At 40.1% G+C, this 130,288-nt stretch overlaps 1 protein-coding gene across 3 annotated transcripts; it reads right to left on the reverse strand.

Annotated features, from left to right (window-relative positions):
- Window positions 1-18,374: 18,374 nt before the first annotated feature.
- ldlrad3 (low density lipoprotein receptor class A domain containing 3) lies at window positions 18,375-115,197 on the reverse strand. Of its 3 annotated transcripts, none has more exons than XM_039615721.1 (6): window positions 114,830-115,197; window positions 73,976-74,122; window positions 58,365-58,490; window positions 54,677-54,811; window positions 20,901-21,300; window positions 18,375-20,310 (listed from the first exon to the last, which is right to left on the reverse strand). In XM_039615721.1, exons 1-6 carry the CDS (start codon window positions 114,882-114,884, stop codon window positions 20,106-20,108), a joined length of 1,068 nt encoding a protein of 355 aa, XP_039471655.1. In that variant the 5' UTR covers window positions 114,885-115,197; the 3' UTR covers window positions 18,375-20,105. The 3 variants fall into 3 exon arrangements, with proteins under 3 accessions (XP_039471655.1, XP_031612362.1, XP_039471656.1); XM_031756502.2 differs by having other exon boundaries at window positions 20,901-21,303; window positions 114,830-115,193; XM_039615722.1 differs by lacking the exon at window positions 114,830-115,197 and adding an exon at window positions 76,855-76,901 and having other exon boundaries at window positions 20,901-21,303.
- Between the last annotated feature and the right edge of the window lie 15,091 nt (window positions 115,198-130,288).

Raw genomic sequence — 130,288 nt, forward strand, 5'->3', positions numbered from 1 at the left:
TGAAATAATACACATTATACAGAGTAAATATATCTTTTAAAGTTACAGTGCTTAAAGAGGAGATTCCAAGGTTGCTTATCCATCTCTGCTTTTTATGTATTGTTAGATTTTTTTTTAATTGATTTTCATGCGTTCCCAGATCTCAGAAATATCCATGAAGAAATACAGCTAAACTTAAAATGCAATATTTTGATAAAATAAGGTGAATTTAATTTTGTGAAAAATGTATATGTGTGAGATGAGAATTGTAAAACTGATACGAGTGGTGGAATATGAGAATTTCTGGCCCCTTTCCACCCTCTGCTCCAGGGGTATTACTCATTATCCACTCTCTTCACACGCATTTTAACAGTCTGTATGAACCTCTTCTGTCAAATTCACACTTGGTTTTACATTTCATCTGCCCCACCATTACTTCTACTGTCTCCCTTGCTTTTTGTCTCATTTTCCTTCCCCTTCTGCTTTTTCTGAGTTATCGTTCCATTCTGCAGTAATGAGTGCGCTGTTGCTGCAGGCCTGTCCGTGCTCTGTATTAATCCTTCCTTTCAGCTGGAGGGCAATTTAGAGCACAAGCACCCATAGCCTATTTCAAAATTTAATTAAACATTCTTGGTTTTGCTGTTTTACTCTGCACTTTCTGTCTTTTTCTTTCAAACATGCATACGCTTGCACACTCACACATACATTTTTTTCTTTACTGTCTAGGCCCCGCCTGCTGGCCTTTATGTACAAGCCTGTAAAAAGTTGGGACAATAAAAACAGAATGAAAAGATTTGTGAAGCTCACAAACCCATATTCTAAACACATACATTTTACTATTTCATGAAAAATACTGGCTCATTTTGAATTTCATGAATTTGATGCTGGCAACGCGTCCCAAAAATTTGGGATAGGGCCGAATTACTCCTGTGTTTCGTCACCTTTTCTTTGAACAAAAGTTACAAATGTCTAGGAACTGAAGTCTTCAGTCACTATGTTTTCCAAAAATAATTTCAAAATTTGATTTGTCTGACCACAGAACAGTTTTCTGTTTTCATTTTAAGCTTTGGCCCAGATAGGGGAGTAGAACTTCTGGATCATGTTGACCTATCCTTTCTTCTTTACACGACTGAGCTTAAATGTGCATTTGTGGATACTACAGTGAACAGTCTTTATGGACAGTGATTTCTGGAAGTGTACCTTAGACCATGCAGTGATTTCCATATTTTTAATGTAGTGCTGCCTGATGGTCCAAAGATTGCATGCATTCAATACTGATTTTCAGCCTTGTCATTTGCGCACAGAGATTTCTCCAGATTTTCAGAATCTTATGATAATATTATGTACTGATGATATATTAAAAATCAACTGAGGAACATTACTCTGAAATTATTCCACAGTTTTTAGATGCAGATTTGTTGCAGATTGGTGAAATTCTCTCAGTCTTAACTTCTGAGAAATTCTCCTTCTTTAAGATGCTCCCAGCTGTCAGCCTAGCCCACACCCTGGATGATCACCAGTCTGTCGCAGGGCTAATGAAGAGACAACCATTCACACTCAAATTCACATCAATAGTCAATTCAGAATCCACAGTTAATCTAACCCTTCTAACTGGATGTCTTTAGCCCTTTGGGGAGCAAGAGTACCTGCAGAAAAACTACGCAAGTGCAGGAAGATCATGCAAACTATGCACAGAAAGACCCTTCATGAAGTTTAATTGAGTTTTTATTTATATAGCTCCAAATCATAATGTTGCCTCAAAACAGAAAACCCCAACAATCGTATGGCAACAGTGGGAAGGAAAAACTCCCTTTTAACAAGAAGAAACCTCTGGCAGAACAAGGCTCGGGGGGCGATTCCATCTGGCAGATGGATGCTGTTTCCATCAAACTGCTATTTGATTTACCAATTAACCTAATTACTTCCAAAAATGTTCCAAAAATGCAAATTTTTCCATCATTTTTTGCCCTTTAAAAATGACTCACTACCATCAGATTCAAAATAAACATTTGTTTTGTTTTCTAGGTTCTATTGTGAATAGAACCTTACACAGTCTCCCAACTTTCAGGGAACTGGGGTTGTATTTATAAGAAAATCTTCCATGTCTGTGTGTCAGCTTTTGCTTGGTATATTGATGTTCTAAAATGGCACGGGCGTTGCCTCATACATGCACGGTTGATACATTTGATCATCTATCATACTTACTTCAGTTCAACTATGGGATCAGTAATTCAGAATGTCATTAAAATGTGTCAGTCATTCTTCAGTCACTCAAATGTTTATTATACCCAGTGATTCCTCACAGGTGCATTGGAGAGGCTTTTATGAATCTTTACAAGGTAAAGAGTTGCAAAATAACCATATTATTCCTCTACTTAGTGATTAGAGGAGGGCAATTTTAGCATTTGACAGGGTGGAATTTGCTCCTGGCATATCCTCAACCTCATGTGGTTCATAGAGTTGAAACTCTATAAATCAAGCCACTATTTCATCACTATTTTACCCCACATTAATCCAACAGTTCATATAATTCACTGCAGAGTAGCCCCAAAGGTACGCGGTCTTGTGCAAATAGATATCTGAGACAATCATGCAAACAAATTTCTTGCCATGCAACTTTGATGATTTATTTTGTGTGTGTTGTTTGTGTGGTTAGCTTGGCTTGGCACAAGTGTGGCAGGTTGTCATGGCATTACGATAAAACTCTCTAAGCTCTAAACCTTATTAGGAGACTGGATTTTGTCTTTCATAAACATGAATGTACAAGGAGCTGGTCTTACATGCATGTAGACAAGCTCTGTACATTACATAAACAAACACCATAAAAGCAAACAGATGGACAGGTGTACGGCATTGCCTTGGTCAGTTATGCTCACCAACCAATCAGAACAGTGAGTTGGTCAATATAAGTTCTTTCTTGCCAATGAAATGATGAGGAGGGCCAGAATACACAGCTCTTGTTCCACCTCCCTGTGAGTGTGTGTTATCTTTCCTAGACTAACACAAGCCCTCATTCATACTCAGGTCTTTATAACTGGCCAAAGAAAGACTAATTTGGGTGGAGGTTTTTTTTTTGGTGGAGGGGGGCAGCGTGGGGGAGCTGTATTGTTTGCCTAATCCGTAGTGACTGGGAAGTTGTACACTGTGCAAATAGTGCATATTTGAGCAGCTCTGCTCCAAAGTAAAGCTCCTTCTGCCTTAAACGTTGAGATAAGCACTGGGCTTGGTTTTATTCAGAAAGCACTGTCTTAACGGTCATATTTTTTGCGGTGCGTGACATTTTGTCTTTTTTTCTTATAACAGATCAAATAGTGTCACAGGGAATATTTTGTGTTGTTGTTGGGACAATTTTTATTTTACAACAATTTAGCTTAGCTATTTGAGAGAAACTTTCAGGTGAAGGTTTTAAAAAAAGCTAAAAAGCTGTGATTGATTTAGTATCACCAACATGTCCTATGTGATTGGATGTTAAGGCTTTAATCCATTTCTAAAATGACAAACTGATAGCCATCTTTAAACAGTGGTCTGCCAGTGAGGGACCCACCTACCCTCAACAAAGACACTTCCATCAAATGGGTCAATAGGCAATCATGTCATTGGCAACCCTGACAAATGACTTTTACAGTCAGCAAAGTTTTGTTAGTCATTCTGTAAGTTAGAAGTCCAGATTCACGAGTCTCATCTGGGGCAGCGTGATCCCCTTTTACTTTTTTACTGCTGCAATACCTTGTGCAAGGGGAGTGCTGCTCTATTCTAAAGAGAGGAAACTGAACATATCTGTGAAAGTGGGTTGTACAGGGCAGGGTAAGCAGGGCACAGTCAGAGTGTTTGTGGGTTTGATAGTAACCTGGCACTGTCAGGCCTCGTTGACATGTTTACCCTAGTGTATGTGGAACAGATAGGCTCATATTGTGGCCCCAGGCTGCATGCCGAGTGCTCTGACAACGTGTCAGTGTAATTACAAAAGTTCTGATACAATGCCTTCTCAATGTTTCTTGCTGCATGGCCCAAGGCTGACTTTTACTAGTGCTACATTACATTAGCATAGCACTGGTTTCAAACACTGCAGACTTTCTGGGTTGGAGTGCACCAAGAGGTTTGATAAGGAGTATGAGTACCAACGGCTAAATCTGGTGTTTATTCATTCATGTTTAAGGCTCAGTAAATTCAGACAGCTGCAGCATTTAGTGGCATTGTATTACCATTTGAATTATTGCGATAGATCTCTGCATCAGAACTTTAAAGGCCTTGTGTAGTTCAGGCCTTTCCTAATCGTCCTGTCATCTGCATAGAACTGCATAAAACTGCTGCTCACAATGGCAGCGCAGATCAACACCAACAAGGCTAACTTGTCTAACAAAGTGCTGCTTTATTTCTGCCACCCTTTAAAACACACAAGCTATAATCTATGGGGGGAGTGTTTGGATTTGTGGTCTGAATCTTTCAAAAGCAGTGCTCCCCTTTCTTCCCTTTTTGCTGTATTGAGGAATTCCCTTATCTTGCCTCACCAGTGGTGTAGCACAGAAAAGAGCAGGCCGCTTCATTGTCAATCCCTTAGAGTTCCAGTCTTGTTTGATAATGTTTTCTGTGGGTCACTTGACAGCCCCCCTTCCTTCTTTTTTTTTCCACCCCTCCATGCCCTCTCATTGTTTGCCTCTTCTATTATTCTCCTAACCAGATTCAGGGTGTTTTTGAGGTGTTTGGCAGGGGGATGGAGGGGGATATTGAGAAGTGGGATGAAGGGAGGATAGAGAAGTTTGTCATTGGTTTGAGAAACAGAAAGGCCTCAGTCTGCTAGCTGCCAGCCAGGGTGAACCTAAAAGGCACTGAACCATATGGAGCCTCCCGACAATCAAATTACTATTTTCTCACCTCTTCTTCTCCCACACTTTGTCTTTCTTTCTTTTTATTTTCTTAAAGAAATTAGTGCAGACTTCTGCATTTTTCACCCCAAGGCAAGGGGCACAAGTGAAAGATGTCACCAAATTCCACCAAATGAGATCACCTCTTGTCCATCAAACCCTAATGAATTCTCGGGGGATAATGCTTGCTCTAAAGGTGAAAGTCCAGAGTTAGCCAACATTCTCAAGATTAAAAACAAAACAATATATAGCATTGCATAGCATAAAATTACACAGGAAATATATCCATGCTTAAAGTCTAAACAAATTTTTTGTGCAACATATGACTTAGCAAAAGCAAGCAAAAGGTTTTACTCTATAAGAATGTTTTCAGTTGAACTCAAAGACTTTTTTCCACCTGCAGCAAAATGTTTTCACAATCTCGTGTGCGAGCTGCTTCTGTTTGCCATGGTTACAAGCTTTCCTCTCATCATTTAAATGGCCAAGGTGAGTGGAGAATAACCGGGGGGTGTTCCACGGGACAAGAAACATGCACGTGTTTTGGGCTAGAACTCACGCCAGAGTCAATGCCTGGGTGGCCAATTAGCAAAAAGAAAAGAAAAGACCCTGTGCCATCAACCAATGACGGCTGTTCAGGCAAAGAAGGGTGACGTTTTTTTTGTATGTTTTCCTCTCCCTTTCCTCCCTCCCTCCCCGCGTTCCTCTTTTTCTCCCTAACTCTGTCAACTTGGTGTCCACGGCAAAACTCTGTCGGAATACCCAATGAGGATTACAAGAGTGGGAGCAATGGCTTTCTAGAGTTGTGTGTGCGTGTATGTGTCTCTGTGTGTTTATGCATGTATGTGTGGCTATGTGTGTGTGTGTCTCACTTGTTTGTGGAACAAAAATGTCCTAGTGTGTCCCAAGACAGACATTTGGCTGTGTCCCATTGGCTATAGAGGATTACAAACCCTCTCTTTGCCTCTTCACACTGGTCCACAGTGCTTCACTCCCCCTGGCTAATGACCCAGTGAGACACATTCATTCCTTCAAATAGACCCCAGATCTGGGCTCATCTCTGAAATTTCCTCTACATTAGGCATTTAAACTCCAGGGAGTGATCACCAAGAAACTGGGAAAGACATCCTTGGATTCTTGTAGCCCCCCGCCCCCCCCTTTGCTTATTGGGTTCACAAAAGACAACAGGTAGCAGCGAGCAATTGATTTTACTGAGCAATCACAAATTCTCATTTATTCCAAGCTATTCCGTAATCTCTAAAGCGGAACCTAAATGCAGCATTTATCTCACTTGTTCATGGCTTGCAGGCAAACACTGGTGCTTAAAGCGACAGTGGGAAACCTGACTGTAGACTAGCAAACTTCGGTAACTGCTCTGTATCACATACAAGTGGCTGCTCTAATACTTCCAGAGATCAACAAGGTGGCGGTTTAAGCACTGTTAGCTGCATTTCTCCTTCTAGGCCTGCACATTAATGTTTCGGGAGTAGATGGGGTGTATGAGAGACCTGTGGGAGCCTGTCTTCTACTCCGCTTTGCTTCATCTTCTCTCTCTGGCCCTCCAGATATTCAACTGAGCTGATCTTCCCTAATGCTATGGCAAGCCCTGAACATGTTACTTCCAGCAATACAACCTAGTTATATAAATCAGGATAGAGGGGGATGCTACCAATGATAGAAGCAAAGAGGAATAAAAAATTGTTTTGATCAGAGGGTTCATTTTAATGCAGAATGCAACTCTTCTCTACTTTTAATATATCCATTTGATGTAAAGTAAACGCCTAGAGGCTTTCTGTGCATGCATGACTCATATATCACTGTTAATACTGCTCTGAACGACCTCTTATTTTTTTTTTTAGTCTTGCATCGCTTGTTTTCACTCTCCCGCAGGGGAGCGTTGCATCAAAATCAAAGTTAATGTTAGCGGGCTTGCAATGTCCCAATTAAACTTCCCAACAAACGCATTTTAAATATACCAAATACACTCCTTGCATTTGTTTAGAAGTGTAACATATGCAGTTGTGTATTTGAATGACTGTATTGGTGCACAAGCAGCTTGTTTAAATGACTCCAGCCCTTGCTGCTGAAATTGAGAATAACTAATGAGTGTGTACCGATTGCTGTGCACTCAGATGTGTGCAAGCATGCCATTTTTGTGTGTGTGTGTCTGAGTGTACGGGATACGTGTTGAGGAGCGCAGGCCTGGAGTGGGGTGCTGCTACTGCATTCGGGTCTTTGTGGCTCTCTGTGAAGCGGGGTCGACCTTGTGGGGCTCTCCTCTGGGGCCCAGACAAAGCCAGTGCAGGATTATCCACCCCGGGACAAAGTGTGTGATTACCATGAGAAAACAGCCAGCTCCAGCCCCATACCCGAGGACTGCCAGGCCTGCTGGAGAGGTGGGCCGCCACTCATTAGCTGCAGGGAAAAGCTGAATGCAGGCGCACACTCAGTCACACGCACACAAGAAAACACAATGGCGCACACGCACACAGTGAACCACATGCTCATACTGTTACACATGTGTATGCATGCAAGAGTGCAGTCTGAAGTGGATGCACAGCAAAGTTTATAAAACTACCTCTTTATTCATGTTTCATTCATCTTGCACTGTGTGTGGACTATAACATACAGTATGAGACGATTCTCAGAAAAGCTGCAGGATGATTGTACTGTATGTTGTACTGTATAAGGAATTAAGAGGATGCTTTCGTATAAAAATTAAATACACATCCAGTAAAAGAACATAAATATTAGTTTGCAGATGTTGAAAAACTGTTTTGGTACAAACTCTTATTGACCAAAACTAATTTTATCTGGGCAGAAATTCGGTGTTATGGTTTCCTTTATATATGTGGCGATGATGTTGTTTTATTGTTTTCCAATCTGTGATTTATTATAATTTCAGGAAAAAAATATTCAAAATATTATTGTGATATTATTTCAGCCATCACCTAGCTCAAATGCCAACCTGTATCTCCATTTACGTCTGCATGTACTTGTACTTATCACAGCCATGCTGTGTATTTGCAGCGTGTGCTCCACGGACTGCCAGTGGTGTCCCGCCCTGCTGTGATGACCCCAATGAGAAGCACAGATCTCTTGTAGAGTTTGCATCTTAAGCCCCAGATCAGTGGATTTCCCACATCTTCACTGAAGAGTCTCTCGGTCTACCCTGGATTATAGGGATGAGCTGATGCTCTTCTATCTCCTCATCCGTCCCTCTGTCTCCTCGGAGGAGGATGAGAAAGAGACGTCTTTTGTTGGAACGAGGCAACCCACTTGAGTTGAGCTGGAGAGGCTCTGTGGCAAGGGAGTTTGGGGGAGGAAAGGAACATAAGGAGGGTGGATGAGAGACGTGATTATTGATGAAGACCCCTACCAGGAGGTGTACCTCCATGCATAGGCACTAGAAGACACAGGGACACATGACAGCTTAGAAAAGGAAAGATTATGAGTGTATTGTTTTAATTAGGTAGCAGCTCCCGGTCACCGGTGAGGTCAAGAGTTCGGTCCCCTGCCACTTTGACCTCTCACTGTTATGGCAGTTTTTTTTTTTACTAAAGCCACTCTTTTATATTTCTTTGTCTTTTGGAGCTTTGTGCTATTTTATGACCTCTTTGTTCTTCAGCACTGGGTGGGTTAGAAGTAGCAGTGAGGACGACAGATTGAGCTGGTGCGGAGACACGTGTTGCTAAAACGTTCTTGTCATACTTTTATCTAATCCAATCTCCTTTTTCTTGTCTTTTTGTTAAAAATAAACTTTCATTAATAAAAGTGAAATGCACACCTGTTTTGACTCTGATAGAAATGATTTTGATTAACTTTGTACTTGGGATGTTATTTTAATTTGTCTGGAGTTTACATCTGCTAATGCATATAATCGGAACAGTGTTACATGGGGAAAAGTGATGAATATGTCATGCATTCATCTTGCTCAATGGCTGTCTTATTTCTTTTAGCGGCTCCCTGAAGATGGATGTCTATCGTCTGTTGAGTACCGCAGTTCCCATTATTGTGTTGGACTTCATTCTTTAAGACTTTGAATTTAAAACAAATTCTCTGCAGAGGACCAGTTCAGCTAGAATCCAAGCTGTATGTGTGTGTGTGGCGGGTGGGGGGGGATTTATGTCAACATACAGTGCATGTGCAGAAAGAATGCAGAAAACCAGCTTTTGGGGAGCCGAATGAAATGTCAGCCAGTTTGCACCTATTTATACTGATAGAGGTGTTTACACAAAGCAAGTTATTCTGCAAGGTTGGGTTTTTGAAGAGATTATAATCAGAGTATTTGGGGCCATGCAAACAAATCTGTTTATACTTACATAACTGGCTGACTATGGCTTGCAGCTTTCTTGAAAAGTGCTCATCCTGCAACAGATAGGAGATCTGTTGTAGTGGCAGAGTGGAGCCGATTGAGGGAGAAAACACTGAAAGCATATTATCCAGCAGAAGACGAAGGCTCTCTAACATCCTTGTGTTTGTGAAAGTGTAACACAACAGAAAACAGCTCATAGCTAAATATGAATATCAATATAACTCCATATTCGACGGTGCACTTTGCTGGGTCCCCAGTAATAAATAAACCCAGAAAGTGCAAAGCAGATTGGATGGATGAATGGTTGCGGAGAAAGGCAGCAAATACCAGCAGAAAGTCAGACGCTCTCACATACACACACAAGCAAACACCTTCCTTTATATTCACTAGAAGGTTCACTACATCCACGCTTCTTTCCTCCTTTCAATCCTTCTCTTTTCCCTTCCTGTTCCTCTTCCCTCTCCAGGGTGGCAGACAGGTCACAGCTGTAGGGGGACGGCAAGCCTGTCACATGTTGCTTTGTCTCGGCCTTCACCAGAACATACCGCCACATGCTGCCCTGGCAACTGCCTTTCCTTTTAACCATCATACTGTAGTGTGGAGGAAATGGCAGCATTCCTCTTAGGCTGGTATTCTCTAGTGCCTCAACAAAAGGTCACAATTTCCCTCTTCTGGGTATGATTCATGGTTTGCTCTCTTATACGGGCTTGTTGATGTTTATATTTGACTTCTACTGGAGCTAAAATGAATTTAGATCTGATTGGACACTCAGCTATTTCTCAACCTGGAGATGGCTGCCAAAGCACAATTTGCTGAAGAAGGAATTAGAGAATGTCACGAGAGAGAAATGAATCGCGGTGCGTAGCTCTATAAATATTTGAATCTCCTTCTTCGAGCCCTAACAGCAAGAGGAGGCTCTGCCTACTCCTGCTCTCCTTACCAGAGGGAACAGGGTGGCAAGGAGTCTGATTAATTGACTTTAAAAGAACATAGATCATGTTTTTTGGGAGACCTAGAAAAAGTTTGGGCCTATCCTTAATATCCAACAGAACGTCTTATTCAGCAGTAAATTTGAAGCTGTTATCAGTGAAACATTACACTGGTAATGCATGCCCTGCTTCTTCCCACATTCTTTTGCAGTTGCTTCTTTGAAGTGAACCATGTGTGGATAGAAATCTATTTTCTCGCAGTGCCTAAAATCCTCTATGTGTCTCTGTCTGATTTCTAGGTCTTAGTAAAATAGATTTTTTTAAATGTACTTTTTTAAGCTCATGTCTCATTTGTGCAGGCAGGTCACTTAAGCATTGCAGAAAACATGAAACTGGCAATTTTTTCCTGAAATTGATAGCTATGCAAGTAAAAAAAAACAAAGTTTGGTAAGGCTTTTTAAAAATAAATCTGTTTCCTTTGTCAGACTAAAGCCACAAAAGTAGCTACAAATAACGCGATGACCAAATCCCTGCAAGAGAGGACAGTTAATGGAACTTTGCATAACCCACAGTCTCAACTGTGAGAACAGGACTCAGGTTTAAAAACTAATTGAAATGTAATTTAAGACATTTAACCCTGGGGAGGGAACCTGAGAAAAAAGGAGAAATTGCAGAGGTTTTGGTTCCTCTCACACAGTTTGTGTTTCAGTGTGTGTAGTGCATCACACTATGAGATCAGCTGTGAGTATCACAGATGGCTTGGGGTCCTTTTGCTGACATGACTCTCATTTATAACCATCAGGGGTGAATGCTGCAACACTTGCCTCTCTCGTCTCTCCAAACACACACACACACGTTACATTCTGTTTGAAACTTAAAGGCATCACAGAGCTTTCTGGTCCAATTCCAGTTCACTGGAATCAATAGAGGCCTGACACTTGATTGTTCATACTGCTGCCCACAAGGGGGGGTGTTTTGTCTTTGCCGATCAGTTATGACAGTCAGCACAACACTGCTATCTTAACAGTTTGAGGTGAACATGATAAGAATAAAATGATAATTATTACACAGATAGTGAACTTACTGCTCCCCCCGTCATTTAAACAATTACAAGGATGCAAATGTAATTGTTTTAATAACCCATCCTTCCCTCTATTCAACAGTTACTATACATTTTTGAATTCCATGAGTAAGGGAACTCAACAAGCTGTTACCCCCACTTCCCCGACCCCGCCACTCATCCTATCCATCAACACAACAACCAGCGATCACCGAAGAAAAGGGATCAGCTCCTTCTGGTGTGTTCCCTCGGCTCATTTAGCATAGGTCCCCACCCTGAGGCCTTTGGGCATGGCTCTGTGCCCTGACACAGGAGTCTAGGGGAATGCACACCCTGCTGAATGCTTTCTAATAGGTCAGAATGGTCTTTAATGAGCTTGAAGATGCAATGCTCCGTATGGCGTTGTTCACCTGGGAAAATCGCAATCTGTGCGCATGAAGACCGGACACAGGCCTACATGAATAAACACACACACGCGCACGTACACGGAACACCAGAAACACACACGCAACTGGCTTTTTGCAGCTTCAGCACACCATTGTGCTTCTAGTGAAAAGAAGTGGAACGTGGTCAGTCACGCTTCCATTAGGGTCCTGTGTGTCTGAGGACTGATTGAGTGTGTGTGTGTGTGTTACAAGTTCCAATTTTGTCCCCATTGTCTCCATTCCTGCCTTCCCTACATCTCCAAGGATTGAATGAATACACACACATATATAAAAAATAAGTATGATAAAAATGGTAACATTTTTTAAATAGTCATTAAAAATGTTAACAGCCAGTGTCTGCACCTTTCTTAGTGCTAGAAACTGTTCTCCAATTATCAGTAGTAGTTTCCTCTCTCCAGCCTTCCAGCTCCTCTTATTCCTCAAGTCTGATATCTGCCTCACAGGTCTCCAGGGTCTAATAAAGTAGCACACTGAATTTGGATAATCCAACATGTACTTTGTTTCCCCTGACCTAGGGTTTCTCCTCATTAATAATTCCTGTCTGCTAACCTTTTCTGCATAATCCTTATCCTTTACAATTCTCCAGTTAGCCTTAATATATTTTTATATCACTCCTGTTTAAAAAAATCAACTTCTACATACTTACCAGTTTAAAAAGTTTGGTGCATTTTTTTTCCCTTTGCTTCTTTTGTCATCCTAGTTTTTATTTTGATCTCTTAAACATCACTTTGTTTTCGTGTCTGCTCCCAACCATCTATCTTTCCACCCTTCCACCTCCAATTGTGTCTAAGCAGCTGCAGGACTTCGTAACATCCATGACCAGCAGAGAGAGGTGCTCTATCTGAAGAGGGTGTGAACGTGACCAAGCAGGGACTTCCCTCTCTTCCTTGGGCCACAAAAGCAGGATGGCCTGCAGCAGAACATCAGCACCAACAGAAAGACACCAGCTTTTGTTTGCATTTAACGGATGCTGCCCATTCACTTATGCGCTCCCCTCCTCAATCTTTTTATTTTTGGCTTCTGCCTTCTTTTCTTTCAACACAAACACTGCTATGAAAGGCGTTTCTCTTTCTTTCTTCTCTTTCTGCGCTATCAGAAATTAAATATGTGTTCCACCAGCATTACAGCTGAGTGCACATACCACACAAAAGTCAAAGGTGCCTTTGATGTCAACCTATGTAAATCCTTTACTTTCCCCCTCGCATTTCTTTAAGAGTTCCCTGCAGATGTACACCAAGTCCCCCTCCTCACCTGAGCTTTATGGTTCCACTTGACAGAGCCTCAGTGGTCAGGCCAGCAGAGCACGGTGAGCCCCGTCTTTTGGGGCCCCCGAGTCAGGAGTTTGGGGCTCTTACTGCCCCCCAGAGGGTGTGCCTGTGGACGCAAGGGGAGTGCCCAGGGCCGCCCCGTTTGACAGCTCAACACGCAGGGTTTGCTGGTGACCAAGGGGCCATCAAGGGGACCTTAACTATATACTGCTTTAGTCAGAACCACAACCATCCCCCAAGCCTTAGGGGCTGTTGTTCCCTCAGAGAAGAGGGTTGGGTTTGTAGGAGAGACCAGGCGAGGAGATGCATGGCCCGGGACAAAAGGCGGTCCTCTGGCCAGCACTGTTCTGCATGGTAGCGGCTGTATTCTTCTCCCCCTTTTTTTGGCTTTTCTTTTGGTTAGCTGCCTTTGTGGGGACATGATGGAAGCTGAAAGGGGCAGATATGATGGATGGAACAAGCCGGGGGGAGGCCCAGGGAAGATAAGGATGGAGGGGCCCTGTGTCGTGCTCCCTGTTTGAGGGGAACGTGTGAGGCATGGGGTGGCCTTGGGTCATAGGGAGACTTGGGCCAGGGATAGACGTATAGTTTCTATGCTGCGCGTGTTTCATTTTAAAAACGTGAGGGTGGAGCTTGGGGGAAGGGTGGAAATATTGGTGAGGAGTATGATGAAAAGACGTGAAGGTTCATGTATGGATGAGGATGCACGCATGAAGATAGATGTTGCAGGTGGGGAATTGTTAGGGAACATGTTGCATACTGAGGGAAAAAAAACAAAAGACTTTTTGCATCGTGGGAGGTAGCTTGCAAGATGAGACCACCACATGCAGATCTGTTTTCAAGCTGAGGAATATTAAATATGGGGGAAGTATACATATAAGTGATTTTAAGATACGTAGCTCAATTTTGAATGTATATGAAAGTTTAAAATAGTATCAATATATGGTATTTTTAAGGGGTAGACACTGGCTTACTGCCAGTGTATGTGGGATTGTAGTGAGTGTATATGTGTGTGCATGCACTGGGTGCTGCTGTATGTGGAGCTCAGTTCTCTGGGGGTGAAAAGACAGATGAGGGTGCAGAGCTGGGATGAGGCCACAATATTTCATCATAGACAGTATAGAACTAGGGCTAGATAAATTGTTTAAAATAATCATCATCATATGACTATCCTTTGGCCGACAGCATATAATACCACACGCACGCTACATGATGTTGTCATTAATTCTGAAGCTTCACACTGGTCTCCCTCTGCTCATATATTTCATGTAATCTACCAAACACATCACATCAGAAGGATTAGGAATTGAAGTATTCCCAAAGGATTAACCTCCTCCTCTGGCCTCCTTACTGCACCTTGCACTGTGGAATGTCCTCTCAGCAAATCAATGGCAGCCTTTTCCGAGACTCGCAGTGTCCACCTTGCAGTGTGGAATGTCCTAATCCACAGAGAGGGATGCTTGAGTGCTTATAACCACAGGAACACCTTTCAACACTGCATTAAAATAAAAAACCCACCCCCCTCCCCATTTACACTTCTCCCAACACCATTAATTTTTTCTTCATTGTCAACAGAAATACAAAGGTCAACTAGCTTATAAACCAACTATTTGTTTTCAAATCTTTGGAGGTCACTCAATATGGTTTTGAGACAACCAGTAAAAGTCTATCAGATCCACTGGAGCTCTTTGTTGACACATACAGACCACCTGCTGCATGACAAAATGCCTTACACTACACTTTCACTTCCCTCTCACCAAGAAAAATAGCAAACCTCCTCCTGGTCCATCACAGATAGAGGAGAAACAAAGAGAAAATCGGGACAGACGCCAATCTTCCGCCATCAGACACCAATCAGAGCCTCGCAACCTGCTGGCATCCCTCTGGAGGACTGAGATCAGTATCTGGCAGCATGCTGGTTGTCCAGGAGCAGGCAGCCTGGTGGCTGTCACCCAGTGCCCAGAGAGAGACATCCTCTTAGGGCTGGGACAAAGGTGGCCGGTCCTCAGGGATTATCCATTAGCATGCTAGTTTGTGTGTTTAACACTGGCCTGAATGGAAAGGACAAGAGCCAACACCCCGGCCTATTCTTAAGCAGGGAAGTGTTACTGTTTCAGCTGCTAATGCTGGTCTGACTTCTGCATATATGTGCATAAATGCATATATATAAGGAATTTTTGTTTCTATCGGTATGCTGTCTGACTTAATGATAACTCTGCTTTTTTTTTAAGGTGGAACTGGATAGTTTTAAAGTTACTTACAAAAAATTATAAATGTACATTTTAATATTTATGAACTAATCAGACAGAATTTATAAGACTACACGTAAAGAGGCCTTTAAACTTGTATCTGATGAACATGTCCTTGACTTTTCTTTTGAATGGCCTATGAACTTGTACTTCTTTTATTTTGATTATCAGACTGTGACACACACTGATTGAGGAGCAGAAATGCATGTTGTTTGCTGCAAGAAGTGTGTATTTTTCACTTTTTCACATTTACAAGAATCTGTCCTATTCGGAAATTTATTGTAGCGTGTGAATAGGAGCAAGACAAACCAGGTGGCAGTTCAAAGTATTGCTGATTTTTTCACTCAGAGAAAAAAGCTCATTTCTGAAAGGTCATTCAGCTATCTGTGCATTTAGCATGATCATAGTCTTTCTTTTTCTGCTTGTGTGTTAGACTAATGATGTGGAAAGACGCCTGTATGGAAATGTATATTTGCGATTGTGTTTTGGTGTGTATGTGTGCCGACGATTGTGTGAAATGGTCCTCTTTTCCGACTGCAGTGTGTGCGATTATGTGCTCAGCCTTGCTGGCTGGTGGTTGATAATCACACTAGACGCCGTGTGTTTGTGAATCTCTTAGCTGAGGAGATTCCCACCGTGCTCAGCGTGTCTGGCCTCTGTGTGTTTTTGGGGTTGCACGCGTGACTCCGCCAGCTGTTCTATTCTCCTGTTGGCCCCCTCAACCCCACACAGCCCTTGTCCTTCGCCGACCCCTCCTTCCCTCAGAGGCCTGCTCTTCATCTGATAAGGGCCGCACTGGCCAAACCCTCAGCAGAGCTCCTCAGAGCTGCTCCGTGCTAACAATACGCCCTCCTTCCCCTCCGTGCGCACACCATTTACATGTGAAAACACTGGGTCTTATCTTCAGTTCACTGGAGCAGTGGCACAACAGCCAAGTAAGTGTGCGTGCTCGTGTATGTGCAAGCAAAAGTGGGCCTGGGAGAATTGCATGAATCCAAGCAAAATGAACAGTAAACACTTACGTGACTAAATCCATATTTATATCCCTCCTTCATTTTCCGATATAATGTTATTAGAAATTAAATAAAAACATAAAATATAGAGTAACCTCATCAGCCTCATCTAGTGCTAGCTGAAAGAATGAACGTCTTTATTACAAGTGGGATATAAGCCAGATTTTATCACACTTGCACTGTTTCCAATAGCTGAGAGCTATGGTAATGCTAAATGAAAGACCCTCAAGAGAGTAAAACTACTTTCTGGCTCATCTCCTTGGAATACTGCCATGGTATCTGTTAACAATGCTTCTCATCTACATGAACATTAACATCGCCTTTCTCCTTACTACCATCATAACAGCCAACCCAGTTTCTAAACATAGTCCTCTTCCTGTCATTCTTTGCATCATCTTCACTGCTCTTACTCCACTGACCTAATATAACTACAGGTATGGCCTCCACTGATCCAGCCACACACTATTCAGCAACCTATGCAGAAAGTCCAGATTTCTTCTTATTCACTGGACAGAAAAAGAGAAGTGTGCAGGTTTTAATTAAAGGTCTGTGTAGTTAAGGGCTTGGGCTAAGCAAACATGGGCCTCCAGCATCACAGTTTAAGATGAGGTAAAGGAGTGTGGGGTGATCAGAGTATAAGCGGCTTGCAATGAAAGGGGGAGGAGGGGGCAGAGGAGAGAAAATGAGAAAGGGCGGAAAGATAAAAAATGAGAAGAGTGGAACAAAGAACAATTAGGAAGCAGGGAGCAGGTAGAACGATGGGAAGGACAGGAGAGGGCCGAGTGCTGTCAAAGATGGTATCACGTTATCTGTAAAGCGGATATTGGGGTGGGAGGGGCCAGATGAAATGGGGGGCTTTGAGGGATGTTACAATAAAAATTGAGGTGGCTAGGGGAGACAATATTTGTTTTGTATCTATTAATTAATCTATTAACACATTAGGATACTTGCCATGAACACAAAACATTTGACGGTATAAGTTTGAATTTTGTTTTATCAAACAATACATAAATAGCTGTACGCACACACAAACACAGACACACAAAACAATATTTGATACGTATGCTAATGTGGCAGGACAGAAATCAGCTTTTGTACAGGCTTGCGCTTTTTCATGATGGTGAAATGCTGCCATCTGTTGGTAGAACTGCGACATTGCATGGCTCTGCGCAGCTGCCACTGAGGCATTCGAGAAAGTCGTAAATAAAATCAATACTTATGGGCAGAAGCGCACTGATACATGCTAACTACTCACCAAATATCTATTGACAGACACTTTGAGGTTGTTTGAAAAACTTAAAGAGACACAGCAGCAGAAACAACCTTCGGGGTGGGCCATTTACGGTTTGCAAATAATTTTAAACTGTTGCAGGCTTTGTTGCCTCAGTGAAAGGTATTTAAGCATGTGATTTTGTTGTTCTGTGGTTGCTAAGGGGAACGGCCTTAAATAGAGACTACGGGCAAACCTAAGAGAATCCGAAGGTGGTTAAATCAGCAATAAAAGAATTAACATCGTATCATTGTTGAAATGGACTTTGTCAGATAAAATGCCGATATTTTAAATAATAAAAGCATTTTAGTTACCGATCCTCTTCACCTGATTGTTTGATAAAACACGTCATTGATTTAAGTAAAAACAAGATAATTAGAAGCATATATTATGATGGTTGATCTTATTAAAAAATATATTATTAATATATTTCATTATTGTATCCCTTTGCTATGTTAGTTGCACAATACCCCATCAGCCTTGTACATTTGAGAGGTGGCAATCCTTATTAATCATAATAAGTTAACAGTTAAATGTAATACGTAAGATTACCGTCCCAACTGATGTACAAAAAAAGTGTTCCAGATTACCTGAGGTCACCTCACTCGAGTGCTGCACAATTTCATGTATTCTGGACAGAGAACGTGGAACATGGAGCTTCCAAGGAAGGTTTATGATTTTAGGAAAAGATGAAGGCAGATGAACCTTAAAGGGAGCAGCTGAAAGAAGAAGACTTTATTTTTTTTATTTTTATGTGTGTGCGACACAGAGATTGAAAAAAAAAATGTTTTACTACATCTAGCTCATTATTGTGCTATTGTACTGTTACATTGTGGTATGTTACTTTTACACTCTATCATCTAGATGATAATAACATTATTATTAACACCTGTATTTAAAAAAATATTTAATGTCATAATGACTATTGTGACTCATGACAAATAAATATATAAGAATCGTATACAAAAAAAAAAACACACGTAATATCTGAGTCAGAAATATTTATATTATTTCCAATGTACAGAATACAAAGGGTAAAAAGATGATCACGGACCACTTCACAAATATGTATGAGAACAAATGCGAAATAAAAAGAGAACTCGACACAAAACTGAGATATAAACTGAATCGTCTGACTGGTACAATCTGTCCTGAGAACCATTTTCCAGTTTTACAGCAATAACATGAATTCTGTTTTGCCCAATAAACCTTTGCATGTTCTGATATAATAAAGTTACAGGCATAATAAATGTTCCTTTGGAGGGAAATAGGTTTATATAATGACTATCTTTGGTTTGATTGTTTTTTTTATTTTTGTACCTGCATCATCACCGCTGCCTCTAGGCGAGAACTAAAAACTTAATTTCACTGTTACACATTCATCTCCCACTTTTAAACTCCAATTTAACTTAAAATTACTTAAAATAGATAACTTTTTTTACACATATATATGTATATATATGTGTGTGTGTGTGTGTGTGTGTGTGTGTGTGTGTGCGTGTGGCGCGTGCGTGTGTGTGTGTGTGCAGTGTTGAACAAACCACTTTGAAATGAATAAAAGAACCTTCGGATATGAATTTCGTGATTCTAATACTACTGAGGATGAATTTTCTGAATCACAAAGTTATATAAATTCATTACATTTTGGAAGACAGCATGTTCTTAAAAGGTTGTCTGAGAGCTTATTGTTGAATACCACAAACAAAGAAGGCATTAGCATAAAATAAGGCCTCAACACAATTCTTTGTATTTTCTATTTCTTTGTGTTTACATAAAATACTTACAGGCCTTCAGACAGAAATGCATTACCAGCAGGGTGGTTCTTTTGCTTAGAGGAATTATTTATGAAACTTAATACTTACATAACTTCTGCTCTTCTATATATAACTTATATAATCTATATAATTTCTAACTCTGGTCCTCTTCACATTTTCAGCTGGAATTTAACCAAATGACAAGAAACAGTGAACAAACAAATACTGAAAGGAAAGAAACAACCTCCACTCATCTTTAACAAATATCTATAAAACCTATTAAAGAATCTGCAACTGTTAATATTTATCACTAGCCATATTATTAGTTCATTTTTCATATCAGCACTTCAATCAGATAAAAACTCTCTCTCACTGAGCCGCTCCCGTTTGCCACAGCTACATGGGATTCTGTTAAGTCTCTGAAATCTTCTCAGCAGCATAGATTTGATCTATTAGAGTATTTTGCAGTTGAATCAAAAATAAAAGTCAGATGTTGTTGACACGAAATCTAAAATTGAGAGGGGAGTGTTGCAAAGTGCTGCACGACTCTGACTTCGCTCTCCAAGTGCTGCAGAAAAGTAACACACAAAGACAAATATCACCACTGACACACAACATTACACGTTAATGAATATGTTGATGAAATAGCTCCTACTTCTTTAGAGATACAGTTTGTGCTCACTGGTAGGTAATATACACAGTAATTCTTCAGGGGGCGAATTCAACCAAACTAGTACAGCTGTGATCCCAGCAGGGGGCGCCAACACACAAGCTCAGTCCACCAGGGAGAGCTGTTCTTCAGTGATATGTCAGCAACAAGCTGAGGTCACTGTTCAGCCTGTCAGTCCTTGTTGAATCACCTCAAGCGGGTCTTTGCTGTGGACTGTCCTGGCATCATGCTGCCCTGCAGCCTGGTCCTTGAGTCCTGCAGTCTTTAAGGTCTAGCAGTCTCCACTAGAGTAGCTACAGCTGGACCGACTCCTCTCCGGAGTGATTGCTCGGCTGTGTGCCTGTGGCCACAGTTCTGGGTATTGAGGGGGTGCAGGGATGAGCCGTGGGGTGGCTCAGAGGGTCCTGTGGGGCCTCATATTGAGGAAGCTCGCCTTCTGAAGCAAGCTCTCCATCTTGGAGGTAAGGGGGCGGAGGGAGGTCAAACCAAGGAGGTCGACTAAAGACAGAAGAAACATTACACTGGGTTGTACAATCGTTTCTGTGCCAGCGATCAAGAGCAAGCAAAAAGAACAAAACAGGATGTATTCTCCCATCTGAGAATATAATGGAGTTAAGTAAGAACTATTTTGAACTGAATTTTCACCTTTTCTCATTCAGTTTCCATTAATATGAATAATTATGCAATTGTTTAGTTTTTCCCACTCTTTGTAACAGACACTCGGTGTTCTTGCTAAAAGAAAGCAAACTGCCTTCTTTTCATCAGGATCTCATTACTATTATTTTGCCAATTTAGCAAATGTTCTCTTTTTTGGAGCTAATATCTGAGCAGCAACATTCGTGTTTAATAATAATTGAGTATACAACAGTTACACGATTGTTCATTACAAATAACAAAAGCACCCGTGGGAAGCATGCTGACAGATTTCTGATTGCAAGTAGATCATAGTTTGATAGAACAGCACATTTGAGCACTGCTATTTCTTTTCATTTTGCTTTTTGGATCAGTTTTAGGTTACAGTGTGAAAATGTAGAAAATGTAGAAATATGAATACAATATGCATACAGACACTAGAACTACTTTCTCACCTGACATCTAGAACAGCTTCTGAGTATGATGGAGGGGAATCCATGGAAGGTGCTGAGGGATACAGGGTCCCAGACAGTAGCTGCAGAGCTCGAGGCGTTGAGCTGTACTGACCGGTTGTGGTGGGGGAGCCAGGGGAGAGTGCCGGACCTCCAGAATGTAAGTGGCCTCGGTCCAAGATGACCAGACGGGACAGTAGCAGGGGCTGGTGATGGTGGTGGGTATGTGAACTTCCTCGTACACCTCTGGGCAGCAGGACGCTGCGTTTTCTCTGGTGATGGAGGACCAAGGCCAGCAAGGCTACCACAAGGACAAAGATGACGGTGCTGCCGATGACGGCGTAGGTGATGCTAGGGTAGTAGCGCAGGCGATAGTCCAGTGTCACAAAGTCCTGTCCAGGAGCTTCTGTGCAAGAGAGGAAGGAAATGAAGAGCAAACTAAGGATGCATAATGTAGGTGAATGAGAAAAGAAAGGATTAGTGGTGCTGAGGGACTCAGAGGGGAATGGAGGAAGGAAGGATGTGGAGGAGGAGGAAGAGGGGAATTTAATTTAAGGAAGATGAGTTGTGGTGTTGGAGAGCCAAGGGAATGGAGAAGGGAGTAAAGGAGGCAGGCATGAATATCAAGCAGTAAATTGTTTTTAGGTTCATTTGGAAATGTATTCTATGTGATTCAACAGAGGCAGCCTCTCCTGGAGATGAGAGTGCTAAGCAATAAGCATAACAGCAGTCAAACTCACCCTAAGAGCTCCCAGAGACAAAGAGAACAAATCAACCATGGTGCACCAGTGCAGAGGCTACTTCTAAAGCCTGGTTCATAAACAGGGACTCTTTAGTATGACAGAAAAAGAAAGGAGAGGGAAGCTAAATAATTCATAGTGAGGGCAAAACAGCTTATAGCACTTTTAGATAAAATGCAACTTGAAGATGAGAGCGGGCAGCAAAACACCAGGGGCCGTCACACTTTGCCATGTTTGTCCCAGGAAGACGCAGAGTTTGCAAACTGCTCAAGAGTCCAGTGAACTTAATGTTCACAATGAGAGCTGGAGCCAAACACACAAGCGCAGAGCAGCCTACCTGCTGCCTGAAATGAGGAAAAGGACTACAGTAATGCTACAGGGCACTGCAGCTTATTATTTTAGATAGGATGAGGAAGTGCCACTTAAATATTTCCGCTGACTGATATCACAGTGTGAGAATTTCAATCAGGCGTCGGGATGGGGCTCATGTAAATGGTGTTTCAGCTTACCAGCTGACTGTACTGTTGTATTAAGGAGAGGCAGCAAGAGAGTGGAAAGAAATCTATTTATTACAGAGCTGCAGAAAGGATGTGCTGAGGAGAAATGACTACATCTAAGTATTTTACAGTTGCTGTTTCACTTCAAATTACACTAACGCTAACTAAGGCTGTGAATATCAAACCTCAAAGTTCAAAATACTTTCCATGTTCTCTGCTCAAGGTTTCCATTAGCTACTTAAAAGGCCATGTGCATTAAAGCCTAGGAAACTAACTTCGCCTTCCACAAGCCATCATCCAGACAGTTGAGGCTATTGCCCAGATAGCTTGCCAGGAAATGACCATTACAAGACATCTTAAGGTCAAATCAATAGTCTGAAAGTGCTTCTATCTGTAATGATTAGATCCCCAGAAAATGCAAGGTAAGGCAAGCCTTTTTGGAGCTTTTTGAAGTATTCCATGCTTATACAGACTTACAGGCTCTTGGGGAATATTGTGTTTAGTACAGTGTAGAGATCTTCTCCAGAGAACAGAACCACAAAAAGCTCAAAGTCAACTAACGTGAGTCTTTCATAGTGATTATTATACCAGCTAAGATGCTTATGAAAGGGAACTCCACTTTCTGATTTCATCTGCATCAGTTTATATACTGCTAATATGCAAGGAAACAGGAACATATGTAAACCATTGGACTAACAAATGAAAGCTCTCCAGTTTCATCCCAGGAGGATCTGCCAGATCAAATATGTGGCACTTCCTGCTGTGGTAACCCCTGGTGAATAAGTGAGCAGCTGAAAGCAAGGACGGAAATTCAAATCATTGCATGGTCAAAGGAGTTTGCAAAGAAAATTGATTGAGAACCTTCACAGACAAATCATTGCATGATTCCAATGTGTGCACAAAGGGAAAGTTGTACATTTTTGGAGAGGGGACAGCTTGAAGCAGCAAAAAATTAGAGCCTGACAGATATTTAAGGAACCTGAAGGATGCAGGATTTTTAAGGCTGATTTTGATACTGCACAGTTTAAAAACTTCATATTCAGGCACACTGGATGATATTTGTATATGATATTTGTCAGTTAACATTTGGAGTTTGTATTTGTATATTTAATCATTTACACGCATATTGGCCGATATGAACTATTTGTATCTGCTTTTATAATTCTGAAAAATGACATTTTATTTAATTTAAAAAGTAAGGAAGAAACGTGGAAGTTCTGATCTTCCATAGTTGGTCCACCACAGGGCCCTCTGGCTGTCCCATCTGGCTGCTGATAAATTAGATGGGCTGTACTAAATATCAGTAAACCTGACCAAGACAAAATCTGCCGCTGTAATGCGTTTTTTTTTTTTTTTAATTCAATGTTACAAGAAAGGTGTAACAACAAGGTCAAACTTTGGGGGGCTTTCAGTTTGTTTCCCAGTCATTATGTAAAACTGGGTGAACCAGATTCCAGTTGCAGCCTTCTGATCGATCACCCTCCAATACACAGACTGATCAGCAATTCATCAAACTTCCTTCACAAAGTTCTGGGAGGTTGTCCAAGATCATTATTTGAGACTCTTCCTATTCAGCAAAAAAAAAAAAAAAAAAAAAAAAAAAAAAAAAAAAAGAAGATGTTGTTAGGGGTCCAAACGTTGTTTAGACAGTGAAAATATCTGAGGCCTATAGTACGAACTTATTCAGGTTAGGCCTCGGCTACAAAGGTGGATCACCTCTTGCTGGGATATACTGTCATGATAACTTATGCTGTGAACATAACCTGTACCGGTGCAGGTTATGTTCCAGGTTAGAAATCAATAGTTATGACATCACGGCCTATTGATCCAGCAATCGTTTTGAAAATGGCGTCACCATTCTGGAAGATCCCTTGGACCTCTGTGTATGCAGAGTAGCAGGGTCTGAACTTTTTTTAATAATATCTAATGTCTTCGTGTTTCCCCAGTGTGCATTTATGACAAATACAGATTCTTATACGCAACTGGTCAAATGGTGCCAGCACCACCCCTTTCATGTGAACACTCAGAAGAAACCCTTATGAAATTAGGGTTCATATTAACTTAATAATAATAAAGTTTTGTGTGACTGCTTATCCTGATTCCCAATGTTAGGGTCAGAAAACCCAGATAATGGAAAGAAACCCGGAGTATAATGAAATCACCTCATAGCACAAAGCTCTAGCTGCCTCAGCACATGGACACAATAAGTTTTGACTGATTGAAAGCAAGTACAAATCATCACTGTGCAACACACGATAAAGCATAACCATATGAGAAACATTTTTTTACAACCAAATTTTATTCTGCTTTAACTGCTACATAAGACATATTTATACCTCTAATCAGAAGATTTGTTTGTTTCGACAAACCAGCAACCTTCTGTCAAGAAAGAAGATGGTTTTAAGCTTCCATTCTCTCTCTTCCAGACACCAAGCTGCAGGTTTCCTCTGCCTACCTGACCTTGAAGGCCCAGGGGAACCTCTGCAGTGTGTGTGTGTTTGTAAGTGTGCTCACACATACTGCTGAATTCCCATCAACCAGCCTGGCATACAGCCTATTTGTGAACCAGTGTGTATAGTCAGGGGCCCCATGCCTTAATTAAATCTAATCTAATTCAGATGCTCCACCCGCCTGCTACCCAACCAGACACCAGCGACTAAAACAAGCCCCCTCGACCCCTCCCTTGTGATTTTTAAATTGGCCAGTCCTTCACGCTACCAATTAATTATGAACTGGACTCAGTAGAGAAAGGCAAAAACAAAGAAGAATCATTTCCATAATTACCTATTTAAAAAAAAAAAAGCGCAAATAAAGAGATCCCACCACTGCCAAACTATGCTGCCTATCAGGTTTCAGCGCAGCCTTCTGGGAGCAGAAAGAAACATACACAAAAGAAACTCATATTGCTCTAACATTAACAATGGGAGCCTATTTGGTGCATTAGCGGCAGAGGTCTGAAAGGCTGTTCAAATCACACAGGAGATAAAAAGACAGGGAGAAAAGAGGGTGAAGCAGAGACCCTCTCTGTCAGGGGGAGAGAGAGGGGGATGGATCCTGTGTGGCAGCCCCCCCCACCTCCCACCCCATACTGTGTGAGTGATTGAGCCCTGCTGCCTATTCTGTATGGTTTAGTTGAAGTTATGGTACAAAAGATGGTGTCATCATCACATGCAGAGATAGGTGAGCAGGTCTCACCATCAAAATGGAATTTTTGATAAGCTCTGTAATGATGCTGGAGCAATACGATACAGCACTTCAATAAATATCTATAGTCAGTGCAACACAGTGGATCTGCTACAAAATTATTTGTAAAAATATTCTAATAAATGATATAAAATGAGACACAAGGTCATTATTTACATTAATAAAAACATCTTCTCTGGGCTGGGCCTGTGGACTCTACTGTGTATTAACTTGCTGCCAGACTGAAGAGAGAGCGAGAAGGCACAGCTGGTATCTGTGCATCAATACTCCATTTACTCCATTTATTTTTGATGACAGTGACTCTGATTCACAGAGTCCCAATCAAACTCCCATTCTTTACAGACACACTCACAGTCAACGCACACAGGATATAATTATTAGCTTTTTTCTGTAAAGCTTGCTATTATCTGCCTGTAAACCTAATTTCTGTGAGGAACAAGTTCACACATCAAAGTCTTGGTCAGAAGAAGTGATCCCACATGTTGTGCTTAGGGCACATCAAACGAAAAGGGTAGAGCACGCTCAAAATCTAGTGCATTTGTTTATTATATAGTATACTGCAAAGACTTTCGGCACCTTAGACATTCAGATTTGTAAACATTCAGTGGCATAAGGTGGAAAACTACCAGGAACTCATGGGAACTGATGTAAAGTTCAAATTTCTGGCAGGTTGAGGTAGCTTAACCGTGCCGAATGAATTACTGCAACATGACTAAAACTACAGTCGTATAGCCCTGCAATCCCATCAACTCCATCATCACTGCATCACTCTTTGATTACTAAAAGACAAACAATCAACAGAGATAGCAAACCTGTATAACTACAAGACCACTGAAAACCCTGTGAAAGTGAACCAGGAGGACTGCTACCATTTTAAAGACACGGGTAGGTTTCACCAAACCCCGATACTACAATTTCTGCAACTTGTTAATTGATCAATAAAACATATCATCATAGTAGCAATCGCAATACATTTCTTTCATTACTCATCGTGAATGTCCTATTAACCTTCTCCAATAGCTTTGTCAGGGAACTCTAGCAGGACATTCCATTTGACCTAAATGTCATGATCAAAGCTCAACATCAAAGATCACTACAAGCTTTCCTGTCTTGTCAAACTAGACATGAAAGGCTTGAATACTTTCGTGCTGTTGAGCAACAGCAAAGCTGCTTGGGCACGTTTGACTTCACGAGTCCAAAATGAAAGGATTTCTCGTCTTATTTAATTGACAACCATTACAAAAAACTACACTTTTAAAATCCTGCTTTTTCACAGTCCATTTACTAGTTGGAGCTTATGAGTGATTCCCAACCAGGAGTACTAACCCACAAAGTAATTCTATAGCTGTCAATGGTTTTAACAAAATAATTGGCCAAAATCTATGGCTACAATGAAATAATATGATAAAAAAACCTTCATACTGAGTGGATAATTGGTTAGGATAAAAATGGTAAAAGTAATAAATGCATTGTAGTATATTTACTCAGAATAATCCCCTTCATATGGCAGCATGTTGAAAGGGGCTGCACTTTTGTTCTGCATTAATACCCTCTCTCTGCAGTGCTCCCAGCGCCACTGGCACCTCTTACACTGCATCGACACTGCGTTTATAAACTCGTAAACCTTCCATATGTGGAGGCTTGGGGAGAGGGGCGAGGTGTAGCCTTTCAAATAAGCCCCTCTAATCACATCAGAGTGCCTTCTCCCCACATCTCTCCACCTCACATTCCCCTCTCGCCTACACTCCACTACCTCTAGTGCCTTTTGTTTTCCCCATCTTTTTCTTCTTGTCTATTGTCTGCCTCCCCCTGCATAGTGCTCCCTCTCCTCTTCTCTTTACTTGGTATTTTCTTGCTGGTAATTTACTGTCATGGATATTTAATGTACTTGGCCATTCTGATACACCAGGTTTGAGAATAAATTAAGCAAAATTGTTATAAATAGCTAAAGGGATAATTTAAAAAAGAAAAACAAACAACAAAAACACCCCACATACCTCCCATCCTTATCTCACTTTTTCTCTCCAAATTTTTACTACTTACTTTTCAGCAGTTCATTATATCCCACCTCTATTGATCTTATTACCTCTGCATGAGAGAGAAGATTTAAAGGAGCGCACAGAGGTCACAGGCGGTTGTTAAAAGAGGACACAGAAAGAAACATGTCCAAAAGGGAGAGGGAAGAGAGAGTGTCTTTTGAAGTTTTACGCACACAGCTTTGCCAAACTGAACTCCACCTAAAATCTATTACATGAGATAGAGTCATACAGACCCCCTGCTGTATGCCTTCAGTACCAGGAACAAACTCCTTTTGTCTTCATCTCTTTGTGTCATCCTTTCTAAACCTTGCTAACAGTTTTTATTTTTTGACATCTTCCCTTTTTTCCCTATGTTTGTGTGAATTAGAAAGAACTAAAACAAGAATGGGAGCTCTCAGGAATTCAGCCTTGATCAAGCGAGGTCCTACTAGGTAAAAATAGCTAAATGATAGGCTTGCACTCAAACTGTGCAATTCTTAACTGGTACCTTTTATTTAAAACACCAATTTGGCCAATAGCTGATACTATTTTTTTCCTGATTTCATTTTTGTTCTTGACATTTTCCCACTCTGTATCACAAAAAAAGACATCTTGAGTCTGAAAATGACAGTTTGACAGTATTTCAGGTCGTTGAACTTGATTCCATGACTTACTGAAACATGTAAAAGTAAATGGAAATATAGTATATAAGACAAAAACTAAGTTGTACAAATCTAACAAGCTTAAGAGCCTTAATTTGTCAGCGCAGCCTAAACTTTCTAATGTAAGCTTTCTTGTAATTTCTTTAAGCAGGCTTCAGGAATAGTTCTCCAGGCTCCTCGAAGGATATTCAAAGCTCTTCTATGGATGTTTGCTGCTTTTTGTACTGCTGTCTGTCGATGCCACACTGCTTATGTGGCACACTGCAGTAATGTTGAGGTCCGGACTCTGGGGAGGCCAGTCCATGACTGATAGTGTTTTTCTATCCATGTATGCTTTGACTGCACTGGCAGTGTGTTTGGGATCATTGTCATTTAGAAAAAATAAGCCATTGCCAATCAGACACTTTTCAAATGGTATTACATCAAATTATTGGATCAAAATCTGATGGTGCTTTTCTGTGTTGATAATTCGACAAGATCCCCAAACCATGATAGAGCCTCTACCGTGTTTTACAGATGGCTGAAGACACACACTGTTGTACCTCACTCCTGATTTTCACCGTACATACTGACAGTTGCTCTTTAAAAAAGAAGGACGACCAGGACAAGAACTATCCAAAGAACAACTCAAGTTCAAAACCACAAAAATTAAAAAACATCTGGTTTCTTGACAGGAAAATACAAAGAAATTAGGCATAGCTGAAGACTGTAGCTGACGAAATGCTGAAGATAAAGCAGTTTAGAAATAAAAAAATATAGCAACAACATGATGAATTTAGCAGAGTATATTGAGTACTCACAAAGTTGATGTTTTCTGATAATATCATATCAGTACTATACAGTAAGATTTTGTTACCTACCATTCAGACAGAACCAAACAATGTGTGTACACTCACATTTTGGTCAATACTCATTGGAAAGCACTTTCTACTAAGATTTACATGATATTGTAGGACAGCCTGTAGGCAATAAGAGATTAAGCTTTGACATCAACATATGCCTTAACTGAAATTAAAAACAAAAATTCACTGAGGAACTGCCTCGAAGCACATGAGACAGAATACTGGTGAAAATATAGTACATGCCCACAAACACAGAAAACTGTATGCAGCTACTGAAGCAAAGTGAGGGCCGATGTTAGTGCACAATAGGCTATTGAGAGTGCAGTGATTAAAACAAGCTCCAAAGCACTCTTTTGTCTGTCTTTAATCAAACTACTCTGCCGATCAACGGCTGACATGCCGCTGGGTTGCTGAGATACAAGCATTTTTTTTTTTTTTTTTAAATGGAGCCCATTCCTTTGGCTACCTGCCAATGAATATGCTAACTAGCCACTGTCAGAATACACTTATCTGAAGATGAACGAGCAAAATAAAATGAAAAAAAAAAAAAAAAAATCGGCCTAATAAAAGACTCCACATATCTTAATTGCCACACTTAAAACGCCTCCGAATAAAGGGAATGAAGATATTTCCTCCCTCTGGCTCATTCCTGAGGGATAAGATAGGGGCTGCACAGATGTTCTGTACTTTCCCCATGCACAGAAGACTCATTTCGCATTCACAAAGTCTCAAATTTAAAAAGCGTCCAAAGTAGGGTGGGGTGGAGGCTGTGTGCGCGTTGGGGGATGGGTAATCATCCTCCACTTTCTGCATTCCAGGTTTGCTTCCACCCCTGGAGTGCGCCTGCCTTCAAATGCTAGAGCTGATATAGGAAAGTCGCCACTGTAGCCTCTATTAGATATAGTAACTTTTTCTGATGCTGATTATGGGTATGAGGTTTCTGGCTGATTTTGGTTTTTCTCCTGCCACCGTTGCAAAAGCAGAGTGATAAAATAAGGTGTGCAATGGATGAAATGCCTCCCATCATGTATTAGCACACTGGCGAGCAAAGGGAGCAAGAGTACACAACAACGGAGAAGAGAACCACTAGGTGTCAGGCTGTTCACATGTTTACACATGCACGGTGCAACGTTTAGTATTAGGCGGGCATCCAGAGTAAGGAGAGGGCGTGCATTGGGTTTGCAGAGTGTGATGAGGAAGGCATGCCATCTGGCTTCAAACACACCCCACAAACAGATACACACACGTGGCATTAAGACCCGGTCCACTGAACACAGTGTGAACATTAGTCAGGAACGCACATTTGTGAGCAGAACTCACTGAAAGTTTAGCAGAAATAAAGTTCAAACATTTTCACGCGCACACCCACGTATTCACAGACAGACTGCTCTCAGATCCTCATACGAGTGAAAACAGCAGTACAAACAAAATTCCATAAATCCTTTCATCCTTGTCCAGAGCGTGCTAACTAAACCCACGCCACATGGTGATAAAAAAAAAATGTGGGGTGTGCAGGGAAGATACTACAAACCCCAACTTGTGGAGTTCTTTGGTTCATTAATGCCTTTATTCTCTGTAGATGAGACTATCAGCAGAACAGAGTCTAGAGGGGGAAAAAAAAAGCCCAAACTCTTAAAGTGATGGTTACAGTTTCAATGAACTGGGGGGGTATTAGAAAAAGTACTTTCACTGTCTTTTGGAACATGTTTACACCTGCAGATAAACTGAAATCTGCATGTAGAATACAACACAATTGCCACACTTGGATTTAATACTAGCAATTTATCCTTCTCGTTGGCATTCTGCCTGCATTGTGATTTAGCTGATTTTTTCCTTTAATTTTTCATGTACACTATGTAAAGAAGGAGAGTAGGTGTGAGGTTTATCCGTTGTCAACAAAAACACGCAGCAGAGGTAGCAACACTAGATTCTTTTTATTTACAGGAGAATGAGAACGTGCCGTTGTCGACCTTGGAGATGAGAGGTTTAGCAGCAGAGCAGACTTTGTAGTGGTTTTATTTCGATCTCTTCGCACCATCTAATGCAATCCAATCATTCTGAAATCCAGATCAACTCCAGCAGGAGTCTGGCTGTTTCTCGTGTTAGCACCTCACTAACACAATCCCCTTTATCTACTGCAGATAGGACACCCAGATACACATCAAAGTTTTGAGTTCCACTCATAAATGGGACCCATGCCTCACATCTATCCCAGCTCATGTTTTCAGGCCCTGCACTCGAGACGTATGGTGTTTGCTTGTGTGTTGTGTCTTACAGATGAGACGCGTCCACTCAGCCAGCACTGATAAATGGCTTTTGGTACGGGCAAAGAAACTGTGAAACACTAAGGGATATTTCATCTTAAGAAACATGTGATGCCTTTTACTGCTTCTTTGAGCAAAGTCTGTAAGATCCATTATCTTCAATGAGAGTACATTAGTAAGTGAATTTGAAGCAAATGAAACACTGATTTCTGACCTACTCCCACTGCCAAAGTCTTCTGAACAACTGCCTACATGCAAATAATTTCAGGCTGGAAGCATTTTCAACCAAGGAACAACAGCTCGATTTATTCCAGTCTGCTCTAAACACACTTAACTTGTGCAGATCAAAATACAGTACAAGTGGGTCCTTTTAAAATTGCACTAGAGTGTTTGAACCCTGGCACTTTCAAATTAATTTAAACCCCTGCTCTCTCGAAATATTAGGGTTGTGCACCCAATACTTCAGCATCTGAGCCTCCTTACTGTTCTCTGTGTATTACTCTTTTATAAACCTTTACTGCCAACAAACGTCCTCCTGGTGGGATATAAAAAATTGATTGATTGAAAGCTGCTCTGTAAGCCAAGCTAGGAAGCAAAGTATGTTAACTGCTCTGCAACAGTGCCGTTCCAGATCCCTTTGGCATCCTAAAATGAATATTCATGCTCCATGTTGTCACCCCGTTCCTGTTGCTGTGGCTCGTCATGTAGTGTGTCTCCTCTCGTTAGCGTGCGTAGAGAAAGCGTGAATTAACGGACAGGCTGTGTGTATGCATGTGTATAGGCCTGCCAGTCTTTCTTTCTCGCCTCTTTTTGTTTTTGTGGAAGAGAGCAGTGAAAAGTAACATCTATATTTGTGCTTGCATGTGTTTTTGTACGTCTATCCTATTTCTTTCCTTCCATCTGTCGGCATATTCTTTAGTCTGTACATGTGTGTGTGTTTGTGTGTATATGTATGAGTGGTGCTTTAGGGAAGGAAGGTTTTCATGCTTCATCGGGCCTCTATTTGCCTGTCCTGTAATAACTTGTTCGCTCCATTGCTTGCCACTATCAGACCCCCGTGGGCGGCAAGAAGAGTGGAGGGGAGGCGGGTTAGAGTTAATGGATGGCTCCGGCATCTGGAAACCATCCACAGATGTAAAGAAAGAAGAACACAGTACAAGGACAGATGGGAAGGACTGAATAGCTGTGGTACTAGAAAGGTTAAATTTAGGATGTAAAATAATAGATAGTAGATGTGAGAAAGTTTGCTTTAATCCGTGCAAATTACACAGGTTGATTTAATATACTGATGTATTATACAAGACAAGTCAGAAAGTAAGAGAGCTCTGCATTGGTAGGGAATAATTATATCCCTTATTTACAAATGTGTAGCAGCATCTTTTTCAGCTGAGGTGGTAAACTTTGGTTTTTGCATATATATTCAAGCATAAGTATGGACCAAACTGCCATTGGTCAGCTGTGGGATTATCAGTTATCAACTTCAAAAAGTAAATTTCTCATCTAACCATGGCTGTATTTTGTTTGGAGCTAGTTAAGTTTAAAAAAAGAAAAGAAAAGGGGAAACACTGAAAAAAATTCTTTAAACACATTAAAGGCTTTCACCACTTCAGTGTACAATGCAAACTATTACATGTTGCTGCTATTGAGGGATAACAGGACAGCCATGAGAAGTGGGACAAAAGAGTAGCCACTCAAGCAGAGTGGTGAAGGACTCTCAGGTATGTTTATCAAAAAAAAGAAGAAAAAAAGATGGGCTGTGAATCACTGTTGACTGTATATCTCACAGCATCAGACCGAGTCGTAGCAGCAGCAACAAAAACATGCCGCTCATCTTTCTTTTTGTAACATGTTGAAAAAGAAGCTCGCATGTGGGAGCTTCAACTCTTCGTTTTTACAGAAAACCTTTCAGTGGAGCGGCGTGGTTGTTGAACGGCTATTATTTATTTGATTTGTTTCCTGGAGAAAGAAGAAGAATGGGGAGGGTGAGAGGTTGCTCAAGATCGTTGAGAGGCTTTGACTACAAGCCCGTCCCACCAGAACCTGACGGGCATGGTCTCCATGGCAACTGTTCTTTGGGGCCATAAGGTGAGTTAAGAAAGAGCGGAGGGGCGGAGGCCAGCCTGAGAATGGACACAAAGCGAACCCAGACGCCTCGCAGGCATGACCACGAATCCTAGATGTGATGGACATGAGTGATAGGGCTGCAGATACTCAGGTGTGTGTGTGAATGTCCAGGGGTGGGATTTATTTATTATGATTATTTTAATACAGTAACAGGCCAGATAACTTAAATGTTATCATTTAGAGAAACAGAAATCGTAAAGTGATAATTTAATCTGTGATTCATGACAGAAAATACGGAGAAATTAAGTCCTAGCAGAGAGTGGGATGTAAACCATACTGTAAAACAGCAACATTTTAGTAAAGCACTTATAGCTTAGCTAAAGTTTATTTCTGTTACAATTAACTTCTAATTTAATGTGGATTATATATATATATATATATATATATATATATATATATTTTTAAAAGGTCATCTCACAAAGGTGCCAAAAAAAAAAACAATAAAAGGCAGTGTCTGATGCCAGGGGGGATTAGGCTCAGTTGATCGGCAAATGATGCTATCGTGTGGCTATTTGGATTAAAAAGTGACAGTTTTAGAGCCACATAGCACAGGAAAAAAACTATTTCAACCAAAGTCCAATTACTGACAGTCTGGCAGCAGCAACAATATGTTTTTTTTTTTCTGTAACGGGACAAGTCTTCTAATAACTGGGTAGCACAGAAGCGAGGACTGCTCAGTACATCCCACATGTTCTCTGTTCTCACTGTACACACTCTTATCTATGATGTTGTTTCTCCATTCTTGTGTCGGTATCTCTCAAATCTTTTGTTCTCTTCACCATTAATTTAAGTTTCACTGTCAGTCAGACTTATTTCATGGCTCTTCAAAGCATTCGGATCTCCATGCTCCATCAACAGCTTAGTCTGAAAGAGTTTCTCAGCTTGATAAATAAACAGAAGTGATTAAATGTGCATCCTTTCTCAGAAGCATCTGAAAAAAAATCTATTTAAAAGTAATACATTGGTGACTGATGATTTTTAAAGTCATTCATTTTAAAAAGAAGTAAGATTTTTTCTAATCAGAGGAAATGATTTTTTCTTTTTTGCTCATTCTGTTTGAGAATTCATTTGTGGAAAAACTCGCACTGGCTGACACGGCTAATCCATCATGGTGAACATTACCACATTTTCCTTCATGGTCATTGTGTGCTCTTCTTTTGAGAGGCATTTATGGAGACATGTGGAACTGGAGAAGCATCTAGGTGTTAGGTTTCTTCATATAAATGTCTGCTGCAATGAAACCCCCATTAGGACTGTGTCAAACAAGGAAACAAGAAAGCAGTGTGGTAAGAAGAGGCGTGTCCCCAGCTGAAAAACAATCATGCACTAGCATTTATGTGATTATAATCATTTCTCATAATCATATCCATTATCATTTTTAGGGAACAAAAGCCAACTATGTAAGAAGGCAATATGAGTGTTATGTGTTTCTAATATCACAGCACTCCTGAACACTCTTGTTTAGCTAGGACAACAACCTGAAAAGCTGTCATCCTTACAAAAATGATCCACAGTAACTAGTGGTGGGAAAAACATTTAACAATACAAACCTGCTGTTAAGGTATATACAATAGCTGTCAGAGCTGTCACAATATCCCTTTGTAAAAGCCTGCAGTTAAGCCTGCTACTGCTTATTCGACTCTCCAAGGGGAGCTGTCCCCACATCCACACACTGCTGTAATCAAACAAGGGAATGGCTATTGCTACTTGTTTTAAGTTGAGTGAGCATGTTTCTAGTGTAGATGTCAATTTTATTGATCATATAAGTGGCAGTGAAGTCATTAATCATTCAGAGGCTGCCACTCACAGGTTCACCTCCTGAGCTACTCCCAAAGTGCCCTGGTAACTGGCAGGTCTACACCTAAGATCAAAGCAGGTTAAATGGCTGCTCCTGTGCAGCTTATAGTATCCACGGTGAAATAATGAGACACAGAGGGGCTCTGTGCACATCTGTATAGATTTTGTGAAGAATCCACCCGATGTCGTTAGCCATTTTTGGGTCCAAACTCTTCGGTTCCCAAACTCAAACAAACACTGTCATTTAGAAACTGTCCAAATTGTTTCATCTTCAATAAAATAATCAGTGTGGCTGCTTTTTTCCCCAGGTGTTACAATAAAGTTTAAAATCATGGGATCCACGAAAAAGATGATTTATAAGGTTTAACAGTCTTACAAGTAGGGATGGGTACCGGTGTCCGGTGCCATCTGACATAAACGGTAGTAACCAGACCGAAAAGCAGCGCACATTTCGGTGCTTTATTTCGGTGCTTTATTTCGGTGCTTTTTTTTCCTGAGCCAATTCTAGCCAATCATTTTACATTTTCGAGGATAGTAGGCGGGCCAGGTACGTCACGTTCTTTTAGAGCAGAGCTACAGATTAAAAACACCCAAGGCGGTTTATCAAAAGTCTGGCTGTACTTCACAGCAAAAGATGCAAACTCAGCAGCCTGCAACAAGTGCTTTAAGCTGATACTGTGATACTGTCAAAGGAGGTAACACCTCAAATCTGATGAAACACCTGGCAGCGCATAGCGTTTTTTTTAAAGCCGAGAAATGCGCCGTGTTTGATAGCTTGCTGCGAGACCTCACACCGTGCACATCTACTGCGGTGTGGAGCCTGTTATCGGACCCGGAGTTAGCAACATCCCCAAAACCCGAAGAGTAGAGTCCTGGCCCCTAGCCCTGTCAGCGTAGCAGAAATGATGACGGATGATGATGGCAGCAGCAGCCGTTCTCCTCTGTGTGAGTAGCTTCATGTTGTTCGTGTGTAATTAACGTTGAGTACGCTAACCACATTATTACATTAATGCATGTAAGGTGAACTAGCAAACACCGTCGTAGTTACAGAAGGCTAAAATGACCAAAGAAAAAGTGGAAAACAGTTAAACATGAGAGGTTTTTGGACAAAGTTTGTGTTTTTTCCATTGTTTAAGCACTGCTTCCAGCCAAGAGTGAGACCATATATGCCCTATAGCTGCAGAAAAGGCTAACATTGTTATCTTTTACAAAAAAAAACAGCTGAACATGAGAGGTTTTTGGACCAATTTTGTGTTCTCCATTCCTTAAGCACCGGTTTGAGCACCGTTTAAGCACCGGCACCGTTTCAAAAGTACCGGTTTGGCACCGGTATCGGATAAAACCTAAACGATACCCATCCCTACTTAGAAGTCAGCAGGAAGCTAGCTCGCTAGCTGTCTTCTAAAGATGAAATAACATGTTTTGACTGAGGGATTCTTAAAAAATTTAAATGACAGCTCTGCTATCACTCTGGACATAAATGAAGACAGAAAGCTAAACAGTAGGTTGTAGGGTTGTAGTTGGGCTAGCTGGCATAACATGAGGTGCTACATGGTGGCTACCTACAGAGCTATATTTAGCATAATATAAACACATTAGGAGGGCAAGATGAATGCTAACTTGTGACGGTTTCCGAAGAGCAGAGACAAATGCAATCATATCTGAGCGAACAGACACTGAAAATGGACCAAACATTTGTTAAGAGAACACATGCTGGTGGATGGTTTCGATGACTCTATGAAAAATACCTGGCCCTAAGTTTCAAGTACCTTAGCTAGCCACAAAGTGTTCATTTTCAGAAGCTTTAAATATGTGGTGTCTGACAAACCACAAGCCCGTGGACTGTAGGTATGTTGTAAGGATTTAAAATAAATGTTTTTATTAAAATAAACCAATATATTTAATGATTGAACAGACTTAGAAGTCAGCAGGAAATTAGCCTCGCAAGTTTCCTTCTTGTAAACAAGATAACACCCTTAATGAAAGCAGTAGGAAGTTGGACACAGAAGCACAGTTAGTACGTCATCATTTAACAAACACAGAGCCAATGTATATTTTAAAGTATTAGAGTATAAGAGAGTAACCTGGGAGAAAATAACGTTCCCCTTTCTATGTATGAAAGGTAATGTATGAAGAGCCTGTGTTATATTTAAACAAATAAAAAAAATGGGACAAAATATTAATATAGTAATATTTTGTCGATCCATCAATTTTCTTCAACACTGATAACACATGTACTCCGATACCATAATGCAGTTATTAAATAAATAATGTATCACAATGGTATTATACCATACTGAAGTTACTTTATCATTCCCACCCCTAGTTCTATCGAATACTTAACACAGACTGAAACAAGGCAAGTTTTATCTAATTATAAATTCTGCAGCACTCGCAACTGGGAAACAAACAGTGTGCTCAAGATAACTCTGCTCACTATCCCAAACACTCATATTAATAAGCACACAAGATTAAAGTTATCTGGCAATCTTGCAACAAAGAACAGTGAAGAAACAAGACTTTTCCTTTGAACTAAATTTCACATGAAAAACTTTACTTTGTTCCAAGTGTCACTGTTACACAAACATAAAATTTAGTTCTATCTAATAACAGACTAGAACTTACCAACTGGATTCATTTATGCACATTTACCAACAATGGTATCACATAGAGTCCACTTTCATCGGATATAGTCGCACAATCCAGACTAATTAAGTAGATATAACAATATAACTCAGTGTAAGCCCCCTCCAGTCTGAGCACAGTGTCTGTATCTTTGTTTCTGTTTGCATGCAAAAAAACTACAGGCCATTCAATGTCAAATTCCAGCATGGGGTGAGCCTGCTCAAAATTGTTAAAGATACACACAACGGTCCCAATTTATTCTGCCGGGCTGTGCTACAATAAGTCGGAGCTCAGAGTGAGGATAAGTGCGCAGGGAAGTCAGAGTATGAGCTGGATTCAGATAAAAATGGGTTAAAACCTGTATTCATAACACACACACACACACACACACACACACACACACACACACACACACACACACGCGCGCGCACACACGCGCGACAGATATATAGACACGATAACATGGTCTTTTTCAGGCACACACATGCACACATACACAAATCATCATTGCCCTGATACACTGCCAGCCCTCCCTTGTGTACACTTCTGTCCTATTCTTCTGCTGCTTAAGAAACAGAACAAATACCCATGATGCCCATTCTACCATTTAATCCCCTCTCCTTTAACACAATAGGTCTGGTCAGGCTAGCAGAAGTGTAAAGAGCCCCTGTGTGTTTTATCAAAGTCTAACAACAGAACAACATAGCCCACTAGTGAAGGTCTATGGCTCCTATTCATATCTTTCTCTAGAGTGGAATCACTGGCCTCTGTTTCAGTGATAAGAAATGAAGCATTATGGTCAGTTATGCAGCTCGTGCACATGCACTCTAAATGTGATGGTTAGAGTCGAAGAAGCATGGAGTGATTGAGGGATATTGCTTAAGGGAAGACCGGTCCCTGTGTGCTCTCTGAGATAAGTGCTTGACCCTTTATGTATGGGAAAGCAAGCTGAAGCAATATGTGAAGAAAGCAAGTCATGCACAGTATGCGGTCTGAACAAATAATGAGGAGCTGTGCTGATGAAAATGCAGGGGGAAAAAAAAAATCCCAACAGAAATTTGATTTGTCTCACTAGAATATGCGCTAAGTATGTCACCATCTCCGTGTGGTTTTTGCACAGTCCCTATCTATTATTGCATCTTGGGTTTTCTTGCCTCGCTCTCCCTCTCACTCGCTCCTCTTTTCTTTCCCTGCACACCCATTTGCATGTTTTTGAATATCAAGCAAAAGCACAGTTGGAAAAAGCTGACTGACATCTTCTTTAAGAACAAAGAAGACTGAAAGCAGTGGTCGATCAGTTGTGAAGATACGCTGAACGGTATTCTGTGTAACCTCCTATGCTGACTAATTACGACACTATGGCTTCATTTAAAAAAGAAAACAGAAAATAAGAAAAAAAGTCCACCTCACACCTCATTAAAATCAATCCTTATAAAATGAATTATGCAGTCCATTATACAGTATATGTAAGCATGCACAAAAGCCCTGTGGCTTATTGACTAAACTGAAGCAAGGGAACTCAGTGTGAGTTTAACCTTTGCAAGTGAAAAGGAGATTTTATTTAACATGTTTTGCTAATTCTTTCCCATGTTTTTGTCCATCTGCTTTGACAAGATTCTTTCTTTTGCTTGCTCACGAAAAGACCCATGTGTATTTCATTTGATTCTCTCCCTTAAACATGGCTATGAAGACATCCCTTACATGTTTCCCAATCCATACCATACAATTTCACTTTATGTCTTTTGGCCTTCTAAGCTTTTATACCTTATTCTCAGCAAGAGCCTCAAGTGAGTCAGACATCCACATTAACCCACATCAACAACCGCCAGGCAAATATGTTAACACACACACATAGGAGCATCGTTTCCAACGTTATTGATCCCCATTTGCGTGCTCACACATACACTGGTTTTATCCCTGTAATTAATTATTCTGAAATAACACATGTTTGCCCATGATCCCATCTATCAGCACTGGGCTCAGGCATGCACACACTTATTCTACAACATAAATGGCATCTCTCTCCCACACAACCGCAGCTGAGGCAGACCACACATCAAGCTGTCGCGCACTGTGCAACAGAGTCTATGTTATGCGCATCAAATTAATAATGCAGCTTTAAGCTTTGCATCATCCACAGCCTGAGGGAGTCATATGATATGGTTAGGCAGGGTGATCATGAAGCATCTTGTTGATAGCTTGTGTGCTGAGGCACAATTGTGCAGATACAAACATGACTACAGCTGTGTCCCAATTCCTTACTGCATGCTAAAGCTATGTAGTGCTGACGCATTTGTCTGTCTGTCCACCAAAAATAACTTCAAATGTGTACTGGCAGGCATCAATCAGTTTGATACTTTGGAATATTAATGCCACTTCACAAAGCAAATGTGTTTTCCTGAATATTTTGTACTGTACTGTTTTTCACGTTCAACATCTCCCTCAAGCCGTCTCACTAATTTCATTCAGCCTTTTCCAACAATAATTAGCCTGATTTCCATTTTGCATGTGGATTTTGTATTACTTGCATTCCATTAAAGATTTTAGAGATAAAAGAAACAATAAAACACAACACACAAATGAAATTAAAGCTGGTCTATAGGCAGGTATGCAGAATTTCTATCATTAAAAACGACTGGGTATAATGTGAATTTTTAAAAAACATGACAGCACTTGCCAAAAGGTAAATTAACAATATAGTTGCTTCTGCATGGAAATGAACTCCTGCTAGTTAGAAGAGGTTTGTTTCAAGAGGCTTATGAGGAAAAAAAACTTAGAAACAATAGAAAAATAGAAGTCAAAGAATATCATAGGCCTGAGATATTTCTATGCTAACACTGCTAAAACGTTTCCCAGTAGACTGACAGAGATGGAAGAAACTGCTTTGAGAAACTAGGCTAGCAACTATAAAACATCACTCGAAAGCCATCCCTCAGGAATGCACTCAGTTGGTCTAAACATTGACATCTATTGTGGATAGTATACAAGGAAATTGCCCGCAGCACAGTGCATGGAAAGCAAAGGTGTATAGAAAGAGTTTCATAATTAAAAAAGTAAATAACCACACACTAAAGCTCCTTTGAGATCCTCGTTAGAAGCAATAAGAGTTCAACACTTGCACCAGTACAAATGTGTGTGGTTTTTCATCTCATATAAACCTTTTAAAGGCAGATATTTTTCACAATGCAACAATTTCATGGTTTGGAGAAGAAGAAATAGTTCTTTGTAATTAAAAGATTTAAGTGAGGCTCCTTTTGGAACAAACACATCATGATGGAAGTGATGTGCAAATTTCTCATAGGGGGAACAAGTCCAACTCTGGTAAATATTCTGGTAATCCCAGGCATAAGCAGCCACTTGTAGGTTGTGTTATGTTCAGTACTTATCCAGCATGATAGTGTTGTAAAATGCAATACTGCGACACTATAACCTCAATCTACAAACAACTGAAGTGCCTACTTACTTCAAATCCCTATATTCCTATTGGATCACAGCATTCACAAACACATACAGTACTTCCCCATGTACACAGAGTTACATACACTCCTCGTACACTCACTTCACCTCGTATAAGTTAAAAGTACAGGGACTAACTTCAGTTAATTTGATCAATGAATAATACACAATGAGTTTACAAAGGAGAAAAACAAGGCACAATTTGAGAAGCTACATTTTTGGGGTTTTCTTAGTGTTACACAACCGACTATATATAGTGTGGCTGTAACTGTGACAGAATTTTTAAGACCAATACTGATATTTAAGATCTGAAATATTGGCCAATATCCTTTTCTTTTAATTTAGGATGCATGAAAGATAAACAGATTTATCTAACATTTGCTCTTGCAGCTTTTATAAACATCTACTAAGACGTCAATGCAGTTTAAAAAAAAAAGAAAAAAAGAAAAAGGAATGCTTGTTTGTTGAGTTCCAAACATGTGTTGCCAGTGATGTTGAGTGATCTATGTAATCTCCACACTCATAACATGGCTGCAGGGTGTTTCTCCCACTTTTTCTTTACTTTTAAAAAATTTCATTCACTGGTCATTATAAATGTGGATAAACAGGATGAATAATAATAACTAATAATCAAAAGTCTGCAACACCGAAATATCAGTTGGCAGTAATATTAAAAAAGCAAAACATGCATTCATCCATCCATCCTCTTATCCTCATCAGGGTCGCAGGGAGGCTGGAGCCAATCCCAAGTACCAAAAAGGCAGGGCACACCCTGAAGAGATCGCCAGGCTGTCGCAGGGCAAACACAGTGAGGCAGACAACCATCCGCACTCACATTCACACATATGTTCAATTTAGAATGATCACACCTTCACCACCCACAGAACAGTCAAAAGAAACTCTCTCTGTATTGTACTGTTCTGTTTTAGAACTGATTATAATCATCAGTTCTTTAACACTGACAACAGTTAAAATATCACCTATTAAAAATTTTAGGAGTTAATATCTATGTAAATACATCTATTCAGTCGACAAGGCTGAGGTTGATCAGACTCCAGCTTCTGTCCAGATGGTTAGCTACTCTGACCCCATGGCTCTCCTCTTCTGACCCATTTCCATTACTGTAATAAGCCATAAATACCCTTAATGTACTCACTCAGAATACACACTCATTTGAATGTGTATACATCCAGCAGGCACACTTTTCCTCACTTTTTACATGTTCATTCTATCAAGAAAAACTGCTTAGAATGACCAAAGGTGCAACACAACAAAACAATCTGTCACCATAATTCACTATATGTGTTGCTCTTTTTCTGTCCCTGTATCCAGGCTCTCTTAAACTCCAGCATAGGATTTTTATGGCTCTGCCCTTTGGGTGGCCTTCTGGCAACATAAAACAATGAGAACAACACCAAGAGAGGAAAAAAAAATGTGTGTGAGAGAGGGTGGAAGACAGAAAAAAATATGAGGGTGGGTGTTAGGATGATAAAAACATAAAAAACACAGCAGGAACCAAGAAGCATTATGATCTCGAGCATTCATTTTAAGCCTTGTGCATGTGAACAAAGTGACCACAGACTGCCAGGGGAGGGGAGAGCAGAGAATAGAGGAGGGGAGAAATCTTGTGATGAGTGGAGTCAAGACACTGGGCAGGAGGAGGTAAACTGTAAAAACACGTGATGTGAAAAGAGCGGAGATGGGAGCCAAATGCTAAAGACTGGAAAAAAAAATAGATGGGAGACTAATGGCACATGAGCAGGATGAGTCAGAAAAAGTGGCTAGATAACAATAACAAAAAGAAAATGGTTCAGAATCTCAGTAATTACCATAAATGAGACCAATTTTGCATACAGGGACTAATCCAAGCCCTCTGATTCAAATATGACCCATTTGAAAATGTTATTTTCTCCATTTCTCTCCTTCTCTAACTCTCCTGTCATCATTGAAACGCCATTCTCTTTAGCGTTTCAATCCTTTCCTGAGCCTTTTCTTCTCCTCGCTCTACCCCGCTTTGTTTCATTCCCTCCTCACCACTCATGCTCGTCTTCAATCCGCTCACCTGACTTAGTTGTTTCCCTTTCCCCCGCGCCTCTCTCTGTTCTGCTTTTACCTTTACTTCCTGCACCTGTCTCTCAGGTTTCTGTCTGCTTGTTCCCCTTTCTGCAGATATCTTGTTTCCTACTTTCTTTCTCATCTTTTCCAGTCAGTTCCTTTCTTAACACTCCCTGATGTTTTTTCTCTTTCTACTAGCACCCACGGGCCCTTTCCCCATTTACGGTTTCCACTTCCCTCTGCTTCTCTGTCCTTCCGCTTGATTCCTTGTCTCTTCATACAATGAATCCAGAGGGTTTTATCTTTTTTTTTTCTCCAATGGCTTTGCCACTTTCCCAAATCCCTCATCTCCATCAGCTCCCCTCCCACCCTGTATCACTCTCTTCTTCCCTATGCTTTCCTTCTCTCTTCCGCTTCATCGTCTTCACACGTTTTGCTTTTTTCCCCCCTCCATGCCATATTCTACCCCCTCGCCTCCCCTCACCATCCTCTCACATTTCTATTTCTCACACTGACATGCAATCCCTCTTTTCTCTCTCCAGGGCACTCTTCTTTTCCCTCGTTCCACTTAAGCCCTCGCCCTTTCATTTCGCATTTCCCCAACAAATGCATTCAAGCCAAACACGCATTCGAGCACTTACATCACCGCATCCTTGGCTATATCACCACCCAAACACACATCTGCAGCCTATCACACCTTTGTAACTGTTGAGGCCCTGTGTCATTTCAGCAGTGCCTTAAGTACAACCATATCATGAGACAATGCGCTTTTACAGTGCTGGCAGAAAATGCATTTACAGGAAATAACCCAGCCCATTAATTACAGTGAGAGCTAGCTGGCCCCAATTCGTCACTCAATAATGCCCTGTCTGTGTACTTCTGATAGCTGCAAACCGGATAATGCTGCCACTTAGTAATTAACACTGGATCCGTGACTGTCTCACTAACCAATAAATAAATGCACATCAGAGAATCATGGTAAGGCATCAGAGTGTTCAGAACCTAAATAATGACTGGAAAACCGACAGCTGCTGGAGGTGAGGTTTGTTTGCTCCCAATTTATAGTTCAGTTCATACTTTTTTATTTAACTAACCCAAGGCTTTTTCAGCCCTATAGATCTGTGAGGATTCCCCAATGATTCACTCCCACAGACTAAACCTGTAATGTTACTAAGAGGCTCTGCTACTTATGGATGAGTGCATTAGACATGCCTGGAGAAATATGGTTGTGCCGGGGAAATTAAATTGAGCTCTGGGCACACAACAATCTTGACATTTTTTTCCAAAATTCATCAAATTCATATCCAAATGACTGAAATCCCATTCAGTCTGCCTCTTTGCTAAAGTCTTATCCTTTTCTCCATTTTTAATTCAAATTAATGCAGTTCTAAAATGTTAGAACAGCGTTTTTACTCGGCCACAAAAGGATGAACAGAGAAATAAAGTGCAGGGAACATTTCTAAGCCAAATCAAAAACAAGAAGTGATTATATTTTCCTTTTAAGTTCTCTCTGCTGCACAGTGAACTTATTAGGGACTTCATTAATAATGTTTAAAGTTTCCCAAAGAAGTAGTGAAATTATCTGCCACCACTTTACAGCTATTGAGGACTTGAGCAAAATGACAAATGAGCATTCACCATTTAGCATTAGTTCAGCTTCAACACCTCTTGGACTTTTTCTTTGATGCCATATTGCAAAAAAAAAGCCTTCGAGCCTCATTGAAGTTTGCAGACTAGGCAGGTATATTTTCTAGAAAAAAAAAAAAAGCTAGTGTACTGTGAAAGGTACTGTAAATTACTTAAATGATTCATATGCACAGATGGAGAGGAAAAGAGTGGGCCTCATTGAAGCACCACATACTTTTCATTGTGCTGTCAGCCAGTCTTTGAGTGCGAGGGGCCATACAGGAAAGGGGCACGTATTTCAAGCCAAGTGTCGCTGAAGCAGGGAAATCTGGCAGTTAAGGCCAGGTTTAACTTACTGTAATGTAAATGTGATGCTTGTTGAAGCATAAATCAGCACGCAAATTAGCTTGGTTATTGTCCCTTTTGGGTATTTTACATTTTATGGTGTCACTTAAGTATTTTTTCAGTATTCGGTCACTTGCCACTATTCCAAGTCTTTTGGCTATTGTACATCAGCCATCGATCCGGCTCTACCAGGGGCTTAGCACTTGTGCCCTTAACAAAAACCCTGGACTTTCTTTTGACTCATCAAGCCATGATGCTTTTATAGAAGAGTAGCATACTCACATACACTTAAAATGCCTTGATGCATGCTCAATCATCCAGGTAAGTAAATCTCCAAAAGTTGATTCTGTTAATCTGGACGTAGCGTTTTGTGAAGAAATGTTTAAATCACTAAACTGGGAGGTCAGTTCTTTGCAGGTTTCCCCCAATCATACAAATTCTCATGACATCATCAAGTGACTTGTTCAGTCTCAGCTGTGAGCTGCAGGTTTCCCCAATCTTATATACAGTACATTTGCATAATGACTGAAACCAGCCCAGTGAAGGAACAATGGGCTGGGAGGTCAGTTCCTTTGATCAGCAGGCTGTTGATCAATGCAGTCATGACATCATCCTCTTCATGCATTTGCATAATTAAGATTAAAGAAGGGTGTGGTCTAATGACATCAACACCCTATACCTCACAGCCCATTGTTCCTTCACTGGGCTGGTTTCCGAGTCATTATGCAAATGTACTGTATATAAGATTGGGTGAAACCTGCAGAGGTCAGATGCTGAGACTGAACAAGTCACTTGATGATGATGGCAGACATAATTATTAGGCAACTTCTTCTTTGGCAAAAAAAAGAAGCTTGACAGGCCCAGATTAACAGAATCAACTTTCTTAAAATTGCAAAGCTTCTGAGAGATACAACAATCAAGCGTTTCATTCAAAATAGTCAAAATCTACTAGTAAAATAATTCATCTAATATATAATTAGAAACCATTAAAAATTCAAATCACAAGAAGGCATAGATGGGTTGGATTTTCTCCTTTACTTTCATGCAAACCACATCCAATATATAATTAAAGCGACGCATCCCATGCAGTCAGACAACACATGCCTTCAAGAAAAACATGATTTTCAAGAACAAACTTTGTGTAATATTGAGAACCTGACTCAAATGTGAGATTTACAGACTTACTATTCCTCAGCAAATGCATCAAAAGATTAAATTTATATAATGGGGCAGACGCTGAAAGCTTGGCGGAAATTTCACAAGATAACAAACTGCACACTTTTACCATCAATTTTTATACCCTTGTGGAATAACCCAGATTTTCCACTGAATAAAATCTGAATCTTTGCCTCTTAGATTGAAGACTCACACAAATCCTACACATTTTTCAGAATAATATGCTGTCCTAATTTTCTCACTTACCAGATTAAATTCTTAAGTTCAAGATCAACACAATATAGGTAATTTTGCACTCTACATACTACTTTGTCAAAATCAACTCTCATGCAAATGATTTGGTATGTTACCAATAAGTCCTTGGAAATGCCCTTCAATGGATCACATTAATTGCAAGGATTATTGGTAACAATCAAACCAAAAAACAGCACATGAATATGTATTAATGTTTATATATATTGTCTGATAGCATTTTAATTAAATATAAAATAAAATGTCCTAAAACACACAGAACCTCGTTGGCTGCCCTGTCTTAGTTTCTTGAATATTCGCTCATTCATTACTGTCCAACTGTGTTTTTTTTTACACTTTTGGTTCATTGTATTGCAACATTAGATGAAAAAGTACAGCTCCACCAAACACCAACAGTAGAGCTTTTGTTCAGAGTGAAATTCTTCCACTACTCAGTGGTTCCAGGTCATCACTTGACCGGCATCACCATGGTGACAGAATAAGGATCGGTTTAGGAGGGAAAGGTTGCTAATTTACAGCAGCCTGAACAGCGACGCTTGACTGGTCCTGATTCAAGGACAGCGATGATTCATACAGACTCTGGTCCCCGGGAGTGACCCCCCTGTGCAGTCATAGCCAATGGCAACGAGGCCCTTAAGCAACAGAAGCTTGGAACTGACAGTTAGCCTTGGTGAGAGGGAGAGGGTGGGAATGGATACCAAAACGATGAAACAAAAGCACATACTCTCAGTTTAAAATAAAAGAAAAGCACATACTTTAAATAGAATGCACACAACAGTTGAGGCCATAAAGTAACTATTTTATTCAGTTCCACAAAAACAAAACTCCTACTATTACAACATCCAGACAGACTTAAAAAAAAAAAAAAAAAGAAACAGGAAGCTGCATTGCCTTAGCTGTTGGTGGCAGGATCAAACTAACAGCATCTTGCCAACTGCTTGGCCTTCCTTTTTTGCAGACCAAGAGCTGAGAGTCTCTTAGTATTGCTTTGTGATCACTTTAAGCTACCAAAAGCAAAAACCTGAAACTTTTCCAAAGCTGAAAACCATGGGCGGTGACATGTGCAACCTCTCCTATTTGTGCCTGTCAAGTGTGCGTTGGCTCTGATGAACTGGCACTATTACATTCCACTCCCACACCTCAGTCTACTGCCATTATATTCCCCTACACTATTTTATGCTCCCTCCCACACCTTTCTATCTCCGCCAGCTCTCTGAGCTCTGCTGATGAAGGGCATGAACAGACCAACATCTCAGCGTCATATACGTCTCTACCACAAAAAATGCCCATGGACTAACTTTTCATTTTAATCTATAGCGCCTATATTATTTGGGGCCAAAGTCAAGCAGCAGTCAGTGGGGGGAGGATGTGGCTGTTTGAGAAGCTATTAGCAGACTAAAAGGATACCAATAGTGAATAGAGGCTCAGGGACTTTTAATCACTCTGCCATTCTTTGTTCTTTATATATCAGGCTGACACTATATATTAATGTCTAGTTTACAAGCACTGTTATTGGGGAGGCTGGAGTTACTGCTAAGTGTCAGAACACAGTCACTGTATATACAGCCCTATTTGAATTGCCGGTGTTTATTGGCCCAGTAAATGGCAAGGCTGTGAAGACAGGTTGTTGAATACACAGTGCTTATGCAAAATAGCAGATGCAGTGCTAGTGGATCTATCTAGAAGTTCTTACACAGCCTTAGGAGGATATAACAAATAGAAAGCTGCAGATTACTCTCTGTGGGAGGGGAGCATCCCTGGAGTTTAAAATGAGGGATTTGACTTCTCAGAGAGCGTGCTCACTATATCAGCTAGAAGGTTAAAACTGCTTATTGTACTGCTGGTGTGGATTGAAAAGGGTTTGTGGACATGTGCCTGTGGTGGCCAAAATGAAGCTCTTTAGCATATTAGTGTTTTAGTTGGACAGGCGTTTTTGGAATACACCAAATTCCTCTGACAAGCACTGTGAAAACAAGTGATTCTCACTGAGATGCTTATCGAAATGTACAAAAGAAACTGGCAGAATTAATTAAACACAGTCAAGTTATCTAAAAAAAAAAAGCTGTGATTCAGTTTAATTTTTCCAGATCTTGGATCGTGTTTAATGGCTGGGCTAATTTTCATCAAACCAGTCAGGGTCAGGGGTGATGCTAGCTGCCAATGTTTTGACAGTGTACTCATGTAGCAGATTAATGTTACACGTCAGCTCGGTGCCCAGTGTCTCACTCTGACTGACAGCTCTCTGGGGACCTGCAGGCCAATGATTCCTCCTAAGGAGACATTAGAAAAGACCATAATGATGAAAAACATTTATATTAGGACAGTGCAGTTTTCAGGTCCCCGCACAAGCTGCACAGTGTTTTTAATGAGACATATTCAGTTGGCTTATTTATTGCTCGTTTCTACTGTGGTCTGAACATAGCCAAATAAGTATACCATACAATAAACAATAAACAAAGGTCTACCTTCGGGTGTAAGTCCCTAATTTTAACGATGATGCAAGACACCCTTGTGTCAAAAATACTATAAATAGCTATGTTTGCAATGTACATGTAACTGGCTCTATCTCGCAAACAATGTCAATGTATTCTATGACGCAATCTGAATGCCAACATATTTAAATAGTTTCGGTATTCAGACCCGATGTCACCCCTTTTGTTCTAAGAAGGAACTCAACTACTGTTGTGAGGCTTTCAAAGTGTTTGTGAATCACAGGCTGTGCAGTCTTCAAGAGTTTAAAGATTTATTATTTGCCCAATTATTGCCCTGATATTAAAACAAATGTAGTCTAGGGGAGAGGCAGCAGAGAGGGCATAAATCTTACTCATGCAAATTTGAAAGCTTATGCTAAACTTAATGCAGGCTTTTAGAGCTTTGCTAGTGCATGCTTCACACAGTTTTTTGTGTATGAAAACACAACAGGAAAAAAACAAAACAATTCTTTGATGGCTGTGACTCTACAAAGCATGCCTTATCTTCAGAAATGCACAAAGCCAGCTGAGAGGTTTTTGAAGCCCTCAAATCGTCCCCTGGCCCTTCTGTTCCTACCTTTACATCATTTCCCCTCCCTGTTTCTCGCTTCTAAACTTTAATTAAAAAAGGACAAGCTGAATTGTCTTTGAGATGGGGGAGGTGTGAGTTTTAATCATTATCACACTTTTCGACAGTCTCCACGACATCTGATACTCTGTCTACTTGTGTTAATTAACGTGCAACAACGCTGATGTGAGCATTTCAACTGCTTTTCTTAAAAACCTCTAAGGGGAATCTCCAGTTTTTAAAACAGGTCAGCTGCTGTGGTTGAAGCTGTGCTCATCATTTTTGTTCTGAGTCCTTTAACTTGTCAAGTGCCGCGACCTTCAGAAAGTTTTGTGTGTCCTGACAGCATTATTTTTCACATCAAATATGCAGAACAACCAGCTTCTGACACACTGTAGCTCTGTGTATGTGCTTATCCACTCATGCACATGCTCTTTTGGATATGCAGAGAGGCTCTCTTGTTCTCAGTACGGGCTCCCCCAACATCTGGACCTGTATGTCCTGTATGCCCTGCAGCAGTGTTTCAATAAAAGTTTGTTTCAGATGCAAACATGCACAAACATTGACTGCACTCTATCCTCTGCTGTAAGAAGAAGGGAGGACTGGGGAGAGCAAAGCGAAGCTCGGCTGTGGAAAACCAGCTTTCAAGTCATTTCGGTTTCCAGAGTTGTACCGGTCGGCCTCAGGGCCCGACGTCATAGATGCTGCTCTCATCCTCTCGAGCTTATCGCTACCCCTCACTCACTTTTATCCAAATCCCTTCCTTTCTCTGCCAAATCGCCTGTCTCTCTTTGCTTACCTCCATGTTCCTGCCCATTGCTATTCATTGCTTCCTGCGACTCCATTTCTGGTTCACTATATTATGTTTATGTGGTGCCCCTTTCCATTTCTTTATCTCCGATATCCATTACAGTAGACCCATCCCACTCCTCCTTCTATTTCACTGTGCGATGATTGCACAAATGCATTTATAGGAATTGTGTATTGTCTGCCACTTTGGCACCTTTCTGCTATTTCAAAAATCAATTACCTATCCAATAAAACATTAAACAGTAAAAGCAGCTCTGTGCTCTGCTCTGTTAGTGCCTAACTGCACTACATTGTTTAAAATCACTCGGATGAGAACTAAAAACACTGGAGGCATAACAAAGCCGAGAGGATGATGCTGCCTTTGTAGATTTCATTGCCTGACCCCTCCAGGGCAGGATAACCAAATCCTAGCAGGTAAATGCCCTCATGAGCTATCCACTGACAGACTTGGGAGGTGATCTCTCACTACACTCATTCAAATAGAAGAACCAAGTGTAGAGACACTGAAGCAAGTAATTATGAGTAAGGAGAAAGAGTGGTTGAACAGTGGAAGCGAGGAAGAGGATGGAGCGAGGAGGGAGATGGTATGGTCGGGCGGCTGAGAGCAGATATTGCATGCCTTATCAGTCACCCCCAGGTCTTTGCTTATTATAAAGAGAGGCAAAGTCAGAGTCGAATGTAAGGTGAGAGTGAGTGTGTGGTCCAAGCAATCCTGTTGTTGTGGGGACCTAAATGTGTTTACACAGTCACGTTATGGGGTCGGGGCTTCCTTATAGAAACTTAGCAAGTCCCTATGACATTAAAATAAACACATTGACGATCAGACACAAGGTTAGGTTTTTGTTAAACTAAGATTGGACAAGCAGAAGATTATGATTTAGGGTTGAGCAAGTCTGCACAAAATTAATACATTAATACAACAAAATGTCCTCTAAAGTGATGAAATGATTGTGAATGTCTGTGTGCACATGGGAAAGAGATCCCAAGAGTCAAACCACAAAAGTAAATACCAAAACATAAAAAAATAAATAAATACCAAAACACAAGACTTACACTTTACGTAATGCATAGCAAATATGAGCAAGAGAACATTTAGGTTATTTGCTCTCCATGCACACAAATATTACCATAAAACCTGTGCTGACACGAAGTCTTGAGGGAATACAACAACACACCCAAACAGACTCAGGTTAGACGTTGGTGCACAGACACATTTCTGTGAAATCCAAAAACTCGCAAACTAGATAGCTGAAAATGTAAGCTTTTTGGGCGGAGTTTTCTGCGATAAGGAAAGGGTAAAACTTGGCACTCCATCACCTGGAGACAGTTTAGAGGTAGATGCATTCTGAGAAACCACTCCGTCAACCATTGCAGCAGTTATAATAGAATTGCTTCTAGGCAGAACACTTTCTCTCTGTAGTTAATGGAGCCAAATAATTGCACTCAGGACCATCAAAATTCCCAGTCATGTATCACTTGATAGATCTTCACTGAGCCCATATTGATGCAGTTGAACATTTTATGACATAATGTAACAGAGCTGTAAAAGACGAATGCTTTCTAATGCATTTGGAAACAACAAAAAAAGTCATCTACCATTAGGTTTTCTGTTTAATCACTTCAACTCTCCATACAGTGTGAAGTAATGCTTTCTGAGATCTAATGCTCCAGATGCCAAAACTACAGCCAGCAGGATTCTTCCAGCAAGTAGTGGAGTTGGTATTGTTCACTTGTCAACAAGGAAATGGAGTGCAGTTGACACAGATATCGATCAATATTTCTGCATCACAATACAGTGCTATTCAGCATTCTGCGCCTCTGCATTGAGTTGTGGAGGACGGGCTTGTAATTACAGATAGACTGCCTTTTCGCTCTGTCTCTTTCATAACACAAGCAAGAAGAAATAATAGTAATGCGTTCATTAATTCGGCTTCACAAAATTGGAAAAAAAGTTGACCAACTCCAGCTTATTAATTTTGACTTGACAATAATAGTTTTTGAAGGAAAATTGGGCAGAATAATTAGCTTCAGCAGCTACGGCTTGTACTTTGTCAGCTGAGTAAAAGCTGGACAAAACTTTTTGACAGCTGCTGTGCGACTGCTGCAGTGCTCCTCCCTGTTTAGTAGACATGTTTTGCCTCTTGAGTTTCAATCAAGTTTCTGCCTGACTCAGTCCTGGTAATAACAGTAGCGTGTAGTGGGCTATACATGCTGATAGTTTTCAACTTTCCACTTAGCTTGTTTTTGTTTGTGTTACTTTTGACAGACTTTTGTTCTCAAAGTATAAATCAATATGACAACAGCCTCCTGGCAGGACAGTGGTATACTGATTTTTTATTATTATTTTTTTAAAACATGAAAGAACACCTGACAGCAGGTCCACACTGGGTTTCCGGTGGTTATATGTGCGTCAGGATTAGACTGCTGGCAGAAATCACAGGCTTGCCAGTGGAAGAACAAGTGAGGTGTTGACAGTAGCTGGCTGTTGTGCCAGGAAAATAAGAATGCCAGATATGAGTGCTACCTGACAGTGAATAAGGCATTCTGTACCAGAAGGCATCATTCTCACTATCAGGGATCATCCCGCTACTACCTGAATTACACTACAAGTTGACACATTGCCATCAAACATTACACTAATGATGCTGTGGTGTGTGTCTCTCTGTTAAATAAAGGCACAGTGAGGGTTTTTTTTCCAGTGTTGTGGGAATAAAATCACAGCAGCTTATGTCTTCTTTGGCATAAAGCTTAATCTGTCAGTGGCTTTGTTATAAAGCACAGACTGCAGAATCTCTCTTAAGTGATGTCTCCAAAACATCAAATTTTGTGACATATTGAGGGACTAAACACTGCAGCTCTACTATCCAGTTTAACAGCGAATCTACAAGCTTCCACGTGTTTGGAAATCTGCTGCAAAGTTTACTGCCAATGTTTCAGATAAGGCAGAAATGTGCTTGGAATTAGTCTTGCATACAGAAAAAATTATTAAGATTAATAATTGCTTTTTTTCATGAAGGACCAGCTTTAATGAGATTAGTTTTAGTGGAGCAAGACCACAAGAGAAAGGCTGAAATAAAGTGTGTCTCACTCTTGTGTTAATGATATTAAGGTTTTCTCCAAAAAAGTCATGGCTTTTACTGAACTGAACAACTGCAGGAGAGAAACACATGCACAGTTGTAATCATGTGTTCATCCATGCGTTAATGTGATGGAATGTATTCAATGATACACTGTATTGAAGTTGATACGTGCATGGATGCAGGGGTGTGTCCAAAAGGGGGAAATGGGGTGGCATCAACCCCCCTCGGTATATGATTAGCACCTCCGATGCACATCCCGAACCAAAGCCATTGGACTACATTTACTCTTAAAAGCCACAACACCAAAAGGTTACACGATTCCTTTAATGTACTTCATGTACTTTATTTAAGTACTTTCATGCTATGCTGCTTTCTGCTTTTACTCCATTATAATGTTGATGCGAATAATATACTTCGTAGTCCACAATACTTATTTTAAAGTTGTAGTTACTTGTTATTTTGAAGATTAATTGCAATACTATAGTTCAAGCTCCCATGCAATATAAAGGTTATTAAAATCTTCAACAGCTTCAACATTAAAGACATAAACACATCAATAAATCAGTAATTATTATCCAACAAGTGTTACTGCACATAATGAGGTACATTTACTTTAGATACTTCGATATATTCTGAATATACAACTTTGTGAACTATTAAGCTGCTTAAATAGGATTATTTTTTAATTAAGCAGAAAGCCTAAATACTGTTTTTCCCGTTGCAATAATTATCTGACACAAGATTAAGTTTAAATTCTTGTGCAGCTCCACTTTCCATATAACAAATCTGAAACAGGACACAGGGTTTTTATCTCCGCATCACTCTAAAAGGTTATTATAAATAGCACACAATTAGTCTGGGTAATTAGGGTGTGTGTAAAATTGATTGGTATTTGTTTGCTGCCATCATTTGATTTTTGACATTCCTTTTATTTGATTCATGTGCAGTTCATAGGATAATTAAATAAACCTGGTGCTTGCACATCTTAGATGCAGTTCACACGTTTGCAGATTACACTCCAAAAATGCATCCATAATGATGTGGACGCATGTGTGTTGAAGCTGAATAAACAGATAATCCTGTGTGTATGTTAGATTCTCCATGCCTCGGTAGATGTTCCATTTAGTAAAAAACTTAAATTAAATAATAAAAAAAAAAAAACATTACCTGCTGTAGTCAAGCAAATCTCCTCGTCACTGTTGTCCTGACAGTTGTCCTGTCCATTACACAAGAAGCTGCGGTCCACACAACGGCCATTTCGACACTTAAAGCGAGCCTCCGAGCACACCAAGGGGTTCTCCGCTGTGGTCGAATCAGAGCAGAGGTAAAGGGTCAGCTGTTAGCTCAAACACAATTACAGGGAAAGTTTTTCAGCTCAGATTGATCTGCTGTATCTGACAATTTGTTTAAAGTCAGATAAATATTATATGGTGGCATTTTAGCAGAAGATATGAAACATTTAAGAACTATCGGCAAGTTTGTCTGGAGTTTGATAAAAATCAAATATCAGTCATTTTAAAGAGAGGACAAAACCTTTTTAAAACATTCAAAGTCCTGCAGAGAACTACCACTCCTTTTTCAGTATGTTCTGGTTTCTGTCTTTGTTCAAGCCTCTGCAAAATGAGGCATAATTATCTTGTGAGAAGATCCAGACAATTACACAGTTGTGACGCAGTATGTGCTGGGAGCATAGAGCAAAGCTCCATTTAAATGGCTAGATTAGATTTGTGAGCATGGGGCCCTGCAGGCTAGAAACACTGCCTCTGACAATGGTGAGTGATTGGCTCAAATCACATTCCCCACTGGGAAAGCGGCAAAGGGGTCATATGAAAACCAATTATACTCTAAAAAAAAATCTTGTGCTATCATTGTTGTACACCTACTATAACAACACTAGGGTAAAACATGGATAACGATATTTACACTGTTAAACAGATGTAAAAAAGTAAAGATAAAATGATGCATAACCATGGAGTTATGAGCAATGCATAAAAATGATATTGTCAACACTATAATATGCAGATGTGCTAAATTCAGTTTTTAAAAATTATTGAGACACAGCAACTCTGCAGAACTTGGACTCTTTATAGAATGACTTTTCCCCTCTCAAAGTAGTGATGTAACTAAACGTCCACCAGGGATAGCTGTGCCAGATAGTGCTGTGTCCACTGAAGCTGATTGTGCCCACCATGTGCCACAGCATACTTCAGAAGACTCCCAAAAATGGATCTCCACTCTTCTCCACTAAAAATACATGGGTTCACAGCTTTGATGGAAGTTTCACATAGCAGATCACTCCAGACAGTAAAGTCAGCTGGTATTTCATAGTAGAGACACACCAAAGACAGCTTTAAGGCACATAGGTTGGGCGAATATGACAGACTTCAAAAACCCAGAAATGTGTTAAAAATGATCAGAAAGAATCAAACTTTTGACAACATAAATTTGTGGGAGTTTGTTCTGCTGAGAATAAAGTGCAACTTCCACAGGACAAATCAGGAAGCTCCTGTAAACCACTTTAAACTCAATAAGGCACCTGAACAGGTGGGACTAATCCTGAAAATGCAGTGCAACCTTTCTTCCAGCTCTCATACAGCTCGTCCAGCTCCAGCACTCTTTCTCAAGTATATTTTTTAGCCAGAAAAGCCTATTTTGAAGTGAGAAGATGATTATAGCTTGTTTTATGACTGCAGGAGACACATACTGTCAGGAACTTTAGGGGGAAAAAAAGTGAAGTGAGATCTTGCAAAGTTACATAACTGAAAGTCTGAATAAACCGTGGGCTGGTACAGCAGACAAGGTTTTCAAAACCTGTCAAGTGCTTGTAAAAAGTTGGACAGAGCAGACAAAAAGCACAGCTTCTGAAATGCTGTGTGGTTTGTTGAAGCCACATGGTGGAAACCTGTCTATAAAAACAGCTACATCAAGATGTGGAACTTAGTCAGAGAAGAATATAACCTACAGGATAAAGTGAAGGTACTAAAATAGTGTGCACATGATCCAGATGTTAAACCTAACTAGATAGATAGTAGATTTAATACCTGGAGTGCAAAGAGTATCACAACCCTGTATTCCATAACAGATAAATGGACCCTGAAAAACTTACAAGGCCTCCAACAGGCACATGGCCTAGAAAAACAAAATTTCTACAGATATCTTCAGCTACGCTACCACATGCATAATGATGACTCAGTGATTAAAGAAATGTTAAGAGTAACAAACTCCATTTAGAACAGGAGCATTATATCAAGTTTATACAAAAAACCCCCCCAACTTAATCCACAGAATACATAAAGCAGAAATGGGAAAGTGAAAGCAATTTTGTAATCTCAAAAGAAAAATAGTCTAGCAGCTGTAAATTCTTATACATGGAGAGAATTTGGGTGGAAATGCCTAATAAGATTTTTTTTATTACTCCAAAGCAGAAAGTTCATATTTCAACAGAGAAGTCCAAGTGTTGGAGGCTCTGTGGAAATCATGAAGCTAATCGTGGTTAAGTAACATACCCTTCCAGTTCAATGTCTTTCTGTTGGGAAACACTGATTTTCATTTAAATAGAAATGTATATTTTGACTAAGTATTTATTTGGTGTCCTGATATCAGCTGGTAGGAAAGCTCTAACCAGACACTTGTTACAAACAGAGCTCCCCACAAAAGAGGAATAGATAGAGGTTGTTGATAGCATACAGTACTGTGCAAAGGTTTTAGGCAGGTGTGAAAAAATGCTGTAAACAAAGCATGCTTTCAGAAATAAAAATGATTGTTTATTGGCCTCAAATGTATTCTGCAGCTGGACAACGACCCAAAATATACAGCCAAAGTCATTAAGAACCATCTTCAGCATAAAGAAGAACAAGAAGTACTGGTAGTGATGGTATGGCCCCACAGAGCCCTGATCTCAACATCATCGAGTGTGTCTGGGATTACATGAAGACAGAAGGATGTGAGGAAGCCTACATCCCCTGAAGATCTGTGGTTAGTTCTCCAAGATGTCTACCAGCTGACTTCCTTCAAAAACTGTGTGCAAGTGTACCTGGAAGAATTGATGCTGTTTTGAAGGTAAAGTGTGGTCACACCAAATATTGATTTGATTTAGATTTCTCTTTTGTTCATTCACTGCATTTTGTTGATTGAAGAAAATAAATGATTAACACTTTAATTTTTGAAAGCATTCTTTGTTTACAGCATTTTTCTCACCTGCCTAAAACTTTTGCACAGTACTGTATATCTAATGGAAAAGATCCCATAATCACACCGATTACAGACAGAAAAGTTTGTCAAAATATAAACTGAATGGACTCTCCAGACGCATTAGACACAGACACCGGAAGGGCAGTCGCTCTGAATCTTCTAATTTGTAATACAGAGATGCATTTATATTATTATTGTAACTAACTGAAAGTTTTGGTACTAATAGGGGTGTGGCAAATCCATTAAGCTTAAGCAAAAGTATTTTATAGTTTACTGCAGAAGCATATTTGTAGTTTAGAGTGATGTTAGTTGCACCCCTATAATTTTGCTGAAGAAAAAACGCACATGAAAACTGCTATAATTTTAAAAGGGCTGTTTAGCAGAGAGATATTTATACTTTAGTTTTTAGTGTGTATCAATCTCTCCAAGCAATGGAGCCTGTATTCTTTTACTTTAACCTGTTTGAAATTTATAGACTCCAAGCCCATCCTAACATAACTCTGATGGTGACGTCAGGGTTATTTTCTCAGATTTGATGAAGCTCCACCAGAGGAACATAAGACATACAACATATATATTCTATATGTTGCTTAGATTTGATATAAACAAGACATGGCATGATCTGGCCACAGATCCATGGATCTGGGTGTCATGTGAGACTCACTGCAGTTTTCCTCATCACTCCCGTCAGGACAATCGCTGAAGCCGTTGCAGCGGAAGCGTCCAATGATGCAGTGGACACCGTTAGCACAGGCGAAGAATGTAGGAGAACACTTTGACTTGACCTTAGCTAAAGATATAAGGGTTGGGGGAAGTGGTGAAAAACAGAACAATGAATTAGTGTGTGCATGATGCAGAGATGGTGCAGAAATCTTTCAGACATTATGTTTTATGACAGCATTTGCCTTGGCTGTGATGAACAAGGCAAAGGAGAGACCTTCACTAGGAGACAGTGCTTGTATTACACTTAGGTCCATGTGTTTTTGTGACACTTACACAATTTTGCATTTCTAGAACACCATGATAGATTTGAAATGAAACAATCAGGGCAAAGGAAGAGGAATAAAATCAGTGCATACTCTTATCTTTGCTTCAAAGAGTTGAACAAAAACACTGCATAAACCATAGTCCTCTACTTTCAGAGGCTTCAAATGTATTTGAACTATCCACTTTAAAGCAGTTTAATGTAACATAACTCTAGAACTGGCCAAATCAACAGTTTGGCACATTCTGAGAAACAACACAATGGTGAAACCAACAGCATAAGGTCTAGATTTCCATTGAAATCAACAGTAATGATCACAGCATCAGTCATATGCTAAAGAAAATTCCCATCACAATATTCAGAAAGGTTCAGCACAAGGTAGAAACCAATGATCAGTCTCACCAAGACAAAGGCCAAATTAGACTTTGCCAAATAAACACACACACATGTCAAAACATAGCTTTTCATCTGCCAGGTGATAAGATTAGCCTGTAACAGAATGACACAAAAAATGTGGATGGGATGGCTTATTATCAGAAACATACTAAATCATCTGTAAAAAAACAGCAACGTTAGTGGTTCCCAATGGAAACGGGTCACTAGTTCTTACTGGTTATATTCGAAAGTTATCCCAAAGTGTTTAGGGCTATCCTTTTTAAACAGATGCATCCTAATTAAGCATAACTAACTGGACAGTGCAGATAGAGATCCAATAGTAACAGAATATTTTCAATTGCCCAAGTCAGTCAGCTGATTTCAACCTGATCTAGAAGACATTTCACTTGATAAACAGGTAAAACTAAGGGGAAATTGACCCGTGATCAAACAATAACCAAAAACAGATGCAGGAAAAGGTTCAGCAAAACATCACAACTGAGAAAAACTCATTTTGGTGACATCCATGGTTCCTTGGCTTGATAGTCATTGCCTCTAAAAGATTTCTTCAAAGTATTACAAATTAACAGCTTATGTATGATTATAATAATTTAAAAGCTGAAAGTCTGCATTTCATTTGCATTTGTTCCTTTTCATATCTACTGCAGCGAAAAAAAATTGTCATTGTCCAAAAATGTCAAGAGCTAACTTTATACATGCATGTTCTAACATTCAAAGACACACAGCCATTCAACATTATATAATGTTCAAACAGTTGCTTACGGATAAAGAATCATTAAATTTAGCCCATTTTGTTCTACATTGCTAATACTCCCATTTCCACAATTATGACACATAATGGGTAAGATCTTGACCAAAGAGTACTGATAAGAGGAGAAAAAAACAATCAGTTAATAACAAAGACAAAGAAAGCAAATCGTGTGGGAGAGGGTTTGTATGGATTCTGCCATTGATCAGCCTAAGCAGGCCATGGGCCTTATCTCTCAGGACAGCCCTGAGACTGAGTGAAGAGCTTGCAGAACATCAATGCCTGGCAACCTCAGTTAAGCACCAAGCCCTGGCTTTTTACCTCAAACTCATTGATCTTCCCTGGCAGAAGAAGAAAAGCAAGATAACAGGTAGATACAAGCAAAGACATCAGAAAAGACCCTGCAAAGTTACTGTAGAAGTCGGATTCCAACCAGGAAATACACACATTGCTGCAAGAGAATCATGGTTGCTATATTTACAGTTTGCATTGCTGAGTGATATTTTTTATAAAATACAATGTTTCAGACTTATGTTTCTCTATTAGAGAGTTTTTTTTAATTACCTACTGGATGCATTTTTCCCTTCCAGTAATAAGCATTGAAGTAAAGTTGGCATTTGGAAATCTGGCTTCTAATCAGAGCTGCTCTCATTGTAACAGTACTTACCTACTAAGGACAGAGAAAGGAAAATCTAAGACATTGTTATGATGCTTTGGTAAATAACAGAAACGCATGCCAGTGAGGAAGTAGCATGATACATTTTATGAACACTTGGAAACAACAGAAGGATGGAGCAACCCACACATACAAACACACAGGGAGGGGGAAGTGAGTGGGCATGCTAGAAATGTCAAAGAAAGCCACCGAACCTTCTCTGTGTTTTGTTTCCCTGCGTTGAATACAGTGGGTAGAATTGGCTCGCTCATAGGCTGGCAATGTGCTGCTTCAAATGCCAGGGGTGCACATTTTTCCCTCTACAATTTATTGCGGTAGCCTGATTTATGAGCTCTTTCAAGCTGTGGCGATTATGTGTAGCAACAGGGAGGGCAAGGCGCAACAACCACAAGGCTTTGGAGCACCCATCTCCAGGATGAAATGTAATCCTCTGGATGCGGGAGGAAGCTGGGATAGTGCCCGATCTATGTGTCTATAGTCTGGGAAACCTTTGTTTACCTGGCCAGCAGAGCCCCTAAACACCCAAATCTCATTTTGTGTGGCATATCACATTCATAAAAGTCTTCTTCTGTAGCTTTCAGGGATATTAAAAGATTAGTAATAAAACAAAAACACGCGCTCCCGCTGGGGGTTAAAGTGAGATTCTGCTGGCCACAAACAAAGGAAACATAATCCTTTATTATCTATTTGTATTCATTTACACTGATGTTTCTTCTTTTACCAATTTTCTTTTCTATTTCTATACATAAGAAAGAAATGTTATTGCTCTGAGATTCATGTGAATCCTAATTACCACTTATGCAGCTGGCTAGGATTCATCCGACCCAGCGTCTGTGCACAAAATTAACTTAAAAGTCACATCAAGGGCAAGCATATGAAGGGGAATTGGTGGGTGGGACAAACACAGCTGGCTGGACAGATATAGCTAATGTGCTTAGCTGTGTTTTTGGGTTGCATACCCCCTCATAGCCTAAGCCAAGCTGTTTATGAAGCAAAAATGCAAAAACTTAATTAGACCCATCAAACTAGAGTGGAAGAGATGGCAACACAAAACCATATTAACTTTCCTTTTGATGATTCTGTAAAGGTGCTCTGTTTTATTCAATAACCCGGGCATTAGCAGTTCAACTTTAAATACCGCTGCTGATCCAGGTAATGCTGATTGATTTCAGGTCCTCTGCTACACTCTTCAATTTACATTGTATAAGCATCGATTTCATCCTGCCTTCATCCCTTCTGTCATCACTGTTTACTGCTTTACTTTTGTGCCAAATTTTCTCTCGCTCCTCTAAGCCTTTGTAGAAGTTTGTTTACGAAAAGCAGACAGGGTGTTGGGTGGCTTCCAAACTTAGTTCCAGTGTTCAGCTGAGCAGCACAAATGAAAACGAATGGGGTAAGCAGTCGAGCAGATTTCTTGAAGTAAGACTATCACTTGCAGAAAAACATGCCTGGTTCACACTGAAGCTCACAGGTGGAGGACACACAATCACAGGCACAAAAAAACCAAACATGTCTCTGTTTTTTGTTGTCTGATATATGCAATTACACATAATCCTTGACATTTTTATTAAAAAGGACACTTCTGCTAAACACCTATGTGACAATTGTCTTTTAATTTTAACTTAAAGGTAAATAAATAAAAGAAGACTTGTTTTTTTCCCCTCCTTTTTCATAATCTACAGGCTAACCATGGTTCAAATCCTGACCTGGATTTGTAGCACCGTGACATATTTTGTACTTAAATCATTGGATGACGCAACAGAAATTGAAACAGAGCACTGCTCTTTATATTCATCTCCCCTGTGGCTTCACTGTTCATGTCGGGTGGAATCCGACAACCCTGTTGGCGATGGCATGCTTTTGCTCTTCCCCCGGTGTGCGCCTCTATGCCCTCAAATTATTCTCCCCTGATTGGTTCTTCAGAGAACAGAATGTTCAGCTCAGGTAGTCGCAGCCATGATGGGCATGCATGACTGACAGAGTAAGGAGAAGGACTTGGTGAAGAGACTAACAAGAAGGAAAACACTTGGAGTGAGGAGAGAACAGAAACTAAGAAAGAGTAGAAAAGACTGATGACTTCAAAGGTTTCTCTGACCTTGCAGAGTATTTCTGAAAGGAAGAAATCAATAGGTAATGGAGTCAGGGTGCAAGCAAAAAGGGCATGGGTAGTTTCAGTGCAGTGGGCCTAGGGATCAAAATAATCCCTACATTGCACTGTACATTTCACTGTCTAAGCCCTGCACACTCTTTTGTACAATACAATAGCACTCCGTGAGGGGCATTGCAACATTATAGAGCTGCCTTCATCTTACGTGTTTACGGACCAATGGTGTTCTGCAAAGCCATCAAACTTTGTGCTAGATGGGGTAACGAGAACGGCTCGTATACCACACAGCAAAGGCGTGTGTAAAATATCAGTGATATTTTAACAAATTCCAATAAAGGGAAGAGAAGCAAGGGCATATGGTGAAAAAGCAGCGCACGATCTGTCAGATAATAACGCTGCTGCAATATTCATCATAGAAAGCAACATACTGCTAAAATTGGCTCGTTTGAACTGATAGTGCTCAACAATGTGTTCTAAAATGACAAGACAGCATTTCTTATTCCTTTGAAGCGTCAGAAGCAATCATTTTGGCTAATTTGTGAAAATCGATGGAACAAGGATAGCGTTCAGTGGAAAGCGAACAAAGAGTCAGAGAAGAAGAAAGACATGGCACCAGAGTGAAAGACTTCATGCAGGAACCTAATAAATATTTCAGCCCAGTTCCTTGGTATCAATTACACCAGCTTATTGATTAATCAACCATTAAGCTCATGGAATCCACCAGACTCTGACCCATTAAACCTTTGTCTGTTTTCCATCTTCCAAATACTTTATATTTTAATATTTTATTTCTCATTTCTTTTTTATCGGGTAGACTGATACCAAGACCGACCCCTCTCGGGATGCATGATATTTATTATTGGAAAACAAACTGGATATTTGCGACTACAGATTTCTCAAAGCACTTCTAGAACGAAGCCTTGACACTCCAAAGCCCACTTTATTCTTCGTCTTCTTCTTCTTATTATTATTTTAATTTCAGATATTTTTTATTGCAAAGTTACAATTAGGACATGCCTGAAACACCTGACCGAGGAGACACCAAAGAGGCAGCCTTCTCCTCAGTTTGAACATTTCAACATGGAAGACTACTGGCTCTACTCCGAGTCCTTCGCAAATGACACCCTCTGGAGGAAGCTCGTTTCCACTGCTTATATCTGCAATGTTGTTTTTTTTGTCACTACCCAGAATTTGTGACCACAGGTGAGGGTAGGAATGTAGACTGACCTATAAATTGACAGCTTCACTGTCACACTACAGAAGATTGGTACAGCACTCCAATTACAAAAGAAGCTGCACGAATCTGTCTGTTACACTCACTCTCAACTCTTCCCTCACTCGTAAATAAGACATGAGAATGCTCCTCCTCTTGAGGCATCAACTTGTTCCCGACCTAGAGTGGGCACTCCACCTTTGTCCAGCTGAGAACCGTGGCCTCAGAATTGGGGGGTGCTAAATCTTGTTCCCGACACTTCATGCTCAGCTACAAGCTGGAGGTCATGGTTTGATGAAGCCAACAAAACCACATTATTTGTGAGAAGCAGAGTCAAAATCCTGAGACCCGAAAACCACCTCCCTCAGCTAGGCCTAGAAATTCTCCCCTTAATTATTATGAAAAAAAAATCTGTGACAAAGGGGAGAGCAGTGGACCTGAGCACCCACTGGGAATGAGTCTGATTTATTGCTGGCAATGCAAACCGAGCTCTAGCTAGAGTTGTCCAGGGAGAGGAAACAATTCAAAGCAACTGAAGCTAAACACAAACAACAGGCAGTTATAGCACACAGTTTACCTCATGCTATGCTCAGGACATGCTGGCATGTAACAGGAGGAGCAAACAGTTTCTACCTTCCTGTTCGTGATTCAGGAGCAAAGGTAAAACCTTATTCAAGCTGAGCACTGCAGTCACATCAGCAGGTGGAGTTTTCCTCCAGGCAATGTTACAGCAATGATGGGCTAGTGCTTGAAACTATATGATACTTTAATTGAGGACCCATGACAAAAACTAAACAACTAAATAAATACTTTAATTTATTAATACTGCATAGGCAGAATTTTGCTTTTGACTGGGGTCAAAACATTTGTAACTCCAATAACCGCTAAGCCATCATTAGGAACAAACTGATTGACAATTCATAAAAAAGGTGAAATGACTTGGCTTAATACTGGTGAGTCCAGTACTTTATCTGAACTTTTACCAGCGGGTTGCTCCTATTTTAACACACCAAGGACATCAGGGAGAGGAGGAGGTTTCGGTTGTTTTTAAAAAGGATTTTAAATGTAAACAGTGTGTTTTACAGCCCTCGCTTTTCCAGCTTTGAGCTCACGTGTTTTGAAGTTAATCGCCTAACTCTGTGCTCTTTTTTGCTGTTATTTATCGTCCCCCCTATTACAATAAGAATTTCATAAATGACTTTTTAGAATTTCTAGCTGGGATTATGCCCAACTACGATCATGTTCTTATTGTGGGAGATTTTAATATCCATGTCTGTTGCCCTGATAAACCTCTGGTGAAGGAGTTTTTAAGCCTCACTGACTCTTTTAATCTGGTCCAGTCCGTACCTGGTCCCACACACAGAACACGGACACACACTAGACCTGGTCTTGTCACACAGTCTACCTGTGTCTAACGTGGAAGTGACTGACACTGCTTTCTCTGACCATATGGCTGTATTATTTGATGCTGTGTTTTCACTGTTCACAGTTCAAACCAGCGCCCCTGTTTGCCGCTGTCGGATTATTAACCCTTCCACTGCTGCCCAGTTCGCAACTGCTTTTAACCAGCTGTCTATCCCCGATCGTACTCCCTTGGACACAGAGATCCTCAGCTCCTGGTTTCAATATTCTTGCCTTACTATCCTGGACTCTGTGGCACCATTAAAACCAGGAATCCCAAGGCTGAAACTGACCCTTGGTTTAATGAAAACACTCAGGCTGTGAGGAGGGAGTGTCGTGAGAGCTGAACGCAGATGGAAGAGGGACAAACTGCAGGTGTCTCTTCAAATCCTAAAGGACTGCTGGCGCCTCTATCAGGATACAGTCAAAGAGGCTAAAAGAAAATATTTCTCTAAGATCATTTCCTCCAACAGTCACAATCCACGGTGTTATTTAAATCTATTGACTCAGTCTTAAATGCTCCACAAAGTGGCTGTTTGGAGGCCTCTCATAAACTGTCTAATGATTTTATGTGTTTTTTTCATTAAGAAGGTTGCAACAACGCTGGCTCTCATTTCTTCCCTGAGTCTGACCCTCTGTCTTGATCCCTTGCTCTGCTGTTTTTAACCAGTTTGAGCCTGTGTCCCTTTCTTATTTAGATGTGGTCGGCCACCTGAGGCCCTCTGGTTCCCCAAATGATCCTGTCCCACCACAGTTTTTTCAGATTTTTCCTAGCATAGGCCAGGCTGTTCTTACTGTTATAAACAGCAGTTTAATATCTGGTGTAGTCCCTGCTAATTTTAAGCATGCAACATAGTACAACCCTTGCTTAAGAAACCTGCCCTGGACCACACTGTATTGGCTAACTACAGACCTATCTCCAAGTTGTCCTTTGATGTCTAAAATCTTAGAGAAAATTGTACATTGCCAATTGATGGATTTTTAAATGAGAATGGTATCCTGGAGGTCTTTCAATCAGGTTTTAAAACTTTCATAGCACAGAGTCAACACTCTTAAAGGTTTTTAATGATATCCTCCTTACCTGTGACTCTGGTAATCATGTTGTTCTTGTCCTCCTTGACCTAACAGCTGCCTTTGACACTGTAGACCACAACATTTTACTGTCTCGCTTGCACCATCTTGCAGGCATTCTTGGTACTGCTTTGAAATGGTTTAGGTCTTATCTTGGTGACAGAACTTTTAGTGTTAACTTTTTAGGGTATGAGTCTTCCTCTGCCACTTTTCAGTCTGGGGTCCTGCAGGGCTCAATTTTAGGACTCTGCTTTTTTCATTATATTTACAGCCCTGGGAACCATCCTCAGAAGGCATGGAATATCCTTCCACTGCTATGCTGACGACTGTCAGATTTATCTGCCTCTGAAGCAGAAAGAGGCATTGTCTATTAAGCCACTTCTAGCATGTCTAGAAGACATTAAATCTTGGATGTCCTTAAACTTTCTAAGGTGTAATTCAAGCAAAACTGAGGTGATTCTGTTTGGTCCTAGTGGACCTTGGAGAACCTCTGCTATTGATTTGGGACCCCTGGCAGAGTATTTTAAATCTGTTGTTACAAACCTGGGTTTTAAGATGGACAGTGATTTTAAATTAGACAGTCAAATTAGGGCTACTGTCAAGTCCAGTTTTTATCATTTAAGGCGCTTTTGGCAAAGATAAGACCTATTTTATCCAGGCTGTCTTGAAACGGTAATCCATGCTTTTATTTCATGTTGTCTAGATTACTGTAATGCACTGTATTGTGGAGTCAGCATCTTCTCTCTCGCCTGCAGCTGGTCCAGAATTCTGCTGCACGACTTTTAACCAAAACTCGTAAAAGAGAGCACATAACTCCCATCCTGGCTTCACTCCATTGGCTGCCTGTATATCTTAGAGTTCATTTTAAAATCCTCATTTTTGTGTTTAAATGTTTAAACGGTCTTGCCCCAACTTACCTCTCTGAGCTTCTGCATCCTTACTCACCCCCCAGGTCTCTCAGGTCAGCTGACAAGCTGCTCCTGGAGGTACCCAGGTCCAAGAGGAAGCTCAGAGGGACAGGGCCTTCTTATTGCTGCTCCTAACCTGTGGAACAATCTGCCCCAGCACATTAGAGAGGCCCTTCACTGTCCACTTTTAAAACACATCTTAAAACCCATTTTCACTCCTTGGCTTATGACACAGTCTGACCCTGATTTTATTGATTTTATTGTTTTGATCTAATGTGCTGATTTTATTGTTTTAAATGTAATTTTATCATCATTTTTATACTATTTTATTATTGTCTTTGCTATTTGTGCTAATTTTACTTTATTGAGGACCCAATGTCATTTTAATAATCATTTTATATATATATTTTATTTATTTTTATTATTATTATTTTCTTATTTTTAACATGTTCAATGTATCATTTTGGCATGTCAATACAGCACTTTGTGTTCAGCTGGGGCTGATCTGAAAGTGCTATATAAATAAATTGCTTGCTTGCTTGACAGAAAAACTAATATTTTGAGTAGACGGGATATCAAATATAGCTACTACTAGGATTTTCATGGAAACTCAGTAGGATGAGAGTTAAAAGCAGTGCAGAGCTAGAAAAACTGCATTCATAGAATCACCAGTCCAATGTCGGAAAAACAAACCCACATATACTAAGTTACACAACTCTAACAGCAGGTCAGTCCTGGAAAAGTCAGTGTCTCTGCATCATCCTACCAGAGCCCAGAACAAATCTCTACCATTCTACTACATGTTATGGACACATCTTTACTATGATGCTGATTTAAGCAATATGACTATAATGTAACAGCTCATAAGCAGGCTGTGCTTGTTACCAATATTAGTCCTGTGTCAGTGCCACAATATGGCTGGCTCATAAGATTCCCTGTTTGGCTGTTGATTGGCTCGCTGGGAGCAGAGCGAGAAAACAAATATCTTTACTGCCATCTACAGAATTCTAGTTTGGATAGTTTTCTCACTCTTTTTAATGTCCATGTTGCATTAAGAGTTACTATTATTAGCACTGCACAGGTAGGCGTGTACATGTAGCTCCTGTTCTAGTTGACTTTAGCATACAGACTGTACTAGCTGGAGAATCGATCCACCGACCTTCCAGTTGGCAGACAACCCACTTTACCTTAGCCACACAAAGGATTTCTTACACAACAAGTTGCAACAATTTGTTTGCAATAGTTTGTGACGTGATTGTGATTTAATGGCGAAGAGAGGTCAAGTGAGCTCAACTGATGGTGAAGTGAAAGCACCATTTCATTTCTCTGTTGGCTTTGCTCTCCCTTTTTCATTAGTTTGGTAGGCTTAACATCTGTTGTTAAGCCTTTAATTACATTTGCAGTAATAAAACAACATTTAAATTTTGCTTCACAATATTAGGAAACTATTTAAACTAAGCTTGATCTTGGCTTAAGCGTAATAAACAATAATTGACACATAAATCATTCACACTATTTATAACTGAAGTCACCTGCATATCCTTCTAGTCTGTCCTCATAAATTAAACATACACAAACGAGCCATATACAGTATACAAACACTGTCAAGTAAAGCAGGGAGCATTTGCCCAACTTTATATTGCTCGTCTTAAAATTAGGCACACTGGTCACTTTTCTTATCGTGTAAACACACACAGTCCTAATCTTAGCCATCTCATGAGTATTTTGTGCGAAGGCCAGTACTGTACACAAAAAACAAACAGAAAAAAAACAACAACAACAAAAAGCACTATTGATGTTGGTCCCGGCTTTAATGTTCATTTAATCCAATAAACAGAGGAGTTGATTTTGCTGCCAAATGTTATGAAGATCAAAGTGGATCAATAAAAAGTGGAACAAGAAATTAAAACTTGAAATACTGATATTTTGCACTGTTAATAGAGTCTTAATAGAGACTTCAATAGCAGACCACCTGTGAGGATACAGTTCACAAGTAAATGATTCAAGCATGTCTGGAATAACAGACAGATTTAAGTTCATATTGTTTAAAGATGTCAAACATTGCTGCTAAATGTAAGGCATAAACCAAGCTTTACTGATTGGCATGACAAATGAATGGTATTGTAGCTCAGCTCAATTGTATTAATAGTCCTTTTGGTAAGATTTACTCTATTTTACAGTAACTGTTGGTTTGTGTACTCTGTCTTACATTAAACAAAACAACTTCTGAATATCTCCCTGATTTTATTATTTATATTTGGGCAGAAGAAGTTCTAGTGAAGTGTTTTCCCCCCTCATAGCTTGATTTTAATTGACCCACTGTGCAACAATTACAAATGTTCAAGATCAAGTTCAAGCAGTGAAGAGTTATCGCCCTAATTAGAGGCATGCTGCCATGCAAACAACTTGAGTTTAAGCATTGAATTAGGAGATGCGCAGCCTTTCGGTATGACCAGTGCATTCTGATCTCTCTGTGAGACCCAGTGGCCTTCCTGTTGGGCAATGTAGTTCAAAGCAGCATAGAAGTTTCAGAGAAGTTTGTGCAGAGTTCGGAATATGTGAACTCTCCCACACAGAGAGGCCAGAGCCTCAGCCCACAGGGCCACTAGTTCAGAACAATCATTGCTTTGAAATGCACTTCTCCGTCTTTTCTCTTTCTCCTAACTACATTTCTGTGTCTGCGTCTTTGATTCCACACTTCTTGCTTTCTAAATCATGTCCACTCACCCTTTTGGCCCTGCTATGTATCCGTCCTCTCTCGTCTACTCATGTCCTGTCCAGACAAGGGCAAAGAGGCTAATCCTGGCTCTGAGGCCCAGTGAGCTCAGTCAGCTCTCCTCCTTCTCTCGTCTGTCAGCATCCATTTCGTCTAACACTCTCCCGGGCTGGCGCTATGGACACCAGAGAGCAGGATGGTACTTCTGACCTCTTTGTGTGAGGAATTATTCAACAGCCTGCCTCTGAATCTCAGCTTAAAGACCCCTTTAATCTGCCGACATACATATATACACAAGCACTGCCCATAGATGGCAGATCCCCAGGACTGAATAACTGCAAAAAAGAGACAGATTACAAATGACATGTTTTCATCTAAAATGTAATTAATTTCATGTACAGCAAAATAGAGGTTGCACTCCAGGAGAAAAAAGGCTCGATCAAAACAATACTTTGGGGATCCTGGCCTCAACTAGTGAGGCGGAAATACAATAAGATTCATCTTAAATGAAATAAGACTCAGGCTGGAGATATTGCCTTTTTCCCTCAGCCAAAACTGTTATTTAAGAGCCAGCAAAAAGTATTTACACAACTCCAGTTGACCATTGTGCTACAGGGGACTGGAAGAACAAACAAACAGCAGAGGAGCAGTGGGGTTTGGGAAGAAGACATGAGTGCTTTTTCTAGGCAAATAAACATTCTTGGCCATTCAGGAGACAATTCCTGGGCTGACAGGTGTGACATAATGAGATATATCTACAAATAAATAACGGATTGAGAAAAGAACATGCAAATGCAAATGCGAACCGTCTAACTGGTATCAACACTGGAATAAAATATAACCAGGTCAATAAAAAAGGCAGAAAGAAGTTTATTTTGGAAGCAAAACAGCTGCTGGCAAAAAATAAAACTCTACTAGAGAACGTCGTCCTAAGTTCATGTGTAGGTGGATCCATCTTCCAAATTTTTTTAGCTTACTGACTGGACTGCTGCACATCAGCATGAGTGTATATGCTTGTTTTTAAAAACTATTTTCACGTTTGACTAATTTCATACAGATTCACATGAGAATTGTTGTTTGCATGTTGAAGATAGCAAAAAGAGTTGAGACTGATTTGTTGTCTCTTGTGTTTTCCATTAGCTACATGGTGTTCAAAAATAAAATTCTCATTAATGAGACACCAGGGGGATGGTCCCCACATATGACCTTTACCTCAGGTACAGGATAAGTATTCCTTGGTGAGAGACATCAGCACAATCTGTTGGCTAAAGAGCAGGGGCTTATGCGGGATCTACTTTCTGAGTACAGCTGTCTTCTGCAAATGAATGAGGTAAAAATAGGCACTGCTCTGCAGCAAAAAAAAAAAAAAATGTACCAGAGAATTTTATACGGTCACACATATGGCAAAAATAAACACAACACAAAGTCACCAAATATATGCATGCCTGCAAAGCACAATCTTTCCATGCCTATGAGCCACAGAAAGAGGGGAATTGAATTGTTTTGTTGTTTTTTTAATCCACTAGTGTGATACTTAAAATGGACTAAGAGACGGAAATGATGTAGACATCGACACATATCAACAATTAAGCTGTGTATTTATGGAAACCTTTTGACAAAAGCCATCTGCTCACATTACAGATGGAAGGAAATTTAATACCCAGTAGTAGTCAACACTGCTCTGCCTCCATGGTAATGACTATAAGTGCAAAGGGCAGCGGATGGACATTGGACACCCTAGAGATTTCTGATACTATAAATGTAAAGAAAGCAAGCCTTGCAGCAATCATTTGTAACAATAGTAATATTTATAATGTGCTTTTCTGAGAAGTATGCTATCGAAACAAACTACCCTTGCGTCTCAACGACAGAAGGAAAGCAAACAGAGTCAACAAACCTACCACCTTCCACATATACCCATAACTGTGAGTTTATTTGTGTTTTCTTAGAGGGGGTGTCTAATTATAAGTCAACCTGCAGAGAATGCATAGCTGCAGTCACAAAGTTTCCAGGCACTGTGTTCTCCTTAGATAATACACATCCTGACAGAACTCTTGCTGAAGCCACAATAATGAGTCCCCCTTTTTGCCCCCTCTCTTTCTCTTACTCCCTTGTTTCCGATCCCTCCATCTGTCTGTCTGTCTCTGCAGAGCCCCTAATGGAGCCAGAAGTTTGTCTGGGGATTTCGTGAAGCAGTCGCCAGAGATACCAACCGACAACTAGCCATCTACTTGAGGATAATAAGGCCCACTTATGCCAGAGCAGATAATGTAGATGTCTACAGCAAACACAAATAGCGCTCTGACAGCCCAAGCAGGCTGAGTGTGATGCCTTGTGATAACTTGTTTTAATCTTTAGCAGTATATAGTACATACAGTACATGTTATGTCAGCGAGAGACACCGCGTGCACTATATACATTCAGTTTATGTTGGCAGTTTAGTGATCTGCTTTCTTGAGGATGCAGCAAGGAAGATAACTGAATTCAAACTCCAATCACAAACACAGTGGGGTGTCTCGTTCCTTTCGTGTTGTGCCAAAGTTTAAAATGGTTCGCAGATGTGGATATACTCCTTCTCGTTATAAATGACATGTATTTGAGGAAAAAGCACCAATGCAGACGCCTCCATTCATTTGCAAGACAATTTTTTGAGCTAACAAGTTATGCTAGTCTAACCCTGATCATAAACAGCTTATGTTATCCTCATCTGTTAGCTCAGAGGCTACCAGACATTCCTCAAATATTTTTTTCCATTTAATTTGTCAGTTTTGTCATGTTTAAAATACAAATAACTGCAACTATAGCACTAACTGCATGTTGTTGGAGTGAAAGTGGCTGACCAGAATGATATAGAGGCTGTATTATACTGGAAGTATCCGATACTTCATATGCATAAATGATACTATTCCATGTCTGACAGTTGTTGACAGATTAAGGTCAGTGAGTGATGAGAATCTGAACGTGTAGTAGTCTATTAATGCAACAGTCTTTCTGTAAGTTAAAGGGCATCACAAGCGAAAGGTATACAAAAAAAAAAAAAGGTTAGTCTGTACAAGAAAATTCCCTATGAATATACATCTTAAATTTCCAAGTCATTCCAAATTAAGACAACCAATGACCCATACAGTACGTTTAGCAACTGTAGTGTGACAGTGTGTGTGTGCTTGTATGCCAGGGAGCACACCTTTGTCAAGAGTCGTCTGCCTTTTCCCTGAGCTGCTAAGAAGAGAACAGTGAGAGAAGTGACTGTTCGAGGAGGGAAAAACAAAGAAAATGACGACAGAATGGAGGGCAGACCATATGTTTTGTTTTTGTTTTCTAACTGGGGGAGAATTAGCAGGGTTAGGAAAAACAAAAAAAAGATTTAAGAGGAGGTTTATTGCTTGCTAAATGAAAACAGGCCTCTGCAAAGCATATTACAAGCCAAAAATGATCAGATGAGATAAACTGGGATGGTGCACAGAGACGACTGAAAACGGGAGGGTGAGACATTCAGAGGGATGAACATATCGGGAGATGAGGGATTCTATTTGGTGTGGCAGCGCCTCAAAGTCGATCTTCATCAGCAATCCCATCTTTGTGTGAGCTCTGGCTGAGATGGGCGGGAGAAGAGGAGGAGCTGCAGACCAGAAAGATCAAAGCCAACTAAATTTGAGGATCAAAACCAAACTATTACTGTAGCCTTACAGTAGAATTATGCACGCGCCACTATTCGTGCGCACAGAAGTAATGGGCCTTTGCTTTGATGGTATTAAATTTCGTCCTGGTGCTAAACTGAGGCCAAGGGTCTGGAAGAAAAAGAGGAAGGCTGTGCACTGAGGGGGAGAGTGATTTGAGGATTGAGGAGGGAAGTTCATTTAAGTTGGCAGAGAATTAGTTTTAAGTGGCCCTTGTGGCTCTTTGGACAGGGATGTCAGAAGAAGTACAACTGCTGGATCGCAAAAAGAGTTCAGGAGCTGCGAAGACTTGATGTAACTCTAAATAATCAATTTGGCTTCAATGGTAAAGGCAGATCTAGTCGTTAAAAAGGGATTTACTCATTACGCGAACTTACGACAGCCTTTCTCGTCACTTTTGTCAAAGCAGTCGGGTAGTCCATTACACTGCCGCCCGCCTGGGACACACTTGCCATCGCCACACATGAAGATTCCAGGGATGTTGCAGTCCGTGGTGAAGTTATTCCCTGGAAGCAGCTGGCTCTCTGTTGATAAACAAGAGAAACAGAGGAGAAGACAGACTATTACAAACTCGCTCTGTAAAGAAATCAAACAGGTAGAGGGATTGCATTACAGCGATACTCATCACCAGAATCAAAATGGAAATCTGTTATTATCTCCATTGTCTAAAGACAGAAAAATATTAAAGGCAGCGGCTCTATTTAAAAAGCCGTATCAATCTATGAGCAAATAAACAGAGGAAGATCTCATGAATACAAAAGCGGTCTAGGTCATTCGGTGTTAACAGTATTGTGGGTGAAAATCAGGATAGGGAAGATAAAGATACAAACATCAAAGAACACTAATATACAAACAGAGCACATATTTCACCCTAGACTTACACAGATGCACCGATACACACGCGCAGAACGAAAATAAGCCCACCGTCGGCACAGTAATCATGTGCCCCGAATCAGTTTGGGGCATTTCTAGTTGACGCAGTGCAGCTACGGCATAATGGGCTGGAATGTGAAACATGGCCTTTTGGCTGAGATTTGACACTATGTGGTGAGCAGTTTAGCTATGTGGCAGTAATAAGGCGTCTCGGACAGACCGTGGAACACTTTTATGCTGCAGTGCTAAAACGGGTTCAGCTGCTAGGCCGCTTTATTACACTTGAGGACAAGATGCAAAAAGTGCACCTGCTGTGAAAACGTATGGACCTTTGCACCTTAAATGGCAGTGTGGCTTACCAGAACAATGACTGATGGAGTCCTCAGCTTAAATGACTCCAATTGTAAAGTGCAGCGATGTGAAAATGTAATTATTATTTACCGTGCTCTTTTGGTTCTTTTTCTTTTTTAATTTAATTTCATGACTGAACTGAATAACAAAAAAGGAGGGATATATTGATACATGAATGAACTGCACAGTACTCCATAAAGTATTAAGTCCTTCGTTTTTTCATATTTGTTTTCATGAAGCCAGTAATTTTTTAAAGTGTTTTTATGGTTTGGCTTTTAATAGTTATTCAGGCTGTCCGACAGTCTTTCAAAGTATTTCTTTTTACACTGGCAGGTTTTTGCTCATTTCCAGTTTAATTGTTGTACCCGACCATTTTCAGAGGAATGGTTTTTATTTTATTTTATTGTTAAACCATTTAACACTAACCTAACCAAGCATACAAAGCACATCTAACCCAACGGATGTCCCAGTGTTTTGTCTACACAAGACAGACAACTTAAAGCAACAATTTTAAATGGCATATTTGTTACTAGCAGCCTGTTGCAAAAACATATCAACTGTTCCGATTTCTTTAGTTGAATCTATGAAAATGCCAGACATCGCTCGACATCTTATATTTTCACAGCCATAAAATAGAATTTTGCATCAAAAAGATGATTCCCTAACATTATACCGATGATGAATAGATGTTTGTATCTGTGTGTGCCTGTTTGTCTGTGTCTATATGTCAGGTTGGGTATCAGACGCCACCTCTCTGGGGACATCTCAGGCCCTCCAAGGTTTGAGGCCCATCTCCCCACCACTTCCCCTGAGGTCGGGGCAGAATCTCATGAGGCCTTTTCCCCCCACCACTTCCCCTGCCGTGGCAGACGCCTCAGACTTCGGTGCGCTGGTGGTTCTTTGGTCCGGGTGGCACCCAGGTACCCACCGCTCACTCCTATGCTTATCGGGCATGGAGCCTGGGGCTCGCCGGCCACTGGGATGGTGCCTCGGCCTCGGCCCGGGCTTGGTCACCAGGCACAGCTGGCTGCCGGCGGAGCTCACGGGCACGCCACTGCAACCCCCTGGCTTCTGCCCGCGGCTGCCCCTCTGTTGGTCTTCCTTGGTCTCTTGTGTTCTGGGGGCCTCTGGATGTCTGGAGTTTTGATCTCCTCCATACCTGCTTCATGCCCTGGAGGTCGGGGCAGTGGCCCCCACACCCTCTAGCAGATCATTACATGAAGGAACCTTTTAAAAACAAGCGCTGTTCATGCTCACAGGTGTACACACACGGTGATCACACACACAAACTACACCCTTTTGAGCTCCTACCTCAAAGCACGCCAGCTGTCGATCTCACGCTGCACCATAATGTTTAATATTTAGTATTTACTGTCATATTCCCATATATCATTGTGATCTTGTTTATTACTCTTGTCTTCTTCTGCTTTTTCTTTTTCTTTCTCAACAGGTGATCCAGGTTATCGATATGTATTTTTTTTTTTTTTTTGTCTGCTTATTCTGTTGGTTTTTGTTTTTTGCCCTTTTCCCCGTCCCTCTTCTCAGGTTTTTTGTTTTTCTTTCCTCTTTCTTTCTCCCTTTCTTTCCACCAGTCAAGTCTGTCCCGTATTCAGCAAGTGAAAATAAAATAAACAATAAAGGTGAATCAGATGGACCATTATGGCAAGGCTGGGATGGTCCATTTGGTAAAGTAAATCCGTTGGGCATCTTTCTTCGCCTTTAGACAATAATTCTGATGGCAAAAGAACCAAACGGGACAGGTTACAAAAAAAAAAAAAAAAAAGTGATTCCCAAAGTGCTTTTAGCTTTAAAAAACAAAACTAAACAAAACTGCTATATCTTGGCCAGGTGTGCAGTGTATGCTTAAAAAGAAAACAGACAAGTAGGGGACAAAATCAGCTCAGAACCCCCCAAAAAAAAAACAACTAAAAACAATCTGCAGCAGATGAACAGTATCTGAAAGTCATGCCCTTAAGTAAGTAAGAGGAAACCCCGCAAAGACCTGACACATGACCTGAGAGATTCATCTAACCTTTCAGTTGATCCATCTGCTGTTCACTGAAGCCTCATTAGAGATGGTCTCAGTGGAAGGGCGGCTATCGTGAACATGAAAGGAAACGGAGAGAAAAGGCTGAGGTATGCCAAATTACACCATAACCTGACTTAAATAAGTGGAAACAGGTCTGATGGAGTGATGAATCCAAATTTGACATTTCTGGTTCAAATTGTCAGCAGGAGGAAGTCAGGAGAGAGCTACAACAGTGAGTGTCTAGAGCCATCTGTAAAACACGACAGGAGCTCTATCATGGTTTGGGGCTGCATTTCAGACAGCTGAGTTGGAGATCTTGTCAAAATTGATGGAGTTATGAATGGAGTTGGATTTTGATCCACTGTGCAACACCATGGAATACCATGGAAATCTGGAAAGCAACTGACTGGCAACGGATTCTTTTTCAGCACGATCCCAAACACACTGCCAGTGCAGTAAAAGCATACCTGGATAGAAAAAACACACAATGGAACACTATCAGTCATGAACTTGGCCCTCCTCCGGAGCCTGGACGTCAATATTATTAAAGTGGTGTGGGATCAGCTTGAACAGAACTGAACAAAAGGCAGCCAACATCCAACGAAGAGTTTTGAACGCCCTTCAAGGAGCCAGCAGAACCACTGACTGCTTAAAGAAATTAAAACAAGGCTTACCTAAAAGAGTTCAGGCTGTGCTAAAGAACTCAGCTGGTCATACCAAATATTGACTTTTCAGCTTTTTAAGCTCAAGAATTCGGCACACTACTTAATATATGTAGGTACCTGCAGCTTTTTTATTTTATTTGACATTAAATATTTATAACAAAAGACATTGATGGATGTCTAAATGTCCTTCTCAACAAAAACTGAAAATGAGAAAAGGGATAAAAATGTTAAATGCACAATGGTAATGAAAAATATTAAAACCTCTAAAATGCTTGGATGGATACAGATCATAGATATCGTTCTGTATTTATGTTCAGATGCCGCTTCTATTTGTTCAGTCCTTTAAAATAATCCAGTTAAATGAATTCCCCTTTTCCAGCAGTGAAACTGTTCATTTTCCTCAAATAAACCATTACAGGGACACATTCTCAATGAAGTAATCTTCATTACCACAAAATCCACTGCACCCCACTTCAAATAAAAACCTCTGACTTTTGAGCTTTTGTGAATTCATAAGTAAAACTCCACATTTTCACCACAGCTCGTTGATATTCACTTAGCACATGTAGCCAGCCTCCAGAGTGCAGCTGAGTAACTGACACACAGAAATAATCTGTTCTTACATCATCCTTCCACTGCTGCTTTTTTAACAGCAGCAGGTACTGGAAACCATGTATAGATTGTCTCTTAAATGAGACAGCACAACCCTTCAGAATCTGAATGCATGACGCAACGCCTCCTTTTGTCTCATGCAATATGAAACAAAAAAGCTGAGTGATAAAAAAGAAAAAGCTCCTGTATCTTATGAGAACAGGAAAACATTCAGATTTCTATTTCTTTCATTATTTATTACGCTGATTCATCGATGCTGGAAATGAATAATATCACCGTGATTATCTTTTTGTCAAACAACCTTTCCAAAAACCAAAATAAATAGCGGGCTTACTCTTAGCAGCTTCAGCTGAGTGGCGTGATATTTCAGTAGACAAAGTTTCCACTTCTCTCAACTTCAACATATAAACATTAAGGCTGGTTTGACATAAGAACAATGAGTCATCTCTTCTCTTATCTTGAGTCGGTTCAGTGATGTTTCTGTATCAAGTGAAAAAATTAGTGTTAACTTATAGCTCGGCTTCAAGGAGACACTTTCAATTTCAAGTTGCAACTTACATACAAATCTACTTACTCACACACTGCTCCAGGGCTGGGCCATATCATACCGTTCACAGTAATACCGGTATAATGTTAGGCAATAATAATAAGAGAATGAAATATCGCGATAGAATATGGGTAAAACATGAGTGCGCAGTGCCTTTGTTTTCATACGCACATGGCGGAAAAAGCATGGCGGCGACATAGAATGAGAAGGGCGAAAGCGGATCGTTGAATGAAACGGATAAACCAGAATTGATTTGTAAAAATGGTGCAACTTCAGAGGTATGGAACGGCTTTGGCTTTCGTACGTCAGATTCACACAAAAGCACATTTTTTGGTAGAGCATGCAAGCGGGCCGTCGTTATTACCGAACCGATTTTATGTGGTACACGGCGCTCAAAAATCTGTTAAAAAATGTTTTAGTACGACTTTGCTAAGCTACAAAGCCGTACTGCTTGATGGATTGTCGGAGCATTACTGCTACCGGAGTCAAGAGCCTCGAGAGTGATACGTACTGTGGTTCAACATAATATTACCGTATTGTGTGTGTATAACCTCTTTTTAAGTTTTGTGAATATTATACATGGTTATGCTCAGGATATGTCGGCCAATTTCCACTGGAAATGCCTTTTGGTTAAACTGTCAACAATGAATTTGAATTTGCACTGTTAAATTTTTATATACCTTTAATGTACATTAAAAAATAGCTGCATGTTTAAGTGAAAATACATTGATGGGGTTTTTTTTGCACTAATAAAGTTGTGGAGTTGTAAAGTATTTTGTCTCGCGTCAATTATATCGTCAGTTATATTGTTATCGCAAATTTTCAAATATATATCGTGATAAATATTTTTGGCCATATTGCCCTGCCCTACACTGCTCAACCTTTGACCCTCATCAACACCAGCTGGCTTATTTGCCCATGTTAACTTGCAGAAGAAAAAAAAAGGGTGAAGACGATATTTTACAAAGTATCAGATCAGATCGAGCTACAGTCAATAAATACATGCCTTGGAAAATTTCCTTATATAGTTTAAGAGCTGATAAAAAGATAAAGCCTATCTAATTAAAATATTTATAACATAACGATCGTCAATAATCATCTTATTATAAACCTGATGCAGCATTTAAGCCATCTGCTAATTAACTATGCCAGCGGTCCCCAACCTTTTTTGCCTCACGGACCGGTTTATGCCCGACAATATTTTCACGGACCGGCCTTTAAGGTGTCGCGGATAAATACAACAAAATAAAACTAGTACCGGTACCGAAAAAAAGAAGATTTATTCATAACACGTGAAAAGACCCAGGAAAACAGAGTTAACGATAAAAAAAGATAACAAAATAACGCTGAAAACCGATAAAAACCATGAAAACCATACATTTCACACCTGAGCCTCAACTCTCGCGGCCCGGTACCAAACGACTCATGGACCAGTACCGGTCCGAGGCCCGGGGGTTGGGGACCGCTGAACTATGCTTTGAATATAACTTATAAGACTAAAATAAGTTCAGGTCACTTTCAAAATGTAAATATTACATCTCACTGGCTTTATCTGACCTGTTCTTCACAATGAAGGCACAATGTGCACACTTACACCAGTATACTCATAATATACTCATGCCCTTTAGCAAAGGGATCAAAATGGAATTCGGCAGGTAAGGAAACCTTAAGATCTGGTGTAGCACTGCAGGGGGAAAGTGATTCACCTCAAAAGGACTGATCTGATTTGTTGGGTTAATTAGAGTTAGCCATATATTACATAACCGGATGTTACACGAGCTATCATGGCTGCTGTCCAAACGCTAGATAAAGGTGGAAATTGGCAAGTAATCCTTAAGAGCACCATCAGCTTAAATTTAAATTAATGACTGCTACCCCTGACCTAACAGTGAGCATGGCACCAGTCCAACATGGGCCATTATGTCCTAATGGTGTTTCTTGCCAGGGCCGCAGCTCTTTTTGAAATTCTTCATTCCATATTTAGATTACACTCAATACTGACGAAGAAGAACGTAGCGCCAACGGCAAAACAGGAGGACAGAAGTAAATAGAAACAGAAGTTTTCAAAAATGTTTAAGCATTTCGCGTAAAACAAAGTTAAATGCAGACTGTGCAAAGCAGCGCTTTCCTTCCACGAAAGCACTACTGCAGTGCACACGCATTTAAAACGCTGACACCCTGGAGCTGTGATGTCAACTCTGGGTGGGTCAGCTTTAGAGAGTTAAGTGGGTGTGTCGTATTGATACCTTGTTTATGTTAGCTTACCTGGCGGGAACTTGTCATGGTTGATGCTTGCTGAGCAAACTCAGTTTTGTTAGCTAATGCCTCCTAGTTTGTTTGTTTTTTCTTCTCACATTAATATTAGTGTTTATTCTGAACAGTAAACCTCCTTAACAACAGGGTAATAGTCACAGGCGGGCAGAGTTGAACAGGTGAGGCACTGGAGCCTAGAACAGGAGGTTTGCCCACAGGAAGAGGAGATAATGATTATTTCAATTACTCTTAACTAATTGACTAATCAAAGAAAAACCTGGCAAACTGGTCGACTACCAAAATAATCGAGTAATAAATCGTTGTTTGTGTCTACGTTTCATTCAAATTGGCCCATCCACTAAGGTTGGGCAATATGTAAAAATTTTCCGACCGACAATAGTCAGTCCAATAACGGACGATAGGCAATATAGTCGCACACGCGCAGACTTTTTCATGGGTGGATCAATGTAATCATGCACGGACTATTAAAAATGATCGATGAAAGGCTCAGCTTATCGTCGATAGTCGATATATTCGTCCAATCACCCAACCTTAGCATTCACATAGATACATTGTCTGCTAGAAATGTCTGTATCTACATATTACCTCTGCTACAGTAATTATAGTGAGATTACTACAATACACTTTGAAACAAAAAATACAAAACAAAAAAGATTATCATTTTGTTTGCTGTCAAAGACATTTCACAGAATTAAAGAAGATAGCTTCAATGACACATTATGGACAATGTCTGCTTTAAAAAACTCTGAAAAGAATGAGGGCATTACATTTTATTAAATGTCAGTTCCTGAGCAGTTCTTGACTTTCAGTTCTTACCTAATCTCTCACAATCCTAGTATATTTCTTACACATTTCTCAGAGCTTTGTCTTTCTTCTGCCACTGAACTACAGCAACTGCATCAACGCATCGACTGCAAGACACACTGAATGTCGAACTGCACAGAAACAGCTTGTGTGCGTGCGTTTGGTGATGTCTGTTGAACTGTTTGAAACGTTCCATTTGAAATTACTTTCTACTTTGAAAAAAAGTTACTTTCTAGTTAGCTGATCCTGAAGTGCTGTGACTGCAGCTTTTTTGGCATCTGCAGCATGATAGGAATGAGACAGAAAAAAGAATGTGCATAGTGTGCATCAGGGACTGTGGGGTGGTATTACTTTCTGAATTGTTATCTTCATCGTGGCACCAGCTGCAGGGAACGCCAGCCTGCAGCACACGAAAATGAACTTGCTTGAGGTAATTATGTATTGTAATTGAAGGTGATGGAAGGCCATTCAAGCTTGTTCCAGTACACTAACCTCTGCTTCAGAAGCTTATTTTTCATCAGACTTTTTAAATATAGTGCCAAATCACAACAACGGTCATCTTGGGGGCTTTATACTGTTAAGTAAATATCTTTCAATATGACAGAAAGAAAGCAAACAATTCCCTATGAGGATTTGGCGACACTGGGGAGGGGATTAAATAAGAACCTGTTACAGAGCTGTGAGTATTCACAGACCAAACACCGCACAAAGAAGCGTGATTAGGGCAACACATTGTTGACAACCCAACAGAAATGTCCATTCAGAGCCCCACAGAACAAGTGTAGGCGAGAACCATATAAAATGACTTCAAAGAGCTGACTGAGAGATACACTGGGTTAATTGGAAAGCTGCTTTGGGAGCACAAGAGGACAGGAAAAGGACTGTCTCTCATATATGTGTATATGTGTCTGCGTGGGTCTGTTTGAGGAGTGACCAATAAGATTGAAAAAAAAAAGAAAGAAACAGTTGATGGACAGCTCTTCTTTTCCCACGAGTCTCTAACACTGCCAGTAGCAAACCTTTTGCAGCACTTCTTGCAACAAGCTTGTGATGAGTCCATCTTTTGGCAAGCTCGACGCCTCTTATCCCAACGCCCCTGTCATTCTGTCAATTCAGTAATAAGCCTCAATACTTGTTCACCACTGAGGTAATGAACAAAAACCCACCTCATTACTGCAGAAAGTGTAGCTATACAGGTCATTACAGATGGCACTACAAGAGAAACGAAATAATAACAATTCACTATGCAATAATAATTCACTATGGTACTCTGGGGTTGTTGCAACTCTCCCAAGGTGACTTGGGCAGTTTTACTGGAAGCAACCGCGACCATAGACAGTGTATCGAGCATTTATCCCTTATGCTTTTAACCATTATTTTGTGGACTGCTCAGGGCATTGTGCACAATCCCTGTGTGTGTGTGTGTGTGTGTGTGTGTGTGTGTGTGTGTGTGTGTGTGTGTGTGTGTGTGTAACTGTGGTCACACAGTGAGTGTGCGAGGGAGAACAGGAGGAGATAAGACAGAGATGAACCTGGAAGTGTAGACCAATTACTCTGAGTAAATATTGACTATACTATCCTTTCCTCTGCACACCCACCGTCTGCATCCCATCTTTTCTCACCCTTCAGCAACCCTGTGTCCACTAAGGTCCCATTTAAACTGTTAAATCATAGAGCGTAGAGACATCAGCTGGATACTCTTTTTTTCCCCTTTTTTTAAAATTAGCATTTACATTTTTAGTTTGTGCTACTTTCACAAAGTTTCAGTGGTTCACTCTGGGTGAAATCTTCCTCTCTCTATTTTTTTCAGCTCAGCTTCTGTTGCAGTTATATTGATTGCACCTCTCTTACCTCAATTATAATTTGACATGAAAATGAACTCCCAGCATAAACACAAGCTTAATTTCCCAGTGGTTCTGAATAATACTGAAGTTATTTCTCAAGTAAGCTTCCACATTGTTTCATGTTAAGTAAGTGATATGCAATATGAAGATGATTTTTTGCAAGATTATATACAAAAAGGTGTAATTACTAGACGCTGGCCAATATAGGATTTTTAAGTCCGATACCAGGATTTAGTGATATTAAAGAACCGATATAGTGGATGATAAAGAGATTGCTCTAACATTTATGCATAGTTATTTATCAGCCCTTAAGGTAATATAAAAATGCAGCTTAAAATGAATCTTGTTTTATTGTTGCAGTAAGTCATGGATTACTCTTTTACACCCTGTCTGACTTTGCTCGGATCAGCTGGTTGTTGTGTTTGTGGTGTTGCCAACAGGGAAGTTTCAAAGTGCCTTTTGGAGGACAAACTATGTAACGTCAACACTCATTACATGGTTGAAGGCGCTTTCCTCCATTACTTTTTAAATTTTCATTTATTACATCAGCTCATTGTTCTGTGCCTTATAGAAACCCAAATCTAAAAAACATTGTAGATCTTGTTATTAAGAGAATAATTTCTCTGAATGAAGCTGAATTTAGGTGAGCAAGGAGAAACCCGAGTAATTTAAAACTCAATTGTAAAACTGTTAACAGTTTAAAAATATCCAGGTTGTTCACAGTTTGCAGTAAAGCATAAAGAAATGTGTGTTTCCACAAAGACGAGAAGATGCTGAACATGGATCCAAATGATGTAGCTTTCAACAGTTGGGTTTATAAATCTTATATAAAGTTGGGAAATTCTATTAATGCTTACTCTGGGATCTTTAGCGAATAAAAGAAACTCATTTTAAAAGATAACTACCTTTGTTTTTTTAACCCAAACAGACATTTCTGGGTTGTGTCTGACCTTGAGAAATGCCACAAGTGAGAAAACAAATCAAAGTGATCCCACATGCAAAGGAGATTAAGAACTGCAAATGTTGGAATGAAATTAGAAAGATCTGGGAAATATGTAACCACAAAATCTCTTAACAGGTTAGGAATTTAATATTTAGTTACTCATTTAAAGAAAAAAAAAATCATATGAGTGCACATGGAAAGCTTCCAACTTTCATTCCAAGATGTTCCATGGGTATACTTCATGCATAATGATTCTGGAAATGGCAGTCATGAGACTTTTCAGAGAACTGCTTAGGGTGCCTTAGCAGTTCTCTGAATATGCAAAGACAGGTCCAACCACCCACATCTGCCTCTGTCTTCCAGGCCTTATGAATATTTTCCAACCAAATGTCAGTACGCTGCATTGACAATGAACAGCTAATTTGGTAATAAAAAATATATATTACTCTTGACAGTAGCTATTGAAAACGTATTAAACCTTAAAGCATACAGATGACCTCCCTTCCCCTGTAAGACCCTTCTGGGTGTGTGTATAGACTTTGGGTTGTACAACAGAGATACATTACTGCAATACTCCACAAGGGTAGACAGGAAAGTACTGTGTAAAGCAGAGTAACACACAACAAGATGCAATAAGGATTTAACCAACACTATATGGAACATGTAGCACATAAAGATGAAAGGAAACAAATGAAAGGGGGAGATCAAGATATGACTGGACATGAGTCATATGGAGCAATTATAAAAGGAAAGAGTTGTGGGGTAATAAAAAAAAAAAAAAAGCAGGGAGGTGACCAGTAACATCATTTTCTGTCCTTGGGTTCCTAGCAATATCCGCCCTAAGCAAATTCTGTTCCCTGTGCTCTGCACATAAAAGGTCAGTGATATAAATCCATAGCTGAGATGACTATTGGCTTGGCTGTTACTTCTCTAACCCCATCTTCCCCAGCAGCCTTAGATATCTGACCTGCATTGATTAGCCCGAGTAAAAGGTTGAGCCTCAGATTGAAACAGCACCCGAGAATTGATTGGCCCGACTTTGTAGACTCTGCAAGCTTGAGTAGAAGTAAGAAATAATACTGTGGGAGAAACATCACAATAAAATGGTTATGGAGTTGAGTTTTTGAGCTTTCCAGAAAAAAAAAATGTCCTCAGAAATAAATCCTCATCAACCACCCCTGAACATAATCTTTTTGTCCACACTACCACACCATGCTGCGTAAAACTATCTCCAGCGAATTATGTGAAATTCTGTTTGAAGCTGTAAAGGAGCATGTTACAAGTTACATTACAGACAGATGTCAATACAAACATGGGCAGCAAGGGCTGCTTCTGCTGGAGGATAAGGGAGGAGTGAATCAATATAGCCCAGCTCGGAATGAAAACTAGCCTTTCAGGTTCAAGAAAAGAAACTTATTTTTCAATTACACACCACTCTAAATGGGCTAACTACAAGCAGGGGGCTCTTGGACGCAGCAGGGGGTGATTTGGCTGTCTCTTTCATTGTGTGTGTGTCTGTATGTGGCAAAGGGAGACAGATCTTCCCAGAGAAAAGAAGAGATTCTCCATCCTGTTACTTTGGCTCACTGAAGCATCCAGTATAAATAAGTGCAAGTGTAAAGAACCTGGTCTGCATCAATTAAAGGCACCCTATGGACAGACAGACACACACACAGGAAGGGTAGCATAAGCACAGAGCAGCAGAGCAAGCAAAGTAATAATGGCTCGAGATGGAGAAAAGAGCAACCATGCATGAAAATAGACAGCAAGCCAGAATAATATGAAACCAGCTACAATGTAGCCACAGTATCTTTCAGCTGCTGCTTTTGCCTTTTTTGGTTTTGCCTCTAAGGATGAATCTGCTGTGTGAATCCATTTGTTCCTGGGACGAGTCACTGACTTCATAACCTGCTGTGTAGTTACTTTATTTGCAGTGTCAGTTGGCAACAAGGGCTAAATGAGCTATTGACAATATCACCGAACGACAAACTGAGCGAGGATCGCGTCTAATTTAAAGTTAATGTCATTTTAATGTGAAAAAAAAACACACGGTGAGAAAAAGTCACAAAATGTTCACATTAAGTCATCCACGCTGTGCGCACTCAGTTAGTCAGTAACTAAGGGTGATTACCTGAAGAACACAAAAGCAGACTTCAAATGCAATCAGACTTTTAAAAAGTGCAAAAATCAAAAGTTACCAAGCAGAACGTGAGTCCTACAAGGCAAATAAAACCTGCCTAGTGCTGATGTACTTAAACTAACCAAGAGCCTTTCAATCTGTAGATTAGTTACCCTTGAATTTAATGAAATGTATTTTTCTTGTGCTTTTAATACAGTTTTTTTGTGTATAGATGATATGTACACCCACTTCACTAAGCCTTTTGATACACCTTTAATAGAACTTATTGTGCACAGAAATATTAGGGTTATCTGATAATTAATTCCTCATTAAACACAGTGCACACTCAAAGTGACGGGTGCTCAGACACACTTAACTTTGAGGTCCAAAGTAATTGCAGTACTATCATTGAGACAATGTAATAACTCTGTTCCTGACACAGCTGCTAAAGTAAAGAAATTCACGAAAATAAATACCATAAATCACATATAATATTTAGGACAAAATTTTTTTTAAAAAGCTGTAAGCATGTACTAGCTTTTCAATAAACCAAATGCATTTGAACGTACTATCAAATTACACTCATCATTAGCAGTTTATCCTGTTTATGCTGATTCTATGGTGTAGCTTGTTTACTTAACAGGCAGCGCATCTCTTTTGTTATAGCTTTTAATGTGTAGCACACTCAAGAAAAACAACTTTCTCACAGGGGAAAACTAGTCTAACAGCTTCAGAGAAACAAAAAAGGAATGTAAGAGGTCAGGACAATTCTTTCCAGCTCCAGATTCTTGTGATATACACATCACTGATGCACACATACATTCTTCTGTACACACATCTTAAACTGGCATCACCGGATCAAAGAACTAAATATAACTTTGTCCTTAAGTGCACATAAAAATGGTGAAAGGAGAAGGGGGTTGCTGTTTTGCTTGGCAGACTTGCATTTTCATCATGATTTACAACATATTTTGTTTATAATACTGACTTACTGGGTTCCTAAATCAGTTTTACAGCATAGAAATTTTGCAGCTGTGTGTCCAGGCGTCCAATGTGTCACCTGGTAGGAAGATTCTGCAAAAGGTGCATGAGGAAGCTCAAGTTTGCCAGGAGAGCAGAGGTCAATGCTTAGCTAAAAACAAATGCTAGCTGGTATCCCAGTCATCCTGCTCACCAGTGGTCATTAGCCAAGTGGTTAAGCTTACGTTGAGTTTTCTGTTTAATACATGAAGTTAAACTCAGGGCAGCCAGACTAGAAACTATACTGGCCATTACCCTCTTTACAACATTGTCTTATGTGAGAGCAGTCGATTCCAACAGTGCTCAGGTGCTCGAGCACCCACCGAGAATGCTGAGCGCCCACGTTTGCCAGCACAGCTCAAGGTTAAATTTATACTTCATGGGGCGGTGGTAGATTGGATCAATTTAAGGGACTACGCGTGACTGGTTATTTTGCTGTCTGTCCTGTACTCAGAATCATAACCACCAATCAGACTGGCACTCCAGGCAGATTGGTGGTTATGATTCTGACGCGACACTCACTGCATGTACATTAGCCTTTAAGAGAGGGGCTTAATGCTAACAAAACAGACCAATTTAAAAACCAAAGTAAAGTGATGCTTCTATATACCAGTTCCACCAGTGCCTCCAGCAGTGTCCAGTCAGTTAACAATAAAGACACAGACAACAGAAGTGAGGATGAATGCAAACAAGGAAGGATTATTAGGCTGGTTACAAAATGGAATTTCTTTGCATAGCCTACAGCTCTACTGAGGTTTTTTGAGGTCTGTGCTACAAGTAACAATCAAGAGTCTCTGAAAGCTTTTGTTAAAGACGGATTTTCAAGCTGGGCTTAAGCACTTGAATGATTCAGATTACACGAAAAGTCCAATCTGCACCACACTGCTAGAACTGTTGCAGCTACTAATGCAGGTGTTAATGTTGCTGCTTCTTTGTCTGCTGGTAAACAAAACCAGATGGCTGATGCTAGAATCACTTTGTTGGGTATTCAATCCTCTCTCTGCTTTCTTTTACTTCAAGGATTGGCAAGTCAAGGAAAAACAGATGCAGAGTACAAGATGACGCTATGACAGCAAGGCAAATGTGTAAAGAGGTTAAAGCTCCAGCAACACGTAAAGTATGATAAAATCGTATTACTGCTTGACCAACGTGTTTCGACCTGTACATTATACGGAGAACCTTTTTAGGAAAACAGACTTTCAGTCATTTTTATTGACACAGCCGGGGAAGCAGAAACACTGGTACCTGCAGCTTTACTACAAAGTCCAAAGGTTAGAAACATGACTAATTCTACAGCCAGACAGGTTTTAAGGAAATCGTGGATTTACTCCATTAAGCAAAGTGAAAGTTTGAACAAAACAGTCACTGCATGCTTTGGAAAACTACAGTAAATATAGACTATAAGCTGCTCAAACTGGTTGGGCAATTAATGAAAATTCTATGAAAACTCTTAAATTAAGAAAAAAGTGAATTGAAAAGGACACGTGGTCAGATTCCTAATGTAACAATAATGTAACAATGCTACAACAATGTTATCGTTTAAAGGTTTGGTTGTCTAGTATTTCTAGAAGTAAAGGGTTATATTTTTAAAAAAGACCCGTGTGTGTGGAGGTAGCCTGTGTAACAGATCCTAATTATCTTAAAAGTGACAAAATGAGAATGAGACAGAACTTTGAGGCATTCTCATTTATCATTTGTAATCAAATCTAAAAGTCGAGGAGAGTAAGAGACATAATGACTTCTCATCTGATCATCATCACTTTGTGTATTGGAGAAGTTAGTCTGAACTGCTTAACATTCCTATTCATAAGGTATAACTTAATATACCAGTGGATATCTATATCCTTGTGACTGAAAGACAGTGCTTTAAATAAGAATAATATTAGGGCAGTCCTCAAGTGTTTGTTTCATCTTATTGCATACGCTGCAATATTGATTACATGTACTTTCATCAGCTTTAATCCAAAACTTTGTAAAATCTGTTAAACTTTTATCAGATACTGACTTCTAAGTCAGTAGTCAGTATATAACGAGAAAGACTTTAGCAAAAGTATTTTGAAATGCTTAAAGAATACATTATTGGTGTGCTGATGAAACAGGAGGGTAACAATGCTTATTAACAAATATGTTTCAGCATTTATTACTTTGTGATTCAGTTTGGGATCGATTTCTTCGACATTCACATTATTTTCTTGCACACTTATGGTCTTAATTAAAACTTCCAATGCATTGTTTTGTCTTCTTCTCAAAGTTTTTCCATATCACTTTGTCCAAACTATAAAGCGCAACAGTACAGGTGATGAATAGGTAACTGGCCTTTGTGTGTAGTGCCAAAGACTTTCTAGGAGGAACTGATGACACAGTTATTTACCTGTTCTGTAGGTTCCTCTTCTCTGTTTGACGCAGAGCACAGAGAACACAGAGTAATGGGAATGTCATTTAAATTCATGTGATCTACTCATTTTATCTCTATCGAGGATGCCGTGCATAGACACACAGCCAGAGAGATATATACATAGAACGAAGGAGGAATACTGAGCAAGAAAGTTAAACAAAAGCAGCAGGTTGCTGCTGAAGAGAGAAAAACAATGTTTAAGAATCCTCCCCCGTCACTTGTGTCTGATTTCCACATTTCACATGACATTTAAAATATTCACCAAGCAGCACTGTGATTTCCGAGCTGCACGCACGCACATTTATCCGCATAACTAAAGACGTGAAAATTGAACTACACATATTTCAACATCCCGAGGAAAGAGACTTTAATAAAAACAGGACTTTCTCAGCCCACGCATCCTGCTGAACGCAACGCTAAACAATCATAAAACAAAAACACACGCTTAGAAAAAGCTGCTAAACTTATTCTTACTCTGACATAAACTGTGTGGTTTGAGTGGCTGTAGTGGTTGTGTTCTGATCGAAGTGTAATCAGACCAGCAATGTTTCACTGGTGGGTGTGACGCAGCTCACCGCTGCGCCTAGAGGCATCTCTACATTTGCATATTCATGGAGCTTGGAATTTTTGATGAGAAACAAGGAGTACACGTACTTCTAATCCTTTCCGTTAAATTATCGAGCATGTTTTTGTCGGGGAGAAAAACATATCGCACAAAAAACCTTTTCACTGCAGAGTATTTTGCGTATATGATGCCGGAGGGGCTCCTTTTTCCATCTTTAGTCTAAAAATAAGATTTTAAAAAACAAACAAACCAACCATCAAACAAAAAAAGGCTTAACACAAGGTAACCAAACTTGAATTTGGGTGTTAAGGGACATCTCAAAAAATTTGCACCGTCAAACCCAATCAAGAAACTCCTGAGCACCAACTCTCACAAGAGGAGAGTGATTAATTCTCGGCTGGATTTGCCACAGCACCGGTCAGCTCTCTGTGGGTGGGCAATCAGCAAATCCCCCTGTGTGCATCTGAAGAGAAGCAAACAATAGACCACAAGCTTGTCCTCTTACTCTAAGATGAGGGAAGATTAGTCACCAGTTGTTTGGAGGACTTAACATTTGCTTTTTAATGAAACAAGGATGCTAGAATTCAAGGAAACTCACAAAACAAAGGAGGAATGCTTAATACCAACCTTTAGATGTGTAAACCAACTCCTCTTTATTGATTCAAGACAATAATTTAAATAATCATTGATTCAAAATTCAAAAGAGGCAATAAAAAAAGAATATGTGACTTGTTGTATAAACTAATTACGACCAATCTGGTAAATAACTGCTGCAGATTTATAGCCCGTCAGACCAGCAGGAAAACTGAAAAGCCAAATTGCATTCTTTCTAAAGTAATGCTTTTCTATATACAAGAGTAATATGGCAATGCTACAAATCAATCATTCTCTCAAAGTGCACATATTATTTTTGCTTTTCTTCAATGAATCTATGGGCTTGTGTCATTCAATATGCCCGCATAAATGGACGTTTTCTGTAGCTTATGACATTATCACAGACATTGAGGGATAGCTGTAATTTCAGAACGCATTACTCAGAAAACCAACAGCCTCCGTTTCCTCCAGACCTCCTTGAAACTAATCCAAACACACATGCTCCACACAGAATTAAGCAGTCTTTACCACATGGGTTTTGCCCCAAAAGATGTTGGGGCTGTTTGGGATTTGCAGTGCCTCGCCAGCCTTCTGTTTGGTGCATAAAAATGTAAACAAGTATTAAAATGAAATATGAACTTTTTGTGGCCCTGCCTGTCTTCTTGCTTTGGGTGCCATTTTACTCTGTCTACAGCTTAGGCTTTACATCCCTGGCAAGACGCTGACTTCTTGGCCCGCCAGTCTTAAGTGTGCTCTAGCTTTTTCAAGCTTGAGAGGAAACAAACTCAATAACAATATAAATAAAGATATACAATGTCTGTTAGCAACAATTTTATTTCTGGTTTCAGTACAAAATCAAGGACTTTTCCACCAGGACATGACCACCCAGTGACTAGCAGGCATCTAGAAAGGAGGGGCTTTGACAAACCCTCTTAAAAGCCTAAGCCTTGTTAAAGGGGCTGAATTATTGATAGTGCATCTGTGGGCTGAAATAGCACCGGAGTGAGTGGAGTGAGGCAGACGCACAAGGAGAGAAGAAGGGGGAAAAGTAGCAGCTTAAAGAGGCAAACTAAGGCCAGACAGAACTCATTGTGTGACTTTTGAAGACATCTACACTACCAGTTAAATGTTTGGACACGCCTTCTGATGTAATGTTTTTTTCCTCTTCTTTTAGGTTCACCTGTAAGCTGAAGTTCAAACTGAGCATCAAAATGGGGAAGAATGGTCATTTAAATTAGACCGTTAGACCGACTGTTGGTGCCAGATGGGCTAGTCTGAGTATTTCAGAACCTGCTGATCTACGGGGATTTTCTCACTCAGGAATCTCTAGACTTTACAGAGAACAATCTGAAAAACAAAAAAAATATTCAGCTCTCTGGGTGAAAATGCCTTGTTGATGCCAGAAGTGTGAGGACAACAGATAGATAGCAGATTATCTCAAATAACCAGTCAGTACAACCAAGGTACAAGGTATGCAGAAGAGCACGTCAGAACACACAACATGTCAAAACCTTGAAGTGTAATTACAATTCACACAGGCTCATTAAAATTGGACAAAAAGTTGTCGGGTCATTCAGATATTCAGAACACTCAGAAGCATAGATATAGCCTGTTTTGGTATCAACAATTCAGACTGGAGTTGGTGGCATTGTAATGGTGTGGGGGATATTTTTTTGGCACACTTAGTCCCAGTTGAGCATTGTATAAATGCCACAGGCTATCTAAGTATTGTTGCTGACAGTGTGCCCATCTTCTGATGACTACTTCCAGCAGGATAATGTGCCATGTCACCAAGCTCAGATCATCTCAGACTGCTTTTTGAACATGACAATGAGTTCTCTGTGCTCAAATAGTGCCCACAGTCATCAGATCTCAATTCAGCAGAACACCTTTGGGATGCAGGATTTGCATCATGCATCATTCAACAAATCTGCAGCAGATATGTGATGCCATCATGTCAATATGGGCCAAAAGTGCTTATTTTTTCATACTTTTTAAGCCCGTAAAGTCTGAAGCATAAAATAATTGGTGGCAAACTATTTGTTTGGAAGCTGCAGTGCCTATTTAACCGTAACTAACAAATTAAAAAAATTAAAATATCAATTTGAATATATATAATTTGTATAATTTTTACTACATCTGGCATTTTTGTTTTTTTCTTTGAACACTTTACCCCACAATAATATACATTTCCTAAGACCCGAACTCTTCCATTTTTTTAATTTTTTTGATTTTGAAATGAATGTAAAACACTTTACCCCACCTTATAATAAAATAAGAGCACATTAAAAGTGATTGAAATTGTTCCTAAATAAAATATCAAAAAAAAAAAAAATTGAGTTTTTGGTCTAATTTGATGTCCAAAGGAGGTTAAAAGTGTTGAAATTTTCCATAAAAATGAAAAAAAAAAAACAAAACAAACCCAGTTCAGTGTGTCATCTATTAATGTATCTCTAGAATGTTTTCAACACAGGTGCTATTAAGAAGTCCTATTAAGATTTTTAGACTAAAAAGTCAATAACCGGACTGGAAAAGTCACTACATAGGAAACAATGAAGGGAACCGCTGATCAAACAGCTGTCAAACTTGCATCCACATACAGCTTCTATGGCAAGATGTTTACAGCAGTGTTTCATTAGTTCTGCATTAAAATCTTTGCATTCTGTGTTATAATGTTATACTATTAAAGCAACAAGTCCAATGTCAAACAGACCTTTTTATATTACACTTGAATCACTGCAATGGTGACAGGCAAAAATTACCCTGGCTTGCCAAAATAAAACTCCATTAATCACACAATGGTCCCCCATCAATCTAGGATCAAAGATCTCAATGAGCCTATAATCCCAAAGCTTTGATACATTTTCGCTGTTTATGAGTCCATCTGTAGTTACATTAAAAAGGAGATCAGAACATCAGTGCATACCTATGCAAGCTGAATACTGAGCACATAAAACCCAAAAGCTGTAATGTTAGAGGTTACTTGCATGCTGGCAGTATAAGGCACTTTGAGAAAAGTTGTTTTGTTGCAGTTTTCTTTGAACTGCTTGGCTTGGGCTTCATAGAAGCAATTGTCCATCTAATCCTCTAAGAGATGACAGTGGCAATTTCAACAGTATCCCAGCCTATTAACATCACCTTGGGATTACCTTTACAGCATTTAGGAGAGAGAGGATGGAGGGTGGGAAGAATGGGGGGCAGAATGATGACTAAAACTAGATTTAGATGTTGGAATTGTGGAAGAGCTGCTTGTCGCTCAAATGCAGACAAAAAAAAAAAAAGCAGTGTTGTCTGACACAGGAAAAAAAAATACAAAAAAATATCACGTATTTCCAAGTAAAGCATGCACAACTACACACAGTGGCAGCTAGACAAATATCTTCCTATAGGCTTGTATTTCTTCATCAAACAAACTCACAAAATCTATTCCATTAATTCTGTTTCCCTACACTGGCCATCAGTGGCACAAAACTAAATGTCAACACTCCCCTGCGTCTCTTTCATCATGCAGTCAACTGTCGCAGAACACACTGGTAAACAGGACATATCCTTCATCCAGCGCTATGCTGCGAGACCCCTCGCTGAGCAAATTGGCATTTCAGCAGAGCCAGCCAGATAGTGAAAAATGATGCAGACAGTGCCACAGAGGGAAATCTGACAAAGCTGACCTTACGTTACACCTGTGAGGCTCTCTCTGTTCCTCGGCTTGCTTTTAGTTGTAGACCCTGAGCTCTGAACATGAAAAGATGAAAACTTCAAACAAAAGCCCACATTGCTCACAGTCACAGTCACAAAATTTATAAAACATTCAAATTCCAGCCAAATACAAATGATTAATATGTATAAATAATTTGTTTGCAAAACTTAAGGGAAAAAAAGGAGCAGTTTTCTCTGCAGGTACATCTGCTGACTCACATTAGCATAAATGAATGGTTTAAGGGGAAAATCACAACATCCACTATAGATAAGGAGCATTTAGCTCCCTTTGAAGCTTTGTCTTTGGTGGGGTCAGTTTAGAACTCTATTTAAACCTACAAGCCAACGTTTCATAATTATAACTTTATCATAAAATCATGATCTACAAATAGTCATTTGTTGTCACAGCTGTACTGATAAATTTAAGAAACAGTTGCTTCGGACAAAGTTACCAAATATACATGGAAAAGCAGCCTACACTAATTAGTAGGAATAAATTGCTGATACCAAAACAAGATGATAGCATACTAAACGTCACTGGGCAGACAGGATCAAGTCTCGGGAATGAGATGTTTGGCTATGCCCATTCAGCAGTAACAGCACTATTTGTGAAACCCAGCTCACGCCAATAAAAGCTGGTAAAAACGCGAGTAATGTGGATCTTAAAGTAAATCCAACTCTCTTAATCCTTCTTAAAGTTGCCGGAAGCTAGATGCCGAGAATGATTAACAATTGAAAAAGTGCATAGAGAATGTTCGCCTTTAAAATAAAAGTTGTGCATCACAAACTTTTGGTTGGTATTTAGCAACCAAAAGCAACTGAAAAGAGTGTTTTCATACAGCACCTTTGTGACTCGCAGGCTGCGGCTGATTGTGACATTGACCAATGTCTAGGCTTGCATGGCTGGGACTTTAGCAATCACAGCAACTGCTGTCAGCCTCATGCAACCAGCAGCCAACCCATGAGGGAATACGCATTTTTCTCCTCGAGCAGCCAGTGGCTGCCAGACGGCCATGAACCAGTCTCTAGGCCTGTGTCTGTCTAAGCCTAAGGATGCAGACATGAAACATTTGTCTGATGAATGTCATCAGTCATTGGCGCTGATGACATTGTACTCTGATATTCATATTTCAGTGTCAGAGGAGGGCTAAAGCTAAGGATGTTTGCTCACATTATTATAATGCCATTCTAACCTACCAAAATTTATGATTTAAAAAAAAAAATGAAATAGATGGATCTAACGTTAGGTCTAACATTAGAATTCTAGAAGGTTTAAACACTTTTCCATTTGTTTTCTGCAATCATTTTTGTGTGTATGTGTATCATCCATTAAGAAACAAATGTCAGATTTTCTTGTAAGCAGACTTTAAGCTTTCTGGATGCCAAATGAACCAGAAAATAAGAATTGGAGATTCAAATGTCTTAGGTGTAAGGGCTGAGAGTATATCCAATTTCACAAAAACAATGCTTAAGCGATGGAAATTGAACTATTAATTCTTCTTAGCACACACAGGCTCATTATACACCATGGAGAAGATGTATTGTAGCAGAGGGTGAGATGAGAGAAGTGAGAAGAAAAAGTGCCTGGAGAGAAAGAGATAAAATGATGGAAGCAAGGAGCACAACTAAAAAGCAGACTGCCTTTGTCTGTCTTCTAGTCTGTGTATTAGCAAGTAATGAGCTCCTAATTGTGTAGCCAGGCCATGGAGTCACTTTGGGGCTTGAAAATGAGTGGGAATTGACTATATCTGCTAGAGCTGGGCGATATATCGATTTTTTAAAAAAAATATCGATATATTTTTATACGAGATACAAGATGTGACAATATCCTTTATATCGATATAGTCTACTACGTTATAATTATAGTTGCGGAGCCGCAAAGTTCCTCTCTTTAGTCCACTTTTGTCTCTATGCAACGTTACTCGCCTCGCCTCCTTCACTGAACACAACTCCCCTCCTCCCCATCGCTTCACCTGCAGGCAGCGACAAGATGGACACGGCAAATCTCCGTTAACAAGTTACTGCGCATCGCCCGTGCGTGGGGCTGGGCGGCGTCAACGTGTTAACGAGCTAGCCACGCTGACGAAGCTAGCCACGCTAACGCCATGCACGGCCTGAAATCCTTTCATTTTCTCAAAAGTTGACTGCGCGCCTTTTGTATGAATTCTGGTTGTGCTTGATGACCGCGAACCGATTTTATGTGATACACAGCGCTCAGCAATCTGTCAAAAAATGTTTTAGTTCGACTTTGGTAAGCTACGGAGCTGCACCGCTTGATGGATTGTCGGAGCATTACGGCTACCGAGGAGCCTCGCGGAGTGATACGTACTGTGCGTCAACGTAATATTACCGTACTGTGTGTATAAGGACCATAAATGGCACCTGTTCAGAGACATGGTTACTGAGCGGTTTCAAACTCCAGGCTGTCAGTCACGCAGTAGAAGTTGGGAACAGAGCAGCTGTGAAATCTGTCTTTGTTATTATGCTCAGCGTCTGTTAGTTTACATTTTGACTGCACAATTGTGAGCTCTTTGTTATGCACAAAACAACATAGTTTTATTTATAGAGCATCATTCTTTAATAAATGCTCATAATTTATTTTTGAGTAGTTTTTTCATGTACATCTATGCTGTATGTTAATAAAAGTGCCTGTGTGACATCTGGGACACAGCTTTGACTAAGAACTCTCTTTTGTTCTTACTTTATGGCTTTAAAAAATATCGAGATATATATCTTATATCGCCATCCAGCTAAAAAATATCGAGATATGAATTTTGGGTCATATCGCCCAGCTCTAATATCTGCCACGGGCCAAAGAGAGTGACAGAGAAACACAAAGACAGACCACAAGGTGAGAGGGAGAAGAAATAAAGGTACGTGGGATAGTTGTTAGACTCAAGTGAAGGGTCAAAGAGGGGAAACCATGAGGGCAGTACAATGAAAACACTTTTTTCCCCCAATGCAGATATGATAAAGGAAATAGTACAGGTAACTCTTGACTGTAGTCCATTTCCAATCTCTATCTTCTCTGTAGAATGTTAAATCGACTCGGCCAAATGGTAGTATGAAGTGAAATGAGGACGACAGTTTAAAAAGTAGGTGTATGTGTAGTTCACAAAATGGCATCTGATGCCGTAACTAAAGGTTACTCCAATAAGACTTCAGTCAGTGTGCTACCTCCAAAAACAGCGACTCGCATACGAAATAATGTTCATAGAAAAACATGACTGGTGATGAGGAAGAAGGTCATTACTGAATTCCAGGTGACCCTTTTCCCCTACCTGTTAATTACAGTAAAGGCCATGAGCGAACAGGTTAGGGATATCTTACTTTCTATTAACGGCGCACTATACTGAACAAAAACTGAAAAAGTGATATGGTTCAGTGGGTTCAGTTGTCTCAGCGTGCACCTAAAGAATAATAATAAAACAACCGAGTCTAATAGAACAGGATGGTTCAGCAGCCGCCGGTTGCACAGGATGAGTAAACTGACTCACCCCTCCAATTTATTGGTTTTCTTTTTGAAACCAAATCTTCCCTTTTCTAAGCATCTCTCCTGCTCCTCTGCGGTGAGATTGCAGACTGTGTGTCACATACCTGCAACAAGCCCATTGTTCTAAAAATAAAGAACAGTAATTTGATATATCCAAGAATCCTTAAATCTAAGTAGATAATTTTATATCAGGCCAACTTCTTTTTTAGGTTAGTCATGGAAAATGAGAACCATATGAGTCTTTTAATGTTACAGCAGTTATAGCATGAAATGCTTAAGTAAATTGGCCTCACTGAGGGGACATGGTGCGATTACTACTGCCCATGGGAACATCGCAATGTTGATGCTGAAAAGATATGCTATGCAGCCCTGCTTTCTATTGCTCTCTGATAAGCGTTTAGCCTTCCTGTGTGATAAAAAGTGGATGTGACTAAATCACCACCACGTTACTGCAATTTCGCCCCCCCCAACCAACCCCCACCTTGTTTTTCTGGCTGCCACTTAATTCTCCTCTGCTGGTGAGCCCACTTGCTCTGGCTCCACTTCCCCTTTGTTTTACTTAGACCTGTAATTCTCTTACATAGTGCAGAGCCCTAGTCCTCTATGTTGTCATGGCAATGCCTAAAAAGTACTCTCAGAGTACATTAGGAAAACGCTTCATAGGGCTCATGTAATGAAAGGCAACCATTTGCTTTTCTCCATGTAACACGCCAGTGCACCTGCTGCTCAGTATCGCATGCAGAGTCACGGCATCCAGCACCGTGAAATCTCTTACAGCCTCCCCTGGGTCAATATCACCATCTACGCTGACATTCTCCCACTTTAGCCATCACTGATGGCCTTTGCTCTACATCCATTTTCTTTAGCGGCTTGTTGACCAGGTGACTGAACGTACATCAGTCTGCACCGGCGATTAGTGCCATCCACCTCATTTCTCATCATGGCTGCTACACTAATTCCATCTGTGGTAATGGAACGAGGGGTGGTGGTTGTAGGGTGGAGGAGGTGGCTGATCTGACAGAGATGCACTGCTCAAAGTGTTCTGCACAGCACCGGTAAAGACACCAAACAAAATCAAAACAAATGGTCTGCTGTGAAAGCAGCTCTCCTTCTCTGGGTCTGCTTTTAGATTTTTTTTCTCCTTTTCCCAGCGGGTTTGTGTGCTTTCATCTGAGTTTGTGGTGAGTTAATTAGGTTCAGAACTATGTATTACTGATCAGTGGCACTGCATTATCATTGTACTTTCATCCAGTGATTTTATAAAGAATGTGTTACTGTATGGTCTATGCTTGCCAGTGGGTAAAAAGATTATTCTGTTGCAGACTGTCTTTCAAGGGTCTATCGCAAAGTGTCACCATTGTGAACATTTACGTGTGTGATGGTGTGAAAATGCAGTCAGGGAATGTGCGACTAGCTGTAGAGGACAGTCAAGGAGGGATCTATCATAATCCATCATAATCAGCTGCTGTGCTGTTCCTTCAGGACATATGAGCTCCTGACCCATGGCGGACACGGTGGAGATGAGAATCACATGACAGTGAAATGTGATGTTTACCAGCTTCACTGGTTTCTGTATAAGACATTTTCAACTCTGTCCAGGGCTGTGTAGACAACTCACACAGGTCAAAGCATCTCCAGTTTGATTGTTGTAGGATTGTTGATTCTTGCAGTTTTCTCTTTATTATTGTAGGGTTTCTTTACAATAAAAAGCACCTTGAGGAGACTGTTGTTGTGATTGATGCCATATAACTTGAACTGAACTGAACTGAATTCATAAGGATGTGGTTACTGAGGCACTGAGGTACTGTCACTTAGGGAATTTAGCTGCAGAGAGATCAGATCACTAACTGATGGAGTGGTGAACATGCTACACTTTGCCAAGCAAATATAGCTTTGTCTAGCTTCGATATGCAACTTATCTTATTATATAATTCCTTAAAACTTAGAAACCTACTGCTCCTTGATAATACTTTAATACACAGTGCTGGCAAAATGTTCCCCACAGCTAAGCTGAGTCAGATCCCCACGCTATGCTGAGGTCAAGGTTTAAGATTTTTTGCTTTAATTTGCCTCTGCTCTGTCTGGCTATATATCTATAGCAAAGTGCACTTTGAGGACATCAAAAGCCTTTGAGTTTGCAAGTCTCCCGAGTGCACTATGAAGTACATTAATATAAATGGTTCATTCATGTTTTTGGAAATCTCACCAATCCTTCATTAAGTATCTGGAGTCATTAGACACAGGACAGCCAGCCTGACATATCGTTCTGAGGATAGGAGAAATTAGTCAAACCAAAGGCCTGCAGCTTCTCATTAGAGCAGGCTATACAGAGACGGACTCAATTACCATCTCTGACACACTAGACCCTAGTAAGACTAATAGTTCTGGTCTTATAATGACCTAAGCTAGGCCTGAACTTCATGCTTTGCCCCCATTTCATATGATACCAACCTCCACTTTCATTCGCCCTCCCATAGATCTCTTCTGCTCTCCTTGCTTTTAAATTTGAGTAAATAAAAACTGATTCTACTCTGCATTCCTGGGGAGCAGAACTCCCCTTTGTCTTTGGCATTCATTGATGAATTTAAAAAGAATTTATTTTGTGGCCCGGTGCTGAAGGCCGCTGCCAAGCCATGGTTGACAGGGAAGCAGCATTAAGGCAATTAACATGGGCTTTGCATTTGATTTTGGCTGGCAAGACTGCCTGTAAACAGCAGGCGGGATCGGGTGATTAGTTCCTGTGAAGATGAGCGCCTCGCCTCCTCTGGTTCCTTTCCAAGAGAGGATTACCCTTTGTACATATTGCACATACACTCTACACCTTATACCTCCACAAACACACTAGCATGCACTGGCTCACAGGAATGATAACTGGCAGAGAAGAAAGACAAATGTGGGGAATAAAGTGTGCACACCTAAAGCAAGGCGCTGACAGCTCAGGGGGTTAAGCCATATTTGTGACATGACAGAGGTGGAGTTAAAGCTCCTCTGCATATTAACTTCAAGTTTCTGCATGGCTTCCTCTCTCCTTCTTGACCTTTTTATCATCCATTCAACACAGAAACTAATTCTTCAGATTCAGGTCTATTTCATGAGCAGGTAATAATGAAGACATTCAATATCAATATCATGGGGTCTTGAGTCAAGGCTCTGAAATTAATTGTGACAAATAAGCAATTACTTCAGGTCGGACGAATTGAGATTGATCTTATTTGCTCATTTACGCACTCGCCTGGAGAAATAGCATCAACTGCATAATAGCTTTTATGTCTGTAGATTGGAATTTCACCTGAGAGCTTTCTAAATCAAAACGTGTGTCCGTGTGAGTGAGCACGCAGTAATAGGTGAAGAGGCTTCAATTGGCACTGTCAAGTAAATGTCAATCTGGTGCGAAAAGAACTACGGTCAGATTGCTCCCTTGTGCTTTTCCTCATAGATAAGGGTAGATATCAGAGTACCTGAGGTTTAGCTGTCCTTTCCTCTCACTCTGTCAGGCCTAGTCAAACACAAGTTACAGAAATATGTCACATAACGACATGCAAAAACCTCCAAGGCGATAATATTCACGCTTAAATCTAGAATCTGTCAGATTTCTATTAGCAAGACATGGAGTGTGTAAATTTCACACTCTGTAGCATCTCAATTATAAATGTGAGGCTTGTTTCCTGAGCCAGCATTTCTCTTGTTCTAGTTTCAGCTGTGAACTCTTGACCTACTGAGCAATCCTAAATTACTGTGAGGTGTAATACAAGAAGAAAAGAGTTCCACTAACTGTCTTCATAATCCTAAAGATTAATCTAATCCTGTCAATGAATACATTAGCGGTAACGCTTTGCTTTGAAAACAGCGTTCACCTACAAAGCTATTAAGACAATTTGCATATTTATCACAAGACACTGAATGCTCATGTACTCACAGTTGGTGCACAAAAGATACCAGCAGGGGAAATAAATGTCTATGCAATTGCAATCAAAAACATCATCTAGTTGAAATGAACATTTTTCTTATGATTACATGTTTGGAAAATTGCACCTAATTGCAGCTTCCAAATCTGGTGGATGGAGCTGGGCCACTCAACAGAATGATGAAACTGCCATGGCTGTGTAATTATTTTAAAACAATTATGTGTGAGGTTAAAGATGTACACACACAAAGGTTTAGTGCTGCATAATTTTCACCACAGGCATTTGGTAGCTAATATGTACATCTTGTAATATAGGTGATAAAAAAGGAACGAGTAGAAAGGAAATGCAGGCATGGAAAACTAAATCAACAAGAGATAATTAAGTACATTTTTTTTCCAAGTATCTCAAGTCAAATTCACATGAACCCAGCAACATGTAACTGCGCTTACACCCCATATATTTTCACATAGTTCCACTAACAAACAAAGTATCAGCTGCCCTGATGGTATCCATTTTTCTCTGTGGGTTTTTGTTGACCTTTAAGGTAGAGTTTGTTTGGTTTGACATTGGGATGGTGGAATTTCAGTCCAAAATAGCCTGTCAGTGTCCACACTGGCTCCCATTGTGGCCGTGAGACAAAGTACAGCAAATGACTGCTGATCACATGGGACAGCAGGGGAGCCAGCTGTCAGCATGCCAGGATCTCTTCCCTGTGTGATAGGAGGCAGAGCAACACAGGGGAAACATACAGCGGGTCATTCTACTCTCACAGGGAGCACCTTGGATGAGGATGAAAGTAGAGAAACCAAGGTGAGCGGGTGGATCGAGCCAAAGCTGTTTAAGACCCAAACAATGTAATCTCTATTCAGCTTAAGGTTCAGATCCAGAGCAGTGTGCATTTCTGGTCTGAAGTAATAACACTGGAAGTTGTTCAAGGTCAAACATTTTAAAAATTCAAACATTTCAACAAGATTCAACGTACTGACAACAACACAGTCTGATTCTGACACCTCAAACCCAGTCATGAAAAAAAACAAAAAAACAAACTGTAGCAGACTCGACATTCATCCAACTCGATCAGCTAACAATTACAGTGCACTGTGAGAGTCCTGCACTGGAACAGCAAACATAGGCAGGCTTCCTGATACTTTGACATTTAAAATCAGCAACTGAGCTTAACTGTCCTCAGGGCTCCACAGTATAAACAGGTTATATTTATACATACATTTACTGTACATCAGGGTTGTCATTGTTATCATACAAAAACTGATAGACATACTAAAACTATAGACATAACTAATATGCCCAGACTGCAACTCTTCGCATTTCACAAACCTTCCCTTGGAGGCAGCTCATTTTGGCAATTTACTGCTTTCTTGTTCCAGTTTATAGACATTAGACAAATGATACAGATCGATGGATAAACTCCATTTGAAATTGGATTGCAGCTTTTATTTCTGCAGTAAAATTTCTTAATTTAGATTACATACACTATGAATGTCAGACATGAGTGCTCTGCTGATCATTTCTTTCCACCTAAGCTGTAACTGAGTGTTTTGCTACTTCACAAAGTGATGAATGCTGTTCTGGAGCTCCATCAATGTCACAGTGTGAAGAGTGTCTTCACAGTAAAAGATTATTAAAAATCATAAAACAACGGGATATCAATAAAGAGGAAGGAGCTGTTTGAACTAATAACGGTGACCCAAGAGTGGGATTTATTAAAAACATGCAGGGTTCCTAAGTTCATCTACCTCACCTCCAGGAAAAACTAAAACATAAAGGTGTGAAATGTACCATTTTTCTGTTTTATAACAGACTAGTGTCAGATTTGACAGGAATGGGTAAACCTGCTCTCCTCCTCTTAGCTGCTACAATATGTGTGTATGTGCTATAAAAAAGTCACTAAGACACTGCAGCAGTCTTAAAAATGCTACAAAAACATTCAGTGCTTAGGCATATCTTGTAAACAAAGTTCTGAGCACATCTCAAACTACTTTATAGCTCTGGCACTGCAGACAGCTACAATCAATGTCTAGCACAAACTGTATTCAAGGTTGACCTGACTAGGAATAACTATTGGCAGTATATACTGTAAAAGTGTAGAGAAAACACTATAGTTTGTAAAAAGTGCAAATGCCATATTCTTGGGTTGACAAAAGAAAAAATACATATTTTCATTAAATAGCTCAAATCAGTAAATAAACAGAAATCCAAGATCTGCTCTTGGCACCAAGAGACAAGGCAGATAAATATCAGGTAACCATCAGGGATTAATAGAGCCTCTGCATCACTGCATGGGAAACAAGTTAAGATCAATCCAAAATCAATACATAGTACTGTGCAAAAGTCTTGATCCACCCTTCGTTTCTTTGCCTTTTATTCCATTCCCAAGAACAGAACAACAGACAAGATAATCACATACTGCTTCAATGCTGCTGAGGCTCTGGGGAGGCCAGTACACGAATGGTAGTGTTCCACTGTGTGTTCACCTACCGTGTATGTTTTATTGCATTGGCAGTGTGTTTGGTATCATTGTTATACAAAAAAATGAAGGCTGTTGCCAATCAGACACTTTCCAGATGGTATTTCATAGAGGGTCAAATTGTTATGTTACTTTTCTGCATTTATAATTCTATCAATTTTGACTAGATCCCCATCATCACTGGCTAAAATGCAGCCCCAAACCATGACAGAGCCTCCCCCGTGTTTTACAGATGCTAAATCTTACAACAGTTCTCTCTTCTTACATCCTACAGATGTATTAATTATGTTTTGAACCAAAGTATTCAAATTTGCATCACTCCATAAAGACATGTTTTTTTAGTCCAGTTCTCCTTTAATTTGGCATGCCTCAAGCCTTTTCTCCCAGTTTCCCTTCATTAATAATGGCTTCTTGACAGCCAACGTTCCAATGACACGATTTCTGATGAGGCTTCAGGAAACGGATGGATCAATTGAAGGGCCAGATGAATCTCTCAGTTCCTGTTTCATGTCTTTGTTGGACTTTTTTCCTACTTCTTAAGGACACAACTTTGGCAGGGATAGCTCAGTAGGTAGAGTGGTCGCCCCATGATCGGAAGGTCGGGGGTTCGAATCCACTGAACGGCTACCCTGAGGTACCCCTGAGCAAGGTACCGTCTCTACACACTGCTCCCCGGGCGCCTGCTTAGTGGCTGCCCACTGCTTCACTGAGTGAATGGGTCAAATGCAGAGAAAAACAAGTAATTTCCTTTAATAAAGTATACATTATTATTATTAACTTTCAGATACTGTCCATCTGCTGTAGACAGTTTTTAGGTATGCCACTTCTTATTCTGCCCTCCACTTGTCCAGTTTCCTCAAACTCTTAAAGACCACATTGTACACCAGGGGTGTCCAACTCCAGTCCTTGAGAGCTACTGTCATGCAGCTTTTAGATGCATCCTTGTTCCAACACACCTGAATCAAATAAACGGCTTGTTACCAGGCCTTTACCAGACTTGATGACATGGCATGCTGAAGAGGTAATCCAATCATTTAATTAAACTGTGTTGTAGTAGTGATGCATCTAAAAGCCTCAGGACAGTAGCTCTCAAGGACTGGAGTTGGACACCCTTGTTGTACACCATGCTGAGATATGCATGGAGCTATTAGCTCTTTGGGAAATACCTTGTCTATGCATAAATATTCTTGTTTTGTTATGTTTGGCTTTTTTCAACTTAAGAAATTGGAGCAATTTGTGTTTTTTGTGACAGATTACTAGTAAAAAGTGTTTAAAGATGCCATATTTTCAGTTTTCTGTTATGTGTAGGAACAACACTGGTTCAGCCTTTCAGTTAGGTGGCATTTTTATGCTTGAATGAGTCACAGGTCAGTGTTAAGTGGCTTAACAAACTGAAAAACAAACAGACATCTACCTGAAAACAGGTACAAGGACTAGAAAATGAGTGACAAAGCCTGGGGATATTTTGCTCAAGAACACTTTTAAAAATACAAGAAAGTCTGGCTCCTTGGAAGCAAAGTATAAAGAAATGAGGGGTAGCTCAAGATTGTTGCACAGTACTGTATAATGTGCTGTTTCCTAACTTTTTCCACTATACTTTTTCTTCTCCTCCAATACATATACACAAGGATTCATGAAATATTTAGCATCATGACTTTTAGATCAGAGTTGCTCAAAGAAACTGGACAGAGCACGTACATTTCCCATGGAGAGAACACACATAACAGCCAAAGGGTCCAACTATGTACAAATGCCTTATTTGTAAAAGTATAAAAATGTCCTGCAGCATACATGTCATTTCACCACTAACTCTGTGATACAAGTTATTTGCAACAATTAATTATTTTGTCACATCTTCAGAATGGAAAATAATTTGCAAGATATTTACTTCAGTGAAATATCATATATTGCATTGTTAGATGCCTTGCAATGGTATAAGGTCAGTAGTCCTTTTGGAGTTAAAAAAAATAGTCTAAAAGGCACTAACACCAGGTGAAATCACAAATTTCAGTTCAGTGAGTTGAATTATCTAAGGTGAAACCTAGCTGACAGGTTGCGGTGCAACCATCTGTGCCACACCATAAATAAGGCAAGTTTAAAGCCTTAAAAAGGTCAAAGAGATCTATTGTTACTATAGAGAAACAAAACCATTTTTGTGCCAAGCCTAAGTCTATCGACAGTGACTTGCTTTTGGCACTAGCGCCAACCACAGACTGTATATAAAAGATGCACAACATCAGCCACTGGCTTTGTCCCCTGTATTTTGAAGTCTCAACGTTAGTAGTGCTCTGTAGCCATGTTGGTTTTGCCAGACATTACCACATTTAGAGTTGTCGACGTGGGAATGACTCGACAGGTCTCTGTAGGTCCTCTCTACTGGAGGGATTGAACACAAATTTGTTTTAAATACATTCACACATGTACTAGTTTTGTTTTTGTTTGGTTGGTTTTTTGAAGATGATGGGGTGGAGTGCTGTTTAACACGGAGGGCTGTGTGTAGAGATGCCAGAAATGTCTTGGTAGATTTATGGCCAAACGTGTGTGTGCGCATGTGCATGTGCATATGCGTGGTTTGAAGTATGCGGGAGGTCTGCACATTTCTGCTGCATGTTATTCCTCTATAAATACCAGTTTTGGGGAGGAAATAGAGACACGCTGTTCTGGTTTGTAAACACTGTTTATACATGGACCCCCTGGTGACTGCAAAGGCCATAGGATTTGACCGACAGCGTTTTGATGTTCATCAAAACATTCAATGCCCACTTACTGCATTTTTGTATGGGTGGCACTAACGATCACAACATCTTCATCACTGGATAAAGACAATAAAAACAGCTTTGTCTTGATTTACAGTTAAATGTCCCTGTAACCGGACAAGTGAGCCAAAACCATTCCAGCAGAATTCCCCATGTTTCTATTTTCAGTTCAGTTCAGTTCATTTTTATTTCAAACATTTCAAACATGTGTCTTCGCAATCATTATAAAATATCATTTCATTATTTGTTTGAAAAGGAGTAGCAGAAGTATTTACTTATTTGTCCCTACCCCTCAAGTTTTACCTCTCATTCATTTAATTTTCTTTTAGTCTTAAATTAAACAATCAACATATGAAACAAAAGTTAAAAAAAATTCCTCCCTGCTCTAGGCAAAACAAAATAAAACATAAATAAATCAAAAACAAGAAATAAGCAAGCCCCACCACAGTATAGTTTCTTTCATATGAATTTGCCCCTATTGTGTATTAATGTTTAAATTACAAAAAAGGCATAAACCACACAATATGTGGTCACTACAGTTAATGATGCTCTGTTCCCAAGGACTGAAACATGACTCCAGTCATGTGGCTTTGTTTAACAACTCAGGGAATTAAAGGCACACTTGTCCTCCTTTAGTCCTAGGCATACTGAGCAAAAGCAACTAAGGCTGAAAGTAGGGATGGTTACCGTTAAGACAAGTAATATAAAAGAAGAGAGAAAAAACAGTTCATTTCTACCACTGCCAACACCAACATTCTGTTAGAGGAAAAGGTGGAAACAAAAAAGCAAAGCGTTTGTTGCCAACAAATCACTGAATTCCTCCCTGCTCTAGGCACTCTGAAACTGATGTTGAATTTCTGAATAACAGTTCAATTTATGCTCTGAACATTTCCATTTGAATTTATGAACACACCCACACCTAGGCAATGAGCCTGCAAATTCTATTTTCCTAATTTTTCCAGTGCTGAGAGAAGAACCAATAATAACAGCATTTACTGATACTCCTTTCAATAGTTTACCCCTGGAGCATGTTTAAAACTGGGTTTCAATACTCATGCCTTGCTGGAAGCATATCAGCTAAGTCAGCCACAGAGGAGGAAAAAACAACAGACAACACAACATCTCTTTCTCTCTTCCCCGTTTCAAAGACATGCAGTGATAAGCACAAACACGCAGAGTTTTATGGGGCCAACTGCATGCAGTGCTGCCATCTTCTGTTTCAGTCCGTTATTAACTCTTAAACACTACTTATTCCTGCGCCGACTAATCGCCCTAGTGGTTAGCAATTAAAGGATTTAATAAAAAGTACAAGTAAGGTTAAAGCTTAAACATACAGAAAGAAGCTAGAGCTGGGCGATAAAACGATAACGATATGTATTAAAAATAAACGAAATAACTTTTTCTCGAAAAAAATTAAACTATTGCGATAGACCTCATCTCTCTGTCCTCTAAAAAAAAAAAAAAAAACAGCCAATCCAAATTAAATAGCAGAGCCGAACAATCACAAGTGGCAAACAATGTGATTCTGTCGTTCTGTTCAGTAAGAGAAATGACCCGAATAGTCTTTCTCTGGTTATGAATGGAAAAATCCTACCTCCTGGCCTTTATGTGTGGCCTTCTAACACAGAGTGATCACTGAAGTGCAAATTATGTTGATCAAGGAGAATGGCTATGTCAGGCTGAATATATGGTGTGGTTGTTAACGTTCAAGACCACAACCCCCCCTCCTGTACTTTGGGTGAACAAGCCAGTTCAGTGTACACTCTGTGCATAACAGTAACCTGTAAAGCATCAAGGTTTCATTCAAAATTCCCCACTCAAGTAAGGCGTGAGCTTTGGCATCTCTTTGAGCTTACTTGTGTGGTTAGCAATTAAAGGATTTAATAAAAAAGTACAAGTAAGGTTAAAGCTTAAACATACAGAAAGAAGCTTAACCCTAATCCCATGTTTTATGGTAAATAAGTGTCACAGAAAGAGAGTCGTCAATTTCCAAAATTGTGTTGACTCCTCAGTGTTTTAGGGTGTTTTCCCACCTTTGCCGTTTAATCTGTTTTAATTGAACTATGCCTCATTTTCCTCCTTGGGGTGACTCCTTTGTGCTGATGTGAACACTGTAATCACATTTAATCAAGGACCAAAACAACCACGCCAAGACTAGTTGGACGACAGGGTCTCCTTCCAGCTCCAAACAAACTCCAGAGCAGTTTGTTAGCAATAAGAATGTGATCCAATCTCAGTCCGACCCAAATAACATGTGTACACTGCAAGTTTGAACTAAATGCCTTTCTGCAGTCGGGTATGCGTTGCATTGTGGGATGCGTTAGAGTACGGAAAGCACAAACTATAGCAACTAGCTGTAATATGGGCTCACTAGCTCAGATCACAGCAACTTCACACTGTATTTATTTTGTTGCTCCTTTTAAGCAGAGTGAACCTGAAACCAAAACCAGACCACCAGAAAACGGCTATAAGTTTAGAAACTCACCGAGTGATTCAGATCAGAGTAAACGAGCAATAGATATGTGACCACTCTTAGTGTTGTAAGAGACTTGGATCAGCTCTATTGCATAATAGTGCTGGGCGATATGACGATATATATCGTGTGAACGATAGAAAAGTGTCTATCGTGCCATTTGTCTTCTATCGTTTCTATCCCAAATTTTATAAATTATTACATAAAAAAATATAATAAACCCTTTACAACCGGTCGGAGCAGGCACGCTCCGTTTTGCCTAACTATTTTTAAATCCCTGTAGAACTGGAACTACATAAGGTAGCGCAATAATGTTTTTTTGCATGTGAAACCGGAGGAGTTGTACTTACATCTTATGCCATTAGCTTGCCCTATAGGTCACGGTTTCCTTCCACATATAGCTTTGCAAAAATTGCATAAGAAGCACTTGCAGCAACAAAAACATAATATTCCAGAAAACACGCTTTGCCGATGTTCATAACACGTTCCCAGTTGGCATATACGTCCGCCATCACCTGCCCGCCGAACGCTATTTTCGCCTTATGTCATGTTTGACTTTATGCCATCACCTCATATTACACTGTTGGAAATAGTTTATTTTGATGCAAACCGAAGACACTCAAAATAAATTTCTCGTGGTTGAAAACTATTTTATGCAACTTCTTTGTATTTACAGTTTTGACGTCATTTTTTCTAACTAGAAATATGGGCCTTATTTTTGTAGTTTATTGCACTATGTTGGTGTTTTGTAGTTAAACTTAATTAGTCAGGTTTGACTTTTTTTGCGATGCTTTTCATGCATCCATTGGACGTAAATGTACGCTTATTGCTGCTTAAAACTCATATTACAATGTTGGAAATAGTTTATTTTGATGCATTATAATAAACTTATTTTTGCATTTATCCTATTCTTGAGCATATAAATCAATTAGTGTATCTCAAAAAACCAATTTACTCAAACTAAAATACTAAAAAAAGAAACAATACACTCAAAATAAATTTCCTGAGTGGTTGGAAACTATTTTGTGCAACTTTTTGTATTTACAGTTTTGAGGATACACCTCTGAAATTTTCTAACTAGAAATATATGTAAAAAACCAAAAATATGTTAAACGATTATCAATTTTTTGTAGTTTATTGCACATAATTTTTTTTCGCAGCTGGCATCCTTGTATGTAGTTACCATGGACTTAATGCATACATATTATTAAAAGTTTGGGCTATAACAGTTGTATTGATGTATGGAAACTTGAAATGCTCCCACAAAAATGGCACTACAGCATGTAAAAAATGCATAAAGATGTAAAAACATAAAGATGCTCTGACTTGGTTCTATGGTAGGTCCTCAAGGGTTAAATAGCCTGTGCAAATATATTAGTGTTGTCTTCTCACTATACATGCTCTTAACTTCATGCAAGAGAAAATAAAGTATAAAAAAATGATATTTTTCGCAAAGAAACTCCATCTTGTGGTTTGCGACATGGTGCTGCTGTACGTGCACCCGGATTTGAGACATACTTTACGGTAAGTCAAAACAAAGACTGCACCCTCGACACTCGCTGTTTACAGACTGCGTACTTTCCAGATGAGCACAGGTCAGGTGGTATATCATGATATATATCGTTATCGTGATATAAAATAATTCATATCATGATAAATATTTTTTCCATATCGCCCAGCACTATTGCACAATAGATAAATATGCCATTAAATGCCAAACAGGAGTTACAAAATATCTACATTAACATTCCAAAGTATAAGTCATCACTTGTGATGACCTAACCCAAAGTCCAGTCATAAGTCTGACCATTAGAATTTAGAACCTTATTTTTAATAAAATTCAACAAAGAAAAATAATCTTTATAATGTGTACACTCAAAAACTAGCTACATTGCTTTCCAAAACCAAGCGTGCTTTGCCCTGCTCCAAAATACAGGGCTGGGTTGGTTTAGGGTAACCACCTAAGATGACTTGGGCTTAAATGAGTTAGTAACTTAAGCTGTGGACTGCAGTGTTTTTGGTCTGCTGCTAAAAGGAATATGTTAAAAAGAAGTAAAAAAATAACTTGACAGTTGATGAACACTTAATGAGCAGAACATCCAAAACACTCCTAAATGAGGACTCTACAGCAGATGATGAATTACAAGAGAAACTAATAAATACTGTGAAACAGATGATCACTTTCCTCATAAGTAGCTCCTGATTTACTGAACCAAAACTAAGCAAAAACTATTAACCATCCTTTCATTATTGATCACTTCATCGGTAGTTTGCACAGTAAGGTAAAGCGGCACGTCATACTGAGAAACTCCAAACTACCATCAAAATATCATGTCCCATCTGCTCATTATCTATTAAATCATTACCATTATCAACATTTTATACTATCATTATCTACATTATCTTTCGTTATCATTATCATTTTATTGTCTGCATTATTGACTATCAATACCTCATTACCTCAGAGACATTTCTTTAAGGCTTAATTATCAGGTAATTCTTCCGTAACCACTGACATATTGTGCACTAATTTATAAAGTGTAATATACTCATTCTTCACAGCTCATTGGTCACAGCTGGCTGTAGCTGATGGACAAATGCTGTACCATTGTGTATAAAGAATATTAAATGCACTAAAATATCATTTGAGCATTTGCAGATCTTCAACATTCACAGTTACAGGCATGGGGTAGGTAACAGAATATCTGAATCTGCAATGTATATGGAGAGTTTTTAATGTAAGGTTTGTATAACTGTAGTGACATTATCTGTTGCCAAACATTCAAATGTCAGTGTTGTCATATTTCCTCATCCCCCCCAAAACAAATTAAAAATATATTATTAATGTTCATTGAGAGAGGAGAGAAAGACTACTACTAGAAGTTGGTTATGCCACAACCTTGTATTTAGTTTGGACTTGACCAACATTTCCAGTATAGCACAGCACTAACCACTATCTAATGTCCTAATATCCTACATACTTATTGTTAATTCCTATGCTGTTTTAGCCTTTATGCTGGTTTGGACAACAATACAACACAGTCACATAAACACAGTCTAACTCATATCGAGCTGACATTATTACCCTGGTCAGGCTATAGGCTAATAAAACATTGAAGCACCATTTATGTATTCAAAGCTGAGCAGACGTAAGCCATACAAAAGAAAACAAACTACCGTAATATTTCGAAAGAAAATTTCTTACATTAATCACAGATACATGCTCCTTTGCTCCTGCAGAGAAAACCAGAGTGGGCAGCTCACACTAAATCTCTGTCTGAAGCTAATATAATGTTATTTGCACTTCCGTTTCGGTGACACGAGCAAAAACATTTTTCTTCTTCACTGCAGACATTTCAGCTTTTTGTGTCAAGCGAACCACAGGTGTTGCTAATCACATTAATGACGGCTCCATTATTTTCAAGAGTCCCAGGAAGTCATGACAGGGTGACAACCCACAACACCAGGCCAATTATAATGAAGATGCTAAAGCGAATTCAGCCAGTAGGAATGCAAGAACAACCGTCTCCTGCAAGAGTTACAAGTGTTCTTTAATGACTCTGAACTGATTGCAAAAATATACTGTTTATAATTATGTTAATGAGATTTTGTGGGCAGAGGGCAACTGCAAGTACACAGAGCTGTAACTGGCAAGTAACCCTCATCAAATCCTGCTAACTTAACTTCCACAGTTATACTTCACTTGCAGGTAACAGCGTAGGCTACAGGAAAGGAGCCAAGAGTGGGGCACACAATGGAGTAAGAGCCAAAACAAACAGCCACCACACCCACCCTCTTCTTTTGATTAAATACCCAACACCCCCACCAGCCACAATCCACTTATTTATTCACACTTTTTGTGTGTTTCTCCTGCTGGGACAAGACAAGCATCATCATCACATCCACAAGCATCTTGGCGCTTTTGAAATTTTCCAGCCACGCCCATTTAATGCACCTGTAGCTGGGAGACCGTGAAAATCCACCTAAAACCACCCTGCTGGAAACATCAGCAACGCTGTCACTGTTACACTCCATAAAAGCCACGCATTTTTTCGTCATTAAAAAGCTATAAAAGCAAATCCAATTATCTGTGACTGATACTGTTTATTTCTGGGTCATATATTTATTCACTGAAGGTCCTCACTGAAGCATTTGAGCATCCTGTAATAACCACCAGGGAAATTATACGTCACTAATGTGAACATTAGCTCAAATCTGCATCATGTTTAAACCGAGTAAAAGAGACAAGTGGCTGTCACAAGTGTCCCATAAACTACAAGACGTCATTCTCCGGGCCCCGTGCAGCTTCCACGGCGAAGCTGGAGAACAGATTGACTTGTCAACAGCGCCCTGTCAACAACGTCTCGGTTATAACGTAGCAGGGGGAGACCACAGCGTCATCTCAAAACAACCCGGTGAACGGACACGCCACGGAGGAAGTCTCTAGCAAAAGAAATACTTTGTCTCAGAGGTGAAGGGGACATGTAGCCAATGCGAGACATTCGACATGCACGAAAAACTCTGAAACTGCTGCCAATAATCCAGATTTTCAGGCGCGTACCCACACACAAAGTCCAGTTCAGTCGAGGGAAAAGAAATGTCTTATAAGTTCCTTTCAAAGACGTCGTTTCGCTAACTTTGAGGAAACTCGTCGAGGGAGAAAGTAGTGCACCACACAGCCCGTCCTTAAGAATTTATATCAGCGCCCCCTCTTCCTCTGAACCCGCACCGAAGCGTGTCCGCGCCGTGATAACTACGTTAGTTTCACCCTGTCTTTGAAAAACTTACCAACACTTCTTGAGCCTGACCCCGAACCAAGCAGAAGGTACCAGATCCACATCATACGGACGTCTTTTTTTTCTGCACCCCCCGGCCTACTCCTGCTGTCCTGCCCCGCTGCAGGGCAACAACTGAGGGCAAGAAAAGGGAGAAAAAAACTTCTCCTTTGCTTCGATACTCTTGCCTGTTTATGCTCTTAAAGTCTGACTCTTTGACGTCTTCCGGAAATCTAAGAGCGCATTCAGCGAGGAAGAAGTGCTTTCGTTGGGACAGCCGTAAACTATGGAGTCCAGCTGGGGGAGGCATGAAAGCTGGAGGTGGCGGTAGGCAGGCTGAGTGTAGTCGGTCGTTCGTGTGTTGGTGCTCAGAGAGAGGCGGAGTCGGAGTCAGAGAGCCGGGAGAGCAGAGGCCGGCCAGTCCGGGACACTGGTTCCCTAACGGTGCCATATGCGCAAAAGCGAGACCGTAACTCCAGCAATAACAGACTTAACTAACTTTGAATCTTTTCAGAAAAAACGAGTGAAACAAGTAACTGAAGGCAAATAATAATAATAATAATAATAATAATAATAAAGAATCCGAAAAAGGTTAAATGGTCATTGACCTGAGGATAAAATGACCATTTTGGTTTTTTGTAAAAAAGCTGGATCTATCAGGCAAATATATAGCTACCTGATTTCAATAGGAATGAATATATTCTGAAACTCTAAAAAAAAAAAAAAAGAAAAAAAAATTGCATATGGTAGCAGATGGCATGGAGGAGGGGGAGCTATTTGGAGCAATCTTATAACAGATGGTTAGCCCTGATGAAAGTTAAAATAGGGAAAACACTTGTAGAAAATCAAAGTATGGATGAATTTGTGGTGTTGGCACAAAAGCTGAGAAACGCACACAGAAGGAAATTAGTTCTGTCCTGCATTTCTGGTGTTCCATCTCAGCCCCAGCAACTTCCACACAAGCAGAAATGTAAAATTTGACAATCCATACAGAGCACCAGAGCATCCAGGCACAAAGCGTAGGCTATATACAGAGAGACAGGGAAGAAAGTAAGAAGGAAAGTAATCCCAGTGCTATATTTTGGTGTTTGCATGCCAGTGTAAGTTGGATTCAATTAGAAAGAGACAGGGAGAGGGATAGAAGGACAGGAGGCTTCACCTATCAAACCTCTTTTTATCATAGAACTGCAGCTGTGTACACACAGGCAACCTCGCTTCAAACGAACCCTTTATTTCGATAGCAGGCGAACCTGGAGGCATAAGATTTGGATGAGGCCCAAAATCAGACTCCTCCAGCTCACTTTGTATTCATCCAAACACTGCCTTATCAAGCCAGAGCTTCATGCAGACTCGAACCAGTGGGAAGGGTCCTGGCATGTCAGTTGGATCTGTTGACACTTTGTCAAAGATTCCAGCTTGATAGCTTCTGCAGGGTCCTGTTGTCCTCATGTCCCCCTATCGTTGCCTTTCAGGCCCTTTGCATTTCATTCCGAGTCCTGGTGCTTCATGGGTGTACATGAGGAGTCACACTTGAAAAGTTTACTGTTGGCAGGCATGAATATTTTAAAGATCCCCGCTTTTAACAAAGAGAGACACAAGTCTCCTCAGCAGAAATCCAGACTACAATCAACACTAATAAACTAAATGCTTGTTGAGGAGGAAGAAGATTTGTCAGTCAATGTTAAATGGATTTTTATTCCGCTCCCCTGGAGATATCATTAATGTTAATGCTGAGCTGTCTCACAAATTATACAGCCTGATCCATGAACCAGAACGGCATAATCTGTTTTGGGGGGCTTTGCCCGAGAGAGCTGCAAGCTAAAAGCAAAAATGTGCTCAAATGCATTAGTGATTGACACACAGTGTTTCAGTAATGCTCATCAATTAGTATAGGCTATCTATAAACAGCTCAGACCTAATTAGCCGGTGGCCAACAAATGGACTCGTTAGGGGACATTAAACTCTAATATGAAGGTTGTTATTGACTTAATCACAGGAGAAACCCAATTAGTGGCCGAATTTGGAAAATGACTCTGAGGTAGTAAGTAGCAACCTGGGATGACTTTGCCTGTGGGCGAGTGGTGGCACTGAGAGAAAGATTCAGCCGCAGAAGCAGGGAGGGGTAAGAAGATGTATAACGGGAAGTGCGCAAAGAGCATGTGTGTGTACGTGTGGGGAGAGAAAACAACACTTACAGAGCAGTGCGAAAAGACAGTGAGCAAGTACGCCGGCGGCAAGAAAAGTATCAGGAGGAGGGTGAAGAAAGTGAGATGGAGAAGGTGAAAGAGAAAGTGTGGAAATAACGGATGCTGTGATAGAAGGAGTGAAGTGAGAGAGGAAAATATAGTTGACCAAAATTCCCCTCGACTCCTCAGGTGTTGCCTCATATAACAGAGACTTACATGCAAGCTGTGGTGTACTACTGAAGGTAAATACAGTGTAACTCTGCCAACAAGAATAGCTGAGTCCACTGCCACAGAGGGCACTGCTAATAAATCATTTTATCTAATGAGAACGTGAGCTGAGGATGAGAGAGCACAAATATAGCTCTTGAGAGCTTCAGGGTGACACGTCCTTGTCGTGTCAGGCTGCCATCAAGGTAGCTGCGAAATGCCAAGGCCCCTGAAGGACTGGCAACGGCAGGTTCACTCTCTAGTGTGAATCTCTTGACATTCGTGTTATATTTAATAACCAGTGTACTGGTGGGAACGATGTCTGTGAGTGTATGAGTCAAAAAGCAATAGAGAGAAAGAGAAACACAAGAGTGAGGACACATCGTGCATCAGTGCAGTAATGATTTCAACAAAAGTTTCTGTTGAGCCATTCAGAAGTTTATTTTAGTGTCTACCCTGCGCACCCATACATGCACGTTTAGGTGTGTGAAGCATGTTATGCACTGTGGGATACCACACCCAGCCTCCTTCATGCATTTCCAAATGCATTAATTGGGTTAATTAGCCATTGATCACATAATTACTCAATTATGTGATCAATGCTGTGTTTCTTTGACATTTGTTAGCAAAGCTGATTGTCTTGCCTGCTGCAGGGACTTCAGATAGGCACCAGCAATTGAATCACAGAGAGATGTGCAGACTCGCTTCTGTGTGTGTGCATGTGCGCACACATATCAATCTATATAGGTCTCAGGCTGAGAGTCAAATCAGGAACAGATATTGATTTGGGATTTCAGAGACAAGGGGAAATAACAATTTAAGACAGAAATGCCTGAAGCATCAACAATTACGTTCTTAATTATTCTAGAGTTTAAAACAACATGTACAAACTGGAATGAGTTACATTATGAAGTGTAAAATCAAGATGATGGAAAAATGTGACAAATAGAGAACAGTATTATTATAATGCGGCAGAAGTAAGTCTATTAATTTAACCGTGTTATGGCAAATTGTAAATACAATGTAAATACAAATACTATACTATAGTCGGATAAACAATAATGTATTCATTAAATATAATGTTTTAGCAGCACTTTAGCATCCACTAGAAAACAGGACTCTATTGTAGTCTGATTTTGTTCACATTATAACTTAATGCAAAAGAAGCTCAGTGTGCTCCCAAGGCCACAGCAGCCCATTATCACTTCTGGTCTCCAAACAACAGGCAGAGGCATTTCTAAATAACAGCCTTAAACAAGGTCAAACTGAGCTGAGTGATGGCCAATCTTCTCTCGCTTATACATAATTACATTGAGTTAACTTTGAACAGTCATCAAGATTTCTTCCCTCGGATTCTGCCCTTGATTTTAGGAAGAAAAAAAAATTCAATCTCAGCTAATGCTCGTACAACCTTATATGTCACTCTAAATGATGAAATTATTGTCAACTGAGTTTAAACAACAGTTGATTAGAGAGAAAAGATACACCAGGGGCAGCTTGTCAGAATGAGACTGTCCTCCGCTCTGAACTAAAAGGATTTAGAGTACAGTTGAGGATGTCGGGAATGTTGTTAGATTTTAGTATTAGTTCTTAAGCTAAAAATTAAGTTACCTAATGATAATGTTACATGTAAAATTGGGGGATAATGAAAGCATAAATATCTGAATCAAATCCAAAATAAACACAAAAGCGAGACATGACAGTGAGGATGAAACCCTTCAGTTTGTTCTGTGTTGCTAGTCGGGAGCTTCTCTGCGCACAGGTTCATCTGGTACACGGTGAAAGTACATGATCTGACAAGCTGCCTCTTGAGTATCTTTTCTTTCTAATCAGTCATCATGTAAACGTCATTTGGTACATGTTGCGGAATTTTACTGGATAGCTGAAAACCTTGGCCTACCAACTGAAAATTGAGGACAACATTAAAGTCATTTTAATGTATCTTCCACAGGAATAATACAACATATATTTAATTGCTGAGCCATTTAATACTTAGATTGTTAACATCAAGGTGGTGCTCAGTCAGTATTTACAAAAGATATTTCAGTCTTGAGCAAAGGGGTGGGATCAGCTGCTGGTATAAATGAAGCCACTGTGTTGGTGAAACCAGTTAATGTTGGGTTTTATTACCATTAAAACAGTCCTGGCTGAATCTAATTCACTGCAGGTGGAATAACAGTCATATTTTGACAACAGTGGTCCTAAAAGAACTTTAGTTATCCGAGGTAGGATTAAAGTGGGTTTCAGAATAAGCTGAATTGAAGAACTGAACCCTTTCCATTTTGCTTCACTGCCCACTGCACAGAGGAACACGTGACTAACAGCACACACAAAATCTAATAAAATATTTAAGAGAAGGAATAGGAATATCACAGAGAGTGAGCCAGAGAGTGGAAGAAAATGGGACAAGGACAGACGAGAGCATCGGGGCCACGAGGGTCATGTGATAGAGATAGGGTGGGATGAGAAGAGGCAGCAGTGTTCCCAGCAGGCTTGGCCTGTTTTATAGCATTTTGGTTTGGCCCACTGCTCACACCCGCAGGCTGCCTTCATTTATTGGACCACCAACTGTCACAGGTGGGGGTTTTTTTATGGGTGAAAGTAGGCCTTTCATTCCCTGCCTCCTCACCATGCCATGACCCTAATCTATGCTATTTTTTAATCAAAATGCTCCATATATTTGTGTTAGATAAACCACCCAGATTAGCATCAGGAGAGTAACCTTGACAGCATTAAAGTAACAATGTCTGTCGAAGAGAATGAGTACATGCTTGGTAGTGAGCAATTAAAGTGTGAGTTAGACTAGAAGGAGCAGCAGAAAGCAGCTGGGTAAATAGTGAAAGTTATAGGAAACATGGAAAAAAAAAGAGTTGGTTCACACTTGAGATTCAGCAGTAAAGTGCATAAATATAGGTGTCTGTAAAATGGTTTAGGAGGAAAGGGAGCATTAAATATCTTAACTAAACTGAAAGTTATGGGCACTCAGAGAGGACTCATCAAGAGCGTGACTGACTGGAATGGATTCAAGAGACTAAACACAGGGTACGGCGGCGAGCAATGTAACGGCGTTGTAACTGCCTAAGGTTGTAAAAAAGACTTGGATTGAACGCAGTAGTTTATGTCTTGGTGCAGTTAGAACATGCAGATTGACCATGACGGGGGGGAGTTGGGTTTGGAAGGCTAACAGTCAGCACAGTGAGGGGTTGTCAGTCAGGCAAGACCAGTAAGATCTGCAGGACTCGGGGATAGCAAGGAACACCATGACAGGGTTATTGCTCAGCCATCCCTGCTCTTGGCTATGACCGGAGCAGCGAGGAGATATGAGGGAAAGGGGAAAAATAGGAAACAGAGTGAGGGCGTTAGGGGAGCTTGCTGGGAACTGGGCCTTTGATCACTGGGTGAAGAATTGCCAGCTCAATGGCCGCTGCTGCTGGGTCCCAACCCTAAAGCACTATGGGAAATGTTCATATTCAAATATCAGCTTCTTTTCTTCCACCACATGCCTAATTCATTTTTTGGCAGCCAAGTAGACTGAAATACATGCACATTGCCTGCACACTGAAAGACACACAAATAAATTGCTTTGTTCTGATGAGTTGCCCTGGGCAAACTCTCATTAGAGTCATCGCTGTGAAGCTTAGGGCTGTGACACGAGGCAACATAGGGTGGTGGCATGCCTCAAACACAAGCACACACATCTGTGTGTCAGCCACTGCCACACTCTGGAAAACAGGTGGCAGAAGGCTTATATGAAATATTGGACATATTCTGATAGCATCGTTCAGGGTGTGTTTATGTTTTCCACTGTTCGACAGCGATGCAGCCACTCAAGCAGAAACGTTGTGTAGGAGTCTTCATATTGCCACAAAATACTCAGGAATATAAAATATTCTGAGCTGCTTAGCAAATTTTTGTTTTGTATTTCGCTGCCCTGTCGAGCATGCCCGAGGCTTACCCTACTGGTACAGAGGCGTGCGTGCGTGTGTGTGTGGGCCAATGGGGGTTTCCCACCTGCTGTTAGGAGGGATAAAAAGTGAGTGTGGAATGAGCATAGCTTTGATCGTTTCTAATCCTCAAAGGAGGTGGAGGGCAACCTCAGCGTGTTGCCAGGGGAAGGCCAAAATAGCATTTTTGAAGGAGGAGTTCTGTGTTGCATGTTTATGTAGGGTGGATATCGTAGCTTAACTGCACACACTTGAAATTATTATTTACAAGCTTAAATTGTTTATGTTTGTGTGTTTTTTTCCTTGTGAATAATGAGTCATCCTCACTTGATAGGGATAGGAACTTTCCATTGCTCTACCCGGTCATAGTCCCCATGACTCCAGGAGGTGTAGCAACTTTAAGAGCTACACCTCCTGCACCTCCTATCATGTTTTCTAGTAGCTTTAGTTTCCCGGTGTGTGCCAGCCACTTGTCTACCTGTCAAGCATTCGGATAGTGATGAACATGTCCACACTACAAGTGTCGCTCGAACTTTAACCTCTTAAGTCTTTGGATCCTTGCCACGCAAGAAACTTCCCTCCCCGATTTCTCTCCAGAGGACTCCATCTCATCAGCCACAGACCTTTTACCAAGCCCTCTGCCTTTCTGAGAATCATCTTTACATATTCTTGCGTTTTGTAAATAAACCCCTTGAACTTCCCTTCAGCCTCCTGCTTTCATCATTTTTGAGTCTGCCAGTTCTAGCAGTGAATCTAAACAGACCCCACAAATCTGTAAATGTCATCTGGGTGCAAGAAGCACTGCCTTCTGTCTTTGTTTCCCTGTGGATAATTTAATTGAGAAAGTCTCATTAAAAAATAAACCCACTGCCGGTGGTGCCTGGGCTGAGGCGCATGCTGAGTCTGACCTTTTGTCATAAGAACAATTAACTTCAGTGGGTGCTCATTAAATAAGACGGCCATTTTATTATCATTACCTTAATGGCGACTCATATATCACGATTAAAGTCGAACCCTGTTCACCGAGCTGTCCCGTGAGGTTGACACTGGGTTAAATGAGCACTGTGAATTGCAAGGATAGAGCATGGCTTCAAAACATTTTTATTGTATCTACTCATTATTCCACTCAGACATACACAAAGGATTCTGTATACTGTGGGAGTATGACTCAAGTGAAGTGTGGATAAACAGATACTGGCTCTCAAAACAAGCTGGTTATTCATGTTCCCATCGATGATTAGGTAGGGGGCTTTTAGTGTGTGAATTTGCATGCGCATTGTTGTCATTTTCTTGCCCATTATTTACCATGCAAGCCCCGCACTGAATAATGGCGAAAGAGATGCCACGTTTGAAGTGATTACATGCAGGTTTAGAGATGGACCTTTTGTAGTCGCAGCCTCCTCAACGCACGCATACACGAGAGATGAAGCAGAAAACACAGATGGAGGGAGAGAGCTGTTTTTGTTGTGTAACTGTATGAAAGCATACAAAGCACAATCAAAGGTGCGCTTGGTATTCCACCCACAGGTAGGGATCACAAGGCCACTCTAAAACAGTCCAAAGCTACCTTGGGACAGCTCCAGCTCCTCACTTCACAAACCAGTATACGGCGAGACCCTGCAGGGCACTCGGAGGGGTGGTTAAAATGGGAACACATTCATCTCAATCCCCTGCCTGCTAGCACTAATGGATGTTAGCCTGTTTTGGAGAGACAATGAAATCGAAGAAAGACAGGATTTCAGGCTCCTGTGGACATGACTGAAAAACACATTTAATCCCTTTGTGCTACAAGCCTGTATGATGCACAATTTGAATTCAACAACTGCATCTTCTTAGCTTTGAAAACAAATCTTTTCTTTCTCGCTGTTGTTTCAGTAACCCTGATGTGTCAGTTGAGTGCAGTCAGTTTGGAGGATAACGTTACTTTTCATTCTGCTACATCTCCGCATTGTCTGCTCTTTCTGATGAGGCCCATGTCCCATTTCCCCTACTGCAGATAAAAGAGGCATCAGTAATGCTAAAGGATGATTAAATAGGCGCTCCTCGGCTACCCACCGAAACACGTCATTGTGTTCCTTACTTGCTGGAAAGGTATACAAGTGCAAATTATTAGGCAAAAGTATTTGTCCAGTTTTCTTTGCATGTGTCTTACTCCATGTACATCACAAGACGTACTTCTATCTGCTGATGTGCATCTGTATAGAATGTGGTCTAATGACATCAACACCTTATATCAGGTGTGCATAATTTTAGTTTCTCTACTTTCAAAATGCACCTCTGGCTCAGAAAAGTCAAAAATAGAGAGATTTCTGTCTACCTGGATGCAGTAGTACCATCTTTGCCTGCAGAAGAATCATCACCAATCAGATCTCAAACAAAATATCTGTTCTGCAAGAAGCGTGTGCTCCAAGGCGCAAGAAACTCCATTAAAGATCCCAGAGGTCTCCAGGTATCTTCTTTTTCTTCTGATTTCCCCTCTTCTGGCTCGTGCTTATATTTACTATCTAACCACCATGAAATACTATATGCCATTGTAGTGTATCACCTGTAGTCTCTTAGCAGCAGTTTGGATGATAGCACTACTTTTCATAAAAGAGTGTGAGCAAAGACTGGATTTTTGTGGCTGGATTGGTAAAGGGCGAGCGCCCAGTCCCACTCAGATGCTGCACAGCACTCTGGAAAGTTGAGTATTTTTCTCTACATGTGAGCTACCTTTTCGGTTGAGGATGGAGTGTAACTCAACTCCCAGTCCTACTGCCAGTTTGACACATGGATCAACAGAAAACAGGAATCAAGGCATAAAAGAACCGTCTTAATGTGTGTCTAATTCTATACAAGTTTTACTTGAGAGGAGGAAATATCTCTTGTTGAGAGGGAGACAGGGTTTTTCTTCAGAATACATAAAAGCGTTCATGTTTAGTTAATGTCTTATCATTGCCGCATCCAATTAGGATGTGTTTTTGATGCTGAACAGATCATCTCGACAGAATCAGTCACCATTTGAGTGTCTTCTGATGAAACACTTATGGTCGCTGATTTGTTTACAAGGACAGACATAAATACAACATGTCAGTAAAGAACCAAACGGATAAAATTATGTTGACTGTGCAAATTCTTAGTGATACTCACATTCCCTGTGTGTATACTTTCTGCAGTTTTTTTCTGTCAATTGTCTAAACCATGAGTTAATCTCAATCACTGCCCCTCCCAAAACACATTTAAGCCTGATTGAATACTATAGTGTACATGATATTGCAAAATATACTTTTAGATCAGTGATTAAATGTGTTTTACACCTAGATATAAAACATCAGAGAAGTATGACACTGTACTGTTTGATCTTTTGCACAACTGCTAAGCTGTCTCTTGTAAATCCTATTTGAATGAATGCCGAAAATGAGCACACTCTGATTTCACAACGTAAGCTCTATCAGTGTAAATCACAGCCATGTTTGCCTGGAAATTCCTCACACTAGCATCAAAGGTCAAAGGAGCTGATTTGTGCACAGATAACCACGAGAATTCCTGCCACCATGGTGATATAACGCCCTGAAGTGCATGTTCGAAGCCAACTGATCTCACAGGATACCAAAAAGCAGGAGCAGCATAAAAGCTCTACACATGGTGGCTGACTCCGAGCAGGTTTTTCTGAAGAAATGAAAGACCATTACGAGTTGCATACCAGGCAGCAGCTTGGTGGATGGAAAAGTATGTAAATTTCAACTTACGATTCCACTCCAGAGCACGGCAGACTTGAAACCCAACAGCAGACTGTGAAATAGAGCAGATTGCTTCTTTCCTACCTGAAATGGTTAGGATAGTGAGTGATATGCCCCTCCCAAACTTTGCTTTTGACATTTTGATATTGCATTTATACTTTTAGATCATATTAAATGGGCTTACACCTAGATATAAAACATCAATAGAGTTATTACACTGTACTGTTTGCTTCCAAATATTCATTTTTTTAAATGACATTGTTTAAAATGACTTTTAAAACAGCCAAAAAGAAAAAGATTATTCTTGGCACCCATTCATGCAACCTGTATGCCAAACTCAAGCAAAAGCCTGTTACGTTATACTTCATTAATCACTATGATGAAATTTGTCTTCTGTGTTTTACTTTATCCACTGACCCGGCTGCTGTTTTTAATGGCACAGAACAGTTTTGCTGCTGAGTAATATAAGTCCAGGCAGACAGAAAGGCTTTGGAAACATGTAAATTTCAACTAAATTCCAGACAACACGGCAGCTTAAACTCAAAAGACAGCTCAGGCTTTTGCTTCTTTTCCTCCTGATTGATTCTCATTAAAATTGTACAAATTGTACAAGCAGACAAGAGGGCTTACATGATAAAAACACAATAGATTTATTACACTCCAGCTTCCAAATATTCATTTTTTTAAATGACATTGCAGGTGACTCCAAAAACAGCATGCAACTTGTGGGGATAGGCCCCCATTAATTGCAAAATGCCAAATTGCCACTAGCCTGTGAATACTTCATTAATCAATGGATGTTTGTCCCTGTGTTTTACTTTATCCACTGACCCGCTGCTGTTTTTACTGGCACAGAACTGTCCAGGGTAATATAAGTCCAGGCAGCCTTTCACCCGTATGACAGCTGGGATACAAGCTCCAAAACAGCTCAGGCTTTGGCCTCTATTGAAAAAATTGATAAATTGCAAGCATCAAGAGTTTATTTTTATTTTATTTTTTCATTGCAGGTGAGTAATATTGTGCCCCAAGTTGACAGCAACCCCAAAACCAAAATGAGGCCATCAGCTTCTATTTCAGTACATTTCAGGAATCTATAAATATTTCACAGCACCAAGCCCCCTTTTCTTTCTTTCTTTTTTTTTTTAAATAAATCATACTCCTTTCTTTAGATTGTTTCATGAATAAATAGCCAACAGATTTGACATTATTCCCTCTGAACAGTGCTTATTAGTTATTTAGGACACGATTTCGGCGGAATCGTCTGTTTTTTTCTCTTTTCTATGAACGCTTGATGAATGGAGGCCACCGACACTAGCTAACAATCTGGCGAGGAAGCTATTTGTGCAACAGGATGCATTTAATTCTGCCGCTCTCGTGCATGTGGCTCTACACATTATGCAAAGTGGTGGCATTTGATCTCAGTGTTTTAGAGAGAAGAGAAACAAATAAATTGAATGAGTAACACATTGCCCCTACCGTAATCTAAAGGCCAACACGAAAGCTTTTCAAGCCTTTCTTTGGTCCAGCATACAAAAAGAGTGGTTTTTTTTGTTGTGTTATTTTGTTCATGTTCAGTTTACTGGAGTATTGTTATTTCTTACTTAAACCCTTACATTGGAAAATATTGTTTAATGTAACCATATTATCCTAACATAGTTACTAGTTATTAGACCAGGCATTTCAAACTCATTTTGAATGGTGGGCCACATACAGCCCACTTTGATCTTAAGTGGGCCGAACTACCCTCCAGGGACAAATTGTAAGAAATAAATATATGTAAAATTACAGAAAAAGTTATGTTAGCTCATTGCATATACTTTCCTGTAATTATGAAATGCAAAAATGCTGTTAACTGACAGAATTTGTCCTTTTTTTGTGAAATCACTGTAAAAAAAAAAAGCATTTCTACAGCATATAGTAAAAAACAAGAACTTTCTGTGATTTAGTTGTTCTATTTCTTATTTACTGTTGTAATAAATCACAGAAGCTGTGAAAAAGAAGTTATGAAAAAAAAAAAACAATCCCACATTTTCTAAAGTTTTGCAGTGGGCCAGATTGGAGTCTCTGGCAGGCCAATTCTGGCCCTGGGCCTTATGTTTGACCCCCGTGAGATCTTAAGTTAGAAGCATTATTTGAACTTTATTTAGGCCACCTCTCAGCAATGCAATTAAAATTAATGAATAAATAAAAACAACATTAAAGAAGTGACTTAGCCAAATCAGAGTGCATTTACATTCCTATTTAGAAATTCTGTAGCCAGGATCACATGTGACCCAGCTGCTGCATGACCTTTTTAAATTCCCTGACCGTCATCGGTTGGCTGACATTCAAACAACCAGTCACAGCAGAACAGAGAAATGTTCATTCTGATCCAGTCTTGCATTAACTAAATGAAAATGTATCGTTCACATGGTGAAAATGCCTTCTTTTTGGTTGTTTTGTACCCGGAGCTTGTGTAACAGCTAGGAAATGGATGACAAGAGCCCAGCCCAGTAAAACAGGAACAATCCGAAGGTTTTATTACCCTGGCCATAAAAAAGGAAAAGGCTTTCCTGATTTAATGATTCTCAACAAGGTTCTCCTTTCGCACGTCTTCTGCACCACTTCCAGGGATGCTGCTCTTCTTCAGATCACACCTTGGACGTTGTGTTCCTGTTGGTTTTGCAGGACAGGTCTATGTTGCATGCAGCCAAAAGTGGTGAGTGACAATTCTCTGCAAGTGTCCAATGAATCCTGGTGTTGTGATTTGTGGCTGCATGTGCTCAGTGGCCCAAAAATATATGCCCTTGCTTTTTGTGAATCACAAAAACTTATACATACTTGATAAGCAACTAACATTCCTAAGGTAAAGCAAAACAGGTGCTGTCGAACTAATTAATTAATTGCAGAAAAGCTTCATTTTGTATGTGATTATAATAGAATGGAATAAAATAGCTCGAAACCTGAGACTGCAGTTTAGGGAAGGACTCAATGAGGACTGGCGGTGGCTCCCGGGCCAGGCAGGTTCCTATGTACTAATGAGAGAGGAGAAAACTGAACAAAAGGGTTGGAAAGAGTACGAAAATGAGAATAAACAGTCCACAGTGGAGTGAGACATATATAGTTATAGAGCCAGAAGGGGTGTGTGTGAGGTGTAGTTCCACTCCTGAAATTCAGATAAATTATCTCCAGTTAAGCATATTTCTGTATAAAAATGATTAGCTCTTGTACTTTGTCATTAAATAGAGCTTAGAGAATTTAAAGTGGCATTTCATGATCGGAATATAACAATCCCAAAACCACAGTAGAGGTCTAATAGACTCAAATTCTTGTATTGTTTTATACATACAGTAACTTCTGTTTGATAAAAAATGGTCAGATGTGATCTACAAAGTCTAATGTAATTAATTTCCAGTAATACAAGATTCGAACATTATTATCCCTCTACTGCTGGGATATTAAAGGGTGCTGATGACTTCATCATTTATCAGTATTTGTGAACCATCTGTTGAAGCGTTAGCACATCACTTCAGCTGCTCCATCATACTCCATTCTGTATTGTCCAACAAACCCACAGAGGACAGCGGTTCAAGGTTTATGGTAGACACTGTCCCTGATAAAACTGCTAACACCATCCATCTCATCAAACATGGAGGCGTGTATCTAATCTCCTAGCCTCAAGGCAGACCTGGAGGCCAGATGGCCGCACCCTTCCTTCCCCTCAGGCCAGGCTGGAGCAATTACTACTGCTGCTTCACACACAGACCTGTGTCACCAACGCAATTAACAAGCTCCGGAGGAGTCTGGGCAACCAGAGAGGGACAGACTGTGTACACAGCATGAATGATGAGAGGAACGAGAAAGGACGCATCAGGTTTGGTTGCCAGGTTTTAGTGAACATTTAATATGGGTTAGACTAGACTTGTAGCAGCTGCAAAGGTTTTTGTAATTTTTAGGAGTCTTGCATATGTAGATATGTTTGTTCCCTGTTTTCATATTACAGCGTGTATATGTATTGTTTTCACTTCTATGTAACTTCAGGGACAGGCTTTGTGGAGTGAGCCTGCAAAAATGTAATATTACACTTCTATCTCCTTTGCATTCTGCATTCATCCTTGTTGTGAAAATGATTCATCACAGCTGTGGCAGAGAGACTAAAATGTGTTACAGCACCCAGAAGGAAAGGCAGTAGGTGTTATCTAGGTGAAATGTCATTTTATTCATGGGCACATTCCTTTATCCGCCAGAGGAAACCACCCCATCACAATCATCATTCCTGTTACCTTGCAAGCCACCAGCCACCAGTTTTATGACTCCTAATTGCCTTCCTAATTTTAAACTTTCATTCCTTATTACATACCTGGGTATAAACCTTTTCTACTCTTTCATTCATTTACTCTTCCAGGTAGGAAACTTTGACAGGAAAATATTGCATAAAGGTTGGCGACTGAGGGCCCTAAAGGTGTCTTAGCTGAATCTGGGATGAAAGAGTGATGGAGACTGTCGAAAAGAGAGATGGATTCTCTGGCCTGTCTCGTCTCCACCCAGTCATTGTTCATGAGCTAGGTTTTCCAGACAGCTGTCTGTACCTGCCACCTGTGACAGATGCCTGCTGTCAGTCAGTCTGGGATGGTCCACGATCTGCATCACCTTCTTGCTCCAGTTGGATCTCATATAAGCCCCCCCCCAAAAAAAAACCTAACGAATGGGAAAAGATTGATTAATTTCCTGTTACTATTTCCCAGAGGTACTTTACATGAAGCAGAGACAAGTTAGAGGTATAAGGTGCAGGTTGTGACATAAAATACTAACAACCAATGCAGACAAAGGTCATAAAATATGTTTAAAGCTGTCTTAAACTGTTTTTTTAATCAATTCATTCCCACCATAATAAAAAAGATCATTTGTGTAAACCAGTGATTCGCAAACATTTTTTAGCATGACTCCACCACACAATTTTATCAAACACTAAAATCATTTACAAAATTCATAGAAGGTCAACACTATAGCATTTCAATATTAATTTGCCTTAGTTACTCTTAACGATTTTCGCCTGGTTGCTTGCACCAATTTGCACTGCTCTGTGCCCCAGAGTCTGAAAAGCAATGGTGTAAAACGAGGAGGCCGAAATGTGTTTTATCAGAAAGACAATGGACTCTAGAAGTGTGTTCGTCATCTTCTACTTTCCTCACAGTCTTAGTTTTGTCCAGTACTCTCAATGACACCAAATATATCAGAAAATTATTAAATGTATATATTTCAGAATCTGATTTAAAGAGGACACAATGTCTACTTTGTAAACAAACAGATCATTTATAAAATGCTATGTGAAGGAACCATACTTTTGCTGCAACAGACACACTACTGAAGCCAATTCTGTAAATGAAGGTAAAAATAAAAACTCACACAGCACTGCAAACAACAAAAATTGATGAAG

The sequence above is a fragment of the Oreochromis aureus genome, linkage group 7 (assembly GCF_013358895.1).
Source record: "Oreochromis aureus strain Israel breed Guangdong linkage group 7, ZZ_aureus, whole genome shotgun sequence".
Classification (NCBI taxonomy): Eukaryota; Metazoa; Chordata; class Actinopteri; order Cichliformes; family Cichlidae; genus Oreochromis; species Oreochromis aureus.

Bases quoted from the DNA above. Each gene is read 5' to 3' on its own strand.
- ldlrad3 (XM_031756502.2), bottom strand. From the start codon at position 114,884: ATGATGTGGATCTGGTACCTTCTGCTTGGTTCGGGGTCAGGCTCAAGA. The intron at 58,491-73,975 runs GTAAGTTCGCGT...TTATATCTTTAG, and splicing joins AAGTGACGAGAAAGGCTGTC to CTAAGGTCAAGTCAAAGTGT. The intron at 21,304-54,676 runs GTAATGTTTTTT...TCTCTTGCACAG, and splicing joins GATTTGCTTGACTACAGCAG to AAGCTCCTGGACAGGACTTT.